This window comes from Lemur catta, chromosome 3 (genome assembly GCF_020740605.2).
Source record: "Lemur catta isolate mLemCat1 chromosome 3, mLemCat1.pri, whole genome shotgun sequence".
NCBI classification, from domain to species: Eukaryota; Metazoa; Chordata; class Mammalia; order Primates; family Lemuridae; genus Lemur; species Lemur catta.
This window is the reverse complement of record NC_059130.1, coordinates 2,832,108-2,976,286: the sequence shown is the minus strand read 5'-3', so window position 1 is coordinate 2,976,286 and position 144,179 is coordinate 2,832,108. Positions and strand designations below refer to the sequence as shown.

Here is a 144,179-nt window from a genome sequence, read left to right as displayed (position 1 = left end):
AAGAATGGGGCTACCTATAGCCCTGACACGAGGATAAGCTGCCACGGTGAAGTGGATGTGCTTGGTAAAACCGAAAAGCACCTCTGAGAGCCATTGTCGACGTTGTTGTTGTTAGAAGACATAAGACAATCTCTGCTCTTTCACGGAGAAGCTTGCGATATAATTAAAAATAGAAAACTGAAAGAGTCCAGAGATTGTCTTTTTCATCTTACATCCTCAGTGCCTGATGCAGTACCTGGCACATCTCTGACACTAATTCTTGTGTGAATGACTCTCTTCAATATTAGTGATCATTTAATTTTATTTTTAATTATAAAATAAGTTTTTTTCTTTTTTTCTTTCCTTTTCTTTCTTTTTTTTTTTTTTTTTTTTTTGAGACAGAGTCTCACTCTGTTGCCCAGGCTAGAGTGCCGTGGTGTCAACCTAGCTCACAGCAACCTCAAACTCCTGGGCTCAAGCGATCTTCCTGCCTCAGCCTCCCGAGTAGCTGGGACTACAGGCATGCGCCACCATGCCCGGCTAATTTTTCTATATATTTTTAGTTGTCCAGATAATTTCTTTCTATTTTTTAGTAGAGATGGGGTCTCGCTCTTGCTCAGGCTGGTCTCGAACTCCTGAGCTCAAACGATCCTCCTGCCTCAGCCTCCCAGAGTGCTAGGATTACAGGCGTGAGCCACCGCGCCTCACCTTTAAATAAGTTTTAAATAAAATAATTATATTAACACAAATGATAATTATTAACAGACAGATGATCATTTGACACAATTAAAGATAAATGAAATATCACACTATACGTTCATTCATTCAATAAATATATATCAAGCCCTTATTTGATAGGGATTTGTTCTAGGCACTGGGAACAAAATAAGAATGAGAGACACCAAATTCCTGTTTCAACAGCAGGGCTCCTATAGGAGGGGAAGGCAAATAGCCAGTAAGCACACAGATACCAAGATCATTGCAAAGGTTTGGGTAGAGGGAAGTTTCAGCCACTTTAGAGTGACTTCTCAGTGGTGACGATATTTTATGTGGAATTTTAAAATATTTTGGAATTTAAAAAGGGAATTTGACCCCTGAAGTGCTGGAGTCAGAGTGTGCCAGGCAGAAGGAACATGTACAAATGGCCTTAAACAGGAGTGAGTTGATAAGTTCAGGACACAGACAATAACTTAGTGCAGCTGCGGTGGGTGAAGGAGAGAAAGGATGGTATGAAATGAGGCCAGAGTCTGTACCATGTTGAGCTATATCAGGGATTCGGGATATTAATTTAAGCGGAATAGGAACCAAGCAGAGGCTTATAAGCAGAGGAGATATGATCCACTTTATATTTTTAGAATTTCAGTCTGGCTAATTGCAAAGAAAGATTTATAGAGGCATAATAGGCTATTTCAGTAAACCAGAGTCTTGGTTTGGGTTCCCCCAGAAGCAAACTCTGAAATAAGGATTCAAGTGTCATTAGTATATTTAAGAAATTCAGGGGTCGGGTGGAGTGGTTCATCCCTGTAATCCTAGCACTTTGGGAGGCATGGCAGGGGGATTATTTGAGGCCAGGGGTTCAAGACCAGCCTGAGCAAGAGTAAGACCTTGTCACTACAAAAAATAGGAAAATTAGCTGGGCTTGGCCGCATGCACCTGTGGCCCCAGCTATTGGGAGGCTGAGGTGGGAGGATCGCTTGAGCCCAGGAGTTCGAGGTTGCAGTCAGCTATGATGAGGCCACTGCACTGTAGCCCAGGTGACGGAGTGAGATTCTGTCTCAAAAAAAAGAAAAAGAGAAAAGAAATTCAGGGAATGCCTTGGTAGAAGGGTGGGGAAGTGATATAGAAGAGATAAGGCAAACAACAAAGGGTGCACTGTTAACCCAGCTACGGTGGTGAATGATCAGAGCTTAATCCTACAGGAGAACTCGGAGAAACTGTTCAAAACACACCTCAGGCTCGTTCCACCTGAAAGGCAAGGAAGCTGGGGAATACACCCACCAACTCCCAAGAGTCACAGATTGAGGCTGCTGTCAGGATGTGGGGGCACTAGTTCCCAGCACTGCCAGCCTGCAGCAGGTGGGCAGAGCGGCCTTTCAGGACTGGGGGAGGTCAGCCCTCAGGCACCAGGATGCAAGCGCTGGCAGTGGGCAGTTGGCTGGAACAACACGGGAAGGTTTGAGGGATACAAGCAGGCACTGGCGTCACCTGCTACATCCGGTCGGAAATAACAATGGCTTGAAATAGGAGGTGGTGGTGGAGATGGAGAAGCGGATGGATTTGAGGTCGAGCTGACATGATTTGGCATATGTGTGTGTGGAGCGGTGGAAAGAGAGGAACCAAGGACAGCTCCGGGACTGGGCTTGAGCTACAGGGTGGACGGTGGGGCCATTTTATGAAATGGGAAAGATTGGAGGGAGAATCAGCTGCGGGAGCAAGGAATCAAAATATTTGCTTTGAGATGCCTTTAAGACATCAAAAGGGAACTGTCAAGATTTAGAAATCGAACTCATAGAAGTTTCAGTTATGCAAGATGAGCAAGTTCTAGAGATCTGCCGTGTAACGTTGTACCTAATAGTTAGGAATACTCTATTTACACTTAAAACTATGTCCAAAGGGTAATTCTCATATTAAGTGTTCTTGCCATCATAAAATAATTTTTTTTCTTTTTGAGACAGTGTCTCGCTCTTTTGCCCAGGCTAGAGTGCTGTGGCATCAACCCAGCTCACAGCAACCTCAAACTCCTGGGCTCAAGCAATCCTTTTGCCTCAGCCTCCCGAGTAGCTAGGACTACAGGCATGCTCCACCATGACCGGCTATTTTTTTTCTATATATATTTTTAGCTGTCCAGATAATTTCTTTCTATTTTTTAGCAGAGACGGGGTCTCACTCTTGCTCAGGCTGGTCTCGAACTCCTGACCTCAAGGGATCCTCCAGCCTCCACCTCCCAGAGTGCTAGGATTACAGGCATGAGTCACCGTGCCCGGCCTAAAATAAAATTTTTCAATGAAAATTTTTTTAAAAAGAAGTTGAGCTCATAGAAAATATCCCTGTCCTCAGCCTCCCATGCCCACTCTAACCAGAAAAGCATGGCTTATACCCATCTTCTAAGTTAGTTTCCTTGAAAGATTCTGTCTGTATTAATGATTCTGCTCCTTTAGAAGTATTTGCAAATCACCCACAGGTTAAAATAGGTTGACAGCAGAAATCTGAGATCCAAAATTTACTGAACAGCTATTACATGCCAGGCCTTGTACTTGGCTATGTCACCTATATTTTCTTATTTAAGCCTCTAGTAACCTCTTCAATAATAACAATAATAATAATAGAGATTTTATTAACAGCATTTCACAGCTGGGCAAACTGACTCAGAGAAGTAAGGTGACTTATCCAATGTCACACAGCTAAGGAGAGAAGAGAAATCTAGCTCCCAGATCCCAGATGCACACTCATTCCCCTACACCATGTTGCCTGGCTCAGTAACCGAAAGCTGGTCTTGCCCTCCAGCTTGGATCTGAGAGTTTGGTCCTGAAGGTTTTGGCATCGCTTTTTAATCATTTGTTAGACATCCACTTAGAAGAAACTAGAAAGAAGGTAGCATATGAGCATTTCTCAGGCTGTAATCTGGGGAAGACTACGTAGCACACCCCTCTCTTGGAGAGGCACAGCACCCATTAGAATGCTAACAATGCTGATGACACTACAGTGAAAAACAAAACCTACCTACTTTAATCTGGCCTTTCCCAAACCTCCTCTTCCATTGTACCCTAATTTTATGAAAGTCCTATTAACATGCCAGAATGAGTGTTTTAAGGAACGACTTTGAAAATCCTGTACGTAACCAAGTCAGCCTATCTTGGTTTTCATCCTGTCGCTTCAGCATTTGATTGGCTCTGCATACAAAATGTTTCACCATTTTGCATGTAAATCTCTGAAACTCGGCCTCCCCCATTCTCATGCTGGCAGTCACGATGACTTCATTCAGCTGCCTGAGCCTGTGCCAGGCCCCACGCCGGGTCTGAGGATTCAGCAGTGAATGGTGGGCTCTTGACTCCTGGTGCCCACGTCCAAGAAGGGGAGGCCACCTGCTTGTCACCTCACAATCCCAGGGCTTTCTCTTTTATTAGAATCTACTCAAGGCTTTTACCAAAGCAGACAAGAAAAATGATCATTTTTCTACAGCCTAAGACCATTGAGAAATGGCCCTGGGAGCAGGGCTAGCTACATACTTAGTGGGGCCAGTACAAAATAAAAATGTCAGGCCCCCTTATTCAAAAATCGAGGTGGGGTTCAGTTAAAGGTTCCAAAATATAAAACTTTTTCCTTTAAAAATGGTGTGATAGTGATACATGCATAATAACGTAAATTTACAAATTGCAAAAATATACGTTGGCATGATTTTACATAACATAATAATACTTTATTAATGTGAGATCTTGATTGACCATAAGATTTTTTTGGCTTACATTTCTGGAAATTCACTTATTAGAGGTTATCAAAATTTCTAGCAACTTCATTTTCAATTGATATAATTGAAAGTAACATCTCCTTCTTGGTAAGTGCAAGATTGCAAATAATTCTTAGTAATTTTTAATTTTGAGAAGGATTTATGCTGATGCAACTGTTACTGGAACTGTTAAGAGTATTTTATAGGTTGATAACATTGGGAAATTTTTCTGATAAATTATTTCAAAATATAAATTTTGGTACATTTAGAACTGATGATTCTTGCAAAACATTTCTAAAAAGATTTAACTCTTCATACAATTTATATAATGACGCTTTAACATTTCCTCTGAAATTTCCTGTAAGTTGTAGAGGATGGACAAGAAATCGAAAGTGTCGTCATGATTTGTCTATCATTCAAAACATCTGTGTAGGCATTATTCAGCTATAGCTTCAATTACAAGGAAACAATAATTTTTAAATCCTCTTTCTCATTAATAGTTGGTTCATTTGGAGTATCATATGAATGTGATTTAATTTTAATTTAATTTCTATTTCTTGCTTTGCAATATTGCAGCAGCTTTCAAACCCAGAAATTCTCAACTCTTTGAAGAATTATAATAACTCTCTTGCATGCTTTATTGTAACGTTCATGTGTACACTTTCATTTTGTAATAATTTGCTGACAAAGTTTACTGCATGTGCACCTGCAGATCCTGTTCTAGCACAGGCAGGAGAGTTAATATCTGCACGGATGCCACAGGGACAGACTAGGGATACACAGGCAGGCCAGTCTCCCCCCACAAACCCATCATTGCCCCCCGAGGAGTGCCTCCTCTCTCCCACGGCCTTGCCACCAGTGCTGCTGCTGATGCTATTGCTGCCACCATCATGATCATCAGTCTGGGCACGGGTCCTGGCCTGGCCGTTTCAGGCCCCGCAGCGCCCTGGACAGCTCCAAGTGTGGGTGCTGGGTGGCTGGGCCACCTGCTCCGGTGCCCACTGCCCGCTGCCCGCTGAGCTGAGGCCTGGGCCTGCCCTGACACGGGTGCTGCCGTCTCTCCTCTGCTCACACGCATGTCCTACGGTACTACCAGACTGTCTTACAAAACACAAGTGCAAAGATAAAATTATTTAAAATTTCAAGACAATAACAGCAGAGCAATAAGCCAAGCGCCTGGCTCCTTGTGAGAGGGGGCCCCGTGTGGCTGCACGGCTCTCCCACCCGTAAAGCCAGCCCTGCCGGCGACGCGTCGGCAGTAACGCTGTTCTTCAGGTTTGCCGGAAACCCTGTGACATCCTTCGGCGTCAGTTTTACCGACCGTGTCAGCCTGTCCTGAAGAACTGCAGTGACACAGGTATTTCATAGCTGGGGCTGGGGCTCTCCTGTCAGATCCCTCCCCTGCCTGTGTCAAGCCACGGGGTTTGTCCTGGGGAATTCTTTAGGACAGACTCTTAGCCCATCTTGCTTTGACTTCTAATAAATCCCCTGCCCAACAGTGCACTACCTTTACTTTCAAAATCACCCCCTGATGGAGGATTCCTCCGCAGACGGGTCCATCCGATCGGAAGAGTTCATCTCTCCCACAGGTTCTGCTCATTGTGCCTTGCTGGGGTCCAACTTGGTTTTTCTAATGGCAGTAAGATGGGGTTTAAAAATAAACAAAAGGAATCCTAATTGTGATAAGAATTAGCCAGGAGCAATGACTAATGGAGGTGGCTGTAGATTAAGTGACTAAGCCGTCAGTGGGCCAAGTAGCTATTATGAGATAAATTTCAGCTAAGATAAAGTGAAAAGCATCCTGCTTCTTTGGCCTTTCTCCTCCAAGAGCTCCCTCTGCTCCCCGTGTTTAAATGTTGAATTTTAAGTTAGAAGAGCCATCATTTTTTTCCTCACTGAGACAGCCCCTTGGAAGAGACCATGAAAGGATGGGAATGAACACTCATAAATAACCACTAGATGCCAAGCACAGTGCTAGGCACTTTCTAAAATCTCATTTACCCTTTGTGACAATCCTATGACTCATCTGACCTCCCTCCCAGAAAGACAGGCCAGGGCATTCGGTAAGCTCGGCTGACAGTGACTCAGGAGGCTTGCTGGGCTCTGGGTCTATTATATGGTACCCTATGAAGGTGTCTGGCCAGAACCAAGGTGACAGGCTGAGGTAAGGTCACCAAATCCCACTGGGCTAGCCAAGAAGAGAGAGGTGTCCAGCCAAGAGGGGGAGTGGCCTAGGGGACTCTCCACATGAGAACATTTTAAGAGGGTGGAAGGAAGTCTACAGCTGGAGGTGGCATGAAGCCAGAGGTTTAGGGCTGGATTTACATGGTGGCCACAGCTGCTCATGTGGGCAGGCTGACACCAGTCAAGGGAGCCATGGGAGAGCATTCACACAATGAAGCTCTTATCACCATTTTTTTTTTTTTTTCTTTGAGACAGAGTCTCACTCTGTTGCCCGGGCTAGAGTGCCGTGGCATCAGCCTAGCTCACAGCAACCTCAAACTCCTGGGCTCAAACAATCCCCCCGCCTCGGCCTCCCAGAGTGCTAGGATTACAAGCATGAGCCACCGTGCCCGGCCTAAAGATAAATGTCTTTTAAAAAATTATTCCATTCCATATTTATGGACGACCTCAATTGCCAGGAAGTGACTGAGGGAGGTGGCTGGTGAAGGAGGCAACAAGCAAACAGAGTAACAACGAGGCGTGGCTGGTAGAGTGTTGAAGGATGACAGCTACCGAGGGGACGCTTCCTCTTTCCTTCCATGTGCAGTCGTGTCTCTCCCGGCATCTCCCATCCCTCATTGTTCCTCCCCAGGAGAAAAGCAGTACCTTAATCTGACTGGTGACTTTGGGAAGAATAAACTGGGCATTCTCATCTCAGCTACTCCTTTTGTCTCTGTTGGGAGGGAGTCACGTACAGAGGACACGCGTGCTGCCCTTCTCCGGGGGCAGCCTGCCTTCGTGTGTGCTGCCTTGCAGCTGAGTAGGCAAGTCTGCCCAGCTGAGCGGTTTACTGGCTCTCCCGCTAAGCTGGGTCCTCTAACTCGGTCTTTATCAGTAATAAGGGTGATATTTTGGCTCCCATGTGCTTACTCTTTTTCTTCCATCCCCATTTGTGCAGAATGCATGCTGAGAAGATGGGTGCTATTCATGGGGCCTCCTCAGAGACCACCCCTCTCAAGCCATTTACCAAGGCACTTTGGAAACAGGTGCTCAGCTCACTTCATCCCGCAGGTGTCATCCTGGCCACACGTCTTCTCATCTGCAGGTTCATTCTGAGAAACAGCGTCAACCTCTTGGCTGACATCATCGATCTCATCTACCAATCTAGCTCCCCGTCACAAAAGGAGGTAGTGTGGTTACCTCGACTTGCCTTGCTTGCGTTTAACGAACTCATGCTGGTTCCACAAGGACACCGTTTCCTCTGCTGAGCTGACTTCTACTTAATGATACGCTCTGGAATTTTGTGAAGGTCAATGGTCAATGTCAAGTCTCAGGAACTTACCCTGTGTCCTTTAGGGGGTACGGGGAGGCCCAGCCGTGCAGCCCCGGCTCCTCCCTCACTCTTCCGAGTCTGGCCAGTGTTTCTGAGCACCGGCTCCCTTGGAAGTAAGTCATCTGCGTTTGAACTCACTTGGGCCCCCGTACTGTCACCTCGCTTATTTTAGATTTCAGTTCCCTTTTAATCATGTCTGTTCTACTCTTTCCAGTTTTAAGGTCATTCGGCTTGATAGAAAATACAGAGGCAAAATACCACCACCCTCTCTGTCATCTGTTAGCATTATCCCATCTGCCCCTAGCAGTGGGCCTATCATTCTACCCTTATCTCAGCTTCTTATTGCAAAAGTGACTTCAAAAGAAATTTTTTTGGGGGTTCATAACAATTTTTACAAGCTGCAGCTCATCCTGGGCTTTACCCACTCTATTTCTGTCCATCTGTGCCTCTCGTGTTTCCCTGGTTATTTGGCCATCTTTCCATCCCTTATACGTGGTCTTTAAATAGCTGAGCTCATCTGGACCCCTGTATGTGGTTACTTAGCCCCCCTGGGTATCCTCCTGCCTTCGTCCCACACTTTTGCTTCCTCATTCACGTTCTTTGTGCTGATGTATTCTCAGAAATCTTTTCTACCATCGTATTACAATGTTGACATTTCTTTCTGTATGCTACATATCCTGCACATTGCTAGATCCATATCAGCAGCCATAAGTATTTATTTTCCCTGTTTCTTCCTCCTTAGAATAACTGGACACTTCCACTGTTCTTCTTTCGAATATCACATTCCTTGTCTGCGGCAGTTAATTGTTGATAGCCTGGCATTTTCCTCCTTATGCCTGAATTCCAGTTTAAAGCCACCTCAGCCAGACAAGCAACGCTTTTGCTACAGACATGCTTCCCCATCCCCGAAGCATTCTCCCTTGCTGAGTGAGCGCGGCCAGCCAGGATGCTCAGGGCATGAGCACTGGATTGGGTGAACAACCCTTGCAAATTCCCTCACCTCTCCAAAGACATCAGCTTCATTGTCTATAACATGTTTAACTACCTACTTCCTACCTCTGGCCATTTGGTGACAATTAAATCAGGAGACATCTACGGCAGTCTATGCAAATGCTCCCACAAGTCCATCTGTCTTTCTCCGTCATCCGCCTGGAGCAGCAGGGCCTGTCAGTCCTTGTTTCATTCTACTGTATTTGTTTTTAAATCACATCCTACACTCTGACACTATCTACACAGCCAGAATCTCATGCAGAGTTGTGGTTCTAGGCCCGCTCTCTTCTTACTGTACTGGCGAAGAGGAAGACGATGAGGAATAGGGGATTGCCACGGAGCCTAGACTTCTGAGAGTTCCAAGATCTAGTGTCAATAGCTCTTACGGGAAGCCCCAGTGACCATTCTCATGGGAGAAAAGAGTAAGCAGGTCCTCCCTGTTCTCTGAACACCATTTTCCCAAGGATATTCAGAGAGGGGACAAATGGTCTGGTGCCAGAAGTTTCTAGGCATGTTCTCAGCCACATCCTAAAAGATACCGTAATGATGTAGGGAGATAGGCATTTCAAAGGCAAACATGGCACCCGCATGGAATGTCTAGAAAGATGCACAGCTTCTTAATGGTTAAGGTGTGAGCAAGAGATCTACCTTTCACCCTTCATGTTTCTATTCCATTTGAATTTTAATGATGTTTAAGTGCAAGCATGTATACATTGGTATATTATAGCGGCTGACTGTGCGCGCTTCTGGGGAGAAGAGAGGCAATGCCACACATCGGTGGTTGGCATTAGGATGGACAGTTCACAAGCTCTCCCGTGATAACTGAGCTGAGATTTCTCCAATTCATTTATTAAATACTTAGATATTGTGCTAAGGGCTTTGCATATTATAGTAGTTCTCTCAGTCTGCCAAAACAAAATACCATAGACTGGTTGGCTTAAACAACAGCAATTTATTTTCTTACAGGTCTGGAGGCTAGAAGTCCAAGGTCAAGGTTCCAGTTGATTCCATTTCTGGCGAGTGCTCTTCTCCTGGCTTGTGGGTGGTACCTCTCCTACTGTTCCCTCACATGCCCTTTCCTTGACACCTGTGCGTGGAAAGAGAGAGCGCTCTGGTGTCTCTTCCTTTTCTTATGAGGACGCCAGTTATATCAGATTAAGACTTCACACTTATGACCTCACTTAAGCTTTCTTACCTCCTTACTGGGCTTATCTCCAAACACAGTCACATTGGAGGCTAGGACTTCAACATATGAATTTGTGGGGGGCGGGGGGGGGGCAAACTTCAATTCATGACTTTCTGTCCTCTGGCCCCTCAAAATTCATGTTCTTTTTGCACGAAAAATACTTTCATTTGATACCAATAATCCCAAAAGTCTTAATTCATTTCAGCATCAACTGTAAAGTCCACAGTCTCATTTAAATATCATCTAAATCAGGTATGGGTAAGACTCAAAATGCAACTTATCCTGAGGCTAAATTCCTCTCCAGCTGTGAACCTGTGAAACCAGATAAGTCATGTGCTTCCAAAATACAGCGGTGGGACAGACATGGGACAGACATTCTGATTGCAAAAGGGAGAAGCAGGAAAGAAGGAAGGAATGACTGGTCCCAAACAAATCAACACCTAGCAGGGAAAATCCCATTAGATCTTAAGGCTTGAGAGTGATCCTCTTTGGCTGGATAATATTTTTTGTTAAGACAGTGGCATCATCCCCATATTCCTAGGCAGCAGTCCCACCCCTGTGGCTCTACAGGGTGGTCCTGCCCCAAGGATCTAGACAGCCTAATTTAACCCCACTCCTGGTACCAAAATCTGTATTAATCTGCTCAGCCTGCCATTACAAAAAAAAATATATACCATATACTGAGTGGTTTAAACTACAGAAATTTATTTGCACATAGTTCTGGAAGTTAGAAGATCTGGCCAATTTTAACCCCTGGAGGTTTGCCCTGTGCGAGTCAATAAAAACTAGCACAATGTCTCTCCTGTGGGCAGGGACCAAGCCTCGTGTTTCTTTAGCATCAAGGAGGCAGGTGTCAGAGTGCTTAAGCAAGAGAGGTTTTTGGAGTCAGAAAGACTTGTGTTCAAGTCCCAATACTGCATCTTCCTAGCTAAATGACTTTGAGTACATTATTTAAGATCTTGGAGCTTCAGCTTTCACATCAATAAATTGGGCATAACAAGTCCTCCTCCATAGACTTGTGAAGATTAAATAATATGCATATAAAGTGCTTAGAGCCTGGCATGTGTGCAGGCACGTACATGCACACACACTCAAGTACTGAAGCAGTGGGTAGCTGCTGTTATTCCTCATGGTGCCTAGCTGGGAGCACAGCACAGAGCATGTGTTTGGTGCATTTTATGCTTCTTTGATTCATTGTTGTATTTCGTTCCCCATAGAACCAGGAGAGAAAGAATGTGGTGAATGTCCCTCACCAACTATGTAACTCTGGTGAGATTTGGCCAAATGGATGGATCTAGAATAGGAAAGTAAGAGTGAGGGGAGGAAAAAAAGAAACTCTTACTAATTATTGATGCCTGTTAGTCTAAGGACAAAGAGGAATTCCAAAATGATCATCCTCTCATCCCCCAAAAAGCAGAAATTATTTGTTCAGAAACTTGACTAACAGGATGCCCAAAAGAAAGACTATTGCTGGGGGCTCATGTTTTATTATTTATTTCTCCTTCTTCTCCTTCTCCTTTTCTCCTTCTCCTTCTCCTCCTTCTCCTTCTCCTTCTCCTTCTTCTTCTTCTTCTTCTTCTTCTTCGACACAGGGTTTTGCTCTGTTTCCTGGGCTAGAGTGAATCATCATAGCTCACAGCAATCACAAACTCCTGAGCTGAAGTGATCCTCCTGCCTCAGACTCCTGAGTAGCTGGGACTACAGGCATGCACCACCACACCTAGCTAATTTTTTAACTTTTTGTAGAGATGGAGTCTCACTATGTTGCCCAGGCTGATCTTGAATTCCTGACCTCAAGCAATCCTCCTGCCTCGGCCTCCCAAAGAGCTAAGATTACGGGCATGAACCACCATGCCTGGCCTACTTCTTCCAATTTATGAGATAAGCTTTGGCCCTAAAACCAGTGAGAGTAAGGAATGACTCCACAGAGGAATATGTTGTTTAAATACAGTTGTTGAAATGTGGCAATGTGTGAGTAATTAGTTAATTTGCTCCAGAAGATGAATGCCCAAGATTAAAGCCAGGTTTTACCATTTGTTATGGGGTTCAAGTCCTAGATAATTTAATGTCTAATTTTTACTAACGCATTGCCTGGTCCCAGAATCCTTCTCTTCTCTGTTGTTTGACACCCATGAATATGCTAAGAGAAAAGCAGTAATAGAAAATAGCTACACCCTCAATTCTCCCCCATCTCTCTTCCTTTAACTCTCAAACATTTGGTTAAATGATAACTGCTAGCATTTATTGAGAATTTACCAAGTTCTAAGTAATTTACAGCTACTATCAAGAATACTCATAAAAACCCTACAAGTTTTATGCATAACCACATTTAACAGATGAGGAAACTGAGGCACAGGAAGTTAAGTAACTCGCCCAGGGTCATAGAAATGAAAGACCCAGAACATGAACACAAGCTGATTTCAGTCCACACTTTTTACCATAATATCTCATGCCTCTGCACATGTTATATGCTGCCACGCCCCCGGGCCTTTACTCATACTTTTTCCTCTGTCTAAAATTCCCTTCTTGCCCCTGATCCATTATTTAGAAAGCTACTGCTCATCCTTTAAGACCATGAAATTATTCCCTGACTCCACTGGGAGGGTTAGACCTGGGCTCTCCTCTCTGTTCCTACAGCATATTGCATATATTAATAACACGGCCACATTTCTTCTGCACTAGCGTGAGCACAGTTCATGTAACTGTCCCCTCTAGACCAGGTGACAGTGAGGATCCTCAGAGGTAGGTCTATGTATTAATACTCCTTATTTTCGCAACTCCAAAACTAAGCACACATGGGGTTTGGCAGATTGTTGCCATTCAAAACATTGTTGAAATTAAATTAAAAAGCAGAATTTGGTAGTAAACTGTTTGAATTCAGCAAATTCAGTAAACTGTTTGAGTTCAAGATCTGAACCTCATAATGAAACAGCTGACATCAAATTTTGTGCTGCAGATTTGCCAAGGATGAAATAGGATCCCGGGTTCTGTCGACTCCTCAGAAATGTTTCTTCCTGTCCTTTACCCCCTCCCTCCTCAGTTCCTGCCTGAACAATCGCTATGGCCCCCGGCTCTTGGGTCCCCAGCCTCTTGTCTGACCCTTCCCAATGTACCCCTGCTGGCACGACCAGAATGATCTACCCAAACAGCTCCTACTGTGTCATTTCCTACCACCCTTCCGACATCCCCGCCTCCCACTCTACTTCTACAATCATACTCTGTTGCGGGTGGTGCAATCTCATTTGCCCAGTCGCAGCTATGCATTTTTAAATACTTAAATAATATCACATTTCAACAGCAGAATGCATGTTTGGGGGAAGATGCTGAAATCATCTTGCAGGCTTAAAGTGAAAAAATTTTAAACTCATCGGTTTTCCATGCTGACCGAGTTCCAATTGGCTGGAAGCAAACAAATCAATCGCATCATTTTTCACTTAATTAGCCTTGAAGCTGCTGGGCTGGGCATTCTCACTGCCAAGCCAGCACAAACCATGCCTACTTCATTCCCTCCCCATGCGTCAGTAGACACTGTCACCCTCCACGGTTAACCCCGAGTCCTGCAGTCACTTGTCCTGAGCTCCTTAGTCCTTTACTCATGCCTATGTTGGAAGCTTTTCCCATTCTGCCTCGTGAAGCAGACGTCTGCCTTCCCCCACTGGGCTCTCAGTTCTGAAGGGGCAAAGACAATGCTCACTCATCATCTATCCTCAGGACCTGGCATAGAACTGGTGCCCAATTAATTTTCAATAAATGTCACATCCTGGAGTGAAATTCCCAAGGCCCATGCTTAAGAATTACATTTAAAGTTCTTGTCTTCTCCAATAACAGAATGGGGTCTTGCTGTTCAGCAGCACAGGGCCCCCCTCCCCAGCTTTTCTCTTTAGGTAGCCGGTGTGCAGCACCCTCTGTGTGTCCAGCTGCCAGAGGCTAAAGCCAAGCTCTGGCATTTGACTGATCCCCTCTCCCCAGTTCAATGGATAAACTCCTCTTTGGGTTGTTTAAAAAAAAGATGTAACTAGCCTAATATCTTGCTCATTCTAGAGGCATTCAGAGAGTTAGAGGACAATTATGATGTGTGGTGAAGAACGTGTGTGCTTTTATGGGTCAGTGGTCTTTGGATGATCCTAAGCAGAATGCAACTCACGGCCCCTCCTTACTCCTAGTCCAGGGGTGGGGACCCTACAGCCTCAAGTCCACATGTGGCCCTCCAGATACTCAAGTGCGGCCTCTCAACCAAATCCAAACTTCACAGAACAAACGCTTTATTAAAAGGGCTTGCTCTGTAAAATTTGGATTCAGTCAAAAGGCCACACTGAAGGATCTAGAAGACTAGGACCTAGTCTCCTCGTGATCCAGTGGTTGCCAACAATAACTCTATCTGTACCCTTAATCTGAGGCCAAACTCTTCGTTTATGCCCTGGAGCCTGTTCTCCCTCACTTACGGAAGGACATCATTCCAGCAATTTATCTTATTCTCTCCTGCATCATTATACTTTTTTCTTTACCAAAGCATTTCCATCATTGTACAAATGTACTATGATATCTCCCATATTTAACAAAAAAGAATCCTCCCTTGACTCCATGTCTCCTTGCAGCTACACATCACAGAGCAAAACTTCGGAAGAGTTTTCTACACTTAGTGGCTGCACTTCCTCTCGTCCTTTTCTTTGGAACCCATTATGATTGGGCCAATATCCGCAACATTCCACCGAAACTGTGCTAATGAGTCACTCTTGACCTCCATGTTCTCAAAAGCAATGCCGCTTCTCAGTCTTATCTTACTTGACCTATCAGCAGCATTTAATACAGTTGATTACTCCCTCCTTTCCTCACTCTGTTTTTGGCATACCATTCGCTTCGTTTTCCTCCTACCTTACTAGTTACTCCTTCTCAATCTCATTCACTAGTTCCTCCTTGTCTCTCCTTATCTACACTCATTCCCTATGAGGACTGAACGCTGATCTTTTTCTTGGCCCCTTCCTTTGTAAGGAGGCCTGGTGAGTCACACCTACAAATGATAAAATCTCACTAAACAGGTTTTTATGATGTGGTTTACTTCCCAACCTGATTCAGGTATAGCATCACATAAAAGATAGAAGACCCTTACGTTAACTCAAGCACTCCTTTCCACTGATTCCTAATCTTTTGCACAAAGCCTTACTCTTTCACCCAATTGTCAACTAAAGAATCCCTAAATCCACCTATGACTTGTAAGCCCCTGCTTAGAGATGTCCCACCTTTTGGGGCCAAACCAATGTATGCCTTCCATGTGTTGATTTATCCCTTTACGTGTAATTCCTGTCTCCCCAGAATGTATAAAACCAAACTGTAACCCAGCCACAGCGAGTCCACGTGCTCAAGGCTTTTGGGGCATGGCTCCAGGTCATGGTCCTCAAATTTGGCTCAGGATAAACGTCCTTAAATTATTTTACAGAGTTTGTCTTCTTTTCCATTGACACCTAAATGATTTCATGCAGTCTCAGAGTTTTAAATACTATGTAGATGACTCCCAAATTTATATATCTCTTTCTCCTTAAACCTTACGTTTATTCCTTAAACTTCAGACTCATACTGCCAGCTGACTTGTTAATGCTAGACACCTCCCGTGAATGTCCAGTTAGCACCTCAAACCTCATGTGACTATAAGCAGCTGACCTAACCCAATTTGCTCACTCACAACACTTTGTTTCTTTTGATAAATAATGATAGCTGCCATTGAGACTTTGAGGCAAGTGAAGGTAAGGTACTCTCCCAAACACTCACTCTACGCTATTGTCCATCATTCCTGGGGCTGAGCACCATGTTGTTCATAGCATCATTTGGGACACATGCCTGTATTTAACTTATTAATATCATTCGTATCATAACTCCCAGACCATGGGTGGGGAACCTGCAGCCATAAGACCACATGTGATATACTAGGTCCTTAAGTGTGACCTTTTGACTGAATCCAAATTTTACAGAACAAATCCTCTTTTTTCTCTGAGACAATGTCTCTCTCTGTAAGCCTGGGTAGAGTGCAGTGGCAACATTGTAGCTCACAGCAACCTCAAACTCCTGAGCTCAAGTGATCCTCTGTCCTCAGCCTCTTAAGTAGCTAGGACTACAGGTGTGCACCATGATGCCTGGCTAATTTTTCTATTTTTAGTAGAGGCGGGGTCTTGCTCTTGCTCAGGCTGTTCTTAAACTCCTGAGCTCAAGCAATCCTCTTGCCTCAGCCTCCCAGAGTGCTAAGATTATGGGCATGAGCCACCATGTCTAGCCCCTTTTATTTTTATTAGTACGTTTTTATTCACCTTTTATATTTTTATTTTATTTTTTAAATGAACATATTCAAAATGCCAAAGAATAAAATAAGTTTCAAAGAAATAATCCTCCCAGATTGACCAGCACAATTAGAACATTCGTAAGCCATAAGGGCTAAATTGATGGCTGTTACACTCATGATTTTATTACAACTTCCCCCACCTGACTGGCACCACTACCACACAAGGATGGTTGGCAAGAGTTTATGGGGATTGAGTATGCCAGTCTGTTATCAGCTTTTGACAACGGTGCACTGCGTTTCTGTTTGAAGTGGAATTTGTGAATAGTTGCACAGCTCAACAGTTTTTTTTTTTGTTTTTTTGTTTGTTTTTTTTTTTGAGACAGAGTCTCGTTCTGTTGCCCAGGCTAGAATGAGTGCTGTGGCGTCAGCCTAGGTCACAGCAACCTCAAACTCCTGGGCTCAAGCGATCCTCCTGCCTCAGCCTCCCGAGTAGCTGGGACTACAGGCATGTGCCACCATGTCCGGCTAATTTTTCTATATATTTTTAGTTGTCCAGATAATTTCATTCTATTTTTTAGTAGAGACGAGGTCTCGCTCTTGCTCAGGCTGGTCTCGAACTCCTGACCTCGAGCAATCCACCCGCCTCGGCCTCCCAGAGTGCTAGGATTACAGGCATGAGCCACCGCACCCAGCCTACAGTATTTTTTAATTCTGTCTGCTTAACAGCCCATCAAGTCAAAGAAGACCATGAGAAAACTGAAGGAAGAAAATGGATTTTTTAATGAGGACTGGGAATTGCATTATTATCTTGTTTCTGCTAAAGATAAGATGATTTGCTTGTTTTATGATACTGCAATGTCAACATCAAAGAAATTCGATGCTCATCAGCATTATAACATTCATAAGGACCACAAATATTTTAAATTAAAGAGGCACGAAAGGTTGTATTGCAGAAATTAAAAGACGAAGAGCAAAAGCAAAGACAATTCTTTCAAGCAGCAATATGACCTGGAAATAATGCCACTGAAGCAACTTATAAAGTAGCTTATATACTCTGAAAAAAAGGGAAGCCACCCAGTGATATAGAAATTGTAAAAGAATGCATTGTAGAAGTTGTAGGATGCTTAGACCCTGACAACATTTCAAAGTACAAACAGCTGCCTCTTTCAAAGAGCTGATCAGCAGCATAAATTAGCCTTCAACTTAACAGAACAACTTCATGTAATACTTCAAAAGAAAAATACATATTATTCAATCACTTTGGATGACAACTAATACTATTGACTCAGTGTACATTTTATGCTTCATTTGGGTCATAACAGAAGATTTTCTTTGCAATGAAGAGTTACTCACTTTGGGCACTCTTGCAAACAGAACATGAGGAATAAATATCTTCAACAACTTTCAAGATACATGTCATGAAGTTGGACTGAATTTGGTAAATTTAGTGAGTGTATGTACAGACAGTGCAACTTCCATGACAGGAAAACATAAAGGGTTTATTGCACAGATAAAAATAATGTATTGGCCAGGTGCGGTGGCTCACGCCTGTAATCCTAGCACTCTGGGAGGCCGAGGTGGGAGGATCGCTCGAGGTCAGGGTCAGGAATTCAAGACCAGCCTGAGCAAGAGTGAGACCCCGTCTCTACTAAAAATAGAAAGAAATTAGCTGGACAACTAAAAATATGTAGAAAATATTAGCCGGGCATGGTGGCACGTGCCTGCAGTCCCAGCTACTCGGGAGGCTGAGGCAGGAGGATCGCTTGAGGCCAGGAGTTTGAGGTTGCTGTGAGCTAGGCTGACGCCATGGCACTCACTCTAGCCCGGGCAACAAAGCGAGACTCTGTCTCAAAAAAATAATAATAATAAATAATCTCCAAAGATGAAGCAAAGTTCATCCCATAAATAAAAGGCTAGTCCAACACTAAGAAAGCTGTGAGTATGTCTTATCACAACTTAGACGTTCATGCATCTCTTAACGATCAGAACAAGTTCTGAGAAATGTATCATTAGGCAATTTCATTGTTGTGGGAACATCACAGTGTGTACTTACACAAACCTAGATGGTACAGCCCACTGCACACCCAGGCTATATGCTGTAGCCTGTTGCTCCCAGGTCACAAACCTGTACAGCATGTTACTGTACCGAATACTGCAGGCAACTGTAACACAGTAAGTGTTTGTGTATCTAAACATGTCTAAACATAGAAAAGGTACAGTATTATAGCCTTATGAGACTATCATATGTGTGGTCTGTCCTTGATTGCATCATTATACAGTACATGACTGCATATGACAAAGTATATGAAACTATTTCAATAGTTGCAAAAAGGGCATTGAATAAAATTCAAATGCATTCTAAATAAACAACATTTTGAAATTTGAGAATAGATAAGTTGCTTCTCAATTTGATAAAGACATTCTATTTCCAACTGACATTATTCTTACCTGTAAAATACTAGAGGCCCACAACAAAGGTGCTCATCATTTCTATTATGGTTTATTATTTTGTTTATAAAGCTCTAGCTAATTCAATAAGATAGGAAGCATCAATTTGGGAAGAAGAAAATTGTCATTATTGGCTGGGCCCGGTGGCTCACGCCTGTAATCCTAGCACTCTGGGAGGCTGAGGCGGGCATATTGTTTGAGCTCAGGAGTTCGAGACCAGCCTGAGCAAGAGCGAGACCCCATCTCTACTAAAAATAGAAAGAAATTATATGGACAACTAAAAATATATATATAGAAAAAATTAGCCGGGCATGGTGGCGCATGCCTGTAGTCCCAGCTACTCGGGAGGCTGAGGCAGGAGGATCGCTTGAGCCCAGGAGTTTGAGGTTGCTGTGAGCGAGGCTGACGCCATGGCACTCTAGCCTGGGCAACAGAGGGAGACTCTGTCTCAAAAAAAAAAAAGAAAGAAAGAAAATTGTCATTATTGATAGAGTTTGATTTCTTTTCCTGCTGAAAATCTATCCTTGACATGGGCCTACTGTGTGCCAGCTGTTCCCCATACACTACCCCAGTGAATCCCACAACACATTAGGGGTGACGTCTTTCTTGCATTTGACAGACAAAGATGAGTAATTTCCCTAGCTATGAAGCAGGGAAGCTGAGATTTGAACATGAGTTTGTGGTTACAAAGCCTGTATTCTTACACTGTGTTGCAGAAACATAAAAGGATAAAGCCAGAGGCTGCCAGCACTTCTTTCCTGAGGTCCCGGCACACCTCTGGGATCTAGGTAGGACCTAGAGCTCGCCAGCATCTCCAAAGTCTTGGTGCCGGGCAAAGGTGGTGTGGCCGGCAGCTGCCTCCCTCCCTGCATCCCCTGGGCCGTTCCGACTGGGAGGAGGCCCAGAACTTCAGCTGCTCTGCATAAAAAACTGCTAAGGAATCCTGCGTTTCACCGAGTCTTAGCCCTTCCAGGGAATATTTAAATTTTAAAAGTAGTTTTTTTTATCCAGTTGAATCTACAATCAGTTGAATTGTGTGAACAACATTTTAAGTGTGGGAGGGGTGAGTCTTTCTAGTTTCTCTTTCCTCCTCCAAGCTTTTGCCACATGTCACATGTCACATCCCCCTATGCTGGAAGAAAGCTAGAACACTGGCCCCCACCTCTGGAAGTGTGCTGACCTGCCCAGAAGTCGCATGTTGCTGCACTGGGTGACTCGCAGAAAGAGCCCAGGCCCTTGGGGTATGACGACACAGCCTGACTGGTCCCTCCGGACCCAGACACGGCTCCACTCTGCACTCAGGGATGCTGAGGGTTGTCCTGAACCAAGAATCCTGCTGCATAAAGCACCGAATTCCTGCCAAAACCATGGAACTTTCTATTTTCATTTTGGATGCCAACATCAGAATAAAGTATACCTCTCCCCATTTTCAAATGAAACCCTCAATTCAAGGAAGGGAGGCCTGTTGCCTCTCCAAGATAAAGTGGACTGACATCTCTCTACATTTTCCTCATTACTCTCGAAATGCCATTGTCACGGGCATCAGGCAGTTCACCGGCTGCCTCGCATCTGCCTGACTCAAAAGCTGGCAAGCCCAGGCTGGCCTCCTCCCAGCTGCCAGTCATCGCGAAGCTTTCCGCTTTCCTTTCCTCCCACCCTGGAGAACACAATACCCCCCTGCAAGCAGCCTCTGCCTCCTGGCCCTTCTCCCGTCTCAGCCGTCTACTGTGGAGCAGGTGGCAAGCCTGGGAGGGCAGAGAGGGACGGAGAGGACACGAGGAGGGGAGGAACGGGGAGCAGGGCGGGGAGCGGGCACCTGAAGCAGGCCCAGAGGGGGCAACAGAAGACTCTGATCCACAGGGCGGTGGCATGTGGCACCAGCTCTGGGCCTCAAAAGCAAGGTGCCAGTGGAGTGTCTCTATCACCGCCTGAAGCATCTGTCACTGCGCCACGAGGGCCAGGCTTTCCCCCCTTGTCTCACCTCGTGATCCAGCCACACAGCTGGGCACTGAGGAAGGTGGCATTTCACTGTCGGGAACCTTAGGAAATCTGCCCCCAAAAGGCCTCCTGTTTCCCCCTGACCAAAGCTTGCTGCGCACCCTGGAGGGACAGCCAGCGGTGGCCGGCACACCCTGTCCCCCCTCTGCCCCCGGCCCCGCCCCAGCGCCCTGGACAGCTCCTCGCGGCCCCTGCCTTCCTTAGTTTCCAACAAAGTTTCACATCCTGCCGCTGTGGGATTTCAGTCACATCAACAGGAGAAACAGATTTTAAAAGAATAAATTTGGGGCTCCCTGATCTACAGAAAGGGCTGGTATTCTGCAGAACACCAGGGCCCTTTAAACATGGCTCCCACGTCCCCTCAAGTTGCCCCGTTTATCATTTATGACAAGATGTTTATTAGCAGCAGAGCAGTAAGCGGTGAGTGAACATCTGAAAACAGGCCTATAAAATCCTGTAATCACAGCTCCGCACACGCAACCACCGGCGCTGGGACTACCCCTGCCTTCATGGCTCTGGAATCCATCGTCTCCCTCTGCGCCGAGTCACCTCCCCTGCTGAGAAGCGTTGGCCGGCTTTACCTGGGTAGGCTCACTTTCTCACCTGCCGACCCCACTCGCAGAGCTCCTACTCGGTGCCAGGACATGGAAACAGCCCCAGCCTCCCGGAGCCCACAAGCTATAAATGTGCACGTGGCAGGGGCCGACCCACAGCCGTACCCTTTGCTCTCTGAGGGACCCAGCCCCCCTTCCCGATTTCTGTCTCCCAGCGCCACCATGCTCCCCAAGCTCATGCTTCTCGTACAGGACCCAGTGCGTCCGTGTCCTGCCATGAGCCTGGCCGCGGATCACTGCTTGCTGGGAGTGTGATCCTCCAGAAGGATCGCCTGGCGCTACTGCGTTCTCGTAGCCACGGCGGGGAGGGCTGGGTCAGGCTGGAGAGCGATTCGTGGAGCCTCGGCACTGTCTCCCTGGCAGAGGCTGCGTCATCGTAGTGTTCCACCTGCACAGCCCTCTGGGCCCACCGCCACAGCTGCTTCCAGTCCCCACGTCACTCAAGGCACAATGTGGCAGCAAGCCGCACACCTCACAGGTCAGACTGCATGCCTGTGCATCCCCCTCCCACACCGCGGGACCCCAGGACCCGCCAAGCCCCTCAGCACACACAGCGCAGGGCCCACGAGCCCCCTGCTGCAGGCAGGCGGGGAGGCTGTGCTGTGGGCTCACCACCATCCACGCTGCCGGGTCTGCCTTTGCCAGCAGCTGCCCAGGGGGCCGGGCAGCACAGCCTAGGAGGTAAGATCCCATGGGGGAAAACTCCGACCCATCAGAGCAGGAAGATAGGAAGGAGACAGCAAACCCCCCCAACAGACTGTTCCTAGACACAGTGTTTCTGTACAGCCTCTCCAGAGACTCCCTTTTGACGGAGCAACAGCTGTGATTTTTGGTTAAACTGTACCAGTTTGGTAAGACACCTCCTTGCATTTGCTTTCCCTCATTCCCTGCCTCATCGCCCTCCTTCTGTCCCTCTCGCTCCCCTGGGATTGCACTCCTGCACCCCCCCAGAGCATGGGCGCCTGGGTTTTGCTTCAGGCTCTATTTCCTCAGGAATTCAGACGAAGACACTTCTCAACCATAAAGGACCGAAAAGAACCTCCTCACGACCTTCCACTTACCCTGCTCAGACAGTCTCTACAAAGCCTACTTCAGGCTTTTCCTGGAAGCCAGTGCCCTATGACAGGGCGAAAGAGGAAGTCAGGAAGGAACTTTTCAAAAGGAGTCACAATGGAAGGTGAAAAAGGCTTACTCTTTGATAAATGGAATAAAATCCCTTATCAGCCAGGGACGTGCGCTCATCATGGGCTGGCGGATGCATGTCTCAAGCTGGGAAAGCTAGCTTGTAACTCGCGCACACACACACACATACACACAGACACGTCCACTGATATCCTGAGCTCTACAGTGATGATGGCTTATGTGAGGGGAGAAGACAGACAAACCATGAGGTCTCCTTCAATTTGGAGTGTCACGAGGAGCCGTTTCCCAGCCAGCCTTTGATGGGACAGTGCCAGCCTTAGTTAGTGGGTGCTTCTGACACGCTTGGCACCTTGCTGCAGATACAAAAGTGAGTAAGATCATTCTTGCCTTTAAGGAACTCACATTTCAGTAGAGGGCACCAGGCTTAAAAACTGGCTCTCCTTTGTGCACACACCCCAAACCTCGTCAAAACTGACTCAGACCCATAGTCACTTCACGCTTCCCTATGACCAATGGTACGCTCTTGCAGGACAACTGTCCAAGAGATAGTCTACAAAATGGCCCATTGGTTGAGGTGTAAGGTGAATGGCCATGTTTGTAATATGAATCTATTTTTAAAACATGTATTCTGTGCTTACTGCATACAAGCAAGCTAGAGGCTAAAAATTCAAAGATAAATAAAGCCCTGATTCTGACTTCAAAAAGCTTACATTTATTCCAGGGCACTTAACATGTTCACAGTTTTTTGTTGTTGTTTTTTTTTTGTTTGTTTTTTGTTTTGTTTTGACAGAGTCTCACTCTGTTGCTTGGGCTAGAGTGCCGTGGCGTCAGCCTAGCTCACAGCAACCTCAAACTCCTGAGCTCAAGTGATCCTCCTGCCTCAGCCTCCCGAGTAGCTGGGACTACAGGCATGTGCCACCATGCCCGACTAATTTTTTCTGTATACATTTTTAGCTTTCCACATAATTGCTTTCTATTTTTAGTAGAGATGGGGGTCTCGCTCTTGTTCAGGCTGATCTTGAACTCCTGAACTCAAATGATCCGCCCGCCTCGGCCTCCCAGAGTGCTGGGATTACAGGTGTGAGCCACCACGCCCGGCCCACAGTTTTAATATGATGTGGCATTCTAATAGAAAAGCATATTAGGAGCAAAAAGGAGTATATCTGGGCTAATCAGGAGGCTGGGGGAATGCTGAGCTGAGTCTTAAAAAATGCATAAGAAGCAACCTGATAAGATAAGGCGATATAGGACAGCGAACGGCACATGCAAACCATTCTCAAATCTCCTGCCCAACATTCCTGCAAGGGCTCCTCATACAGAATCCCCATGCTGCTGCCACTGCCAATGCTGCTGCAGCTGCCACTGCGGCCACCACCACTATGACCAGCCCCGCTCTACAATGACATAACTTGGAAACCTCCGCATCTGTTAGGGGCACTGGTTACCTCTGGCCTTTTCCCCCAACGCCTTCATGAGTATTTACCCTACTTGTTATATGGAACAGTGGGTTGGTCAGGCGGATACATAAGAGGCCTCTCACATTCTCACCGATAACAGGGGCTCCCTGAAGCAGGGATCGCCAGTCTCGGGGGGGAGGGCGGGGGAGGAAAAGTGAGGTAGGAGATTACAGAATGGGATGTATAAAAAAATTCTAGGGAATTGCCCGGGAAGGCCATGAGGAATCTTTCCAGGAAGATGGAAAAGCTCTATATCATGGTAGGGATGTGGGTTACAGAAGCATACTCATTTGTCAAAATTGAATAGTTAAAATGTATGCATAAATGTTGCCTTTTAAGAAATGGTAAAAAGATAATAATAAAATCGAGTGGAGGGTGGACAGTAGGCAGAGGGATGAAGGAAACAAGAACGGCAAAATGCCGATCTTTGTGGCAGCCGGAGGATGGATTCCTATACTATTCTGTTCACTGCATGCTGTACATGTAAAGACTATATTCTTTGTCATGTGTGGCCACCAAAGTCTCTGTTCTGTTAGCTTAGTGGCCAGCTGGGGATTTGACAGAGACATCCCTAAACACCTGGAGCCAAGAAAAAGAAAATAAAGAAAAATGAAGCTGTTCTCCGAGTCTTTGCATATTGGCTCTGGGTTGGGGCACTGCTTCAACACTTGGCCAGGCCATTGGCAATTCATCCTTAGCCTGCACTTCCTGCTTGCAGGGAACCTGAGATCAGCCTGAAGTGAGAGCTTAGGGTCTTCTCAGTTCTTCTCTGAGCACGTATCCAGCCCTGGGCACATCATGACCTTCTAATTCCCTGCTGTGCACGGGAGCTTTTCCCAGCCTCTACTCCCCAGCGTACCTCCTTCCCCAGCCTCTTGCTTCCCAGGATTTCCCATCTCTGCTTGCTCTGACTTTTATCCCTTGCCACAGGCGGCTGCAGCTAGTCTGTTTGCCTTCAAATGCTTCTGACAAACACAGGCTGGGAAAGCCGCTTCAGTCGGGAGAAACAAAGGCCAGGCTATTGTGATTGTGTGTTTTAACTTGTCTGGTGGCCAGCACACAATCAGGATAGGTGGAAACACAATCACAATTAATTCTTTGAAAATAAGAGTAAGAATGTCACCCCCCCAACCACCAGCAAGCTTCTCCAGGAATGCAGATCACCGTCTTCGCAGCTGCCGCAGAACCGAGCGGGGCTTGCCGAGTGGGGCAGTTAAAGCAACGCCGTGCTGCCTTCCCGAAATTCAGCGGCTTCCTTCTTCATTAGGCATCCCTTGCTGGTTGTGAGTTTTTCATTAGATTCCAGAGTTCTGAAAAAGTTGATTCTGGTATTTTTTGCCAACTTATTCATTGCTTTAGTGGAGGAACAGATTTTTGGCGCTTCCAACTTTGTCATTTTCAGTGACATTATTCCTGTTTACTCTGTATGTGTCTCGATTTTTCTACGATAAAAAGCTTTACAAAAGCCCCAGGTAATTCTGGTAACATCTAAGTTTTTTTAAATCACTAGTTTAAATGAACTCTGGCTCTTCTGATTTGAGCAACTTTAAGTCACTGTCCCTGTCCTCTCCGGGATTAACCAGCCCTACGGTGACATTTAACCAGTGTCCTCCAAGTTTCCAGACACCCCGTGTTAGCCTCTACACCGACCGGGGCACCCTGGGTCAGCCAGTCGTGTTGATGCGTTTCCAGCTGCTACGGAGTCCGGAAAGCCTGGGGCTTTACACAGAGCCCACCGCGACTCGGGGGTGGCTGCTGGTTCTTCTCGCCGTTTCTCAGCATCTTCTGCTCCAGACTTCTCTGTCCTTGCATCATTTTTCTCTGCTGACGAGCAGCACAGAGAGAGAGAAATGAGGAAACTGCAACCCGATAAGCACACGGGCAACCCTGAGGACTATTTGTTGCTAATCATGGTCTGATTTGGTTTGGTGGTTGTTTCGTTTTGATTTTACTCAGTGCGGGCGTTACTTGCTTCCATTTGCAGAATCTCCAGTGGACCCTCAGCAGACAGGCACCTAAAGGACGGGGCTTTTCTCCCCCTGAACACACTTCCAGGAAACGCTTTCAGGCAGCCACACACACTGCTGAGTAGCTGAGTACTTGTGAATGCTTTTTCTGACCTTCTGACTTTCTTTTTCATTTAACTATTTTAGGGAACGTTTCTGGCCACCCGGAGGGAACTGTGAGTAACAAACAGATCTCCATGTGGTTGTTTTTCCTGAACCAGATGCATGTAGCACCTGGCGGCTGCGTGATTTGGGGAAAACAGCTTCTTGTCACAGCTCTCTGCACTGCACCAGCCCAGGGAATCACTGGGGATTTCAGAAACGATAGCTCAGGGCTTGGCATTGCCAATCCTTACTTTTCACAGAACTATGGAGAATATGAAACTCTGCAATCCTCCTTTTCCTTTTATTTAACATATACCTTCTTGGCTTCATCTCAGAGCAAGATGGCAGCACATTCCTTCTCATCTGTTGATATTTTGTCAATGTACAACTCTATACCTCATGCTACTCCCATGCCAAAAAGTTACCTCAAATGTCTCTGCCAGTAAACTAAGTCCAACATTTTTCCAAGTCTCAGATAAGCAGAACCTGATCTATTTTCCTAACTCCATCCTGCAGTGCATAGGGTGCTGTGATCTAGGCAAATGCATCATCATCCACTTTCTGACTCGCCGGGATTATCTTCCGCGATCTCACTCCTGCTGTCCCCTCCACCTCCCGCACTCTCTCATCCTGCCGGGCCAGCTCAGCATCCGGCCATCCCTCTGGAGTCAGCACAGCCCCAGCCAACTCAGAGCTCACCTTCCTCTTAACCCCACGGCACTTTGGGGGTGCCCCACCCACCACATTTCCCATTCTGCTTCACGCTGCTGTGTTGGTCAGCCTGTCTCCTCCACCATCTTCAGTGTCTCCCGAGGGCAGGGACGGTGGCATGGCCACTTCTGTTACTGAGACTATCTCGTATGTCTTGGGCACTCAAAAACGTTTCCCTGAATGAATCTTAAATGAAAACAGAGCGAAATGTCACACCAGTCATTTCTCTTGAGCGTTAAGCAGCCCTCCAGCAAAATTAAACCAATATCTGTCTCCTTGCAAGTGCTCTATGTAGCGCCTGCGAAGCTCCCGAGTTTTGTTCCCCAGTCTAAGTCCCGATCAGCCCATGGAGCGCGCTTGGAATTGACAGATCAATGCCCAGGGGATTAGAAAAACTCCATTCCAGACACACTGCCTCTTCTCCTGCTAATTATCTTCACTGTCTCCCGAACAAATTGCTCCGTAATCAGTAACTTCATCCTCTGCAGAGAGGCTGGGTCTAACTTAAGATGTCTGAAAAATAGCCTCGTCCTCTCCCACCTCCAACAGGGATAAGAGGGCAGTAAGAGGCCTGAGAATGGGGCCTTCCCACCAAGTGGGTCCAACAGACGGGGAGGCTGCAAGAGCTCAGTCTGGCCCGATGCTCTCATTGCCCACACGCAGAGAGGAGACCACAGGAGGAGGCAACTTCCCCAAGGCCATGTGGGGCCTTAAAGGGAGGAATGAGCCTGGCAGTCTGGAGTCCTGAGTCCCAGGACTGTGCTTCCCATCAATTACACAGTGTTTCCTCAAATCTGCCTCAGCCTGCAAATCACCTGGTGCTTCTGTAAAGAAGAATCATCAAGACTTTGTTACCACTATAAAATGGGAGTTAAAAAATTCAGGCTAAGGGCCGGGCGCGGTGGCTCACGCCTGTAATCCCAGCACTCTGAGAGGCCGAGGCGGGCGGAGCATTTGAGCTCAGGAGTTCGAGACCAGCCTGAGCAAGAGCGAGACCCCATCTCTACTAAAAATAGAAAGAAATTATATGGACAGCTAAAAATATATACAGAGAAAATTAGCCAGGCATGGTGGCACATGCCTGTAGTCCCAGCTACTCGGGAGGCTGAGGCAAGAGGATCACTTGAGCCCAGGAGTCTGAGGTTGCTGTGAGCTAGGCTGATGCCACGGCACTCTAGCCCAGGCAACAGAGCAGGACTCTGCCTCAAAAAAAAAAAAAAAAATGCAGGCTAAAAGGTGACTCAAGCTTCATGCTTAGGGGATGAGGAAAGGAGGGGCTTTAAATAGAAAAGGGGAAGTCACAGGTGGATGCTGGAATCTCAGAGGGGCATGGAGAGGAGTCAGTGTCAGAAATGGCATTGCAGGTAACACAGAAGTGCAACAAAGTGTTCTAGGATCTAACTGGAAAAACTAGACCGGAGCACGCCACCCCAGTGGCTTGGAACTCAGCACTGCTGGCATCTGGAGGAGACTGTGATTACCAAACGATTAGTAAAGGCTTCTTGCAGGACTTAGATGGTGCCGCAGAGGGGTGTGGCACAAAAGGCCGTGGGGAGGAGGGGTGGCCTGCAGGGGTGCCGGAGAGAAGCCATCACCAATTAAGGGACCAGGAAGACTTGGGAAAAAATGTTATTATCAAAACAGTTAGGTAAACAAATGATGCTTCTGTTCATTTTCCTCCTCTTGGTGTCACTTACACACCTCTGCATGCTCATTTTCTCACCTGTGTCACCCAGCACCTGCTCAGGACAACACCCCACTTGGACCTGCCCTGCCCTAGACAACTCTCTCTCTCCCCAGTAATCAGTAAACAGGTGCTGAGGGCTTACTATATGCCAGAGCCTGTGCCAAACAAATGACACGTAACATCTCATTTAGTACTCAGTTTATTACTTAATAATAGATATTGTTATCTACATTTAATAGACGAGTAAATTAGGTGTGGTGGGCCAAATAATCCTCCCACCTCCCCCAAAATGTCCACATTCTAATGCCTGGAACCTATAAATACGCTACCTTACATGTGTTAGGTGTGACAAAGGAACTTTGCAGATGTGATTGGGTTAAAAAGCTTGAGACAGGAGACTGTCCCGGACTCACTTCGTGGGCCAGTGTGATCACAAGGGTCCTAAAGAGAGGGACGTAGAGACGTGGGGGCACCAAAGTCAGAGGGGAGATATGATGATAGAGGCAGAGTCACAGGGTTAGAACCTCGCACCTTGCCAGGCGCCGTGGCTCACACCTGTAATCCTAGCACTCTGGGAAGCCAAGGCCAGAGGATTGCTTGAGCTCAGGAGTTTGAGACCAGCCTGAGCAAGAGCGAGACCCCGTCTCTACTAAAAATATAAAATTAATCAGACATGGTGGCGCATGCCTGTAGTCCCAGCTACTCGGGAGGCTGAGGCAGGAGGATGGCTTGAGTCCAGGAGTTTGAAGTTGCTGTGAGCTAGGCTGACACCAGCCACTCTAATCAGGGCAATAGAGTGAGATTCTATTAAAAAAAAAACAAAACATGAACCTTGAAGCTGGAGGAAAAGGCCACAAGCCAAGGACGCAGGCAGTGTCCGGAAGCTGGAAAGGACAAGGAATTTGTTTCCTCCTAGAGTCATCAGAAGGAACATAGCCCTGCCGAGTACCTTGATTTTGGCCCAAAAGGCCCATTTCAGACTTCTAACCTCCAGACTGTGGTGCGTTTTAAGCTGCTAAATGTGTGGTCATTTGTTATAGCAGCTGTAGAAAACCAGTACACTGGGTTTGCACGACATTCGCACTGCGACAGAGACCTGACTATCGTAACTCAGTGGGGCTTCTTCAAACAAAAGAAACTTTGTCAATCTGGCAGGCCAGCAGGGGAGATGTGTGTGAGTGTGAGTGTGTTTGTGTGAGTGTGTGTGTGTGTGTGTGTGTGTGTCTGTCTGTCCGTCTTGCAGAGCAGGAGCAAGAGAGTGTTGTAAGAAGTAGCTGTTTGGGGTACTTGGAAAATCACCACAATGGCAACAATCTGTTCTAACAGAGAGAATCCCCCGAGCAGTCAATGCTGCACCCAGGATGGGTTTCCCATCCCTCTCCCAGCCTCCACCCTGGCAGCGGGGGCTGTGGTCCTTGTTCCCAGGAGCCTGCTGTCAGCCTCACCAATCGGGGTGGGGCAACCAGCAGAAATGAAACGTATGAGGAAAGTTGCCGAGCGGTTGGTTGCTCGTTAGAGAAGGGCTGTGCCTATCACTCCCCATCAATAAAAGGTGGGACTTTGCATCAGATCTCAGCTCTAATATTGCCTGGCTGGTTTTTATCGGCCACAGGAGACTCTGAGCAGGAAATGCTGGAACAGTTCAAAAGCACGTTATTATACAAAATTTACTTTGCATTCAACAAAGCAAAGCAAGGTGGTTCTGCCGGTGGTTAGCTGGTGAGGTCCCGTACCTGAGCGTTTTGTCTGCAAGATAATATAATCGGTTACTGGGGATAAAACATAAAGACTACCCTACGGTGTGAGGAGAATGGCACGTTACCTCCCTGGTCTTCCTCCCAAAAACCCACAGCCCAGTCTAATCCCGAGGGAAAAAATCAGAAGAATCACAACTGAGGGAAATCCTACAAAATAACCGGCCAGCTGTCCTCAAAACTACCGTATGCAGTGGCAGCTAAGAGACTTTCCCTTCCCACGATGTGGAAGCTCCCGGCCTCCCTGGCTCCCTCCCCCCTCAGGCCCTCTGAGAGTCTTGGCCGCGGGATCAAGGTGGGCAGCTCGGCCAAGTTCAGAAAGAGCCGCAGTAACTGACACCAAGACCGGCGCGTGCCGGGCTCAGGAGGCAGGAGCTGTGCCCGTGGGCTGCATTTTGAGAAGCGAGAGTCTGGATCCACGGTTCTCAGACAGGGATGATGCTGCCCCACAGCGGGGCAGGGCAATGTCTGGAGGCAGTCTCTGTTGCCACAGCTAGCTGGAAGGCAGACCCGCTGGCATCTCCTCGGTAGTGGCCAGGGACCCTGCCAGTCATCCTACCGTGCCTGGGACAGCCACCACCACGACGGCTGTCAGTAGCGCTGCAGTGGAGAAACCTCGGTCTAGATCGGTTGTTCTCGAACTTGAGTGTGCATCAGAATCACCCAGAAGACTTGCTAAAACACCAATTGTGGGTCCCTCTCCAGAGTGTCTGATTCCATAAGTCTGGAACACGGCCTGAGACTCTGCATTTATAACATGCTTCTGGGTGACGCTGATGCCACTAGTCCCGGGACGCACTCTGAGAACCACTGGGCTCAGTGATGACCGAGGTCCGTGCAGCCTCATGGCTCTCTTCCTCTCCCGCTGCCCACAGGGAAGGCCAGGACTCCTTGTTCTAAAACACCCCAACACAGAACTCGTTGATGCCAAGGTAGGAAGTAGCATTCCTCCCCTGTGACAGCTTTAGATCCAGAGACGGGCAAAATTAAGGGAAGGGAGAACATTCCCAGTACGTCTGGCCTCATGTTTAGCTGGATCCAATTTCACATGAAACCAGCAGTCCTTCTCCTGAAGCTAAAAGCAAAGTATTGGGAGGACAGTCTCCTCCCAATTTTACTGTCCCCTCCCCCTTATTCTGTTCCCCTAAAAATGACCCACTAAATGTCGGAACCACGTCGAGGGCTACAGCTACTAGGCAACGAAAAATAGCTGTCTGTCTAGGATGACATCTAGCAGGACCACGAGATGGCACGCGGTGTGACTGACCACCCAGCCCCTCTCGATGCTCCTCACACGAAGCAGCAGAGAAAAACTGTCCCCATGAATCCAGGTGACCTAGGAGTGAGCACAACGCCCTCGCCTCCCGGCCTGCCCACGTCTCTGCATGACCTTGGGCAAGTCCCTTTGCATCTGGCAGGCTTGGCCTGCAGCCTGCACACGAGAATGCCACGGGCACCTCACGGGGTTATTGTGAGAACTTGGGCTTGAGGCAAATAGGTTACTGACCCCCCACCATGTCCCAGCACCATGGCAAGCACCGGGGCTCTAGCCGAGAACACAGCAGACTAAAACCCCTGCCCTGCCAGCCCGCGGTAGGCCCTGCATATTTTGTTGAATTTACCCAGGGCAGGTTAATGAGGACCCCTCTCCCCAGTCACTCACACAAGGAAGCTCCGCCAAGCGCAGCAGCTGACGCAGAGGAAACGGGCCCGGGGAGGCCTTCTTGGGGATGAGTTATCGTTAGCTCGATATGGTGCAGGGCCGCGGCTCCCTGAGCTTTAAATATTAAGGGTTTTATTATAACTGTTTTGTTACCCGGAGCTGTATATCGCAGGACGCAGTTACTCAGTGTGACCAAGGCGGAAGGTGAGGCTGGCTGGTGTCAGGCCTGCGGTCTGGGGCCGCTGAACCCCGGAGGGAGGGCTGTGTCCTGCTCATCAGTGGACAGGAGGGGCCGGCCCCTCTGTGCCAGGCACCGCGCAGGGCACCGGGGATGGCGGCCTCTGGGCATGGGCGCTGAGTGACTGGCTCCACAGCCAGGACTGCCAAGGGCCACAGGGGCCTTTCTGGACGAAGGTTCCGTCTAGATGTCGGCCATGAGCTCTGGCTGATCAACACAGCAGATGGGTCTGAGCCTCTAGGGTCCCCATGTCCCGGGTCCCAGCAGTGGCCAGCAGCCATGAGCGGCCCTGCCCTAGTCTGCCTCCTTCCCTCCAGCACGACTCCTCCCTGACAGCCCCTGGGCCCCTGGTCTTCTTGCTGTCGCCCCTCCTCCCAGGGTAAAGCCCGGTGTTTGGGGTCCTTTCAGTGCTTACCCAGGCTGCTGTCCCTTCCTCTCTGGACCCCACTCCCTGCTGTTCATGTTTAATTAAATGCTACAAACTGTTCCCCAGGGCTGGGGTCGATGGATACGAACTTGCTAGTGTTACTCCTCCCCGAAACATCGATGCAGTAAACATAGAGTCACATTTTTCTTATGGGTCTTTTGGAGACTATTTTTTAACCCAAGGGAATGATGGATGTGAAAATTTGCAGCGCCACGAAAAAATGTAAGGAGACAAAAGGTAAGATATGGGGGTATGACAGCATTTATTCCTGCTGCCGTGGGCTGGCTCGGTCTCTAGAACCCTGAGGGGTAGATATTGCTGAGGACGACTTTTACAGATGAGCAATCCGTGGTGAGAGAGCTTTAAGGAACTTTCTTAAGAGTCACACAGCTAGCAAAAGACCCAGCCAGGATTTTCTGACCCTAAAGTCACCTGCCCATCACCTCCTCTGGGGGCAGGGAGAGGCACTGCATCCCCCGTGAGAAGCCAGCCCTCCCCCATGCCCGGCCTCCTGGTCACGGGGGGCTCCAGCCCGGGGAACCGAGACTTCCCTGACACCTGTGCTCAGCCTCCTCGCTCGCTCGCCCTCAGCCCCCCAAAGCCCGGGTCTGCGGGCCACAGCTGCAGCAACTAGAGAAAGAAGCCCAGCAGTGGGGCCCAGCCTGTGCCCACGTGGGCATGAATCGCAGGCAGGACCCGGGTAGCACGGCCCTCTGAGAGCTCAGACGGCCGCACTCACCAACGCTGCCTCGGGACGGCTGGCTCTCTGCACGTCCCTTCTCCAAAGCCTGCCTGGGATGGCAGCTCACTGAAGCTAACCTGGCCGGCTAAAGCCAGCTGCAGCCTAGCAGCCGGTAGTGGCTTCGAATGTCAGCCCTCCTGGGCTCCATTTGCATTTTAACAGCCACCTTCACCCGGCCACGGAGCTGTGCTGGAGAGCAGGGAGGCCTTTCCTAGGCCCGGAAAAGGGTTTGACTTCCCGAGTGCCGTTTTTCTCTCTCCTGCTCGAGCCTTCCCTGCAAGCCTGCTGCTCATTACTTCCCCACAGCACCGGGAAGGACTCGCCGGCGTTCGGGGCCCCCTGCCTGTTTCCCTTCTGGTGAAGGCTCCAGCTAGTGGGCCCCCTGGGCTCTTCCCCAGTCCAGTCTGGGAGGGTCCCTCCTGCCCTGCCTGCTGCCCCGAGACGCCATGCTGCCCACCCTCCCCAGCCCACCGCGTACCTGCCCGCACCTGCGGGGGTCTCTGTGTCTCACAAAGTGCCTTTGACTGCCGCCCCGCTGCCACCTCCGGAACTGATCCCCCAATCCTGTCCCCCCGCCCCACTGATCCCGCTCCCCTGACCTAAACCGTGATCGTGTCCCGCCTCACACGGCACACACACCCGTGGGGCAATGGAAACAGTCTGGGTTTGGTGCCCCGTGATTCGGGTGTGACTCCCGGCTCTGCCGCTCATTAGCTGTGTGGACTGAACTCGTCATCTCTAAGCCTCGGTTTACTCACCTGAGAGAGGGGAAGGAAGCAGACACCTGCCTACCTCACAGAGCTGCTGTGAAGGTCAAGGAAGGAAGATTTTGCAGGTAGGGGCCCGACAAAGGATGCTCCTGTCTCCTCTCCCTCCGTCCAGAACTAATTGAGAAAGAAGATAAAAATGAAGCAGAGCACGTTCTTAAAAATCAGTTTCATTGCTGGAGCTGAACTGGAGAACACGGAGTAGATTTAGGGCCCACCTCGCTCCTGGATGCAGACGTGAAGGGGGAAGGAATTTGTGTGTGGAACCCGGGCCGAGGATGCGCCATTTTTACCTGAGGAATCACACACAGGGCCTGACACAGGTGTGGCTATTACTCGTGAACCAAGAGGGCACGAAGGACCCAAGAGGCGAAGCAACCTATCCAAGCTCACACAGCTAATAAGCCGCAGAGCTGGGCTCTGAACCCAGTTAGTTGGCTCCAAAGCCCAGGCTCTCACTGCCAGTCTGGGGAAGGCAGGGCCCGGTTCACAGGCAAGTGACTTCGCTGCAGCTGGCGCCAGAGGGCCAGGACAGCAACTACGTCAACCAAGGGGCAACGCTTACACTTGTCAAGAAGATTTTGTCTTCATTATCTCATCCGCTCACTTGTCCATTTAATAAATATGTATCGAACATCTCCACGTGCTGAACAGTCTTCTAGATTCGAGGATGCAGTCGGTAACAACACAAGTCCCTGCCCACAAAAGCTTACATTCTAGTGAGACCAAAAAGAACCGCCTATAGAGGGAAAGGTAAGCGGGTGATAAAGACATAGACATAGATAAATTCAATGAGAAATTTAAGTCAGGGCCGAGGGGTAGACAGACTTGTCAAGGACGGCTGCTCTGGGTGTCACATCCAGCAGAGACCCAAATAAAGTGAGAAAATGTGGATGTCAGGACAAGGACCCTGCAGGCAGGGGGATGGCCGTGCACTGTCCCCAAGAAGGGAGTGACGCAGTTGGCACGTGCTGGTCGGGGACTGCCAAGGAAGACACTGGGCTGAACACAGCCAGGAGGGGAGTGGCAGGGGACGAGATCTTGGTGTGGAGGCGGGTGAGGGGGACATGGAACCTTGCTGATAACAAGAAAGACTTTGGGTTTATTTTTCAGTTCTTCGGTGTGCTGGAAACTGGAGGATGATAGAAGCAGTGCGAGTGGCTTGATGTGACTCACATTTTTAAAATACGGCCGTGGCTGTGGTGGGGAGAACGGGCTGAAGGGCAGGGTGGAAGCGGGAGCCCAGCCCCTCATGGAGCTGCTGCAGTATTTGGTCTGACCGATGACGTACCGGGCTGAGATGCGGAGAAGTGGTTGGACCCGGGAGCTACTGTGAAGGCAGCAGGGTTTATTCCTAGAAGCAGAAAGGGAAACCCAGAGCCAAAGAGCAGGAAGGGGAGGATGGATGAGCCTGCGTAAGGTGCCCAGTAGTGAGAGAGGAGCCCACTCTGGAAGCAGCTCCCCCTGCCTCCCCGGGCTGGGGTCTCTGCCTTGGATGCCCTGGAACAACATGGAACCTCCAAGCCAAGGCCTGGCCCGGCCACCGGGGACCCACCCCTGGTCCCTCAGCCCTCTCCTTTCGAGACGGCAGGCCAGATGCACCACCTAACACTTGCTGTGTATTTTTCAAATGACATTTTCCCAGTAGCAAAAACACAGCTTGCCACTTTCATGCACGATGGTGGCACAAAGGAACAGCTCTGGGGGAGGCATTTCGGGGCCCTCCCACTCAGGGAGCCACACTGTATGTCCCACAGAGAAGTGGGGACGCTTCATCTCCATAACTGTCCCTGAGCACAGCCTTGCGGGTGCGTGCGGGGGTGCCGAGCCGTGTACTGCAGAGTGCCGTGCGCTTGGCCTGGTGGGGGGAGCGAGGCGGACGCTAAGGGCCAGTGGGCTGCTCACCGTGGGGGTGGGGACACAGGAGACAGAGCACAGGGTAAAATCAGGGGTGAGGAAAGAGTCTTCAACGTGTGCCCTGAACGGGCTTCGGTGACAGTGTGTGGGGAGGGGACGATCAGTAGGACAGTGTGCAGACAGAGACCTGAAGGTGTGCAAAGGCCTGGAGCCTGAGCGGCCCCTGCAGGGAGTGGTCGAGAGTGGCCTGGGCCACAGCAGCTGCAGCAGAAACACGCACTATTTACTGAGCGTGGGCCGGGCCCTGCACTGGGAGCCCGTGGGCACCGGCTCATGCAATCATTTGTCACCACACCGTGAGGCGGGAGTTACCACCGCCCCATCAAGCCGGAGGAGGAAACTGAGGCTCAGAGAGGCCCATCACACCATGAGCAAGAGGTGACACTTGGATTTTGCAAAAAATAAATGTCTTTTATTGAGATACACTTACAGAAAAGATCACAGATCCTGAGAGTACAGCTTGGTGAACTATGGGACAGAGGACACACACAGCAACCTCCACGCACGTCACGAAACAGAATCTGACCATCTGAAGCCCCTCTCGGCCCCCAACCCCCCCCTCCCTCCTTCCCAGAGTAAACGCCATACTTCTGACTGCACGGGTCAGTTTGGGAGCCGAGCCGCGCCCCTGCTCCGCGGGAGCCTGCGTCCAGGATTTCAGTGGACGCGGTACCGGGAGACGGGCCTCCCCCCCCTGGCTGGCCCTGCACGGGGTGGCGGGACCCCTGTCCCGACCACGTCCCGCGCTGTGCCGTTCTCCTGGTGGTCTCCTCGGTGGCCTGTGGGAGACAAGGGACAGCTCTAAAGAGAGTCTCTGGAAGTGGTGAGCCACCTGTGTCCCCTCCTGTGTTCAGTGACCCAGACGTGCACTAGGCTGCCGGTGAACGAGGCTTCCCACGTCCCCTCTGTAGGAGAATGTGATTTAATGACAAGGACGTTCTTTTGGAGAGAGCAGATCAATAGCCCTGGGCAGTGACCTTTAATACGTTTAGCCATATTCTGCAAGTGAAGGGTTTCAATCTGCGGAATGTGAAGGAAACTCTCTAGTCATCACAAAATAAAATAGAAACATTCCAGTTTGGGGACTCACACCCCCCTGCCCTTGCCCCACCCCCCACTCCCCCGCCCCCCTGGCCTATGTTCTGATACAAAAACAGAAAATAAGCGTCAAGGTTGCCGAGACGTGGTTAGCGTGGGCTCCTGCAAAGCCCTCAGTCACACAGGCCCCAGCCACCTGCTGCCACCTGCCCCCCGTGGTATTGTAGCCACAGCTTCATGCAGAACCCGCAGTCCGGCCTCTGCTGTCCACTCTGCTCTCACAAGCCCTATTGTCCCTCCGTCCCCTCGCTCGGGACAAGAGCAGCCACTGACTGTCTCACGTATCCTCCACCGAGGTCCTGCTGCCGTCACCGGCCGGTCCTGGCCAGATGCTGCACCGCTGGGCGGGAACAGCCCAGTGGGCTCCCCCTCTCGGTCGCAGTGCCCTCCTCTCAGAAGCCACTGTGAGTTTAGGGGACGCAGGGCAAGCCACAGCGCCAGCTAAGAGGATGCTCCCACGGTGTGTAAGTTGGCGAGCAGTGACTTCCAGGGACAAGCTCGGTGGGGGCTGGGCACTCTGAAGGTGGGGGAGGGTGGAGCACAGAACTCAGTCTTTGAGATAAGGTGACACAGAAGAGGTAGCACAGTGCAAGGGGATAGGGCTCGAGCTTTGCAGCCAGTAAAACCGGGTTCAGATTCCAGCTTCTCCGCATATCGCTGACTTGGCACAATGTACTTAACCCCTCCCAGACCTCAATTGCCTTTCTGGAAAGAGGGGTAATGCAATCAGCCTCACAGGATTCAAACGAGGTTTAAAACAAAACAATGCTAACTAGGTAACTAGACGCTAACTAGGTAAATGGCTGATGAATGACATGAGTGGGAGAAGTTGCCATTGCGCCCCATGGTGGGCTGTTGAAGCAGCACATTGGAGAACGAAAAGCATTTAAAGTCAGGAGATGGCGTGATGATTACAGGACGTGTCATGGCCAACACACACACACACACACACACACACACACACACACAGAGTCTACCTCTACCAGTGGTCTACAGCAAACAGAGGTAACCATGCATGAGGCCTTTCTCCCTGTGCTCACACACACACAAATGCAACCAAGAGAAAAATATCTCCAGATCTGAGTGTGTCCAGAAGCCGTACCCAAGATCTCTGCTATGAAATGTCTGTTAGCAGACTGGATGGTGTTGTCGTTGCCTGCATGACCCTTGCAGGAGCAAATAAATCTCTAACATAAAACAGCAGTCAGAAAACAGATTAAAACCCTCTCGGAGAAAACGTTCTTCTAAAATAGCCTTTCCTTTGGTGCCCGCTCCTACCTCAGCAACCCCCAGCACACGCGCGCGCGCACACACACACACACACACACGTGCACATGTGCATACACATGCACACACATGTGCACATGTGCACACACGTGCATACACATGCACACACGTGCACATGTGCACACCACACACACGCACATGTGCACACACGTGCATACACTGCACACACACGTGCACATGTGCACACCACACACACGTGCACATGTCCACACACACGTGCATACACATGCACACACACGTGCACATGTGCATACACATGCACACACACGTGCATACACATGCACACACATGCACATGTGCACACCACACACACACGTGCATACACATGCACACACACACGTGCACATGTGCACACCACACACACACGTGCACATGTGCACACACACGTGCATACACATGCACACACACACGCACACACACACACACACGTGCACACATAAACACCAAAATGTCTACATGGAAATTTCACCTTAACTGACGTTTTAAAAACACTGGTTGTGATCAAATCAATAAACAGGTTGTTTTTGAAATAGAAACTGAAGAAGGGAGACCTGAGAATCTCACTGGGATGTTCTTTGGTGCAGCAGGAAGACGAGCACGATGACATTTCCAGTCTGTCCTCATCTCCCTCCCACGGACCATGGGTAGGCACTTTAAGTCTCCCATCAGCCGGAGAAGCGGCAGGTCTCCTTCCCTCAGGAGTGAGAGGGGACGGCAAAGCCCTCCCCACCCATTCAGCTCCTTTATCACATTGGTCCTAAAAAGTGACAGTAGCTTTCTCAGCTCTGAGGTTAGTCTGGACCAGCCTGGCATGCATCAGCCTGTTGTGGGTCCCTCCATTGTAATCAACTCAATAAATGCCCATGATGGACCCAACCTTCCCGGGCTACGAAGGCACTTTAGGGAAATTTATGTTAACAATGATTTTAATGCCTCATAAATAGATGGCAATTAGGAATTTTCAAAGTGTTTGAACCTTCATTACTTCTCTTAAATGTGGCACAACCATGTGAGGTAGTAAGGACTTGGTATTATCATCCCTAAACAAAGAGATTAAAAATTGAAGAGTGGGTAATGTAGGGTCATGCAACTAGTCGACTGCAAAGCTAGGCCTAGGGTCTCCCGCGAGCACTGATAAGACAAGCCCGTGCAATGGCTGCAGGAGGAGGGTGGGTGAGACTGAGCGGGCGGGTGACACAGGTCCTGTAGATTTCCTTCCTAGAGACTGACCTGAGTTCGACAGGGAAGATACCAACAGTTTCACCTTCTTGAGACCCCCTAGATCTAGGAATTGGAAATGGATCTCTTTCCGCACATTCCATTCTGCCTTTTATGAGAATTGTGTTTAAATGTGGGTGGCTGCTGGCCATTTATGAGGTCTCCGAGGGCAGGGAGGGCGTGCCACGGTACCTGGCACGTGGTGGGTGCTCTCTAATGTTTTCGCATGGACTGTCCTCCAGCAGTTTTGAAGGTTAAAGCAGGATTCACTGTGCCGTGGCTCACTCTCGCCATCTAGTGGCCAGTTCTAAGAGTACACAGACCGCAGACGGAGCTGTTTCCCAAGCCAATCTGGAGGCACAGCCGCCATGGGCCAAACCCCGCCCACGGGCCAAACCCCGCCCACAGGCCAAACCCCGCCCATAGGCAAAACCCCACCCATAGGCAAAACCCCACCCACAGGCCAAACCCCACCCATTCTGGGCAGACACACATCCATGAAACTCACATGTGCATCTCAGGACAGCACCGTATCTAACTCTAAAACAAAAGTCAAATAAGGAAGTCAGCCAACTGTTTATCAAACAGTGATTTTGTGTGGCCGGGCGCGGTGGCTCACGCCTGTAATCCCAGCACTCTGGGAGGCCGAGGCGGGTGGATCTCTCAAGGTCAGGAGTTCGAGATCAGCAAGAGTGAGACCCCGTCTCTACTAAAAATAGAAATTATCCGGCCAACTAAAAATATATAGAGAAAAAATTAGCCAGGCATGGTGGCGCATGCCTGTAGTCCCAGCTACTCAGGAGGCTGAGGCAGGAGGATCGCTTGAGCCCAGGAGTCTGAGGTTGCTGTGAGCTAGGCTGACGCCACGGCACTCACTCTAGCCCGGGCAACAAAGTGACACTCTGTCTCAAAAAAAAAAAAAAAAAGTTAACTCAAAGTAGAACATAGACCTAAATTTAAAACCTAAAAATATAAAACTTCTAGAAGACAACAAAAGAGAAGATTTTTGTGACATTAGGTTATGCAAAGATTTCTTAGATATGACACCAAAAATACACTGATAAAAGAGAAAATTGATAAATCAGACTTCATCAAAATTTTCAACATTAGCTCTTTGAAAGACACTGTCAGGAAAATGAAAACAAGCCAGAAAATAAGAGAAAATACTTGCAAAGCATAAATCTGAAAAAGACCTGTATCTAGAATATATAAAGAACTCTCAAACTCAGTAAGAAAACAACTCCCCCCCCCCAAAAAAAAAGTCAGTACAAATTTGATACACACAACATGGATGAATCTCAAAATTATGCTGAGTGAAAAAAGCCAGAGAAAAAGAAAAGGATATATACTGTATGATTCCACTTACATAACAGTCTAGAAAACACAAAGTAGTCTATAGTGAGAAGGCAGGCCACTGGTCACCTGGGGTAGGAGGGAGAGTTACAAAGAGGCATGAGGACACTTTTGGAGGTGATCAATAGGTCGCTGTCTTGTGGCAGTGGTTTCACAGGTATATACATATGTCAAAAGTTACCAAGTCGTACACTTTAAGTATGAGTAGTTTATTGTATATCAATTATGCATCAATAATTTTTTTTTGAGACAGGGTCTCGCTCAGTCACCCAGGGTAGAGTGCAGTGGTGTCATCATAGCTCACAGCAACCTCAAACTCCTGGGCTCAGGCGATCCTCCTGTCTCAGCCTCCCGAGTAGCTGAGACTATAGGCGCACTACAACACCTGGCTAATTTTTCTGTATTTAGTAGAGACGGAGTGTTGCTCTTGCTCAGGCTGGTCTTGCACTCCTAAGCTCAAGCGATCCTCCCACCTTGGCCTCCCAAAGTGCTAGTCTTACAGGTGTAAGCAACCGTGCTGGGCCCTCAATAATTTTTTTAAAAATAAAATTATATTAACAGCTATCATATGTTGAGTGCTTGTTATGTTTGCCTTCCCTTATATTATCATTGCACATTTCTTATTTTATTCAGAGTAGGAATGCAGTCAGCTAAAATCCCCTGAGGAGGTGGATGTAGAACTAGACTAAGTTCTGGGCAATGAGAAGTAAGCAGAAGTGTCATGTGGTACTTCTTGAGTTCTCCTCAACAAGATTAAGGCATGCCTTTCTTCTCTTCCTCCTTCTGTATGGAATGAAGATCTGTTGGCTGGAGCTCCGGCAGCCTTTTTAAACCATGAAGGGATTTTGAAAGTATCAACAAAATGCTGATGATAGAAACATAGTAACCTGAGTCCCTGATGACATGATGAAACCACCCTATTAGCCCTGGGCTTTCAAACCCTAGAATTTTTGTTTTGTTTTGTTTTTTTGAGATAGGGGGTCTCACTCTGTTGCCTGGTCTACAGTGCAGTGGCGTCATCATAGCTCACAGCAACCTCAAACTCCTGGGCTCAAGCAATCCTCCTGCCTCGGCCTCCCAAGTAGCTGGGACTACAAGCACATGCCGCCACCCTCAGCTAATTTTCTTTTTAAATGTTTTGTTTCGCTATGTTTCTCAGGCTGATCTCAAACTCCTGGCCTCAAGCAATCTTTCTGCCTTGGCCTTCCGAAGTGCTGGGATTACAGGCGTGAGCCACTGCCCCTGGCCGAATTTTAGACTTTTTATGATAAAAAAAAAGCTCTACCTTGCTTCAGCCAGTTGTTTTGGGTCTTTGTTTTTCTATTATATGCAGCTGAACCTAATCCTCACTGCATCGTTGGATGATATCTTATCAGGTATAATGGAACGACTTCTCAGACACTGGGGAGGTTAGATCTAGTGACAAGCTGACACTTTGAGCAGAAGTAAAGAGATGAACCTTGTCGTCATGCTTCTTGCTGGCTCACAGACACGGCCCCCAGCCTGGCTGGCGAGGGCTTTGGTTCCTTGAACCCGCTGTGCCGTGCTCACCCGCCCCAATCTCCTTTCTAGCTTCATGTGGACGTCTTATTTTCCTCACCCATACATTGGTCTGAGCTGAACTTCATCAATTCTTAACACCACTTTGGCCTAGCTGCACGTTGTACTGAAAATAAATAGCACACTTTATGTTTGCATTATGGTTTTTATTGTTTCTAATTCATATCAATTATTTCAGATGAGCGTCCGCTGAACCACGCAGTTGAGGGCAGGGATCACGCTCTGCTCTCAGATCAAGAGGACGGACAGACACGTGACCTGCCCACGGTCCAGGGAAGGGGTGGGAAGCTCAGGCCAGAGAAGGAAGTTGCTATCTGTTCAATAGCGTCCCAGAGATTTTGCCTGACCATATTCCTTACTGGCAGCTTTGTTTTCACTTCTCCCCCACCCTGGAGTTCTTTGGAAAAGATCCACTTTGCCTTCACCCCTCCCTTAACCAGTCTTCACTCTTCCCGCTGGGAGGTGACTCCCGCAGCCCCCACGCTCCACGCCTTCCTCTCCTCGGCTGTTCGGCTATTCTCCAGCCCCGGGCTCTCAGGGAGGGCACCCCCAAAGTCTGGGCTTCTCCTGGGGACTCAGGCCTCCCTTTGGCCTTAGGGCTGGAAAAACGTAACGTTTATAGAAGGGCAGGGAGATGCCTGTGCTCCAACCAGCTAGCCATGACCTCGGGCAAGTCCCCTCCTCTCTGAGCCCAACTGTCCCCTTAGGGAAAAGGACAGCGTTCAGCCGGGGCCCTTCCACAGCCCTGACATGATACTTTCCAACTCCACTGACCTGCGCTGCCCAGTGAGACGGCCGCTAGCCATGCGGCCACTGAGTCCGAGAAACGCGGCTGGTCCCAGCTGAGGGAGACGAGCTGTGGGCACAGAGTAGACACCAAAACCTTACATGAAAAAAGACACAAAATATCTCATGAATAATATTTATCTTGATTACATGTTGAAATAATAGTATTTTGGATATACTATATACATAAAATGTTAAAATGAATTTCACCTGCTCTTTATTCTTTTCAATGTGGTTCCAAGAACGTTTTAAACTACGTTCGTGAAGTTCATGTGTGTCTGTGAGCCGGAGTCTCACCAGAAGCCCAGCTCGTTCAACACAGAGTGAGGGGCAACCTGGGGTCGGCCGCAGCCCCCGGGCCACCTGCAAGATCCGGTTCTGGACCAGAGGTTGTTAACCTGAGGATTAAGGGCAAAGCATTGAGCAGAACTCGGGTGATCCATGAACTTGAAAAATGACCTCTTTCTTTTCCACCAGCCTGACTGAAATCAAGCATTTCCTTCCATTATGAGGGCAATGTGTAGGCAACAGATCCTAGGAATACTGGCTGCACTTGTTTGTCAGCAACAGAGATCAGTTGTCTTCACAACCCGCTGTTGTTGCCGAGTTTCAAAATATCCCTTAGGCTGATCTCCACCACACCATTGTGGTAGTTGTTAGACTAGTCACCGGGTCTTGTTATTTGATGTGTTAATAAAGCACCAGATATTAGTATACACAGCTTTATTTTTATAGTTTGGTTAACTGTCCTTCCATGTAATTTATTTCCTTTGATGTTTTTCGGCTGTTATTTCATGTATGTAAAAACATTCTGAGAAGACAGGCTCCTTCCGCAGGTGGCTAAGAGTCCGTGGCACCAAAAAAAAAAAAAAAAAGATTAAAAACCCATTTATTTTCATCAGGCAGAGAGAGCACCAGCACATCCCGAGAGACGGGGGGCCCTGGCCCTGAAGGGGGTCCAGGCATGCTGTGGGCCGTCCCACTGAACACGCCAGTGCCCTCCCGCTTGTCTGACCCAGAGGACACAACATCTGATCCCTCCGTTTTGATGCCAGGACGTTTTGACTATCATTATTGTGAGGTCCTAAAACACGCATTCAATTTTAAGATCTACTTTAAATTACTACATAATGCGTGCAAAATCCTTCCTGACTTCATCCACAAACTCAACTTGCATCTCAGAGTGTCACCCCAGGGTGGGCATCAGGATTGGCAGAGGCCGAGAAATGGGGGGAGGCTCGGAGCTATAAGAGTGGGCTAAACCCAGAAACCCACAGAGTATGTCTCTGCATCAACACATCCTGGCTTTGTGTTGCTAAGCCCCCTCTGCAACAGCTGGGGTTAGCCAGGCGGCAGGGCTCCAGCAGTGGCTGCTAAGTCTAGTTGAGAGATTCTGCCCTAAGCCAGCCAGCCGCTCCCAGCTCCCCTAGCAAGGCAGCCTCCCACATGGGCAAACGAGGAGCACAAAAACAGCTGCGACTCACGGGCAGCTTGTACCCAGGCACAGTCCTGCTGCTCTGCCCACCCGGTAGCATTCGACGCTCTGGGCAAAGCAGGGGCCTGGCCTGAGGTTACAGAGGGAGACTCTGAAGCCAAACAGCCTGCCCAAAACCATACAGCTCCTAAGTGAGGGACTCAAGTTTTTAATCTAGGTCTATTTAACCGTAGAGCTATTTCTCCAAACAAGCTGCCTCCCCGCTTAGCCGAGGCCAGCCAACACGGAAACTCTTGAGCAGAAGGTGGAATCCCTGTTACAGAACTCAGCTGACACCAACTACACAAATGTAATGTTCAAAAATGTGTTCGAGTCTATGAAGCCCGAATCCAATCCACTGCAGACCTAGAGGCCAACAGTAGGATCTTTGCCCAGTCGCTTTGCCCCTGGGCCCATCTTCTCCTCTATGAAATGAGAAGCCTGGACTTCCATAGTTTCCAAGAGAGCCCTGCGAATTCTCAAGGGGGAGGCTATGGGGAGGCTCACTCCAGCTTCAGCCACGCAGCTTTACTCTTCTCCGATTTCTACACTGAGACTCCAGGAAAGATTCCCTGAGGGCTCCACAACTAAAACACGTTTCAAGTCAGCCAATGGACTAGCTGACTTCCAAAAGCTTGCCCAGCTCTGGAAGACATCCTAGGGAACCCTTCCCGGAAACCGCAGCCCAGAGCATCCTGGGGTCTGACAACCCTAGAGAGCAGTGCTGGCCCTGAGTGGGCTTGAGGGCAGCCTCACAACCCTCTTTCGAGTCTCCCCGCGGGCAGGGGGGCCTTAAGCAACACACAGGACATTTCTGGGGGCAATGGGACCACCAACGAACACCACAGATGTTAATGGTCTACGTGGTTAAATACACAAGGCTCCTGCTTTCCAGCCCTGCCATTGCATCTGCGTCACCTGTACAGGGTGTTATAGACCCTGGACCACCAGAATCAGAATTCACAGGCATGGATGCCAGCAATGGTTTTAACGAGATCTCACTGTGGAAGCACTACAATACCTTGTAGCAACAGAGAAACTAAGAGGGTCAGCTTCTATCAGTTCTATGAAGGCTTTAAAAAGCACTTTCCGGAAAAACAGAGAGAAATCACATCAGTAGTTACTTCTAGGGGCACCCTGACAACTCTTAGAAACCATGGTAACCAAGTAAATGGCATCGCTCCAGCAACGCAAGGCAACTCTCCTGTTGCAGTCTGAGTCCCACCGCTAGATGGCAGGCACGCGTCAGCCCTGACTACACAGCTCGTCCCACTTCCTAGCAGTTATTTTGTGTTAAATCTGTTTCCTTGTCAGTAAAACTGGAGCGTGACCACATGCCTTACATACTTTGCAGAACTCTTTCAAGGATAGACTGAAGCAAAGCGAAAGTATCACGAAGGCTGGAAAAGTGGAATGTGAGCATTGCAATGCCAGCTGGAAATTTCGAGAACAGAAGAGAAAGTATATGGCATTGATAAAGGTGAGAATATCCACAACTGTAGTTATCTTGTGGGAGAGAATCCTGGGCTTTTCAGCATAAAATCCGGTCATGACCCATGAGCTATTAGGCAGAGGCCACCCTGGCTTCCCCAGGCCCAGGGCAGTCGGAGCTCAACACTGCCTGGAACCCCATGCCATTTTCATTCTGGGCAACAGGTCTCGGGCACCACGGGTCTAGTCCGAACAGATGCTCAGGATAAAAAAGCCATGCCAAGCATTGATTCGACTGTATGAAAAATGTGCCTGTATACAGCACAATTTCATGTTCTCCTGCCCCTTGCCTCCATTCATTTAATCAAAAATAAATGTCTTGGGTTTAGTCCTAACTCAACTTGAATCACTTGGCCCTTTTCTTACTTTAGTTCATAGTTATTGAAAAAAAATATATAAGCATAGTCTAAAATCTAGCAAGTGGCTTTACTTCATTCTGGCTTTAGAAAATGATCTGATTAAAACCTGCTTTAAAATAGAAATCTAGACATCCCCCAGCACCAAGTGATAGAAATTCATGTCTCTGATTCCCTCCTCTTGAAGCAGAGGAGATCCTTTGTCACATCCCAAGTCTCCTTCTCCACTTCTCTTACTTAAAACCTTTCAGCAGGTCCTAACAGGTTTCTTTTAATCTGCACCGATTAATGGTTCCATTAAAACAGCACTAGTCAAACAGATGTTGTGACTCAAGGTGGGAAGACAAAGCAAATCCACCCCAGGGCTTCACCAGCCTCCACCTCCGCCGCTCCAACAAGACAGCAGCAAGAACCCAGTTCTGAGGACTGAGCAAGTCCCGAGCAAAGCTCCCAAGTCCAGAGGTTGTCTGCGTGGGGTGGGGGAGATGTGTGGGCAGGGCACAAAGAGGGAAGGTGGACCACAGCTAGGCACACCCGCTTGCACGACTACCTGTGTGACATCAGGCAAGTCACTCATTCTGTGACTCAGTGTCCCCAACTGCCAGAAGATGGGAGTAGTGCTTGACATCAGCTCTCCTGGAGGTACCTAAGGGTTATTTAAAAACATAGGCCGGGCGCGGTGGCTCACGCCTGTAATCCCAGCACTCTGGGAGGCCGAGGCGGGAGGATCGTTCGAGCTCAGGAGTTCAAGACCAGCCTGAGCAAGAGCGAGACCCCGTCTCTACTAAAAATAGAAAGAAATTATCTGGACAACTAAAAATATACAGAAAAAATTAGCCGGGCATGGTGATGCATGCCTGTAGTCCCACCTATTTGGGAGGCTGAAGTAGGAGGATCACTTGAGCCCAGGAGTTTGGGGTTGCTGTGAGCGAGGCTGACGCCACGGCACTGTAGCCCGGGCAACAGAGTGAGACTTCCACGGGTGGATTCTGTTTACAAGATCTGCCAAATTCCCAGATAGGGTTGCCCAGTGTCTATCAAAGTGGAACAAGTAGCTGGAAGGAAGGAGTAGAAGGCTCCGCTCATGACCGAGGGCCGCCCGGTGCCCAGCAGGCAGTGGGTGAAGAGGAAAGGGAAGCTGAGAGGCAGTAGTGAGCTGGCAGGGGCTGGGGTGCTACGAAGAGCACAAAAGCCAATCATTTTTTAATCTCTGGTGGCGGGTGATCTAGGTCTTTGAAAACCAGGGATGGACATACATACACATTCATTCATTCTGACGTACACACAGTGCCCGTATGTATTCAAACTGAAACTCTGCATGGTTACAATGTGAACCTTCCTCCATCCACCACCCACCCCATCACACGTTCACTTTAGCAGGTTTTGTTTGAGGGAGGAAGGGCTGGGAGACTGGCCTGGGAAGGCAGTAGGGGTGGGGACTGCATAAACTGGGTGACATCAGGGGGACACAGAGACAGAACGTCTGCGAACCACGGCCTCTCGGGCACCTTGGCCTGGGCTTCCCACCTGACAGGGAGAACCGCAAGTGCACTGGTCTTACCGGCATCCGAGCCCGGCTGAGGTCTGGGATCCGCCCTGCCCACTGCCCGGGACCTCGCCCACACTCCACACCCATGGCACTGCCCTCCCCCACACCCACCCCAGCCGCTCCGCTCCGGCACGGAAAGTCCTGGATCGCTCAGGGCCAAACACCACAGAGAAGGCGAGAGTTGGATCTTTTTTGTTCAGTCTTTATTTACAGCAAAATACATGATATGTGGTCATTTGGTAACTACTAACAGTAAAGGTAGGGCGGCAAAAAGAAAAGGGGGCACAGCAAGCATCTGAACAGGAAAAAAAAAGCCTAAGTCTTTATTGAGCTGCTCGCTCTGCACCCGGGCGGTGCTGGGTAGGCGCCCTGCCTCTGAGAGCCACAGAAAGCTGATGTGGACAGTCCCTGGCACAGGGAGGGCAGAAGGACAGAGACAAGATTAAGGGGGGCTATGAGTTCCAGGTGCACCCCGGGCGTGCCTTTCCCAGACTGCTCTTTTCCTTATTCTATCTGACACCGAGAATGCTCCCCCCACTCTGCCCTGAGAAAGGGCGGGGTGGCAGAGAGGGCCAGTCGGTCCCTTCCAGAAGCCCAGTCCTGACCCCAGAACCTACCCTGGCTTCTCCCACACCAGCCCAGTTCCTTGGCGCTGGAATCGTTAACAGGCACCCAGGAGACTCCAGGGCAGAGAAAGATACTCCCCTGCAGGAGGCTCCTTCCTTCCCACAGCCTTGGGTGCTGGCGCCGGCTGAGGCTGCTGGACCAGGGAACCCGCACAGGCCAGCAAGGGAGCCGATGTACAAACCAACCAGGCTCAAGTCCTCCTGCCTCCCAACTGTCTGCGAGCCTCCAGCGTGATGGGAGACTGGCAGCCCACCCTGGGTGTGGCCGCAAGCATCCGATTCAAAGCCCGGGTGAGGCAGGGAGCCAACGTCCCCAAGGTCCCCAAGATCGCTGAGCGGCCAAGAGCAGGGCAGGCGATTAGGTCAGTCCGAGGAAAGGTAAGCTGGAGACTCTTGCCCTGTCCCCTCCCCTGGCCTGCTCTACAGCAGTGCCCCGGTCTCGCCCATGGCCTCTCCAAGGGTCTACCCCTCCCCTCCAAACCGAAAGACATCTAAGGGCACAACACGTGCATCCTTCTTAGACCCCCACATCTCTGCTCACGTGGCCTCAAGCTGCCTGAAGTGAGAACCGTAGGCCAGAATTCCCCAGCCTGGAGGAGCGTGAGGCCGGGCCCTCCCACGACACGACGCCCGGGTGTCCTGCTTCCTGAACGCCTGGTCCGCACACAGCACCCGAGCAGGGGACAGACGCAGGCACCGCGGGGCGGCTCTGAAGCCAAGAACTCCCGCCACACACAGCCACTCCGCTCATCTGCGCCTCCTCCCCGAGCAACGGAGAGTGCCTAGATGACAAATGTCACAGTCCTGGTCTAATTCTACCCCTGACTCGCCATAGAATCAGAGACCCAGAGGCTTTTAAAGAAACGAAGACCATGATTTGTCCTGTGGAAGGCTCACATTCAGACACACCACTGGCTGGACACGGGGTTGCCACAGGAGGTGGAGCCTCCCGCCCCTTCCTCTCCCCAGACGCGGTGTGTCGCAGAGCCCGGCAAGCGCTGCTCGGGTGCCCCTGGACAAGCCACCAAGAATCGGTGATCATTTGACCAGGGGCATGTGACAAAGAGCATCAGAGCTGTTGCCAAGTTAGGAGTGGGCTGCAGAGACCGTGGGGCTCGGTCCCAACACCACAGGTAGATGAGGACGCAGCTACGTAAAGGCTCAGGGATGAGAGAGTCCATCTTCCAGGGCAGTGGGACAGACAGCCAAGGCACTAAATGGTTTGGCACCTGGGAGCTTCAAGTAGAGTTGAGCGTGCTACCCACGGAAGGGCCAAGGCTCTGCCAGACAGGGACGGCTTCGCCCGAGCACAGACGGGCCCCATCGAGGCCGGGCCCTGCATCCTCAGGCTGCTAACCCCGGCCTGCCACCCACCTTCATCTCCAAACTGACCGAAGCATGACTACAAAGGTGACAAAGACTGATCCGGAAACACACGCTCCAGAAGGTGCCAGCCCGGATGAGTGCCAGCTTCCAAAGTAGGCACCGGGGGGCCTCCCTTGCTCCAAGGACACGGCTGCTGTCCTCGGGGGTCCCTCAGAGCCCGCAGACTCCTGAGTGCCTCGGGCTGGCAAAGCTCTGCTGGGGACTAGGTTGGACTTTTCTGAAATAGCAACACAGATTTAGAGTCAAGTTGAGCCCGGAGAAGGGGACTGGAGGGGACATTTTGGTGTGACTAGATAGTAACGGAGGCAGATTTACCCGAACGGCTCAAACAGGCTCTGAGAGTAAGGGACGGAGAAGGTTCTCCAAGGTGTTTCCGGCAGCGGCAGCCACAGTGGAACGGCTGAGGGCGTGGCCTGCCGCGCACTGGGACGGTTGGCACTGCCACGGAAGCTCCTGGCTCTTCCGCAGCGAGAAACTGAGGCTTGGACTCTACCGTCACGCCTCCTCCCTGCGGCCCCGTCCGCCCACCCTCCCCACCCCTCCACTCAGACTGTTGCAATCTGTGCTTCCTCCAGGGGCGTTTCCACCCCGAGGCAGCTGTCAGGAAAGCCGGAAACCTCCACTGCAAATGTCGTCAACCCAAGACTTCAACGGTACCGTGACTTAAATACTCTGCTTTTAAATACTTTCTCAGACACGACAGCGGGCACAGTCCCGCCCCCTCCCTCCATCCTCCTGTCTACCAGGAAGCGATCCCACCACATCCCTGCCAGGGCAGGAAAGAGGCGGCTCTGGCTCCGCAGAGCCTGAGAAGAGACGGAGCAAGGAAGGCGCATGGCACTACCGAGGCAGCCCGGGCCGGGGGCAGGGCGGGAAGAAAATGCGGAAGACTTGGTCTCCTCACTGGGCCTTTTCCCTGAGTTTGGATTTTGAGTTGAGGTCTTACCTCATTTCAACTCAAAATAAGATAAGAGTATCTCCCGAGGACATATCATTAAGCGCTGGCTCCAAGAAGGTGGCATCTGATACCAATCGAGGGTTTCGAACCCCGTCCCCGCGGAGCTCCGTGGGCACTCAAGAGCAGTGGGGCACGAGCCGCCCTCCTCCACCCCCACATGCGCAGACGTCTGAGCCCCCCCACCCGGAATGCAACAGGCACCTTTGCCGTGGTGACACGCCAGCTCCAGTCCCAAAACACTCAAGTCCAGGCCCTCCTGCAAATACTTACGGCAAACGGCTTTACAGTATTTGTACATTTACACAAAAATAGATCCTTTTTATCTATATAGACATATATATGTATTTATAACTGGTTACACGTTGGATTCATAATTAGGCATCACCAGTAGCAGTTGGCACAGTTTCGTCATTTAAGCTCAGGGTCAAGTTCTGTTTCATTTTGCTGTTCCAAAGTACAAAAAGGAAAAAGAAAAAAAATCAAAGAGCTGAGCGCGGTGGCTCACACCTGTAATCCCAGCACTTTGGGAGGCCCGAGGTGGGAGGATCGCTCGAGCCCAGGAGTTTGAGGTTGCAGTGAGCTATGATGATACCACTGCTCTCTAGCCTGGGCAACAGAGCGAGATCCTGTCTCAAAAGAAAAAACAAAAACAAAATAAAACAAAAAGAGGCCTTTCTCTTTTCTGAGGATAGCAAGAAAAAAAGACAGAAAGAAAAAAAAAATCAAGGCATTTCATCTTCATGGTGTGTTCTTAAATACAGCCATGTCGTAGGAAACGGTATGTACAGATGAACGCTGCCTCCTGACCTCTCTGTGTCTTGGAGGCAGGGCTGGGGTCTGCAGGAGCTGGGGTCAGTGGGGCCGGCTGCTCGACTCCGAAGCCTGCCTCTTGCGTGAAGGCGTGTAGCCGTTGAGATAGCCGTTGGTCTGCCGTTTAGAGAGGCCTCCGTTTAGGATGTCCTGGATGTGCTGCACGATGAGGTTGATGGCCACTGCGGGGCAGAGACCAACAGCGTTAGGGACGAGGGCACAGACTGCAGGACCCCAACACCGGGAGTCAGCTAGGAGACCCTTCCACCAGGGAACCTACCAGCTTCCATCCCAAGATAGAGCAACCCCACGGAAGGTCTTCTCCTCTCGCCAAAACTAAGGTGGAGCTATCTTTTATTAACATTAGAAATAAATTATACGCATCGGCCAAGTGATCAATGTTAACATGACCAAAAATGGAATAAACACCAAGTGCTTTCTGACATGATACATAACGAATAACAGCACATGCCAACTCCCCTGTGGTATTATTCCTCCAGACCGTCTGAACTCAATCTAATCATGAGGAAGCAAAGAATGAACCCAAGTTGAGGGCCGTCCTACCAAACAGTGGGGCTGTGCTTTGCAAAAATGTCAGGGTCATGGCAAACAAAAGACAGGCTGAGGAACACCTCTAGGTTAAAGATTATGTCAATAATAAGTTTCCTAAATTTGATGACTGCACCGTGGTGATGAATGATAATGTCCTTGTTCTTAAAAATATACGGTGAAATATTTATTGCTGTGACTGACTCCCAAACAGCTCAGCAAAACAATAAGCTTTTAAAGGGAGGGAGAATGACATAAATTATAAAGAGATCAAGAAGACAAGGTTCTGCCTTAGAGATCAGCTCTGCCACACTATGCCTAGTCCAGGGACAGTCATACTTCCCAGAGACGCAAACAAATAAATATAATACGGGGGCCAACAGCTGCCTTTAGGAAGGGCTACCATGACGGCAGGTGGTTCTAAATTAGATCAAGGAGGAAGTCAGCTTTTGCTAGAAGGTAGCTTCAGGTGCAAGGTGTCCAAGTGTCATGGGGTGGGGGGGGAGGTGTTCCTCACTCCTCAAGGACGTAGTCTACAGCCCTCTACTGCTGCCCAAGAAGCAAAGTTCACATGTGTCCACATACAGGTACACACACATGTCCCAGGGCCTGTCCCCAAGGTCAGATGTGTGGGTGGAAATGCCTTTCTGGCTCCCAGTCACAAGACAAGTGGTGCAGCCAGGTCTACAGAGCCCAGCTGGTCACCACATGCTGTCCCCCTTATGACTGACAAAGGGCAGAAGTACGTACCGCAGGATGACACCCCGCCAGGACTTACCTAGATTGTCTGCACCTCTGGGGATTATCACATCGGCGTATTTCTTTGTCTGCCGAGAGAGGTATTTGCAGTGCGTTAACAGAGGAGTTCAGAGACAAGCTGGCCCGGGCCCCTCTCCAAGGCAATGAGGGGAAAGGGGCAGCCTAGCCACGAAACTTCGAATATAATGTTGTTTACAACTTCACAGTGAATATATCTGGGGAAACCTCAGACAGGGCCTTGCTTAGGTGAAATGTGAATGAAAGAAGGGAAGCCGGGAATGAGGAATGAAGACTTTATGTATCGGTGAGGGAAAGTGGACCAGGCTGAGTCGTTAATTCAAAACCAATTTATAATTCAACTATTAATGATCTACCATGGCTTTTTATCTACATAATTAACTTTTTCTTGAGTTCTTTTACATTGTTTCAGGGATAAACACAGGGATAAAATTATGCAAAGTAATCTTCACTGATGACCAGTTTCACTGGCTCTTATTATATTATTAAAAAAAAAAGTAACGCCAGAGACACATTCTTTTCCCCCTTTTTTGTTTCAGATTTACTCAGCCAAGCACAGTGGCTCACACCTGTAATCCTAGCACTTTGGGAGGCCAAGAGTTCCAGACCAGCCTGGGCAACATAGTGAGACCCTGTCTCTACAAAAAATTAGCCAGGCCTGGTGGTATGAGCCTGTAGTCCCAGCTACTAGGGAAGCAACAGAGCAATACCCTGTCTCTCAAAAAAAAAAGAAAGAAAGAAAAGAAAAGAAAAAACCAAGAACCCTACCTCTTCCTCCCTCTCTCTCTCACAGCTTAATTGTAAATAATTAAGGAGTCAGATCATGGTTTCACCAAGCTGGGGAAGACACATACCTGAGGTGTAAGAGTCTCCTGAGTTAAAAACTTCTCCTTCCAAAACTAGGTTCTTTCTCACATCTTCCTCCACTGGGACCCCACCAAACCACTCCCCGTCTAAGTGCCCTTCCTTGTCTTTCCCCAGGAAATAGAGGGCATTTCCTGGGCTGGGGGCCGATTTGCTGAAAAGTTGATAATTCGCCCTGCTCCCTCCTTCCTTCTCCGAAAGCCACCTCCCTAGGAATTCCCAGCTGCCGTGGGAAGGACCGGCAAGTCTGTGCCGCAGCAGAGTAAGGAAGCTTATTCCAGCATGGCATGACACTTCCCAATCGGGCCTTACATAGGGGCCAAAGACACGCTCAAAGCAGGGCTCACCTGGGCGGTGGGCGGGGTTCCGAGGGCACAGGCTGGGGCGCACCCCTCAGTGCACCCACACTCCAGCCATCTCCGACCTTGGAGACCCGAACGGCTGGGTGCAATCCTCAGACACCAAATGCCCTCAGTACAGGGTCTCAGGCCAAGACCCCACCAAGCAGGAAGTGTAAAACTTGCTGGGAATTATTAAAGGGCCAGCCTAAGGGCTGGCAGGACCCGACAGGACTACCCCAAGAAAGGACAGCAGGATAGAGCTCCCAGAGAACTCAGCAGCAGGATAAAGGACCAAGGCTGCCCTCTCTTGGGACCTCAGGACAGAGGGTCACTCGGAGAGAGGAGTGAGAGTCAAGCTCCCCATGACTCCGTCAACTCACATACCTTCCTCTGTGTCATTAAACTGGGAGTTCTACGTTCAACAGAAACAAACCAAGAACACAACTCACTGGCAAGCAGAACTCCTCAAAGGCGGGCTTGACGAACGTAATGTACTGAGATAAAATCTGCTCCAGGTCCCTGCCTCTTTCGCTGATGTCCCTCAATACTGGAAGAGAAGGAAAAACAGGAATCAAGAAAACGGTGCAAGATTCTGCAAATATCCGGCCTTGTCACGCGGGTCCCACGAACACCCCGGACGATCCACAGGCGGGATCCTGGGAGACCGGACGGAGAGCAGGGCAGCAGCAGCTTCGGGAAGAAGTGACATGTGTACGGCGTTCGATGGTCAGATTCTGCTGTGACAGATGGTCTCTGGAACACAAGGCCACCCAGCAAGGCCCACGGCCTTCTTGCTTCCCCAGTATTTGACCCAATCATAATTTCCGTGGGAACCAATAAAAGGCAGGACCACCTGGAAAGCCCGTTACGGCGGGAGGTGGTCTGGGCTGCGGCTGCCCCATGCCCTCACTTACCCGTGCTCAGGAGCAAGTCCAGGGACGACCACCCAGGCACCAGCGCCTGCCCCCAGCCCCCCCACACCACCCACCAGGGGCGGGGGCCGCTCCCGTGCACCACAAGCTCTGAGTTTGCAAACCAAAACATCACTTAGAGAAAGCTGAGAAAGGAAATGGTGGGCGGGGGCAGGGACAAAGCCCAGGTTAACACAAACACCATCTTCTCCCTGCTACCTTCTTTCTCCTGCTCAGGGACTTTCACCAGATGCTTTTTTGTGTTTCTTTTTTCTCTATTTAATAGAGTCTTTTGTCAAAAGGAGACTGATCATCTTGGTTCTGCCAGGCACATTAACCTCCCTGAGCCTCAGTTTCCCCTTTAAGTAGTGAGTTTGCAAGGAGATTCTCTCAATCAAAACAGGCCCTCCCTACAAGATGTCATTTTAAATCTTATCGCCTGAGCTGCCAAAACCTTTCTCCCCGACCCCAAAAGGTTATCATCTCCGCTGACAATGACTGCAAAGACCCTTCAGTGGCTTCTCAACCACTTCCCAGTTAACAGGCTCAAGCGTGGGGTGAACGCTCTGTAAACAGGGATGGGGAATATTTGTGAATGATTTCTGGAAGGCCAGGCCTGTAAATAATTCTGTGTTTATACACATCTACACACGCATGTGTTTACACACACACACACACACACACACACACACACGGGAGGGGACAGGGAAGGAGGGAGGGTGTCTATGTTATGATCCAGACTGACATAAAACGCAGAATGTCAGGACGCTACACAGCTGTCAGGAAGAGCACATTCCAGAAAGCCAGGTACCAGCGCTGCCAATCATCTGACTTTTATACCAGCTCCTAGATTTACAAAGTGTTTTTTCCACAGGAGCCCTGGTGATATTAATAAAATGGTTGGTTTATGCCTAATGTGTCAGGACTCGCCCGCCCAGCCAGGCAGTGGGGACATCTCCAGCTAGGAAACGATTTTCCTGGCACCCGCACATGGGGCCCTGCTCCCTCGGCCATCCCGGCAGACCTGCTGCAGGGACTCGGCCAAGGAGCAGCTGGGGACCCACCACGTGGCTCGCCCTCAAAGTCCTTAGCGCTCTGGCACACGGGAGTTACCGAGTTCAACACGGCCAAAACACACAGCGAGTGCGGCCTCCAATTCTTCACACGTCTCCAGATAAAGCTCAAAGAAAAAAGGAAACCAGATCAAAAGAGTATCAGAGCTCGGAAAACACACACACACACACACACACACACACACACACACACACACACACACACCGACACACATACCGAACCTGAACAGCTTTTAATTAAAGCCCTACAAACACCGATGCCAGGTTTGTTTCGCAACATGTTTTTCACAACTGACAGCTTTAGCACTGTAGGAAGCTGTGTCATTCTCCCAGTGCACAAGCACACACGTGCACACACACGTGCACGCACACACTGTCACCAGTCCCCCTCCTGCCCCCAGCCGGGGCCATGGCCACTTGCATCTGCAGACCCACTGACTTCATGTCTTGTCGCTGGAGAGAAACTGGCCCTGCAGAACGCAGGTGGACGAGGGTCACAGAGAATCTGCTCTGCAGCCCAAAAGCCGCCTATCGGGTAACACTGACCTGGGCCTGAATCCTGACCCCAGTAACTCCTACCTGTGACCTTGGACAAACTATTTAACCTCTTTGAATCTCAGTTTCCTTAACTGTGAAATAGGACAATGATGGTATCTTCCTCTTACGTGTTATTTAGGAACACAGGGAGAGTGTGGAAAACTCCTGGGTACAGCGGCTGGCCCTGGTACAGCGCACTAGTGCGTGTTTCTACAATGACGGCAATGCCAGCAGAACCCAAGGAAGCTTCAGGAGCGTGGTGGCTCCCGACACACGGCCCAGCGCAGCAGGAGGGCCGGCACCATGGCCTCGGGCCCAGGGGACGGGGGCAGCCCTGGGAGAGACTATTGCAGGCGGCTGGAAAGGCAGGGCTGCCGTGCAGGAAGGGGTGGCAGGACACAAACACAAGGACAGACAACGGGAAGGGGGAAGAGGGAGAAACGGGGAGGAGGAGTCATACTGCAGCTTCCACTCTGGAAGAGGAAACCGGAAGCGGGTCTGAATCCTGCCCAGGCCCTGGGAACACACAAAATCCAAAGGCACTGCCCACCTCTGCTCCCCAAGAGCCTTCGATAGAGCTATCGCCTTAAGCAGTCTGGGACCCCCCCTTGAGCCAAGGACAACACAGGGCCGGCCAGGTCACTGCAGGGAAAGGCCCTGCTCCTCAGGCAGTCGGGAAATGGGGTCAGGCAGGCCAAGGACTGAGTCAGAACAAGGTCTTAGCACAAACTGGAAACTCCAAGGACTCAAAGGCAGCGCCTACATCATCACCCTGACCCCGCACACTTGCTGGGCCAAGACAGGCTCTTGCAGAGGCTGGGCTCGAGGGCGGGAAGCCACCAGTCTACCCCATTCCCAGCTGGGCTCTCCGCTTCAGCCTTTCCAAATCCAAATAACTCTTTCTGGTTAGCCGAAGCCAAGGACAAAATCTAGAAAGACCCAAAATAAAGACAATACCTCAATGGTGAAGTCCACTCACTTTAAAAATTAGATAATTAGATAATAAAGAACAGAATGAACTCGCCGAAGGCCCAGGCAGCCCATTTCTACACACACAGGCACAGGGACTGGCAAGCCAGGGAGACAAGGCGTCAGCATCCCAAATCCCCCGCTCGCTTCTTCCCTGCCCCGTGTTCAAGGGTGGGCCAGGGCAAAGGGCACGGAGGGCAGGGGAGGTGGGCGTTGCTGGAGACCAATGCCCAGAAGTGCAGGGGGCCGGCAGGAAGGAGGTACGTCTGTCTCTCCAGGGCCACATCACTCATGGCAGACCCCTCCCACACAAGGGTCAGCTTGGAATGTGGGGGTCCCGTGCCCAGGAGGGCGGCACTACTGTCCTGAGGGGTTTCCCACACTCTCCCTGTGTTCCTAAATAACGTTTAAGAGGGAGATACCATTATTGTCCCTATTGCACAGTGAAGGAAACTGAGATTCAAAGAAGGTAAGTAGCTTGTCCAAGGTCACAGGTAGGAGTTACTGGGGTCAGGATTCAGGTCAGCTTGGAATGCGGGGGTCCTGAGCCCAGGAGGGTGGGTGTGACAAACAGAGGAATAAATAACAGAACTAACTCAAACCTCCATGAATGTCCTCAAACCCAGCAACTGCTTCTGACTCACCCTCCCCACCCCAGAGCACCCCCACACTCCCCGGTGCACGAGCCAGGGATGGTTGTTATTCTACGTGGAGCAAGAACGAATCTGTAAAAATAGCATGTGGGAAAGTCCCAGGAGTCCACGAGGAAAGTGACCTGTCCCAGGGTGACGTGTGAAGTCGGCAGACCTGAAACGGGAAAGCAGGTCCTTCCCCGGCAGCACTGGCCTGGGAAACCTCAGGGGTGGCCACCATGACCAGGGGATGTCCCCCACTTCACACAGGATCCCGGTACAAGAAGGAGACAGAGAATGCGCTGCTCAACCTACCCACGATGATCTGTTTTAATTGGACACTAAGATTCACTTACTCAAACCTCAGTTTTAATCTCCTGTGCGGTCCTCGGCAGCACCACGGCCCCCTGAGCCTGCGTACCACCTACTGGGCCAACATGGCATCAGCCCGGGTGTCACCAGCTCCTGGGGGCAGGACCACACCTGATGCCCTCAGAGGTCCTGACAGAAAACGCAGGAAGACAGAACAGCCCCGCCCACCTCAGCAGCAGATCTGTGTCCCACCACAGCGACTCGTCCACCAGGCGCCACCAGGCATCACCGCTCATCTTCACAACTATCCCAGGAGCACCAATCATTAGACAGCGTCCCAATAGGAAAATGAGGTACCAAGAGGTTAAAACACAATTGGCCAAGGTCACACACCAAGTGGACAAGCCAGGATCTCAGCCAACTATACTGGACTCCAAAATTTAGCCCTGCTGTATCAAGCTGCTGCCCTAATTTGGCAAGCCACTATGGACATCTGGGCAGGACAACCAAAGCAGGACCTGGGCTTGTGGACTAAGGTGACAAGCCAGCCTGGGACAGGAGCATGGGGAGCTCTCAGGGCCAGGCTTCAATCATCCGTCCAAATAGACCATCCAAGTCTTACCCGGCCAGTCACAACACTAAAGGCAGTCCTGTCTCCCCACGTTACCCATAAAGTCTAGAGTGTCACAAGAGCCCAGCCACAAAGCCAGCTGGGACTGTAACACAGGTGCCCTCCACCCCCGCTGTTTTCCCATCACACAGTGCTACCTGTCCCCACCCCACGTGGGAGCGGAAGTGTCGCCCTCACTGACTTACTGGAGTGTGGATCCCACTACTAGTTAGAAGAGCAAAACCCAGGACTTGTTTCTCTATGCTCTACCGGTTCCATTAACAGATCTTGCAGTGACAACACTAAACTGGATAAACATTTATTTCATGAACCCAGGCAAGAAAATTGCCCAGAATTTTGAGGTCAGAGGCTCTGGGCTAGAGCTAACAAAATTTTAATCGGCCAGTAATTTGTCCTGTGACTAGAGGCTACCTCATCATTTCCTGTGTCTCCCTCCCTCCTTCACACAAGGAAGCTCAAACCTGAGTCATCGTCCACTCCTTTGTTTGGTCACCCCCACTACTGCCCCTGCTGGGTCCAGTCTGTTCTAACTCCACCAATACCTTTCTCTTCGCCCCCCACCTGAGGACGACAGCTCCGCTCTGGTGCAGCTCAGCTGCCCCAACTGCGGCCTTCACTTCCACTTCCTCCGTCAGAACCATCATCCAACACAGAGCACTGGCCACTTCACTTGCCTTGCTCCAAGCCCTGTGGCAGCTTTCCCTGCCTACCAGGAACCAGATTAGCTAGTCTTGGTGCCCACAACCCCAAGCCACTTTCTAGTGTCTCCTGATGCAACCCTCTGGGCACTCCAGCCACCTGACACTCTCGGAACAAGCTGCTCTCTGTATCTGTGCCATGCACCTTCGGGGGTTGCCTACGTCCGTCACCCTACCCTACAAAGACCTGACCCCCTCCCCTTCTTCCATGAAGCTTCCAGATCTTTCTCTCTAGTAGATGTCCTACAGGCTTAATTCACAGCCTCGGCTCCCCAACCAGTGGCATTTCTGCGCCTTGTACGCAGGGAGCGCAGGCAGGCGCACACTCAGGGCCTGTAGAGGGACAACCACAAACGAATGAGCCGGCTGGAAAGAGTGACAAAGCCTCCAGAAAGCCTCTGGAGATTAAGAGCTAGCAGAGCAGCGTAACAAGCCGGGCTGCCCAGAGCTGCAGGAACAGGGCCACCCTGTCCTCGGGCGTCCTACAGTTAGTCCCCAAAATCAAGACCCGGATGCTTTATGGGAAAATCACAAGGAGCTAAGCATCTAACCAAACCTTTTCCCAGCAAAACCGGAACGTCAGCTTCTCATTCCATCTCCCTGACCGAAATACTATGTGACTAATCCCTTCTCAAATGTCAGCAAACATCTGGGCAGCAGGCTGTGCCCTGTGACCACGCAGCCACCTTGGGGAAGGCAGGCACAGGCTCCGGACTGGAGGGAGGGGGTGCCCTGTGACAGGCTGCCAGCTCCCTGTCCCAAAGGCGGCCACCAACAGGGTCACCTGAGGCTCTTAGAACATACCTCTGCGGGACAGTCGGGTGTCGGCGTCCGTATCCACGAACAGCTTCATCTGGAACAGGTCTCGTACCTCCTGGGAGTAGAAGGCCAGGATCCCTTCAAAGAGCACCACGTCTGCAGGGTAGACAGTGACCGTCTCCTCCTTCCTGCAAGCCAAGCACAGAGCAGGTGACGGGCTGTGCCAGGCAGGGGAAGAGGAACAGGAGAACCAGGGCCAGAGCATCTGGCTGGGCTGAGTTCTGGGCTCCATCCCCACTCAGACTTCAAAAGCTCAGCTAACTCAGCCTCCCAGGGCCCCCGGACCACCCCGGAAGAGTCAAAAAAAAGGGGCCATACAGCTGGACAGAGGTCTCCTTTGACCGGTGCTTCTGAGCTTTCACCATAAAGCAGACACAGGGGCAGACATCCTTCTCGGAATAAAAGAAAAAAATCCTGCTGTTGAAGGAAGAATAAAGGCAGACAAAAGCAGATGTGATTTCTTTTTTTCTCTGAAGGCGTCTCCAGGAATGCTCTCGTGCCTGGCATTTATGGAACCTAACGCTCTGAACTTTAAAAACAGAAACTCACAGTTCTCTCTCAACCACACCACTCCCTCCCCCAAGACCTGAGGCAACTGCAAGGATGGAGAAAAGGCGGGAGGTGGGGAGAAAGGAGGGGGAAAAAGACAAGTCTGCAGAGCGGTGGAAGTACCGGATCCCGAGTTCTGTCTGGTCGGGCTCTCGCACGGTGGCCACCCCTCCCTCGGGCCCCCTCGGTACCAGTAAGGCAGGGAGACATGACCCCATCCACCTGCCCCACACAGCTGGGACTTTTCAAAAGCCAGAGGGGCTGACAAGAGCTGGCCTCTCCCGGGTGGGCCTGTGGGGTCCAGCTCCGCCGTGCCTCACTTTCCCCGTGTTCTTATCCTCTGACTCTGTCCTGTAACCGCCTGACACATGGTGGATTGGATACACCGCCTCTTGCTTAGAATTCACGGACGGGGAAATAATGAGCATCATTACAAGGTGTGTGCTCACTCCAGCTAGCAGACTAGAAAACATCTGTGAATAAAACCAAATATGAAACAAATTTTTTTTAAAGTCCCTTAAAACAATGGTTCTATCTGTACGAGCACAGGGAGGCCAGCAGCAACCTCAACCAAAGAGGACGCCGTTGGGACTTCCCTCCCATAAACGCTCTCTGATGTCCTATTCGCTGGACCCTCGGGTTGGTGGCTGAGTTGTTGGGGTAACTGCCAAGTGGCAGGATGTGGGGCGTGGACAATAGCGGGAGAAGACCACGTTAGGAAGATTAGGAGATTCTCTAGAACCATGCTGTAGCTGGAATGCTTATCACAATCATCTGGGGAGCTTTTAAAAATATCTATACCTGTACCCTATGCCCCGAGGCTCTGATTTTCTAGTCTGGGGCGGAGCGGGAGCTTCCGTATTGTTAGAAGCTCCCCAGGCCGGGTGCAGAGCACCAGTCCAGAGGACTGTCAGCTGCTGGATGACAGCGTGCACCTACTGCACATGAGAGAGCAACCCGGGGAGAGTTCAGAATACCAGGGAGAGGAGGAAAGGCCCTGTTGGGGAACAAAGAAAAAGTATTTATGGGACTCCTGGGGTTCCATCTGAAAAACACACTAACAGAGAAGACCACGACTGCGCTGGGTTCACCAACACGGGGCCAGCATCCCCCACCCCAAATGCTTGGGACCAGAGGGTTTCAGATGTGTTCGATTCTGAAATACTTGCATTGTACTTAGCTTGAGCGTCCCTACTGCAGACGTCTGAAATCTGAAACGACCCAATGAGCGTTTCCTTGGATTGTCATGTTAGTGCTCAGAAAGTTTCAAGTTTTGGAGCTTTTCAGATTAGGGACACTCAGCCTGTACTGACACTACACCAAGTGCTTATCAGGATGCCTGATAAAACTAAAAAAAAGGAATAGGTGCTTTTCCAGGAAGGAGAAAATAACTGCCTGCTTTGTTGCTGGTGCCCCAAAAAGTTGGAATCGATCATTTCCCAAGTCCAAATGTAGGTCTGGGTAGGAGAAACTTTCAAAACAGCTCAGAGCTTTTAAAAACACATAATAAAAACTGAGCAATAAATGTGCAGAATGTGCAAGGAGCCACACTTGGCTTAATACCCCACTTAGGATTCTGCCTGGGAAGTCCCCCAAAGCAGCTCAGACTATTAGATCATTTGAGATAACCTAGTCCAACCACCTCGTTTGGCTTATGAGGAAAAGAAAGACCAGAGAAGGGTGTTTGCAGAGAATGTGTCTTCTTGGTTTTAGCCCAACAAAATGCCCCCATGTTACCAAATGCCCACAGGCGGGTGGGATCAGGTGACCCTAAACAGCTGGAGGCCTAACAAGTAGGCCTTGAGATTTGGGGAGCGGGGTGGAGCAGCCGCTGTGAGACAGGGTGGGCGGGGAAAGTTTCTCAGGAGAGATGGGCTCTGGGCCACTAAAGAATAAGGTTTTAAAGAATAAGGTACGAGACAAACCAGGAGGAAAAGAGAAACCTGTCTGTATCGGGAATTCTGTTAGGATTTTCTTTTGTTCATACACGAGCTGGGCAGAACTCCGACTGCACAAGGCATTCACCTTCCTCTCCTCTATCCCTGGACCCTGCCCTGGTCGGGCCCCGACTCTGGCCAACCACCCTCACTGCCCCTGCCCTCTCCGTTTCTCACCGGGCTGCTCCAAAGGCTTCTTCATAAATGGCACTGCGGATCCTCTCTTCCTGCCAGCAGAATGATCTTTCTGCTCGACTTTAGAGCCATCTGGGGCCCCCTAGTGCCCACACACTTGTGCTCCTGGCCCTGCCCTCTACAGCCCTTCATAACCCGAGCCCTGCCTGCCTCCCCACTGCTCGAATGCCGTTTCCTACCAAGCTTGTCCGAGCCCATCCCTGAAATGCTTCCCCATCCTTCCCCTCGGAATCGGAAATCCCTTTCCCCAGCAGTTTCCCATCCTCCCCAATAAGGCCTACCCATCACCTCCTCTGTGCAGCCTGCTCTCAATACTCCAGCTCTCTCCTCCTGTACACTCTTCTGCAGGCCCTTGCCTGCATTTTACTTTAGCAGGTGCCCACCCTGAACTTGGGAAGTGGCGGGCTGGACTGTCTCTTATCAACTTGATGCCACCACCACTCCCTTCTAAGGGGGAACTACGATTCCCTGAATCCCTCTCCCCTTGTGCTTCCAGGTTATTTTGCCAACGAGAGACTTAGAAAGTGAAAGTGAAGCAAAATCCATAATGTTCAGGAGACTGTGACAGTGAGACAGGGACACTTTGCAAATAGGCCACAAGCTCCCACGCTGAGCCTAGCGCCCAGGCACGGTGGTTTCTTAGACTTTTCCACAGACCTCAGCTCCAGGGCCTCAGGCTGGAGTCACTGGGGACTGTTTTCTCTGATTTCTCTACAGCCTTCCAGGTCTTCGGTCTCCTAGGCCAATGTCTGCGTGAGCTCCAATTCCTACACTAAACCCCTTCGTTCCTGCATGATCTGTAGTGGTTTGGTAGGAAACAGGGAGGGTGATGCATGGTATGTTGATCTTTGAATCTCTCCCGCACGGCGGAATCTGGCCCAGAGTAGAAAGTGCTTCCGAGGGCACTGGTGACAGGTGGGGCGGAGAGGCCCACTTTGCATCCAACACATGCTCTCTCTCATCGCCCTGCTCCAGCCAAATCTCCGCCACACTCTCAAGTTCTGGCTCGTGAGAAAGACACAGGCTGTGTGTGCTGCATTAAAGGCCGGCAGAGTAGCTCTGCACAGCTCTGAAGGGGTGTGGGGGTCTGGCCAGCAGGAGTGCCAGCCTCCAGGGGCCCAATCCCACCACTCAGGGGGAAGGAGGATGGGACAGAAGCATGGCCACGTCTCTCTTCCTAACCAGGATCATTAAAATCAAGGCTCCAGTGGGAATGACTGGTTTGATTTGATTGAAAAAATTTCTGGAGGGTCTGGTTGATTCTGAGATTAGCATCTAGTGACTTCAAACCCTCACACCTCTGCACGTGGTCTAATCCCAAGGGAACCAGGAGAGCAGGAAGAGCAACAGGTTTCTGCATTCTTCTTCCTGCCCTTCCTCTAGCCGTCCCCTTACATCTTGTTCCGAGAACAGCAGCTCAGGGATGCAGATCAGAACACACGCACAGCCCTCGTCCAGGCTCAGTCACGAACCCTCCGGGGTAACGAAGCATGACCGGACTGTCCCAGGGAGCGTCGGATGAACTCCCCAACCCGTGTGCCCGATGGCCCGTGCTGCCACCACTGCTGGGTGCAGGTCTGAAGTGCCAGGGGTGGCGTCTCAGCACAGACTAGGGGGCCACAGGCAGCAACCCCAGCCCAGCCCAGCCCAGCTCACTTACCGGGAATGGGAGACAAAGTCGTACACAGGGATCTGGACTGTTTTCCCTTCGGTGATTTCTTTGAGTGTTTGGAAGATGAGTTCATTGTCAAAGGCATCTGAAGGAAATCAAACCGTTAAAGTGCTGCTTAATTTTGTAACACCAAAACCGTTAAAAGTGTTGCTTAACTTTGGAACAGCATCTCCTACAACCACGCGCAGGGCATCCTCACGGTACGCGGGTACGTCACACACCCTAAGGCAGCACGCCGCCCTCCCAGACTGGATTTCTGCCCAAAGCAGAACGAAAGTTCCCTGCGTGTCGAAATGGGTGTGTGAATGAGTTCGGACAGACTGATTTCTTTTCTTCTTCTTTGACATTCCAGCCCTGGCTTCGGAGAGCTCTCTCCCCTCTCCCAGTTCAGCTGTCACCCCGGGATCGTCCCATGTTTGCCTGGAAAGCATACCCATGACAGGGCACCAAGCCAGGGAAGTGTGATTCCAACGACTGTAAGAAACCCACACCAGCTAACGGAGCAGGGTGCCAATCTGGGCCTACAAGGCAAAAATCGTCCCGGCAGCCGCCCCAACCCCTCCGTCTTTTTCTGCCCCAGTGAGTGAGTTTTGGCGCGTGTGCCCTGTGCATGCATGGGGGGGAGGAGGGTGTGACACGGACCAGAGCAGTAGGACCAGCCGTGTACGTTGTCACCTACGTCTGGCCCACAAGTCACAGACTCATATGGAGTCGCCCCCGTCCAGGTACAGATTCAATCAGTGTTAATATTTAATGAGCCAGGTGTGACATGAAGTGTTTCAAAATTCCTTCTTTCACATAAGCCCCACGATAACCCTGCGGGGTGGTTATCAGTCCCCTATTCTAGAGATGGAAACAAGGCCCAGACAGGTTAAGCGGCTTGCTCACGAGCGGAGGAAAAACTCCCCCGACCACGGCACACACTCCCTCCGACGCCCCGACTCACCCGGGTGATCGAAGTTGAACTGGCCCTTCAGGGCCTTGGCCTTCTGCTCGGAGGTGAGGACGCGGTAGAAGCTATCCTGGCTCACGATGACCACCTTCTTCTGGCGATAGTCCACCTCGTTCTGCCCCAGGAGCTGCACGATCTTGGCGCAGACGGACGACTGCAGGGAGAGAGGGAACAGCGAGGCGGGAGAGGGGAGTCAGCGAGCCGAGGCCGGCTCTCCAGGAAAGGGCTTCGCAGGGAGGAGGCCAGAGGCTGCCGTCGGTACGATGAACTAAAAGGCTAAGAGGGAAGGATCCGCCTGACACGCCGGCTGCAGGGGAGTCCGGGGGTCCCGACCGTCCCTCCTCCCTTCCCAGTATCCGCAGTGATGGCGGGGAAGGAGGGCAGGGAGCCCTCGCTCTTCTTCCACAAAAGCCCTTCCCAACGTCACCGATAAGAGGCAATGCCGCTTTATTCTGCCTGCTTGTGCTCTGGTACAGACAACTGAGGCAGCAGAAAGTGGAACAAGGGCCTTGGCATCGTGAAGTGACTGGGCTCAGTGGGACGTGCCTCCGCCCTGCTCATCTCTTTCTATCAACAGAATCAAAAAACACAGCCAGGGAGCTCAGCTAGTTAGCAGAGGGCCAGGCTCGTGGCTTTAATCCTACTTCTGTCGGCTGCTTTTGCTCTGGTCCACAGCCACGGACTCCTCTGCCCTTAGAGTAAACCGGGCAGCGTTTTCACAAACACGTGCCGCCACTTACACAAGCACAAGGGACACAAACATCACCAACACCTAAAACAGCTTCGGGGTATCCGAACTAAGAGTGGGGAAGCCAGTTCCAAATGCATTCAAACCCCCATGCTGTGCGCTGTGTTGTGTTGTTAGTCATAACACATACATATCTCCCCCCTTTTTCTCTCCAATAACATACTCTTCATGAAAGGAAAACTATAAAAACAAGCGCATTCAAAAGAATGAGGTAGCAAAGGACTGTATTTATCAAACGACTGATTTCATTTTGTGTTTGACACAAAGATTAATTTAAAAATAAGAATGTCTATGTTATAGAAAACTCCAAAAGACATAACCTAACCCTCCTTGTGGAACTGGTTAATCTAATTATGAGAGATGGAAAAAATGGCATATTTAGAGGTTTGGGGGCTCAACCTTAGAAGCCTTACTATTGAACTTATTTTACCAAATGATTTTAACAAAGAATAACCAAGAAATCTTTTAAAAGTCACAATTCTTATAAAGTTGTGTATTCAATTTGTCTGAGCATGGGGAAAACTGGCCATCCAGTCAATGCAAATTAAACCATTTTACACAATACGTCCTGTTGTACAAGTTGTGACATACAACCAAATAAGGATCTTTGGAGGAACAATAATATTTTTACTCTGATGTTAATGATTTGAAAACAATTTCTTTTATTCTCATGATAATTTTGCATACTAACACAGAAAAGCATTTAAAGCTACTCTGGAGTTTTGGACTACAGATTCCTCCCCACCTCCCACCCAAAAAAGCCACAGGAAGGTAAAACTTGCACATGACAAACCACATTCAAAAATGAAAATGAAATCAAATTTCAAAAATGAAAATCAAAGCCTCTACACAATTATAAACTATAAGTTTTTAAACATCTGCAGACCCACAATTTCCTTTTCCTAACTGACATCTGTTTCTTACATCCTAAGGTTGGAGGGAGGTAAAGTCTATAACTGTAGCCCTTACGAGTAGACAGAATTCCTTTTACAAGTCCAAAGAACAAAATGAAAAGAGGGATTCGTGGAACCAGATGTATATCCTCTATCTGGTTATTCAAATTGTTATTATTTTACTTATAGTTAAAACCCATTAAATATTTTTAACATGAACAGCAATCCTATCACCACCAAAAAATATGTGTGTGTGTTAAAAAGTTACACTACCCCATTTTGCTGATGAACAATCATTTCCTCTAACCAGGGCATAACGTAGGACAGAATCTGCACACTGGCCAACAAAACTGAGTCAATGAACATAGACTTGGTTCAAGTCTACAAGGTTAGCACTCATCACAATTCTCGATCAACAATAAAGTATGGCTGGGCATGGTGGCTCACACCTATAATCCCCGCACTTTGGGAGGCTGAGGAAGGAGGATGGCATGAGCCCAGGAGTTGAGGCTGCAGTGAACTAACCAGGCTGATGCCACGGCACTCTAGCCCAGGTAACAGAGCAAGACCATGTCTCAAGAAAGAAAACAAGTATGGCCTTTATTTTTGACCCACAGCGGCGTATCTGTCCCGTGTTTTCAAGAAGGACCTGGCTGGTGACCCTTCCCTCCCACAAACACACCACCACCAACTGCTGACGCTGTAACCGATTACTTATTAGGTGGCAGGCCCTGTGTCAAACGCTCCCTTCAAACCTCCCTTAGAAGTCACATGTGCTCTCCTTCATGGATGAGGAAACAGCTAAATGACTCGCCCACAATCACACATTCCTGGCTCTTTACCTCAACCTAGAGGTAGTAAGATGCCCCAAGGCAGACCCTTTATCACTTAGGAGATAAATGATAAATACTCCTGCATGAACAAGCAAATACCTGCCTCTGGGTTAATCTAGATTTTTCAGGTATTTTCTTCCTCCTGGACTATGTCAAAAATGAGCCCTAAAAAAATCTAGATAACTGTTAGATCTGGGTGAAATGTACAGAGAGGTTGGTGATACCATTCTCTGTACTTTTGCATAGGTCTGAATTTTCACACGGCAGAGAGGAAGGAGGAACCATACAGAGGCTCCACTCGGCCCCAGTGGATGGTCTTTTCCTTACTTAATGTCCACCTCTTTGCATCTCTCCACTTTCAGTGTTCCCCTTTTCCCTAACCCCGGTCCTCTCTTCAAAAAGATGAAATGGAGTTTTGAGGTGTCGTCCTCTTCCCTTAAAGAAAGGAAACAATTCACTAATAACTGGGGTTTGAGAAGGCAAGCAATCATGAGCCAATAGAAACCTAAATATGGTTCCCAGCAGGTAGAAACAATAAATACTCCAGGTGATGGGCACCGCAAATACCCCGACTTGATCATTACACATTCTCTGCATGTAGCAAGATTATCACATGTACCCCATTAAGTATGTACAAATATTGTGTCAATAAAAATAATTTTTTAAGAAGAAATTTCAAATGCGAGAGGCCGCAGTTATTAGGGTGGGTTAAGACTTAGAATAATTACAGTCACAAAAAGACAAATATCACATGATTCCACTTATAGGAAGCATGTAGAGTAGTGAAATTCACAGAAACAGAAAGTTAATGGTAGCTGCCAAGGGCTGTGGGGAGGGAAATGGGGAGTCGCTGTTTCAGTTTTACAGGGTGAAAAGGTTCTGGAGACTGGTCATCCAACAACGTGAATGTACTCAACACTACTAAAATGTACACTTAAAATGGTTTTATGGTAAACTTTCTTGTGTGTATTTTACCACAGTCAAAAATAATCATTATAACCAGAGGCCATTTTCTTCCTATGTGCTAGGTACTAGGGTCAGTACTTTAAAATTACCTCATTTGCATATTACAACCTTATATTTATATGATGGGAATTATTCTACTCACTCTACTGATGGCAAACACTGAGGCAGGCAAAGGTCAGATGGCTTGCCCAAGGCCGGGCGCGGTGGCTCACGCCTTTAGTCCCAGCTACTTGGGAGGCCGAGGCAGGAGGATCACTTAAGCCCAGGAGTTTAAGGTTGCTGTGAGCTACTAGCCCAGGTAACAGAACAAGACTCTGTCTCAAAAAACAAAACAAACAAACAAACAAACAAAAAAACGCTTGCCTAAGGCACTGGGCGGTGGAGCCAGGATTCCAACCCTAACAGTCCATCTCTAGAACCTACTCTCTTTGCACCATCTCAAGGCAAACTAACACTGCCCTCTGGAGCTCAAGGCCAGCTTAGCTTTGCATAATTTATTTCCATATTTAATGAGATGCACCCAGAATAATATATTCTGTCCTTGCTACTTCTTGCACATTATTGAACAAGGGCAGGGGGGTGATAGGCCTGCTAGGACTGTGGGTTGCTGTCCAAATACAAAGTTAAGAAGTGGTCAATACAAAGTATCTTTAAAAAAGAAGGAAAAAAATCTTACGGAAGAATCAGTGAAAGTGATTTACAACTTCCTCACTTACACAGCATTCTGAAGACATTATCTCATTTAATTCCATTACAAAAAGATATTACTTTATCTTTTATTTTCCTAATGAGAAAATTGAAGGGTAGACAATCTATCGAGTTAAATGATTTGCTCACAGCCCCAGAGCTCAGTCTCAAAACCATAGATCTAACTCCAAATGCACAATTATTTTCACTCTTCCAGAACTGAAGCAACTTTGGCATTGGCCCCAGTGTTCTCCCTAAATTTACTGCACTTCTGCAAAACAATGATACAGGAGAAAAGTGATTAGAAACAGAATACTGTTTTGTCGCACTGCACCATTAACGTCAGTATTTATGTTAAATTTCAAAGAATTTCATATAACTATAAAGGCAGGCAAGTAATGTGTGTACTAAAAGGAAGCCAGAAGTCTACAAAAAAAACTGTTCTAGTAATTTTTATGTTCTAAAGAATCCAGCTGTTAGGAGCTAGTAACCATGGGGCCCAGAGTCCACTGGATGTGCTGAACAATGACCTCCTTTCACAGAGACTTCCCACTCGGGAAGCCCCAGCAACAGTCAAGAATCCATCAACAAGCTACTCAAGCTGGCAGTTTCCAAAAGGGAGCCTGCTGCACCTGCACAGGTTCCTGAATTGCTACGGAAAGGATATTTCCCTAAAATCATTTTCACACGGGAGGTGGCTCGGACAGCCCAGACACCCTCTTACTATGCCATTTCCAGAGCGTATCTTCTGGGATGTGATCCTTAAGACCCTTGTGTCCAGTTCCAATGTTGCTGGATGAGTAAATCAAAACAAACAGCAATGGAGCTCGAACTGGACGGGGCCCAGGGCTGGACAGCTCAGAGCAGCTCAGCCCGCAGAGGGCTCCAGGCTGGGTCTGTGCGTCCCTAGGGGGGTGCCTGGGGTTTCTCACGGACAATTTTACAGAACGTGGGGCAAGACCCACGCTGCCCAACACGTCAGAATCTCATTCAGCTGTCACACTCCGCGTGAGCTGCTTCAGCATCAGAGAGAAGGATGTTCAGGGGTAGGAAAACCTGGCACCCACAGCCCCGGGCTTAAAAGGGCCAATCAGCCCCAGGCGAGGAGCATGGATTGGTCACTTCCTCCCCGCTCTTGCTAATGGGAACGTCAACACCGCAGCTAACAGTGCCAGGAGGCCGGACGCTTGGCCTTCTCAGGCGGGAAGACCCCATCCAGCTCCTCGGCTCTGGGACCATGTGCAGGTCCGTAGGGGAAAATCCATCTGTACAGGCAATAGGTTTCTGAGGCCAAACAAAATGATTCCCATTCTACCCGCCTTCCAGCAAGGCGTGAGTCAGCACAGTTATGTAACCACGATGTCACCTCCTACGTGAAACCCATGTGATCACGCCTTGTCTCGGCATGTTGCCACTATTGTCCTGAGCCGTATATAAGTGCTCGCCATACTCTCGCCACGGCTGCCTCACCCCGACATAAGAGTATGTCTCATCTGCCCGCTGCCGCTCGCCTCTTCTTTCCATTCCCGGAACCTGCTCCCGCACCTCGCTGGCCAGAGCTCTGTCCCCACAAGGTCACATCGATTACTCTTGACAGAGGCTTTCCCTGTCACTGTCATTAAGTAAGAAGCACACCACTAACTTATATGGTGTTCTCCTCTAGGGAAACCATCACGGCCCCCAGACATTATGTCATTCCTTTGGGGCCACTCAGCAGCTCTAATTTACAGGTATGAGAAAACCAAAGCACCAGTGATTTGCCCTGGGTAGAACTGAGAACAAAGTTCAAACCTGCTGACTCAACTTTCCAAGCAAACCCTTGCTGCAGCAATAGGGAGGTGTCACTCAAAGGCTTCCCTGGAAAACCTGCAGGGCCACCTAGCCTTGGAGTCAGGGACGGCCCCAGAACCCGTGCATTGCCGAGCAGGCTCTCTACAATAAAATCACCACCATCACCACACACACACACACACACACACACACACACACGACCTAAATTAAAAATTTGCTAAATTGCTATTTAATATAAGAGTCCTTGGTACCAAAAAGCAGCCACATGTCAATACAGTAACATTACTAAGAATTCCTGGAGCACACAGACCAATATTGTGATTCAGCTTTGATTCCCAGGCCCTGGCAGGACTTGATACCTGGACGGGGCGGGAAGGTGTCACCGAAATGTAACGGAAATGTCTCGAGTCACCAGAAGTCCTGTTTTTCCCTCAGACCTGGAATTTCAAAAACATGGCTTCCCCTGCTCCTTCTTCGCGTCGGCCTAGATTCAGGTTCCTCTCCCAAGGCCTCCACCCTAAAGCACACGAGTTACCGGGCAGAGATGGTCCATTGCGTGCTCTGAGTTTCAGCTGAGCACACAGCTACATTGCCAGCCTCCCCTGCAACTCCTCGTGACTACGCTAAGTTCCGGCCAATTAGAAGTGGCAATGGCAGCTTCCTGGTGGAATCTCCTCCAAGAATTAACTGTCCTCTCTTTTGAGCCTCCTTCCTCTTGGCCGGAATGAAGACGTGATAGCTGGAGCTTAAGCAGACAAGGTTTGCAGCAAGGATATCATGCTAAGGATGGGAAAGCAGCTGAGTAGAGGAAGCCCAAGGTTTAAATGACCACAGAGCTGAAAGAGGAATGAAAGTGAGTGCTAAGGTCTGAAAGTGTCCCCAGATTCATATGCTGAAAGGTAATCCCCAATATGATGACATTAGGAGGTGGAGCCTTTAGGAAGTGACTAAGCCATGAGGTCGGAGCCTTCATGGCTGGGATCAGAATCCTTATAAAAGGGCTTGAGAAAGTGGATTCATTCTCTTCTGTTCTTCCACCACATAACATGGCATCCAACCCTTTTTGCCCTTCTATCCCTTCACCATGTCGTATGCGGCAACAAAGCGCCACCCTGGAACCAGACAGCGACCCTCACCAGAGACCAACGCTGCCAGTGCCTTGATCTTGGACTTCCCAGCCTACAGACTGTGAGAAGTAAATTTCTGTTCTTTCTAAGTTAGCAGCATCAGGTAATTTGTCATAGCAGCACAAACAGTCTGAGACAGACTACCCTACTTAAACTGTGTCATTAGAGGTTTCCTGTCACATTCAACAGAAGTGATCCTAATCCTGATGGCAACACCCACACACCCAGGCTCTCAGTGTAAATGTTTTCTTGAAAGCTGAGGAAATTCTCTTGTTCCGGTCCAAGAGGCTGCCTGAATCATTACAGAAGCCACAAGTAATTCATTAGCCAAGTCCTTTCCGTGTGAGTTTTAAAGGGTGGGGTGAGGAGCATTTGCCTAGAACAATGTCCCCAGAGACCACTGGGCACAGTTCTGTCACCTGCCAGCCTGTGTGTATGTATTTACCCAGAGTTGTCAGCACAGAGTTAAACATCCTACCCGTTTCAGCACAGCTTGTGCTACAGACCGAGCCCTCCATAGAGCAAGCAATACCTACCAGAGGGAATTGCAAGAGATTACTAACAACATTGGACAAAACACTCCTTGCAATAGAAGCACCCAGTTTTAATTCCTGATCCTGACTTTGCTGGTGCTGCAAAGGCAGGCAGTCCAGCCCAGAAAGACTCAGACGTTAGACTGCATCTGAGAAAAACTGGGGCTGATCAACAGTCACCAACGTAAACATGATCCCTGGACTTCTCAGTGAATTGCCAATCTCATCAAGCTCTACTGCTAGGAGAGACATTTAAAAATTCATTTCTGGGTTCATAAAATTACATGTTTGTCTCTGCTCTCTTGAGAGTCACTAACACTTAGCAAGTAATTGGTTCAAAATCAACTGAAGGATGATAGTTAACACACAGAAAATACAATAATGCCAGGAACTGTTCTAAGGACTTTATGTATACTAGGTTATTTAATCCTTAAACCAACCCTATTAAATGAGTATTCTTATTATCCCTATTTTATATAACAGGAAACTGAGTCACAGGGACGCAGATTAAGTGACTTGGCACAACATCATACATCTGGAAAACAGCTGGGCCCGCCTTCAAATTCAGGCGCTGGCTTCAGGACACATCCTCTTAACCCCTACCCGTGTCATATTGCCTTGCCTTGCTACACCATCAGAAGGACATGGAAACCCCTTCTCTTCCCAAGAGCCACAGTGACCCTACCAACGGGGTTGTAAGTGCCAACATGGTCAGACTGAATACACAGGAACTGCCAGGAGCAAAGCATCCTCAGCAAAGCTCTATCATTTACTTCCCAGGGGCTCTGCAAAGCTCATGCTTGTTGGGCTTCCTTAGAAGTTAATTTTTCTGATAAATACTTTACCAGGAAAAGAGAAAGATAAGTCACTTCTGATGCCCTACAATTCATTCTTGGTAGAAAATGGTCCGTAAGAACACGTCTCAGGGGGCTGGTATGGATATTCCAGGAAAGAGGTGAGCCGATGCAGGTGTCTGGCAGCAGAAATGAGCAGACGGACTGTTTAAAACCTCACCACATCAAAACCGGCACACTCATACTGGCTGCTGTGCTGTGAACTAGCAAACCCCTTTTAGAAAGTAATACACAGTAAGAATCATAACCAACATTCCTACCACCTTCCCAAATAACAATGAAATTGATGGAAAAGAAAAGAAAAGATGCCTTCTCTTCCCAGAGTCGGGAAAAGCTGGGTTGAAAAGGAGAAAGAAAGAAAAGAAAGGAAGGAACGAAGGAAAGGGAAGGAAAGGAGTAAAGGTGTGAGAGGAAAGGGGAGAATGTAGCACAAACACTATGACTACAACCATTGAAAGATATGGCTAACCATGAGGGGGAAAATCTAAAAGGCAAGTTGGTCAAAAATGAAAAATGTTGTAGTTCTTCTATATAATCTTAAACCAAAAAAAGGCAGGGAGGTGTCCACACTATTCACATTAAACCCGTTCTACACTCACCCATAGCCTGGTTAACAGCTACCGCCAAGCAAGAGCAAAACATCAGGCGAGACAGGGCTGTGCTTGGTATTCAGGGGGCGATACAGCCCTCACAACTGAGTTTAAATCATTCCATATAGAACAATGATTCACTTCAGCTTCCTCTTGCTTATTCTAAGCCAGAATATGGAACTGATGGATACTACTTTGTATTTGTCCCCATGGGACAAACACAGGAGACATCTCTTTCTCTCTCACACACACAAATTTGAATGGATCCAGGCCTGTTGCTAGCTTTGGTGGATTTGCTGCTAGTGAGCACTCTCCCAGGAGTATAAGCAAAAAGCAGCCCTGCTGGAGGAGCAGCTGTTCCTGAGTTGTGGGTACAGGTGAGGCTGGGTCTATTCCCTCCCCTTTTACTTGAGGGTCAGGAGGCGAGTTGGGATAGTAACACACTGAGCCCCTCATCCTGGGAGGCGCACCAAAACCCACCCACTTGCTACAGTCTGGCTTGCCGAGCAAAGATAATATGCTTGTTACAGAAATTATGGACCGAAAGAAAGAAACTGAAGTCCTTCTATGTAAGAGACACAAAAAGAAAGCTGACTTTCCCCCATTTAAAAAAAAATGAATGGATAAAAGAGAGCACAAAGTACCAGTGGGATCCTCTGCTGAATCTTCCCAAATTGAAGGCCACACATGGGTAAACATTTAATGTGGACTTAACGCCACAATAGTGTTTTGTTGCACAAAATATATTTTAGTTAACCCTTCCATTCCAGTAATCCTTATCTAAACTATGGAAAACCAGAAATCAGACTATCCGGTTATCAAGATTTTTTTTTAAATTTCCTCTTTAGTTCGCCAGCACCCGCACCTAATACCAACTACAGAGCAGCAAGCGGAAGAAACAGAAAGCGTGTGCCAAGTACCTACTTCCCTTCCTTTTTGAGAGTCTCTTCTACTATCTTTGAAGACTCAACTTATTGTTTACTGCTCATGGCATTTGAAAAAGGGGGGGTTCAATTTCTCCATTAGCAGTCTCAATTCCCTCCACTGTTTCCTTCTAAATTTTGCTGAATCCATCATTCATCATCACCATCTCTGGGACCCCAAAACTCCTTCTAGAATTAAAAAAAAAAAAAACGAATACTCCCAAACCCACATGGACCATGTTACTGCATAAAGAATAGTGAATTGACAGCATTGGAAGTCACCCTAAATAATTAGTGCTAATCCACTATTAGGGGAAAAAAAGAGGGAAAGAGTGAGAGAGAAGTTAAAGCCCATACCTTTGAACATAATGAAACTGAAGCAACTATCAGTAGACACAGCGCAAATTTTTGTTTTAGGCCCATACAAATGCATTCGACTGATACAACAAAGATGCAAATGCAATCTGATGGAGGAGGACAGCCTTTCAAGAAAAGGTGCTGAAGCAATTGGACATCCATAAACCAAAAAAAAAAGACCCTTAATCTAAACCTTATGCCTTGCATAAAAATGAACTCAAAAAGGATCATGAATTTATTTAAACTTAAAACTATAAAACTTAATAGGAAAAAAAAAACTTAAGTCTTCAGTATCTAGTGCTAGGCATGGTTTTTAGACTTGACACTAAAGCATGATCCATAAAAGGAAAAGTTGATGAAATAAATTTCATCAGATTAAAACTTGCAATGCAAACCTCCTCTTCAGAGGATGAACATACAAGCTACAGACTGGGAAAAGATACTTACAAACTGCATATCCAACAAAGAACTAGTTCCTAGAATATATAAAGACTTCTCAAAACTCAACAGTAAGAAAACAATGCAATTATAGCATGGTCAAAAGATATGAAGAGGCATTTCATACAGGAGAGGATACAAATAGCAAATAAGCACATGAAAAGATGTTCAACATCATTAGCCATTAGGGAAATGTAAATTAAAACCAGGATGAAGTATCACCACATACCTATCGCAAAGGCTAAAATAAAAAACAGTGACACCCAATGCTGGTGATGACGGGGGAAAACTGGATCAATCCTACACTGCCAGTAGAAATGTAAAATGTTCATCTACTTAGGAAATAGTCTGGCAATTTCTTTAAAAGCAAAACATGTCAGGAACAAGATAAGGATGTCCCCTCTCACCACTCCTTTTCTTCAACATCGTACTGGAAGTCTTAGCTAATGTGGTAAGACAAGAAAAGGAAATAAAAGGTATACTGATTGGAATGAAAGAAATAAAATTGTTAGTTTGCGGATGACATGATTATTTACATAGAAAATCCAAAAGAATCAACAAAATATACTGGAATAAGTGATTACAGCAAGGATATAAGATAACAAAGTCAAAATACAAAACTCAATCACCTTCTTATACAGCAATAATGAACAAGAAGAATCTGAAATTAAAAACCACGATACCACCCACTGGTATTTAGGTATGAAGGACATCTAGGTGGTTTCTAATTTTTAGCTATTACAAGTAAAAATATATTACATGTACATATTTCTGTGTGAAGACGTTTTCATTTCTGTGGGATGAATGCTGAGGAATACAGTTGCTAGTTGCATCCTTAGTTTTTTGTTTGTTTTTTTTTTTATAAAGCAGTTTTGGGCTGGGCATGGTGGCTCACTCCTGTAACCCTAGTGCTTTGGGAGGCCGAGGTAGGAGGATCACTTGAGATCAGGAGTTAAAGACCAGCCTCAGCAAAAGCAAGACCCCGTCTCTACTAAAAAAAAATAGAAAGAAATTAGCTGAGCATCTAAAAAATAGAAAAAATTAACCAGGCATGGTGGTGCATACCTGTAGTCCCAGCTACTCAGGAGGCTGAGGCAGCAAGATCACTTGAGGCCAGGAGTTTGAGGTTGCTGTGAGCTAGGCTGACACAGTGGCACCCTAGCCCGGGCAACAGAGCAAGACTCTGTCTCATTAAAAAAAAAAAAAAAAAAAGAGCAGCTTTAGGTTCCCAGCAACATTGAACGAAAGGTATAGGGATTTCCCCTATACCTCTGGCTCCACACATGCATAACTTACCCCATTATTAACATCCCCACCAGAAAGACACATTTGTTATAATCACGAACCTACGCTGGCACAGCATCACCGAAGTCATGGTTTAATGTTCACTCTTGGTGTTGTGCATTCTGTGTTTGGACAGATGTGTGATGACATGTATCCACCATTAGAGTATCATACACAACAGTTTCACTACCCTAAAAAGCCTCTATGTTCCACTTATTCATCTCCTCCTCATCCCTAACTCTTGGTAACCATTGACATTTTTACTGTATGCATAGTTTTTCCTTTTCTAGAATGTCTTATACTGTTGTTGGAACAATACCGTATGCGGCCTTTTCGGATGACTTCTTTCACTTAGTATTACGCATTTAAGGTTTCTCCATGTCTTTTCATGGCTGGCTAGCTCATTCCTTTTTAGCACCGAATCATATTCCACTGTCTGGATATACCACAGTTTATCCATTTACCCACTCTAGTGTATCCTGGTGGCTTCCAAGCTTTGACAATTATGAATAAAACTTAATCAAGTATCCTGGTTAATAATTATCAAGCACACTAAGTAGTCTCAACTTAAAAGTAAAACTAGGTTGAGCACCAGGACTTAATCTAGTGTTTTCTTGGTGACTAAGAAGTCACTTCCAGATCCAACAGTGTGCTTCAAGGTCTTCAAAATGTGTAGCAATTATTAGGCTGCAAGGGTGTGACAAGTGCCACTTAAGAAAGCGTTTGTGTTTTCATAGAAATGCCCAATAAACTCCTGGGAAAGATGGGTATTAAAAAAGATGGATGAAAACTACTCACCTACCACAATATTCTGAAAGCAAAATATGGGTCTTTTAGAATCCAGCTGGGGAACAGGACCTGGCTTGATTCCTGACTCCACCACACTAGTGACATATCTCAGGCAACTCAACCTCTTAGAACGCCGGCATCCTTGTTGTAAACTGTGGCGAAGGATGTCCATTCCACAAACGGGCTGTGTTAACGGGCCGATGTGCATAAGATAATGGCTAGCACAAAATATATGCTCAATAAAGATTATTCCCTTCCCTAAGACCCTTCCAATTTTCATTTAGACAACTCTTTCCAGGATAGTCCATTAAGAAGGTTTATGGGGGGCGGGGGGCAGATAACTCAGTCGAAAACTTTATCATTGATTCATGCCTGTTAGATTTATTTTCCTCATGTCTATAAAATTGTACAAAAATATACTATCATGCTGTTGAACCACACTACACAATTAAAACACACCAGTGATTATATACTATGTTGCAGGAAAGAAAAGGCATCCGCTTCCTTACAGTCAGTGTTCCTGCCACAGCCGCCTGAGCCAACGCCGGGTCAGAGGCAGCACCCTCCCCTGGGATGTCCTTTCTCCGTCTGGCTCTTCTAGCAACTGCGACGCCTTTTAGGTGGGAAGACAAGGAAGACAAAGTTCTTTCCGTACAGTATCAAATCGCAAGCCTTCTCTCCAGAGCAGGCTGGGTGACAGGAAGAGGCCCCAGGTGATTCCGAACCACTGCTTAGGAGGGCAGAATTCATGTTCCCACCCACCCCCACCTTTATTTGTTTTTAAACTAAAGGTAGTAGAGAAGTAAATTGATAAAATAGAAGGTAGTCCTCAACGAATGGAATGCACGATAACAAGATTAGGGAGGACTGCAGTTTCGGGGAATGAGAAGGTCCAGGGTACAGAGAGTTAATGACTAAAAAAGACCATCTTAAGTTTACACTGAAATCGCCAAGAACTAAAGGGAGGAATGACAGTGGAAAGAAAAAGACAATAAGGTAGGAGATAAAATCAGGGACAAAGGGCTCGGGAGCAGTGAGTGGTGTCTGGGTGTGACAGTGTGAATCCAACCCGGGGGGTTTAGGCAGGAGGGAGGGAGAATGGTCGGAAAGTGATAAAAATCAAAGAGGAGGCACCACCCTACCTGTAGGCACCAAGGCTCGAGGCAAAAAGGGTGAGCAGAGCTGCTCCTAAGGCCTGGCTGTAGGGGAGGCAGGGAAAACAGGAGAGAGCAGGCGTTTGGTAGACAAGGTGAAGACACTAAAAGGAAGGGGTGGAGAATATGGGGGTTTTACTGATGATGAACCGACAGCCAACGGGAGGAAGGGCTTCCACCTGGGAGGGGTGAAAAGAGGAGGTCGGGAAATACAAAGAATTCCACAGAAGTGTGTAACTTTTCCTCATTATAAAAAGTGATACATGATAACTGTAAAAAAAAAAAGTGTAAGTAAAACAAAGAAACAACTGCTTAATCCTACCACTAGAGAGAAACGTGGTTGCCATGTTGGTGGGCATCTTCCCAGACAGCTTTACATGCCTGTGCGGTTCCATGTCTGCGAGATCAAGCTACGGTTCCTCCCTCCCTGTGTGTGCAAGCCATTCCTCCCTGAGGGGCGAAGTCTATCCGGTCCATTGTATACTGACTTCTTTTAAGATAACCAAGCTTTACTTTTCTCTACCCCAGAATTCTGTCACCTGTCCCTGCTTCATTATTAAATCTTGGCAATCTAAAACCAGACATGAAATTCTGGGTTTGTAGGGTTTTTTGTTTTGTCAGTAGTCTTACCCTGGTCATTCTATTTATTTCTTATTCTACTTCTATTATCCTTTTGAAGGCAGTTAATTTTTTATAAAGTATCTCCAACGGGATATAAAATTCACAAGGTACAAAATGGCACAGGGCACAACGTCTGTCTCCTTCCCACCCTGTCTCCCCGCCAGATTGACCACTTTGCTGACAGCAGCTGTTTACAGTCTCAAGCACATCCTCTCAGAGGCAGTCCCTGCACATAAAACCATGTGTGTATAAGCTTTTCAAATACAGACACCAAGATATGCTATCTGTACCTTCATTCTCTCATTTATCTCAAAGATTATCCCACCAATACTGTTAAGAATGTCTCCTTTTTTAAGGACTTCATGGGATTCCATTGTATAAAAGAATCATAGCTAGTTCTCCATTGATGGATATTTAAATTATATCCAATTTTTCTAAAATGAATTTAATATATGGGACTATGTATATATTTGTAGGATAAATTTCCAGCAGTAGACTTGCTGGGGCAAAGAATCTGCATTTTCTTACTTCCATACCCTCACCATCAGTTACATACACTATACTACTTACACTGTTAATGATATCTAACGTTTGATCTGTTTTAACTTGCCTATCTTAAGTGAGGGCAAACATCTCTTACATAACTAAAAGCCTTTTGTTTTTCTGAAACTAATCTGTTGATACCCTATCCTCCCTATCCTGTGGGTTATTCGTCTTTTATTTATTATTGATTCATAAAAGCTCTTTATAATATTAAAACTAGCTATTTTACATTGGTATCACACATTCTTTCCAGTTAACTGTCTTTTTACTTTAAGTAATGTTTCCTAAAGAAAAATTTTATTAATATGGTTGAACTGATTAATCTTATGTTTATCATGTTATATTTAGAAGTGACTTCCATCCAGAGATTTTTTAGTTTCTGTGAGTTTTCTTCTCAATTTCATGCCATCTTTATACCTTAGTGGCTCTCTCATCCTTATTTTTCCTTCAACTCCCAAGATCCTGAACACATCAAAGGAAGACCACGAGAGGGCACCAATCCAGCAGCTCCCTGAACCCTAAAAAGGCAGGCCAGACACCCGGGGAGCACAGAGGACAAACAACTGAAAGGAAATGAGATCTAACAGACTGGGTTGTAAGGAACTTCCTGTGCACATACACAGAGTTACAGAAAGACCCGCAGCTGCATCCCTCTGGAGTTCATCAGGAAAGAGACGCAGGATCCACTTTCAACCCCCGAGCCCACAGCGGGACACATGCTAAGGGATCAGGCAGGCTCTGTGGCACAATGTGAACAACAGAAATCTGCAGGAAATTTGAAATACATCATAGTTCATGAAGGCCACTTGTAAAGCTATTTTTCTTTAAAACACCAGGTATATTTTCCCACCCCATGCAGGGTATTCTGTTAAGAGGATGAAATCCTGTTTCTCCCTACCATGAAAAATAGCTAATAAGTATGCACGCACACACAGACACACATAGAACTCACCTTCCTAAAAAAACACCACGCCCTAAAGATTAACAGGTAACTTCTGCCCAACCAAGCCTTCTGTAAAATATTAATAGCAATACATGTGTAACTAGGAAAGGCAGGAAATTAAGAAGCACAATAAATACCATGTGTTTCTAATCCTACCTTGATAATCTTCTTCTCCTTCCCCTTCTCACTTGAAATGGTTCCAGCACATTTCTAGGAAACATGACACAGAAAGTCCCCTCGGGGAAGCTCCCTGTGGTGTGCTAAGCACTCTACCCACCATGCAGTGAGGCCTGAATCTCCTCCTCCTGTATCCCTCCATCAGCACCTCTCTAGCCAGACACCCTGGCTCACTAACTCCTGGGAGCCGCAGCTCAGCATCTTCTTTCACATACTAAAATTAGTTTTCGACAAATGGTACTGGGAAAGCTAGATATTCATATGCAAAAACTGAAGTTGAATCCTTCCTTATCTTATATCGTATATAAAATTTAACTCAAAATGGATCAAAGACCTAAACTTAGGAGCTAAACCTATAACCTTAGAAGAAAACGTAGAGGGGAAAGCATTGGATTTGGCAATGAGTTCTTAGCTATGATTAAAGCACAGGCAACAACAACAAAAAAAAAAGGTAAGTTGGACTTCAGCAAAATTAAAACCTTTTGTCTATCAAGGGGCACTATCCACAGAGCAAAAAGCTAGCCCACAAAATGGGAGACAATATTTGCCAGTCACATATCCGTTAAGGGGTTAATATCCTGAATAAAGGGTTAATATCCCTACATAAAGAACTCCTACAACTCTACAAAAAAAAAACAAACAAAAAAAAACATGATTGGAAAACGTGCAAAATAACTGATCAGACATCTCACCAAAAAAGATACATAAACAGCCAATAAGCACATAAAAAGATGTTCAACATCACTAACCATTATAGAAATGCAAAATCAAAAGCACAATGAGATATCCTTTTATACTCATTAAAATGGCGATTATTAAAAAAATAAGAATTAACAACTGTTAACAAGGATGTGGAGGAACTAGAACTCTTGCGCATTGTCGGGGGAATGTCAACTGGTGATGCCACTGTCAAAAACAGTATGGCAAGTCCTCAAAAAATTAAATGTAGAAGTACCATATGACCCAGTAAGTAATACCATTTCTGGTATTTTAGTAATACCTAAAAGACCTGAAAGCAGAGACTCAAACAGATACAGGCACACCTTGTTTTATTAGGCTTTGCAGATACTGTAGTTTTTACAGTATCGAGCAAGGCTACCTGTGCCATTTTTGCAACAGCATGTGCTCACTTCGTGTCTACGTGACACATGAGTAATTCTCATAATATTTCAAACTTTTTCATTACTGTCCTGTTATGCTGATCTGTGACCAGTGATCTCTGGTGTTACTACTGTAATTGTTTTGGGGCACCATGAACTGCACCCATAAGATAGTGAAATTAACTGATAAATGATGTGTGTGTTCTGACCACTCCACCAAGGGCTGGTTCCCCACCTCTCTCTCCTCCCTCCCTACTCCGAGACACAACACTATTGAAATTAGGCCAGTTTATAAACCTAAATGGGCCCCCTCCAAGTGTTCAAGTGAATGTAAAGGTCACCATCTTATCACTTTTCATCAAAAGTAGAAACCAGGCCAGGTGTGGTGGCTCACACTCTTAATCCCAGTACTTTTAGAGGCCAACAGGGGGAGGATCACTTGAGGCCAGGAGTTCAAGACGAGCCTGGGCAACAAAGCAAGACTCCATCTCTCAAAATATATATATATATGTGTGTGTATACATATATATATATATATATATATATGTATACACATATGTATATATTTTTTTAATTAGCCAGATGTGCTGGTGTGTGCCTATACTCCCAGGCAGGAAGATCACTTGAGCCCAGGAGTTCAAGGCTACAGTGAGCTATGCACATCACACCGGGGTTACAGAGCAAGACGCTGTCTCAAAGAAAAAAAAAAAGCTAGAAATCATTAAACATAGTGAGGAAGGCATGTCAAAAGCTGAGACACACCAAAAGCTAGGCCTCTTGTGCCAAACAGCCAGGTTGTGAAAACAAGGGGAAAGTTCTTGAAGGAAATTAAAAGTGCTACTCCAGTGGACACACAAACGAGGTGTTTTGTTTTTTTTTTAATAGCCTGATTGTTAATATGGAGAAAGTTTTAGCAGTCTGGATAGAAAAGCAAACCAGCCACAATATTCCCTTAAACCAAAGCCTAACTCAGAGCAAGGCCCTAACTCTCCTCAATTCTATGAAGGCTGAGAGGTGAGGAGGCTACAGAAAAGCTGCAAGCTAACACACTTGTTCACAGGGTTTAAGGAAAGAAGCCATTGCCATAACATAAAAGTCCAAGGTGAAGCAACAGAGCTCATGTAGAAGCTGCAGCAAGAAGATATCAAGAAGATCTAGCTAAGTTAACTAAGGTGACTACACTAAACAACAGATTTTCAATATAGATAAAAGCCCACTATTGGAAGATGATGCCCTCTGGCTTTCATAGCTAGAGAGAAGCCAATGCCTGGCTTGAAAGCTCCAAAGGACGGGCTGACTGTCTTGATAGGGGCTAATGCAGCCGGTGACTTTAAATTAAAGTCAATGCTCATCACTCTCTGGGAGGCCGAGGCGAGGGGATCGTTTGAGCTCAGGAGTTCGAGACCAGCCTGAGCAAGATCAAGACCCCATCTCTACTAAAAAAAAAAAAAAAAATAGAAATTAGCTAGTTAACTAAAAATATATATAGAAAAAATTAGCCTGGCATGGTGGCACATGCCTGTAGTCCCAGCTACTCGGGAGGCTGAGGCAGGAGGATCGCTTGAGCCCAGGAGTTTGAGGCTGCTGTGAGCTAGGCTGACGCCACGGCACTCACTCTAGCCGGGCAACAGAGCGTGACTGTCTCAAATAAAAATAAAAAAAAAAGTCAATGCTCATTTGCTCATTTACCATTCTGAAAATCCTAAGGCCCTTAAGAAGTATGCTAAATCTACCTACTCTGCCTGTGTTCTATAAATGGAGGGATAAAGCCAGGATGACAGCACATCTGTTTATAGCACGGGTTACTGAATATTTTAAGCCCACTGTTGAGACCTACTGCTCAGGAAAAAAGATTCCTTTCAAAACATTACTGTTCACTGACAATGCACCTGGTTGTCCAGAGCTCTGAGGGAGATGTATTAATAATATAAGGAGATGAAATGTTGTTTTCATGCCTGCTACAACAACAGCCAGACTGCAGCCCATGAATCAAAGAGTAATTTTTAACTTTCAGGTCTTATTTTAAGAAATACATTTCATAAGGTTATAGCTGTCATTGATAGTGATTCCTCTGATGGATCTGGGCAAAGTAAACTGAAAACCTTCTGGAAAGGATTCACCATTCTAGATGTCATTTGTGATTCATGGGAGAAGGTCAAAATATCAATATTAACAGGAGTTTGTAAGAAGTTGATCCCAACCCTCATAGATGACTGAGGGATTCGAGGCTTCAGCAGAGGAAGCCACTGTGGGTGTAGTTACAGTAAGAGAATTAGAATTAGAAGCGGAGCCTGAAGATGGGACTGAATTGCTGCAATCTCATGATAAAACTTGAAAGGAGTTTCTTATTATGGATGAGCAAAGAAAGTGGTTTCTTGAAAAGGAAGATAATATACTCCTAGTGAAGATGCTGTGAACACTGCTGAAATGACAACCAAGGATTTAGAATATTACATAAACTTAGTTGATAAAGCAGCAGCGGGGTTGGAGAGGACTGACTCCAATCTGGAAAGAAGCTTTACTGTGGGTAAAATGCTACCAAAAAGCATTGCATGCTACACAGAAATCGTTTGTGAAAGGAAGAGTTAACTGATACAGCAAACTTCATTACCGTCTCACTTTAAGAAATTGCCCTGGCCACCACAGCCGCCAGCAACCACTACCCTGATCAGCCAGCAGCCATTAACCAGCAAAAAGATTATGACTCACTGGAGGCTCATATAATCATATAATCATTAGCATTTTTTGCAATAAACTTTTTTTTGAAACAGAGTCTCGCTCTGTCACCCAGGCTAGAGTGCTGTGGCATCAGCCTAGCTCACAGCAACCTCAAACTCCTGGACTCAAGCAACCCTTCTGCCTCAGCCTCCTTAGTAGTTGGGACTACAGGCACGCGCCACCATGCCCAGCTGACTTTTCTATTTTTAGTAGAGAGGGGGTCTCGCTCTTGCTCAAGCTGGTCTCCCAAAGTCCTGACCTCAAGTGATCCTCCTGCCTCAGCCTCCCAGAGTGCTAGGATTACAGGCATGAGCCACGCTACCAGCTTAAAGCATTTTTTAATTAAGGCATGTACATTTTTTTAGAAATGATGTGACTGAACACTTAGTAGTATAAATATAACTTTTAGATGTACTGAGAAACCAAAAAATGTGTGTCTTGCTTTACTGTGATATCCACTTTATTACAATGGTCTGGAACGAAACCCACGATATCTCCAAGGTATAACTATATTTGTACATTCATGTACACAGCAGCATTATTCATAATGGCCAAAAAGTGAAAACAACCCAGTGTCACCAAATGTGATATAAACATACAACGGAATGTAGCTTTAAAAAGGTAGGAAATTCCGCCTGGGAGAGGCCTAGCACTCTGGGAGGCCGAGGGGGAGGATTGCTTGAGGCCAAGAGTTCGAGACCAGCCTGGGCAAGAGTGAGACCTCGTCTCCACTAAAAATAGAAAAGTCAGCTGGGCGTGGTGGTGGCGCCTGTAGTCCCAACTACACAGGAGCCTGAGGCAGGAGGGCGGCTTGAGCCCAGGAGTTTGAGGTTACAGTGAGCTATGATGACATCACTGTACCCCAGCTGGGGCTACAGAGCAAGACTCCATCTCAAAAGGGGAGGGGGGCTGGAATTCTGACACACGATACACTATGATGACTACTTGAGGAATTATGCTACATAAAATAAGCCTATCATAAAAAGACAAATAGTGTATGATTCCACCTATTCTATGATTCCACTTACATGAGGCACCCAGAGCAGTCAAATTCAGAGTCAGGAAGTAGAATAGAGCTCGCCAGGAGCAGGGGAGAGGGACAGGAGGAGTCATTGTCTAATAGAATTTAAGTTAGAGAAGACAAAGAGTTCTGGAGCTGGAGGGTGATGATGGCTACACAACAATGTGAAAATAACTAAGGCCACAGAACTGTAAATTTTACCGTGGTAAATTTTATGTTATGTATATTTTACCACAATAAAAAAATTACCGATTTGTATTTGTCAATGGGGAAAAAAGGCCAAACTCTGTAAAATAATTTTAAAGAGATTTATTCTGAGCCAAATTTGAGGACCATGACCGGGAGCCAAGACCAAGAAGCCTTGAGCAAGTGGACTCGCTTTTGCTGGGCTACAGTTGGGTTTTATACATTTCAGGGAGACAGGGGTTACAGGTAAAGTCATAAATCAATACGTGGGAATCATAAGTTGGTTTGGCCTGAAAAGGTGGGCCATCTGGGGGCGGGGGGGGGGGGCTTTACAGGTTATAGGTGGGTTTAAAGATTCTTTGGCTTGTAATTAGTTAGACATAAAGCTTTCTCTAAAGGCCTGGAAGGTTTTAACATAGCTCCTATTTATCAGAGATAAGCCAGGGGACATAGATTTGTTGCCTAAATTGAGGACCTGCAGGTTTGTCTTGCATACCCTTAGGCCTGTTAATGGGTTACAAAGAATGCCCCCCAAGAAGGGAGGGGGGCACGATGAGGCATGCCTGACCTCCCTCCTCATGGCAGGCAATTTAGTTTTAGGATATTCCTTTGGCCACAAGGGGGTCCATTTAGTCAACCGGTGTGGGGGTGAGCCTTAAAATTTTATTTTAGTTCACATATTAATACTCCCCTCTCCATCACTAAAGTAAATAAGTCAAGGACAGGGATCTTATTGTTATCGATCTTTGTCCACCTATCCCAGTGCCAAGCCCTTAATCAAAGCATACTGAACCTAAGTCACATTTCTCAGGTAGAGTCTCTAAAACCAAGCTGTCTTCCAGGTGCAGAGCGCTGCAAAACAGCACCTGAAACCACAAGTGGATGGGGGAGACCCTGTCCCACAGGCCTTTACTCAGTTATAGAAATCAATTCACTCATTAACAAACACTTACATTTTTTTTTAAAAAAATCAACTTGCATTACTAATTGTCAACTTCAAGCCAGGCTCTTCCTGGTATCTGCTAAGAGCACAGCAGACACTCCAATCTCCCGAGCTGACTTCCTCTTCCAGGAACATTTAAAAGATTGCTTCTTGAAAGTACTTGGCCACCTACTCCTCTTCTTCCACATCCTGCTCCCCACGCTAGCTTATCACTCAGCTCTAAGCAGCCCTTCCTCGGGTTCCAGCCACACACCTAGTAACTGTTTACAAAGCCCAGGTACAGGAAGGGGAATTAAATCTTTCAGCTAAGCAGGTGGTTGGCATTAGGTCTGGGCTCCTACTTTAGAGAATCAAAAGTCCTGGCCTGAGTTCTGTCACTGCTGATGGAAGTCTGATTGAGCGTTCTGTAACTGGCCGTTATGAGCATGGTTATCCTAGTTATCCCCCCCACCCCCGACCCTGGCCGCCTTTTCCAAGCTCTCTCGTCAGGGTGCTCAGACAGTGATCAGGGGCCTGCTCATTTCTGCTCCTCTCGACTTACTTCTAGTGGCACGGGCTTTGTTTGAAGAGCTTGCTAATGAAAAGGAATGGATAGTCCCTCAGTGGCTCTCTGTTTTTATGTAGGAAAGACGTTTAAAAAGGCAATGTATTTTTCCATTCTTGGGATACTTCACTTAATAGAATGGGTTCCAACTCTCTCCAGGAGAACCAAAGAGATGCCATATCACCGTTATTTCTTATAGCTGAGTAATACTCCGTGGGATACATATACCACAATTTACTAATCCACTCATGTATTGATGGGCATTTGGGTTGTTTCCACATCTTTGCAATTGTGATTGTGCTGCTATAAACATTCGGGTACAGGTGTCGTCGTCATAGAATGACTTTTGTTCCTTTATGTACTCACCAGCAAATTGGTTTCCCTGTTCATCACCTAAATGCACATTTGGGAATGACACCAATTGGGTATCAGACTGAGGTGGGGGGCGGGGGGAGGGGATGGGTGTATACCTACATGATGAGTGTAATGCGCACTGTCTGGGAAATGAACACGCTTGAAGCTCTGACTCGGGGGGATGGGCAGGACATGGGCAATATATATAACCTGAACTTTTGTACCCCCATAATAAGCTGAAATTTAAAAAAAAGGCACTGTATTACAGGAGGTCTATTTTCTTTCTTTACATGAGAAAAAAAGCAAGGGTAAAAGGAGAAGCTGGGGTGACAGTTCTAGTTTCTCCTGCTCTGGCTCTTGCTGCTGCACGGGCAGCAAGCACCTTGCACCTGGGAGGCTGGTCACAATGCTGCCCACGGCAAGCACCAAGAATACTGCCACCAATTTGGCAACATAAAAAATGTGTGTTCTTTTAACTCATACATTCCACTTAATTAATCCTACGGGAATAATTAAAGAAGAATGAAAAATGTATTTAGGAAGATGTCCACCATTGCACAATTAAGTTGTTCAACAAACTACATGGTCCAATGGTGAGGGTTGTTAAATAAACCTGGGTACATCACAAACACAATGTAATGTCTACAGCTACCAAAAGTCATGTTTGCAAAGAATACTGGTAACGTGGAAAATGTTCAGGACACATTAAGTCACCAAAACTATATACAAAATCTCAGTTTTGTCCAAAACCAAAAATAAGGTCCATACATATATCATATATACACACACACATATATATAAATATATAAGTTCAGAAAGAAATAAGAGTGTCAGCAATAGTTAGGTCTGGAGGATGGAAGGATAAACTGTTCTTTTCTTCGTTATACTATCCTAATTACTTTGTATATCCCCAGTAAGGCCCACACAGAAAGGGGGCCAACTCTAAGCCCCATACACAAGGTGCTGATACCCACAAAAATAATAAAACATCTGTTTCCAAAATGTCATTTTAAAAAAATCTATTCTTCACTTGGCACCCTGGGCGTGACCCCCACAAAAGCCAAAAGAGGCAGAAAGAGGTGGCAGATGCAGGCTCCTGCCATGTGGTCACTTAGCTGGACGTTGAAAAATAAGGCAGGAACTACTAAGAACTGGACGACTTTTGATAAAACATGTAAGGTGATTGCCGCATTTAACAAATAGAAGATGTAATTGACATACACCATACATGCTTTCTACATAAATGTCAGAGACCTTTACCTTCATCACCGATCAAACCAGTCTGCAAACCGGCAATCAGACACCACCAGATGGTCTCTATAACTCTACTGCTAATACTCTGTATTGGTGGAAAACCCTGCTGGGGGTTATTCAGGCTCAGCTGTTCTATGGTCAAAAGTTTGAGCACGCTTTTTTAGCATCTGGTTCCAATGACAAATTCCCCTTACCCCACACAAGACCTTGGCTTGAAAAGAATGTTCCCTTTTTCACAAAATACCCTAGAGGCAGTCTTCGACTTACACACACATTGCCATTGGAAAGTTCACCGGCTGGGCAAAACTGGGAACACATTTTCCCATACAAATGAGTGAGGCTCAGATTCCTAGCATAGTTTCTCCTGTTAATTTAACCCATACTGCTGATGAAATACTAAAGATCTGTTTAACAAAATAGAGAAAAAAATACTTCTGCAAATCTACAAAAGTAAAAGAAAACATCCAAAATGCTGGTGCTTGCAAGATACAGAAAAGCCTAGGTTTCTGAAGCTTTTTTATCCGTGCCATTCTCAGCAAGTGGCCCAAGTGGCTTGTTCCCCAACATAACCCACCACCTCTTACAGAATTGTCTGCTTCAAACCTCCCTGTCCTGCTAATTTTCTGTCTCCGGAGATGAGCCCTCGAGTGCATGAATCCCTCTCAGGGTCGATCTGCAAAGCAGAACCACAGCACACCTGGACAGCTGGCACTGGGGAGACCGGTGCCCTCTGACGACAGCTCTTTTCTCTGGACCCACAGTCCCACACACAATGACGTTTTCTACACTCCCCATCCGGGTGAGGGCAGTTGAGAACCAGACGGTAAACACGATTTCGAAGTAGCCAAATGCCTGTCGAAATCCCCAATTTAAATTAAGTTTTGCTTTTTCTACACAGGAAGGTCCTATTATTTATTTCCACACAAAAATCTAACAAGCTTCTCTTTTCTAGATTTCAAAAGCCTGAAAAAGAGAAGTGAAAGGGAAGACGCCTGACACTGGTTGAGCACCTCTCTGTGTCGGGCACCTTTTTGCTCTCACTCACAAGAGGAAACTAAGGATTTCAGGGCCTTGTCAAGGTCCTCCGGCAACAGCCTAAGATCTGTGAGCTGAAACTAGAGCCTCCCTGGCTGGTCTAAAGTCAGCGGAGGCAGGTCACAGCCAGCTGCCACCGGACTGACTACATAAGGAACTCAAAAGAGCCCACGGCAGACTTCTCCTGCAGCAGTTCCACTCACTAAGTGCTCCTGAGGACACAGAGCAGTGGCTGAAATACTGTTCTAACATCTCTCTCTAAAATCAAGTATTCCCAAGTGCTGGCACTTCAAAGGGGCTGTCTGAAACACTGCTAACCTCGAGGTTCCAGGAGATGAGGTTTTATACACCAGTGGCCCGGTCATGTCTGCTTGCCTCTGCCTGTCACACGACACCCTCTGGCTGTTTTCTGATCCAGATTTGCACTGCCCTGACCCTGGCTGCTTAGCAAGAGCAACCGTTCTCTTCAGTTGTTTGTAAAGTGGCATGGAGAGACGCTCCAGAGCACGGGTAAAGGAATTAGCTTCAGAGAAGTTTATCATCTGAGACTACAGTGCTTAAAAGGAAGGGAAAACAGAGATTAAAAGACTATGCAAATGAACAAAGATTGATGAGAGCCAAACCAGGTGACTTGATGTTTCCGGTCAAGAATTGATCAAGGATTTCTACCGTGGCTGATAAGAGGCCTTATGACATTCTTTTCAATAAGCAAGGACCGGCCAGGAGGAGTGGCTCATGCCTGTAATCCCAGCACCTTGCTTGGGAGGACAACCAGGGAGACTGAGGCCAGGAGTTCAAGGCTGCAGTGAGCTCTGATTGTGCCACTGCACCCCAGTCTGGGAAACAGCGAGAGACCCTGCCTCTAAAAATCAAAAGGGGGGAGGAGTGGGGGGCAAGGACCTTCAAGAGGGAGTCATGAAAGAGTAAAATATAATGACGGCCTCCACCAGAACCCCTTTTATCTTACATGGACTGCCCATTAACTGTCAATCAGTTAACTGAAAATGATAAAAATAACTCAATGAAATTATGAAAGTGGTATCACAAAATTGGCATATATTTTACTAGAGGCAGGACTGGCATGGTGAAGAGAAAAATAGGCTTAAATCACACAACCTGATGTCTGAATCCAGATACGCTGTCTGACCTTGGACAAAGTAATCTCCCTTCCCCCAAGTTCCTTCATCTGTAAGACGGCCAGGCTGGGGACCCCCATCCGATACAGGCATGTAGTAAACCATCAACTAACTGATTACTTTCACCACTTTTAAGACACAAAGTATATCTGACAAGTCGCTGTGGTCCGCGTGTTTGTACCCCTCTAAATTTCTAATCCCAAAGCAATTGCATCAAGATGTGGCCCTCTGGCAAGTAATTAGATCATAGGGGCTGTGCTCTCCTGAATGGGATTAGTCCCCTTTTAAGAGAGGCTGGGGGAGCCCTTTTGCCCTCCTACCAGTGAGGACACATAAAAGTCACCTCCTATGAAACAGAAAACAAGCCCTCACCAGACACTGAATCTGTTGGCGCCTTGATCTTGGGCCTCCCAGCCTCCAAAATTGTGAGTAATAAATTTCTGTTGTTTCTTAATTACCTAGCCTAAGGTATTTTATTATAAAGGTCCAAACAGACTAAGACAGTTGCTTTTTTTTTTTTTTTTTTTTTTACTTCTCTTCAACAAAGATCAGCTTCATGCACTTACTTACTCCTGGTAAAGTAACAAGCATTTTAGGCAAATCATGCAGACTTGGTCCCTTCTCTCTTGGAGTTTATCATCACAGCTGCAAGGATACTAACAGAACAAGGGAGTAAAAAACAGTGAATGGATATAAAATTAAGAGTTTACTCTGGGCTGGGCTCGCTGGCTCACACCTGTAATCCTAGCACACTGGGAGGCTGAGGCAGGAGAATTGCTTGAGCTCAGGAGTCTGAGGTTGCTGTGAGCTAGACTGATGCCACGGCACTCTACCCCGGCAACAGAACGAGACTCTGTCTCAAAAAAAAAAAAAAAAAGTTTACTTTGTACAAATATCATGCAAGGCTGCAGGGAGGTTAGAGTCCTACAGTCACAGGCCCCTCTCCTTCTATGAATAGTGGGAGGCAAAGGAAGGCTTCAACAAAGAAAAAGCCCCCTTCAAAGGGGTGGCATGTGGCCTTAGACACAAGGCTGAGGAAGAGGGGGACAAAGGTGAACAAAAAGAGCAACCAAGAAGCTGATCCTGAAAGGTACAGGCAGGCAGTCAACACAGCCTGAAGACGCAGCGGACACAAGCTGAGCAGCTCCAGTCCGCCCTGAGCCAACACGCAGGCACGGAGTTACGGCAGGAGTGGGGTGCTGACTGCTGATCAGAGTCCAGCGGTCTGGACTACGCAAAACACGCTAGTGATCTGAGCCTGCTTTACAGCTGTGAGCCCGGACCCCGAGCAGCAACCCGAAGAAGATTAAGAAGTGGTCACCCACAGGAGACTGGGGGCCGGGGGGAGGGACGCAGCAGGAGGCAGCAGTGTCCAAAGGAGAAGGCACAGGCTTCTTTGCCAGAGCTGGGTTTGGGAAGGGACATTCACTTTCACCCCCTCGATCTTGTTGGTAGGGTCCTATTTAGGCTTGAAATGCAGGGGAAGGTACAGGGATCCAGGCCCAGAGGGCAGAACGCCACTTCACTGAGAGCTGCAATACTTATAACAAGGAAGAGTTCAGTAAGGAGGTTCCATTAGGGTTAACCAACTCGGCAGCCAAGGACAGGCAGCGAGTCTCCAACACAGGAAGACGACGGCAGCTCTGGACTAGCGGGGCTCCCTCTCTGGACACCCAGAAAATGCAGGGGTTAGCACCTGGTGTCAGCCTCCACTCTCAGGTTGCCAGCAGCCTCCTCGGCAGGGGAAAATGGCACTCTGGCACTCACTCGGAACACCTGCCCCAGGAAGTTCAAAGTACACACAGAAAACATGGCCTTTCACGTAGATTTAATTACAATCCTCCCATCCCTGTGCCATAAATGTTCCAACTCAGTGAGCTGTCTTATCTTTTTCATTCTTCAAAACAGTTATTAAACACGTTGTAGCAACAAAAAAAGCAATCCCAGCAGAGGATTTATCCCACAGATGCCAATCTGGAGAATGTGACTCATGGTTTACCCAGCCCTTTCAACATTCACGTAGCTAACAAAACAGTTCCTGAGGGCCTCAGAATGATGAATACGTAAAACTGAATACGTAAAACGGGACTTGCTCCCACAGTAATCCTCACTGCTTTGACACAGCCGGAATGCCTGGCTTCCCGGTCACCCTTCTCTCGTCAGCAACTCATCTCTGTTCTTGCAAGAAGGGTCCCTGGCCAGGCCACTGCGAAGATCCTCCTGCAGATAAGGAAAGTTCCCACGGTACAAGGTACGTAAGTCCCTGCAACTCTCCCTCCTCCGACCGACCCTCTCCTAGGCTGAGGAATGAGCATGACACGAGGAGTCAGCACAGGGCCCTACGGAATTGGATCACAAAGCAGGCACTGCTGACTCAGCAGATTCTGTGACATGTCCAGACACTTCTGCTGCAAGACCTGGCATGACCTTCCTGGACTTGGCCACCCTCTCCAGGGACAAGTTCCCAGGCCTATCAGAGCGGCTGGCTGCTTGCTTGTTCACTGTCTGCAAACTGAGCTGATGGAGGCAAGGCTGCCAAGCGGGCAGACTGGGAACCACAGCCACTCTGTGTGACACCCAGGGCAGAACCGACAGACCCCTCTACACAGGTAGGAGGCATAAGGCACGGAGGAAGAGCTAGACAGGCCCCCAGGGGACCCCTGGTTCCACCCCTTACTGGTGGGGCAAACTTAGGCAGGTCACTTAACCTCTGAGCCTCCACGCTCCCCTGTAACACAGGGCCAGTGCCCCACACCTCAGGACAGGAGCACACGGGCTGGCCATCTTTACGTGCATCTTGTACAGTGGCTGGAACACTCAGTACACGCTAGTGAGGCCTCGCACACCCACCTCGTGCACACACGCACACACCCAATACACCCTGAACCCGTGAGTGTTTACAATGGTCCAGACAAGGAAAAACCTTTCTCCAATCCTACTACCACACTCACCGCCCCCCACCCCACACTTTTTCAGAGTGCTAATTCTAGATGCCATGATCTGCAAAACAACTTCTGTGCCTCTCCCAACCCCTCCAGCACACACAGACACAGGGAAATCTCTCCTGAGAGGCAGATCAGGTCTGGTGGCGGCATCTAACCCTTTAAGGGTGGGGTCGACACTAACAGCCTAAGGCAAAAGCTGAGAGGGGTGATAAGGAGAAAGTAAGGCAGCAGGAGGGGTAGAATGAGAGCCCGATGTCAGCCGGAGCTGCAGGGGAGGGACGTGTGGTGTACACTGGTAATCGGACATCATTCCAATGCCTTACTTGGCACACGGGGCTGTCAAGCTGGCCTCCAGCTGCCGTGCCTGCCTCCTCCTCCTGCTCCATACCAGGAGTGGCACACACGCCCGCTCTGAGCCCTCCAGTGCAGCCCAGAATCCCACCCTGCGCATGCCCGTGCCCCTCTCCCATCTGGCCGACTCCTGCTCATCCTTCCAGCTCCAGCTCAGTCATCACCTCCTGTCGTCTGTCTTCTCCAACCCCCCACCCCAGGCACTTATGTCTCCCTCGCGGGTGTCCCCGCAGTGCTCTGCCACTTGCTCAACTGCACCGTCACGGGCTATACGTATCAGGTATGTCTGCTGCCTTACTCGTCTTCACGTGCTGGCTACCAGGGACACAACAGGCTGAGTAAACGAGTGACTCGGGTGTCACTTAGTACCTTTGACTGCCTACTGCCTTGATGGACCCTGAGCAGAGAGGATAGAGTTCAAGTACTGGCTGTGCCACTGACCGGATGCTCGTACTTGGGGAAGACACTTTCCTTTCTGAGCCTGAGTTTCATCATGCATTAAAAGGAGGGATGAATAATCATCCTCTACCTACCCCACAAGACTGTGGGTGACTCAGGATCACTTGAGAAAGCAGGTGTGAGAACTCTAGTAACGGTGGGTGCTCCTTGAGAGTCAAATGTTTTCCCAACCCCCTTAAAATGTTCTATCTCCAGAAAATGAAGCCATGGCACATGTACGGCTGCCTTATGAGCCTCACCTGTGTCAACACATTAGCAAAAGTTAAAAAGAAAACCCCTACGAGGGCCGTATTTAACACTCACCCTTAATTCTCAAGCTCTGACTACTTGCCCAGTTGACGTCGGCAGCTGCCAAAGAAGTGACATTTGACTCTGGAAGTGTGTTCCAATTAATTTACTATTAAAGCTTTCCAGCTGCCACTAGATAAGCCCAAGGCTGAAGACTTAGGAAGGTTAACAGTTAAATCACCTCTTGGCACAACACACATAAGCAATTTGACACGATCGTGTGTCATAACTCATAGTTCACTTACCGAAATCATTCTTCATGTTTCTTTTCTTTTCCTAATACATACACCTCTGGACAATTACAAGATAAATATACACAAGAACGTCAACTATGAATTTACAGCTGAGAACCAAGGATAGAACAGTTAAAAAGGGGGAAATTTTTTAAAAGGTCTATGTCTTTGAAGCTCATTACAAGTTACATAGGGGAAAACACTTTAAAAACACAAACAAAACTCTCCTAACACCTGAAAAGCCAGGAACTAGGGATATAACAGGCACTTAATGTTTGCTGAATAAATTAATTGTATCAGATGGTACTTAGTACCATATGGTGCCTATTGCTTCAAAGGACCCTGGATCAACTTAGTAGAAACCAGGATTCAAAGAGAAGATTCGAGTACTGGCTACGCCATTGACTAGCCGTGTGAGCTTAGGGATGACACTTTCATTTCTGAGCCTTAGCTTTATCATTTTTTATAACTGGGTATGTGTGTATTTATGTATACATTATATAAGATATATATCTTATATAATATGTAACATATAACATGTAATATATTTTATATATGTTTTATATAAAGATCTAAAAAACATAATACATAAAACCCTCTACACTGGAAGACACACATCACTTTATCATGGAGAGTTCTTTATGACTTACAAACATTTTTCATATCTATTTTCACATTTTACTCTCACAACACCTAGATCCCATGGAGGGAACAGATTCGCATCCACTTGACAGAGATGATCAAAAACCCACGAAGGGGCCGGGCGCGGTGGCTCACGCCTGTAATCCTAGCACTCTGGGAGGCCGAGGCGGGTGGATCGCTCAAGGTCAGAAGTTCGAGACCAGCCTGAGCGAGACCCCGTCTCTACTAAAAATAGAAAGAAATTAGCTGGCCAACTAAAACATATATATAGAAAAAATTAGCAGGGCATGGTGGCGCATGCCTGTAGTCCCAGCTGCTTGGGAGGCTGAGGCAGGAGGATCACTTGAGCCCAGAAGTTTGAGGTTGCTGTGAGCTAGGCTGATGCCACGGCACTCACTCTAGCCAGGGCAACAAAGTGACACTCTGTCTCAAAAAAAAAAAAAAAAACACGAAGGTATGGCCAGGCGTGGTGGCACATGTCTATAATCCCAGCACCCTGGGAGGCCAAGGTGGGAGGATTACTTGAGGCCAGGAATTCCAGATCATCCTGAACAAGAGTGAGACCCGGTCTCTACAATAAAATAGAAAAATTAGCCAGGCGTAGTGACACACACCTGTAGTCCCAGCTACTCGAGAGGCTGAGGCAGGAGGATCGCTTGAGCCCAGGAGTTGGAGGTTGCACTGAGCTATGATGACACCACGGCACTCCAGCCCCAGGAGACAGAGCGAAACTCTATCTCAAAATAAAAATAAAAAAAACATGCCGTGCACCACGACATACAGAGACTGAGCAGAGAACAGATTCACAGTAGTTGGACTTCCCTCTACTCTGCAACTCTTCCCAAGGTTCCACATTGGCCAGGACAAGGAAACAGGGTTCCAAGTCTCCGCCTGGGCAGGCTGGCTCAGCAACGCTGCACAAGCTAGCCCCACCCCATACCCACCCGCGCGGCTAGAATATGCATCACGCTCTCCCTCATAGATCGCCCAGCCTCTACACACCGCGGTCGCAAACACAGCCGCTCCAGCAGACTGCCCAAAGCAAGGTTCCAACAGCACATTTCTACCGCTCTGAACGTATTCAGACAGCGGAAACCCTGGAACGTGCAACTCAGCTGACAGAGGTTATATGGGTCCTGGTTAGGCAGGACAGAACGAGTTTGCAAGGAAAAAAAAAACTGGGAAGTGACTGACTCTATATGTAAGAACAGTTTTACTTCCTAGCATGGTAGATTCCGTGCCCGGTGAAATGTGTTAAACTGCGTGAGCTGTTCCCAAACAAGTAGGATTGGTTGCTATATATAAGCACCATATCCGAGGACATCTTTGCTGCAAAATAAATGGAGATTCAGACAGGAACTAGGAATAGGTGTTTATGGGATGAATTCAGAAAGCCTGACACATTGCAACTCTTCTTCACACACTAAGAGCTAGTTGGACCCTGTCAATTACCATCTGTCATTCCGGAGATAAAGTAGGTCCTTTTCATTTATTTTATGAGTCCATTCCTCCAGGGTAGGACAGTTTAAAACAGGGAGGGAAAAAAACACAGGCTGGCAAACAATCTGCACTACTTATGACTTAAGGCTGAAAAGGAGCAACGGCAACTTCCCCAGGGGGCTACTTCATAGATTCTGTCCCTTTTCTTTTCAGAGTTCATTTGTACAAGGTATCTGGCAAATTATTAATTACTCCTTCATAAAGGAGCTTAATTAATATTTCAAACCCAGTTGAAATCTTCTCAATTCTGTTTTCCTACAGTAGGGTTCTGAACATGATGGGGATATGAAGGAAAAACAGGAGTACAAGGGAGAGACTGAGGACAGGAATACAGCATGTAAGTTATTTGCGGCCTAGAAAAGATATGTTGAAGTAGCTGAGTGGGGAGCGGAGGGAGCTGCTTCAGACGGAAGGGCTGAACAAAATCAGGACAAACACAGGAAAAGAAAGTACAGATTTCTTTTTTAAACTAAAGAGATTCAAAAGATACTTTTTTTATTTTTCCTAATCTTTAGAATCTTTGAAAAAAAGATACTTTTTTTTTTTTTTTAAGGAGGCAGAGTTGGCAGCGCACAGTCTAAGAGACAGGGCTGGGGAGGGGGTCCCGGCTCCCTGCGACGGTGGTCAGGCGGGCGATGGGGCCTTACACCACCTGTCAGTTCTCTGCGTTGCTTAAGCGATCGTGTCTCACAGGGAAATCAGTTTACTTTCCCACGGGACACCTGGGAATCGCAGCATGAAGTTTACTGGTATCTAAGGACCAGACTCCATCCTTCCCTGCTGTAGCAGCACCAAACACCACACGCACCTCCAGCAACCAGAGACAACACAGCACACAGGCAGGGACGGCCTCCAAGGCCCGGCCACGTCCTTCTGTGAAGGATCACACAGACATTCTCAGGGCTGCCACCGTGCTTCCAAGCGCAAGCGAAGCCATTCCAGAAGGCACTGTTTGCTTCCCACCCTCTCCCTGAGGAACTCTCAATGGGCATTCTGACCCAATTACCCTGATTGGATTAATCCACATGGTATGCCTGTATCAAAATATCTCACGTACCCTATGAAGATAGACAGCGATTGTGTATCCATAATAATTAAAAATATTTTTTTAAAAAAATAGGCGTTCTGCCTCACAGAATTTTGAAGCTTTGCCTCACAAACTTTGCAAGATGAGACCTTTCTATTCCAGTCACTAAATGCAGCTGTTCCCATGCGTAGACGTTCCAAGAGCCCTTGAGTGTTTACCCAGAGCCGCACGCTCAGTGCAAGGCAAGAGTTCCCAAGAAGATAACTCACTTGTCTCCAGTTGTGAAATACTCAAGAAGGGAGGTACAACTAGAGCACGCAGATAAGAATAAAGATGTTCCAGGGCATCGCTAGTACCTAAACCTGGCAATACTAGGGGCCCAAAACAAATACCTTGTTTTCATGCCTCACAAGCCATCAAGCGGGGGGAAGAGGGAGTAGAGAAGAAAAGAAACACTCTATGAAATATCTTCTGGCTGAGGAGGACATTCAAGAAGGGAGGCACTGAGGGTAAACAAAGGAACTTCGCTCTCAGGTCTGACATTCCTTTTTGGATAAGGATCCTTTCTGTAAATAGCTGATTGGGGAGTGGGAAGGGGAGAGAGAACCTACAGGATTTAGCAGGCAAACATAATACCTGGCCTACTTTTTAAAAAGTAAATATTTGATATATTTGGCATTTTTTTTTAATTTGTCATAAAAACAAAAAATTCTAAAATATGCCTGACAAGTTAAAGGCAGTAGACACAAGAGGGGAATATCTTTCTCCTTTCATGTTGCAAATACAAGCGGGCATTAAAATCACTGAGATGATCTGCTCTACACTCACTTGCTCCCCAGCACCCAGATTTTCCCCCAACTGATTATAGATCCAGGAGAGAGACATCATCAGTAGTCCAGCTCTACCTGGGGCCTCTCGGCACTACCCCGAAAGCCTGACAGCAAGCAGTCCAGTTTTAAAGCCTGTTCTCTACGACACACTTGGTTCTGCAAAACTCTGCAGGAAGACAGCCCCTCGGAGCCCCCCACGGAGGCAGGATGGGAATCCTGACATTCACATGACAAGCAACCAAAGGGACCGCTTAGAAGAAAAGGAACTGGAGCCAGGGCACTGGGAGAGGGACAGCCTAGGGAACGGTAACCTTTAAGGGGAAGACCACACTTTGATATTTGAGGATGTTTGACTATGCATTAATCATACACAATATCCCAGGAGTTACCACAGAGCTGTGCTAACACCCCATGCCACCTATTCCCCATCTATCTGTCCACATATCCATCCACTTCTCCTTTCTATCCACGTAACAAACCACCCCTGCCTGCCCCGAATCCAGGAGAAAGGACTTAGGAGGACAGATGAGATGCTAAGAGGTCGGTAAAGGGATCTGGGATCTAGTAGAACTAAATTATGGGGGTCCCCTGCCTTAGGAGCCTTTACAAATCCACAAGCAGCGTCAAGCACTAAGCCCTAAAGAGCGTCACATTTTAATAAACGTGGGGGGTGGCGGTACACAAAGCAGCAGAAGCAGCTTTACCAGCTTGACTTTGAGTCTCATCACTCGATAAGGGGGCCTTTCGGATGTTCAGATTAAGCCAGACTATACCAGGTATCGGCTGGGCTCTGAGGTCACACCAAAGAACCACACCTAGATGCAGGAAAAAAAGCAGGGGACAAAATGAAGGCTTCCAAAATGTTCAGAAAGAAACTAAGACAAGGGCAAGAGCCTGAGAATCTGTCCTTGTGGGTGAAGCCAGGAGATAAACCATGATGACAAGGGGCCTTTCACCTTTCACATACTGCCTCTCTCACTCCTGCCGCCCCCGGGGAACTGCATGATCTCCGAGATACCCAGGCGCACTGGGCCAGCTCCACAGATGTGACTCAGATAAGAGGGGGCCTTCCCAAAGACTCAGACTGTGTGACCTGCAGGAGACTTTAGAGGCTGTGTGATCCAGTCCCCTTAATTTACTCCCAAAGCAGGTAACCACTCTGGGACACGTCATCTCAGGTTCTTCTCGCCATTTCGTACCATTTCTGGGTCACTCCAGTCAAATCTCTTACCTGTTAATACAGTCACTCTCTGAGCAGCAATGTTATTAATTATAACTACTTTATAGACGATGACTTGCCAGTAGCTACTCAGCAAAATCTGGTAAAAGCAGATTAAAAACGTGGAGTCAGGCACCATCCTGAGAACAGAAAGGGAAGCAAAACTACCTCTGGGAAGCAGAAAGGGAAGAAAACCCTCTGTTACTCAATCCAAGAGACCAGTTTTCCTGCCTAAAACTAGCTTTTCCATTTTTACAGATTTTCCAGATTCCCTCCCTAAAAAAAATCACTCTCCAAAATCAGTCACTAACTCCGAACACCAAAAGTGGAGAACCAAAAATGGAAAAAGGAATTCTGTTTTAGGCAGAAATTAACTTCATGTTTCTCTATGCCTGCTGGAAGTTGTCATTTTGTGTAAAACTATAATTAGGACCCAAGCACCAGCTTCCTCGGGAGAAAAGGGCCAGGCCTTCCTCATCCCGCTTCTGCACCTCCCACTCTGCCCTGCCCCCCGCCCTCCATCCCAGAGGCCAGAAAGCCCCCAGCCAGGCTCGCGAGGGACTATTTCATTAACTGCATCCCCAGAGAGAAACCTGTTTTGGCCCTGGGTCCCCCACCCCACTCCCAGTTCGAAGCCCACAGTTTTGCCACGTTCTACACAAAGACAGTGGTTTGCCTCTCGCTCGGGGTCTCAGAGCAGAGGTTCTCTGTCACCTGACCCCCCACCTGGCTGGCTGTTCAACCCCTGGGAGCCACAGAACCACGAAGCTCCCTCTGCCCCTCCCCCTCCTGAGTAAACTGTCCCAAGTAAAAGTGAATCAATATTGACACTCCAGCCCTGAGATCAGCCTAATCCTTTTGTTCAGTGCAATTTTCAAACACCTGTGTTCCTCCCTATCATTCTTATTTGCTTTTCATAATCATATTAATTTGCCTTGTCCCACTCTGGGCTCATTTTGTACCACATCCAACGAGGCAGTCCCGCTTGTGTTTTCCTGTGAACCGCCGTTGTTTTCTGAAAGGAGCTCAGGCTTCCTGCCCACAGGGGACCAGCAGCCTAAAAATAAGGACATGAAGCTGCCAGACCACAGATCACCCATTCCTACCCCACACTCATCCATCTAAAGCCTAACGGTTCTTCAGTAAGTCTACCCTTCACCAATTCTTCGTAAGATTTCAGCCTGTTTGTCTAAACCAATGAGGCAAAACTGAGCATCTGAGGAGAAAAACGAGCAAGTCTCAAAATAAGCCTAAACAGACTGCAACCACATGACAATCTTTAATTTCACTCATAATTAATGGCCAATCGACAATATTCCAGTCTGTTTTTTCAGTTCAGATTAGCCGTTAAAATGCTCGTAGGATCATGATGTTAACACTAAATGTCAATTTAGCTAAAATGTGATATATAATTATATCAGACAAAGGGGTGAAGTGCAGGGCAGGAGGAAGTGTCACTTAAAACCTCATCTTCTACAATAGCAGTCAATAAAGAATGCCCAATACGGGATGGGGGTGGGGGGGAGTTGGGAAATAGCAGTGTAAATGTAATTTTTTTTTCACTATGAAGATAAATAAAAGGGAAATCCCCAGAAGAGTTACAAGTGGTTGTCTCTGGGGAATGGGATGGGGTGGAGAAGGAAGGATTCCTGATTTTTGGTTACAGGCCTTGCAGCAGGGTATGGTAGTTGTCATTATTTTTATCACCACCACCATCATGAGAGCTAACACTTATTGTCTGTTTCCCAAATACCAGGCAGCATTTCACCTGCCTTTTCTGTATTATTTTACATCACCTTTACAACCCTCATAAGAAGGGCAGGCACCATTTTGGTTCCCATTAGAACCCATTTTGCAGATGAGGAAAGTGAGGCACAGCAAGTAACTGCCCAAGGTCACTGCACTAGAAAGTGGCTGAGCTGAGAATATGATGTGTTTTTATACCATACACTTTTTTTAACTTTTACCAAAGTAATAATCTACAGGTTACATTTTCAATGATGTACATGCACACACACTCTGCAGCAGCAATATTTGAAAATACAATTGGCCAGTTAAATACGAGGGTGTAAGCTACGTAAGGCTCAGAAGGGGACAAAAGCAGACACGACACTCCGGTCATACCACAATATGATTACTTACTTTGAACAGGTGCCCCCTGGACACGGGTGGATCCCACACACTCACCCGATGAGAACCCCTGAGCTTTAGTGAGGAACAGTTCAAACTGTCCTCTCTCATTTTATTCCCACTCATCTCATTTTCTGGGACTGGACAAAAAAAAAAGAAAAAAAATTCTAATTCCTAAATCAAGTCAGCTTCCAGGATCCTTGTTGCCAAGGTGATGAGAATATGCTGATACCCATACCCAAAAGCGCTCTGGCCTGTCCCCATACTGGAATCCGGGAGGCAGCACTCTCTCCAGCAACATGTGCACTTAGCAAAACTCTGCATGCAGTTTCGGAGGACGGATGGCCCTTCGGAAGCCCATCCCTGGACCCCAGGCTGATCTAAAAGCCCTGCCCTACGGATACTGTCTGCTCCCACTAGAGGAGAAGAGAAGGAAAGATAAGACTTAACCACCTTGCAAAGAAAAAAAAAAAAAGGCAGTCTCTTTTTCCTTATCAGCACAGTTAGAGACTAAGAAAAGACCACAGTCAGTCAAAATTCCAAAGAAAGAATATCCTTAGGAATTCAGGAACTTTCTCTACAGAGGATGCCATCTTCTCGTAAGAATCAGCGGAACACGGATGGCAGTAGCCATATGCAGGAGTGCTGCCCCTCCGAATATTGCTGAGACTAAAACGTTTCCCAGATCTCAAAGAGACTGACATTTAGCTAACGTAAAGCAACCTCGGATCCAGTTCATTGTTATATGGCTAAGATAATGTCACCGCTCAAGGGACATGATCCCCAAGGAGTTGTGAAGGGAAAAAAATGGGTTTCCCAAGAGGGATTAACACTTATGTAGCAAGTACTGTATCTGTGCACAAATGTGTATTTGTAATTGAAAAGAAAAGGCTTTATGGGGAAAACAATCAAATTGTAGCAAATAATCTCTGAGGAGGGATGGTCCAAGAAGTTACAGGAAAAAAACCAAAGGGCCTTTCCTACCATCTACTCTCCACGGAATATTTCACTTCCGGTCCCTAAAACATGTGGGGGTTTCTCCCCACCAGCAACCAATCAATTCTCCAGCAGACAACCAGGTGTCCTGTCATTCAAGTCTGACACTACCTGGAGTCAGTGTCAGATCCCACAGGTAGAGGGCTCAGTCCCAAAGGAACGTCCCCTCTTCAAAGGCCAGTCTTAAGTCCCAGATTGTGACGTGTTCTCCTGACCAACCAGCTCAGATGAGGGTTCCATGACGCCTTCACAGGTTCAAGTAATATCCCAGAGCAACTCACAGAACTCAGGGCAACACTTTACTTATATTTGCCCACTTACTGGAAAGGCTATAGATGAAGAGCCGGATGGCAGAGATGCACAGGGCAAGGCACGTGGGGTGGGGTGCGGGGCTTCCACGCCCCCTCTGCGAGAGCTTCTCTCCAGGAACCTCCACAGGTTCTGCCAGCCACGTGATCATCTGCACCCTGTCTGTCCTTTTGGGTCTTTATGGAAACCTCATTATGTGGGCACGACTGATTACATATTGGCCACTGGTGATCAACTCCATCTTTAGCCCCCTTCCCTCCCTGGAGATGGGGGAGTAGGGCTGAAAGTTCTAACCCTCTCATCAACGGTTGGCTTCCCCACCTGCCAGCCAGGCCCAGCATAAGGCTATCCAGGAGCCCACCAAGAGTTGTCTCATTAGAGCAAAAGATGCTCATATCCCCTGGGAAATTCCAAGGGATTCAGGAGCTCTGTTATCATTGGGGAAATTGCACAGGCCTTAGGGGCTCTGCCACAGGAACCAGGGATAGAAGACCAAATATCAGAACAAGAGATTCTCTAGAGCCCCGATCCACAGGCTTTTAGGAGGACCAAGGGGCAGAGACCAAATATGCCTTTCTTATTATATCGTAGTATCACAGGTGCTGAAGGACTTAATTTTTACTTTTCACTTGGAATACCCCATGTTCATTCCACACTGAGCACCAACTGCGAGGAGGGTGCTGTTCTTGGTGCAGACGCTGCAGGGGCGGGCACACCTGCCCTCTCACCTGCACGGAGACCCAGCAGAGCAGGCGGGTTCTCTGGACTCGGAGCCAGGCTGCCTGGATTTAAATTCCAGCCCCACCACTTACTGGCTATGGTACGGGGGATACTTACTTAACATCTCTGTGCTGCAGCCTCATGTTGAAATTGGGGATAGTTACAGGGACACACCTCATGGGGCTCTTGGAGGGAGTACAGGAGTTAACACACACAACACACTTGGAACAGCACCCAGCACATGGTCAGTGCTCAGGAAATATTAGCCATTATTAGATGTACATTGAAAGGAAATAGATGATAAACCCATAGTAAATAATTTCAGATACTATTAAGGGATAAAAGGAATATAAAACAAGGCACTCTAACAGGATAATGTCAATGTCTACAAGAGTACGTATTACTTTTGATTAAGGAAAAAAAATGTGGCAAAATGTAATAAAAGTTGTTCTAATAAAAGCCTGTTCCACCCCTCAAAAACCCATGGCCTAACTTCTTGAAACTCGATCATCTGCCTAAGAGCTCAACAGAAAAGCAATAATTTTGGCTATAAATACAGGGTTCATTTATAGCTGACTTTTCCAAAAAGCATACACGTGAGATTAACTTTTCAGATCTCAAATTCTGATGTTCACACGAGAAACAAAAAATGACCCAGATGAACTCTCACATAACCCAATCCCACATTCATGGCAAAGCTATTTCAATGCCTTCACTCAAGCACTTCTGAGAAATTAATATATTTTAAGCACGATGGAGAGAGATACAGTCTACTAGGAAACTGGGAAGACCAAACAAATGGACGGCGGCACAGGGTGTCAGAGGAAGAAAAACACAGGGTGGAAACCTTGATCCAGACTGCAGTGAACTGACAAGGAACATTTCTGGGGGGAGGTGACAGCTGAGGAAGGCGTTGAAGGATAAGCAAAAGTGACCAGACAGCAGGGGAGAGGACAGCAGAAGCAGCTGCAACGCATGCAGAGGTGCGGAGGGAGGGGAGCCCTCTGAGAGCTGGGAACTAGGAGTAGCTGGCAATTCGGGAGGACAGGTACCGCAGATGGGGAGTGACAGGAAGCAAGGCTGGAGAGACTAAGTCTCGTGCAGCTTAGCTGGGAGGAAAGGATGACGATGACAGCAAGACCAAAGGCAAAGACGAGCCACTAAAGAATTCCAGGGGAGAGACAGGCATGATCAGAGTTGCATTTCCTAACACATCACCCCAGCAGCAATGTGGAGAGCGTCTTGGAGGAGGTCCAGACTGGCAGCTGGGAGCTCAGTCTCTGGAGAGTTACCCAGGCAAGAAATAATGGATACTGACTGGGAGGGGAAGTGATTTCAAGACAAATTCGGAAAGTAGAACTGACGGCACCGGGAGACTGGATGGATGTGGGAGGATGTGGGGGCGCCGGAGTGACAGGGACGACTGTGAGGTTCCTGTCCTGTGCATCTGTGTGGAGAGAAAATACAGGCAGTGCAGCAGGTCTGTGGCTGGGAGCAGGAGAAAGCTGAGTATCATTACGAGTCTAGCTGTGGATAAATTTAGTTCCAGAACATCAAGTGGAAGTGCTTGGTAACAGATGAATGAGAAAGACGCCCAGGAAAGGACTCAAGGCAGGAAACAGCCAACCTGAGAACGACTGACAAAGGAAGAATACAGAGTAGGGAGAGGGAGAAAACCAGTGAACCAAAAAGGGGACTCAGAGGCATGACAGGTCCATAGGCAGCAAAGAACCCACGGGGGTGACTGAGAAAGAATGGTGAGAGAGGGAGAAAGCAAACCAACCAACAGTGGTGAAACCAAGAGTTTCCCAGAGGATGGGGGCACTGTCAAATGTCACAGAAAAAATAAGGAATCACTAGCTTTAAAGGCATTTAGAGACTGGGTAATTATTGGTGACTTTAGCAAGAAAAGCTTTACCATAGCCATTAACACTTTGCAACTGCTCTTGACCCAGGACAGCACTTCCTGACTGCCCCACGTACTGGGCACTTGTCACATCTTCAACACTCAGACTGAAGACCACTCTACGTAAGAGGCTGGGGCTACTGGGGGCAGCCTGCATTCCAGGATCCTGGAATCTAGGAGTCAGAGGTATAAACAGCAGACCACAGCACGAGAAAATTAATGTTACAGGAGACCTGTAAAGGGAGTATTATTTTGTTTGTTCAGTTTGACAGACACTTATTAAACACCTGCCATGTGGTCAGGTACTGTGCTGGGCACGGGGTTAACAGAGTTAGACCTAGACATGTAAGGTCAGGGGCTTTCTCCAATCAAGGAGATAATTTGTAATCTGGATTAAAGAAGGATTGTCTAGGCATATGGAGACTTTATTTTCATATTTATGTATCTCCTACACAAGGCTAAGCTCCTACAGTCACACAGGTCTTGTAAACTACAGCTGTAAAACACTGCCTTATCTCCAGCAGGTAGTCAAGAAATAGTTGACAGGAGATGGGTGCGAGTGTTCCGTGGTTCCAGTAATAACCTATGTCCACTTCGTGATAATCCATTGAACCATACGCTTACAATCCGTATACTGTTATGTGTTCTGCTATGAAAAGGTTTTTCAAAAAGAGAATGTTAAAAAAAAAAAAAATGCTTTTTCTTGCCCTAACTACCCCTTATAAAACAAGTCGCATTAACTCTTTTAAAGAAAAGGTCCAACTTGATTAAATGCAGAAAAAGATAGCGAAGGCCTATAGCAAGCTGGTAACAAGAAATTAAGAAAACTGAAAGGTCACTCCTAGAGAAGGGTCCCCAATATCCGACTAGTTGTGGGCCTTTCAGCAAAGAAAAAATTACAAAGGTCCTTAAGTAATGAACCCCACGTTAGTCAGAGGGAATCAAACGGTTAACTAGTGGGTCCTCACCGCTATCAGTGCTACCGTTCACGGGCACCATCGGACTCAGGTGCCAGGGAGCTGTGCTGTCAGAACTGCACACCAAGGCTGGGCAGAGACAGGCAGGAGGAACTAGCTCCAGAGATACATTGTACCGCACGATGACTACAGTCAACGCAATGTATCCTGTACTTGAAAATTGCTAGGAGAGTAGACTTGAAGTGTTCTCACCAGCAAAAAAGTGGGTGAGGTAATGGATATGCCAATTAGCCTAATTTGGCCATTCCACAATGTATATATACATCAAAACATTAATGTGCACACAAAAAATACAATTTTTTCAAGTAAAAAATTTTGAAAATTTTTTTAAAAGACTGGCTAGAGAGCCTATTCCAACAGCACATCTGTGCAGAACATGAATCATGGTACAGGCGACTGACCTTTGCCCACAGCAGCAATGCTACTACGTACGCACTTCACACGTTTTATCATTTAATCCTAACAGCTCTCCAGACTAGACATGATCTCCTTTTCAGATACAGGAATGGGTTCAGAAGAAACAGATTAAAGTGGCCAGGCAGGGATGCTAATACGAGCCTAGCTGACTCCAAAGCCTGTGTTTTTTCCACTCCATCAAGCTGTCTGGGCTCCCTTCCAAACAAACCAGGGGTTCTCGATCCTAACTCAAAGCGAACACGTAAAAATCTTAAAAGCCAACTAGGCCGAGGGCAGTGGCTCACGCCTGTAATCCTAGCACTTTGGGAGGCTGAAGCAGGAGGACTGCTTGAGGCCAGAAGTTCAAGACCAGCCTGAGCAAGAGCAAGACCCCATTTCTACAAAAAAACAGAAAAATCAGCTGGGCATACTGGTGCATGCCTGTTTAATTAAGTCCTTGCTACTCAAGATTACTTGGGCCCAGGAGTTTGAGGCTACAGTGAGCTACGATGACGATACTATACTCTATCTCAGACAACAGAGAGAGATACAGTCACAAAAAAAAAAAAAAAAAGCTTCAATTCTAACATACCAAAAAAAAAAAAAAAAAAAAAACCTTAAACCCCACCAAGACCCAGCAAACAGAGCCTGGAGGCAGGCCTGGGAGTTCTTTCCCAAAGGCCATGTCTGAGACACACGCTTTGCCACCTCCAGCCTGGATGTCTCCTGACCTTGTTGTCTTCCAGAAACCAAATGGTCAGTCTGGTGCCCACTTCAGTTTGTGCTTACACTTCCTTCCAGGAGAGTATTCACCACCTCTCTTGTTCAAACACTAGGCACCACTCGATATTCTGCTCCTGCTCTCAAATGTTTATTTTCACCACAAAAGCGGCAGATAAAAATGCAGTCACTGACTAATCAAAAAACCATGTTTTACCTCAATTAAAAAAATCAAAAATCAAGAAGTCACCACGAGATGTGCCTCACCCGAAACGACAGTTTGTGCACCAAATTCAGACTTCTGGAGAAATTCCAGACAGAGTCCCCCCAGGCAACCAATGTGCCCTGTGTTAGACACACAGCCTCAGAAACCCCCTACTGAGCTGGAGCAGTCACACCACAGCTGCTTCAGTAAATGTCACCCTGATCCCAACGCACCTGCTGGCAGAGATGCCAACCAGTGAGCCACACGGGTGGGGCCGGCTACCTGCAGCCCTCAGTAGTTGCCCTGGGTTCTGAGTTCTAAACCTGCTCAGAACTACTTCTTACCAATCCCATCACGAATTTACTAGAATAGAAAAAAAAGCAAGCACCCTAACTGCTTCACAATTTACAGGGTGTTTGCGTTTCTTTTGTCAAAAAAAGAATGTTTTTAATAGCAATGTCTCAAATCTTAACACTACTGTTTCACAGCAAAAACTATGAAGTTTGTAACACATATAATTATGTATCATCTGTGTTGACAAAAGGAAGAACACTGATCATCCAAATGCGACAATACAAAATCACACATACAGCTTTGCAAAGCGTTTCTGTCAGGTCTTTTTAAAGTCTCTCTGATTCAATGAGGACGTGCCCTATTCGCAACAAGCACACTAACCGCAGCAGATAAAAAGCTACCAACCAGGCTTCACCGCCTTAGGACTCTGCTCAGTATTCTAATTCCAATCCATACTAAAAACAGACCTGTGCTGAGACTACTGCAAGCTGCCCAAAGCAGACATGGGTTTTTTCCTAATGTTGGATCCATCTTTCCATTACTAATATAGGGAAGATAATCATTTTGCTTTAAAAGATCTGCTCTTATAGTATTTCTTGAGTTAAAGATCCAGTTCATACCAATAAGCATTCAGTTAAACAAAATAGGTGACAACCCTGAAAGAACTTGACAGCAAAGAGTTGTGTTAAAGTCACTCTCTGGCTGACTTTGTACTTTTTAAATGCACCATTAGGCAGGCACCTAAGCCACCTAGCATGCAGCCTTACCCCAAGCTGTCACTGACAACATCCCAGCAATGCTATCCAGGTGAAGGGATACAGGAGAAAGTACAAATCTGTACAGCAAAGGGACAACCATCCATATATAATTCCCAGCAACAGGTTTAAATGCTGAAAACTAATATTAGAAGAGGTAACTGAGCAAAGTAGTAATGCGTTCATTCAATAGACATTTGAGTGCCCATGGTGCACAATTTTAAATAGGGCGGTCATGAGAAAACGCTTGAAGGAGGCAAAAAGGAAGCCCAGACTGATACCCAAGGGAAGAGATGTCCTGCAGGACTGGTCCACCAGTGCAAAGGACCTGTTTGCAGGGCCTTGTTCCTTTTTGAGGAATTTGGGAGTCAAATGGGAAGCCACTGCAGGGTTTTATGCAGAGCAGGGAATTATCCGACTTTAACAGGGTCACTCCAACTGCTATGAAGAGAACAGAGTGTACAGGGACAAGGGCAGAAGAGGGAGATGAGTCAGGAGACGACTGCAATGGCCCAACTGAGAGACGATGGCGGCCTGGGCCGGGTGGAAGCAGAGGAGGTGAGGGTGGCCAGGCTGTGGGAATGCCGGGAAGGCAGGGCCACCAAGAGGCCTCGAGGGACTCCGTTGTCATGAAAGCAAACATGCTTGAAGACCATCGTCCAAACCCAGCACTCCTACCAGCCCCTTCTACCACAAGCTCTCTCTGGACAGCCTGAGAGACTACAAGAGAGGAAGAGAGTAGTCAAGGACGACCCCAACGTTGTAGGCCTAGAAGGATAGGGAAGATAATCACTTCAGTTTAAAAGATCTGTTCTTACAGTATTTCTTGAGAAATACTAAAAGGATGAAGCTGTCACCAACTGAGATGGTAAAGGCTGCAGATTGAGCTTAGACGAGGAGTTAAATATTGGACATGCTGAGATTCCTATCATACATGGAGTCTCAGAAAGAGGTCCTTAATATTTGGTTATTCAACAAACATTTGAAAACCTGCCCTGTCTTTGGACCATACATTAAGCTCAGGCAATAGTGAGGAAAAACAGTCTCCGATCCTGAGAGCTTGGTGTAGGGAAGACACACTAAACAAACGAGGACCACGGGGCGGGGGTGATTCTCTACCTGAGGTCTGTTTAGCATGCTTTAGCAACACCAAAGAGGAGCAGCCAAAAGGAGCAACGACTTTTTACGAGTGAGCACACAGGGTCCCAGGACCTACGGGACATCTAGCTGGTATCCAGTTGACGTGAACGTTGGCAAGTGGCAGGGGATGTCAGGCTTTCAGAACTCCAAAGAAAGTTTACAAATACCTACCACTTAACACAAGCTCAGATCAAGAAGTATTAACACTTGGTCTGTGTGACCAGCAGTAAGAAAACAATTACAGGATACTCAGGGATAGTCACAGAACTGCGAGATTAAGGGCTGTAAGAACCCTCTTCTACAGATGAGTACACAGATACTCAGTGAAGTGACAACAGTAGGCTGGAACCCAAGTGCTATGCTTTGAGTGCGTTCCCCAAAGGTCATGTGTCGGACACTTGATTCCGAGAGCAGCAGTGCTGGGAGGTGGGGCCTAGAGGGAGGTGTGTGGGTCACGGGGCACCACCCTCATGAATGGGTTAGTGCTGGTGTCATGGGAGTGGGTTCCGTATAAAAGGAGAGTCTGGACCCCTTGAGCACAAGCCTGCAGAGCACAAACTCTCTCCTCACCCTACCCTTCGACCTTCTACCACGGGATGACCACGAGGCAGCAAAAGTCCCTTGCCAGATGCCAGCCCCTCAATCTCAGGCTTCCCAGCCTCCTGAACTGCGAGAAATAAATTTCTGTTCATTATAAATTACCCCAGTCTCAGGCATTGTCACAGCTCAACAAAACAAACTAAGACACTTCAAACTAGGGTATGTGGAGACTTCCCATGGCCTGAGAAGGCAAGGATAGTTTTAAGCGAATCAGTTAATCCAGTCCCAAATTTTCAACTCTCCCAAAAGAAGTCTCTCCCAAGATCACAAATGGGAGATATCCCCTTTCCCACTTACCCCTTCACAACCAGCCTTCTCCCACGCACCACTTCTCCACCCTGAATCCAGGCAAGAGGTGATCTGCAACACTAGTGCAATGCTAGAAAATGAACGACTTAAAGACTGGATAACAAATCCCTTTACAAGTCGGAAGGTTCCAGTTTTCTGCTTTCAATAAAATTAGGAGGCAAGTAGGTTGATTCACAAAAATCCATTGTGTTCTGACATAGAATATGAAAGGTTAAAAACTGAGTGACCCTTGTTACAGTAGACCTGCCAAAGGTGGGGGGTGGAACTGAGTGACCTTGACCTTGATATAACAAAACTTCTTCCACTCTCATCTACTTATTTATGTCAACAGAGTCCTCAAAAATTTAGATCTATACAAATGAAAAATCTCATCCTAGCATTAAGCAGTAATCATCCACAGAATCATGAAACAATTGGGGGTGAAGGGCTCCATCTACCTCATCAAGATGCTTTTCTCAAAATGTCAAATATATCTATTTGTTTTGACCAATGTCATACTAGTAAGTAGAGTAGAAATACAATCCAAAAGACATTAATACTTAAGAGACTTACGAGAACATGAAGTAAAATCTCAATGTGCATACGTACTTTTGTCGCATGAGTATGAAAGAATGATCAATAAAAGATTTCCAAGCAGAAAAATAAATGAAATTGGCTGGGCACGGTGGCTCACACCTGTAATCCCAGCACTTTGGGAGACTGAGACAGGAGAATTGCTTGAGGCCAGGAGTTCCAGAAGAGCCTGAGCAAAAGCAAGATTCCATTTCTACAAAAAATAGAAAAACTAGCCAGGCATGGTAACAGCACCTGTAGTCTCAGCTACTTGGGAGGCTGAGGCAGGAGGACTGCTTGAGCCTAGGAGTTTGAGTTTGAGGTTGAGGTTGCAGTGAGCTATGACAATGTCACTGCACTCTAGCCCGGGCGACAAACTGAGACCCTGTCTCAAGAAATAAATAAATAAATAAATAAAATGAAATTAACATCTGTGGGAGAATTGGAATTGAAATATGATTTCAAGGAAAAAAGAAAAACATGGACATTTCTGACTCAAATAAGAGCTTCTTCATGATTTTTAAATGTATGACAACAGGTCAAATTATTACAGTTTTAGAGCCCACTGGATACATTTACAAGAACAGTGAAACAATTATTATTTTTAAATGTCAGTATTTACACTATATCAGAAGTTACTTCCTTGGCAACTTTTTATACCTACGATGAAAAAAAACTGATATCAAAAATATTCGATGGGATAGAAAGAAATAAAAAGAAATAGAAAAAAATGTTAAAGAAAAAAATTAATATTAAAAAAAAAATTCGACGGGATAAGGATGCTAACATGTTTGAAGACCATCGTCCACAATCAGCACTCTTACCAGCCCATTCTATCCCACACTCTCTCTGGACAGCCTGAGAGACTCTCTGCCTGCAAAGGGCAAAGACAGGGCTCATCTTCACTGCTGAGGAGGAAATCCCAGACACATCAGCAGAACTTTGGACTTCCAGGGCACAAGAAGCAAGGGAAAACAGAGCATGTTCGCTGACATTACAAAATGGCCCTTGTCCCCTGCTAGTCAACCACAGGAATAAAAAATGGCCAAAATGCTGGACCAGAAAGCACACTCATGGACTGATTAAAGCAATAAAGAAGCACAACTCTACAACACCACACACAAAATTCCTATGCTGCTGCCTTGGATGTACCAGGCAAAATTCTCACCACAGACCACATGCAACTGGAACAAAAGGAGCCTGCCCAGAGGGTACTGAAGGTTAAGTGTGGGGGTTCAGAGAAATACTGGACACACTTTTCCTGTAGTTTCACAGGGTGTACCCAAATGAAAAGTACTGCTTAAAAACAACAAAAAAAAACCTCCAATGCTATGAAAAGAGCATCTTTAATACCCAGTTGGCAAAGCAAACTGATTTTTTCAGAATATCCCCTTTTTCCATTGTTCAAAATCCTCAAAGCATACATTTAGAAACATTGCCCCCACATCTAATCAAATTACCGGTTTTGATTTTGAGAGGCCTGAAAACCCAATGCTGGAGGTTTATATAGTTCTTTATATTTTTCAGGTCATTATATTAAGTTTGGACTTGATATAGGATTATATTTCAAAATTAATATAATTGAAATGATTATAATTCAGATCTAATTTGGATTATGTTAAATGACAGTACTTTTACGATTGTAAATACTTTGGATTTATCTATGTGAATTCTCATGTTAGACTTTTACTCTTGCATGAATGTGAACTGAATGCTAATTAGTATTTTTGTCAACCTCTGACAACTATTACACCTTTCATTTCGTCTTTTAAAAAATCCTGTCTTTTCCTTTTTATTTTCACATAAATTTTGCAGTTATTTGTTCATAATATTTCACTTTTAAAAAGTTTGACTTGCTATTTAAAGTTTTACATAGGATTGAAAGAAAATTAAAACATTAAAAATTATGTTAAAAAATACTTGAAAATGTTTCCATCATTAAGCAACTTTGTGGCCAAAAACTGTGTGTACCTATAAAACTCATAAATAGAAACTTGTAGGCCAGGCATGGTAGCTCACACCTGTAATCCTAGCACTCTGGGAGGCCGAGGCGGGAGGATCATTTGAGGTCAGGAGTTCAAGACCAGCCTGAGCAAGAGCAAGACCCCCATCTCTATTAAAAATAGAAAGAAATTAGTTGGACAAATAAAAATATATAAAATTAGCTGGGCATGGTGGCACATGCCTATAGTCCCAGCTACCTGGGAGGCTGAGGCAGGATTGCTTAAGCCAAGGAGTTTGAGGTTGCTGTGAGCTATGCTAATGCCAGGGCACTCTAACCCAAACAACAGAGCAAGACTCTGTCTCAAAAAAAAAAAAAAAAAAAACTTGTAAAAACTTATAAATAGAAATTTTTAAACTACTTTAAAATACTCCAAATGAGGCTTTTCAATGGGTTTTTAATCTACTAGTTAAACTTAAAACGTAGCACCCTGGTTTGCAAAAATAACTGATGGACAACAGGAGATAAAAATTTCCTAGCTGGTTTTTAACAAAAGCCACTGCATTATTGGGGGATGGGAATATTATGATTTAGTAAGTCCTGCAAATGATGACTTTCTTCTACTTGGATCTTTTTATGGGGTAACTTTTTCAAATATGACAGTCATCAAATCAAAATTCAGATGACCAAACTTAGAACAAAACCTTTGGCCTTGTATTATCACCAAAACTAACACCACCAAGGTCATCCAAGATTCACCAGGTATTACACAAGACTTTTAAAAATAAAACATTCTTTCATCACAAATAAATATTTTAGTTAAGAATCGAAAGACTTTACTCCATTAAAGATACCATGTGTTCTAAATGTTTCATTTTTCTCATTCTTTTATAATTCCTATTTTTGTAGGAATTTCCTAATTTCATAATTATAAATATTGAGTTATACCTACATTTTTATATATATGATACATATATGAAAAGACGATCGAATGCTTTAATGATAAATCAACTTAATAACAAAATGGTATAATGGACAAGAAAGCATATATACATACATACACACACATACAGAGGGAGTACACTCTCAAACCTTTCCTATTGATTTGAAAAATTGAGACAGAACGTTGAAAAGATTTAGAGACCTTGAGCAGTTCCAACAGTACCATCCCAGAGCCCACTAGCAAAAAAGTCTTCAGCAGTGATTTTCCCAAATGCAATCTGTCCCCATCACAGAACCTCATAAAGAGCAAAGACAAAGAAATGACATCAAAGCAAATGCTATGCAGTGAGCTGGAGTTAGGTGACCACAGACAGAGAGAGCATGAGAAACCACACTTCAAAGACACCCAAGGATTAAAGAAGGAACACAGGCTGGGAAAAGGAATATGGCAGCAGGAAAGGAACTGCTGAGGTCGCAGGGCCTTTCTTCTTCATTCTCCCAGGCACTGTGCTAGGCACCACACAATGAACAAGACAGGAGAGTTTTAGGCGGAGCAAACTACAAATGCATACATGCTTGGATGGAGGAGAGCATGCCCTGCCAAGCAGCGGGTGTGGCCAGGCCTACTCAGAGCAAGGAGGAGAAGACAGGACATCAGAAGGGCCCGATCACACCAGGCCTTCCCAGCCACAGCAGCAGTTTAGCATGATAGAAAACAGACAATGCCAGCTCTGAGAAAAACAGGGCAGAAGGACCAAACCAGTCCCACGGTTCGGGGAACACCTAGCAGAAGGACGGTGTGGAGTAAGTGATCGATGGCCATGGCAGCTGAGGTTCCAGGAACAGGGCAGTGGGAGCCAAGGTGACGCGGGTCCAAGCACAGGCTGAACCTCTCCAAAAGCAGATGCTGACTCATGGTCAAGCTGCACAGAGGTGACAGTCCACACCTCTGAGGGGACTGCAATTTCCTCTCTTGTCCTTTATTATTCACTCACAGACTAACCTCCCTAAAAATACAAGGAGTGGTTGCCGCTTATGGACAACATTCAAACCACAAATAGATTTAGAAGACGAAAAATCTGGATCCTAATCCCAGTTCTATTACTAAGTCAAAAGTTCTCCCAACCCAATCTTCCATGGCCATCTACCAGTGGGGAAGAAAGACACTTGCCTGACTTCAAAGGGAAGAAATAATCAAATGCTTTAATGATAAATTCGCTTGATGAGTTGAAGCAGCTTAAAAGCAGTAAAACACGAAGGACAGAGACCTTCCCTCATATTTCCTTAAATTCTGATTTTCCCCTACTCCCAAGCACTCAATACAGCCGTCTCTCATACTCTGGTGGGGGCAGCAGTCAACAAATAAGCATAGTATAAGGCAAAATGTGCTAAGTCTACGGAAGCAGAAGAGGAAAAAAAAATTCTTATTAAGGAAATGGACAACAAAGCTTCCTGGAGGATGCATCAACAGAGCTGAGGCTTAAAAGGACTAAAGGCCATTCCAAAGGGAAGACCATAAGCAAAAGCATAAGTGAAGACAGTTCAGTAAGATATGTCTGTGTGCATTTGGCTGAGTAGAAAAATAAACAGCCTGGGGCTGCATTTGGGGGCTGAGGGGATTGCACTGTGCTGAAGTACTTGACCTGCACTCTGAGCAATCAGGAGTCATTGAAGGTTTCCAAAAAGAAGAATGGCACAACCAGAGCTACGCCTAAGGCAGACCATTCTGATGGCAGTGTAAACGAGCAGATTTAGAGGCTATTTTCATTGGCCGAGGAAGCAGTCACAAGAATAGCAAAAATGAAAAAGAAATGGCTCGTAAAAAGTCAGGGTTTTTTTTGCAGACAAAAAAGTTTAAACATTTTTTTCCTTCCAGTGTTACTTCTTACTATCTCTGGACTCACCCTTTAGGAGGAAATATGAGATACTGGTTTTTTAACATAGGTCAGAATAACCTTCTCAACCCACCACAATTTTAAGATGACCTTTAAACAACAATTTGCCATGTCAGCCTAGCAAAGTTTAAAGTTCCATCTAATTCGTCTTCGTTTATAAAACAAACTACAAAATGCGATACATGGAGCTGCAATCACTAGTCTTGCCTTCTACAACCAAAATAATTTAGTCTAAGATGAAATACTTGTACTCTGGGCAGCCTCAACATTGAGACAAATTAGAGCCCACACAGGAAAATGCCTCCTATCCCTCAAGAAAATCTGTTTTTATAAAGAAGGGATCGGGGAAGGGAGAAAACAACCAAGATCGACACAGGACTGCTGGCCTACAGGATCTGCCACTTCCTTTGGGGTAAGCACCTCCGAAAACCAACATTCATTCCTAGCCATTCCAAGTAGCCCCTTTCCAAGATGCCAGCATAAATACGTGCTAGCTCCTTTCCGCATATCTTCCTCAATTCTTAAACAAGGCAACAGCAGGAACTGAGCAGCACTGGTCTAGTCCTAGCTCTGCCACTAAATACACAATGTGAATCCATATTAACTCAGGCCTCATTTTCCTCATCTGTAAGCGATGAAACTAACTGTTGGGACTCCAGAGCCTCTGAGGCTCCTTCTGGGCTCCGAAACTGTTCTTTTTGAAGATGCTCTAAAGCCCTTTGCCTTCTCCCAAATCCCTTTAACCAGCCCCAAGTATCGACCTGCCTTGCTTCCAAACCCTACTGCACCGCAGTGCTCAGGTCTGAGATTTCCAAAGAGTCGGGTTGGTTGACACTGGCTAGCCTCCAACTCCCAAAAAGAAAAAGAAAAAACTTTGAATTTCTTAGAAAAGTACTAAGGACTGGAATAATATGAAATGTTAGAAATCCAAGGCGCCTTTGAACTTTTTTTTATAACAAAAATTATAAAAATAATCCTAAACGATGACAAACTATGATATGTCAAAAACGTACAACAGGCTTTGAAAAGTGAATGAAAACAGACCCTTCCTTGCCTGGGAATTTCTACACTCTTCCTCCTGGGTGAAAAACAGGGACAGCAGACAATTGGTGACTCTCATGTCGTCTCACTACTCTCTCCCATTCCACACATTACCTAAGCAACACATAACAGCTTACACGGATGATCATCTGCAAACAAGTTACCACTGAGAAACATAAGAATAAGGAGAACGAAGTTATTTCACCTTTCAGGGTCTCCGTGTTCACCTCTGTGGTGATTAAATTATTTAGATGATTACCAAGGTCATTTTGTTTCTCAATATTCCACCTATCTGCAAGTTTAAGCAGATCCCTCCCCCGCCCCCAGGAAGACCGGACTTTGGGTTAAAATTTGGACCCCACTACATGACAGGCATTGTGCTAGGAGCGCTGGAAACACTGCCACGAACAAAAAAAAGGTCCCAGTGCAACAGGAATATGCTACGGAAACAAAAGAGCAAGAAGAATTCTAAAAGAACAGGTAATGGTTCCTGAAAGGGCTGGCATCCTGGTTTTGCTTTGAATTACTACTGGTAAAGGACACATTAAAAAATGACATTTTAAAAAAGCATTCAACCGGGGAGCACACAGAATACAAACTTAAGGGACCTAACGCAGGCGGATCCCCAGCCCCACGAACTAGGTGCGAAATCAACTTAATAAATAAGTTCCACAGGACCCGCCGCCGCGCCTGGGTCCCCAGCGCCCAAGTAGTCCCGACCTGGAGAGAAAAATGCAAAGCCACCATGGAGGAGGGGCTGGGGGCAGGCGGCCCGGGAGCGACAACCTCGTGGCGCTGTCCTCACGGCGCCAACCCGCCTCCCCAGCCCCGGCGGGCAGCACCGCGCCTCGCCACGCCCGCGCGCAGCCCCCGGCTCCCGCAGGCTGCCCTTGCGGAGCCCGTGCTCCACGTGCAGTCGGGAGCCGTTTGTTAAACGGTGGCGGAAACGAGTAGCCACGTCTTAAAAGCAGTCAGGGGAGCAAAGAAAGAGCCATCTGGGAGGACTCCACCCTCCTTCACCTGCAGAAAAAGCCCCGGTAAAGCTAGGAAGTCATTTCCCTGTCCCTGCTCGCCTTGCAGATAAGACAAAGGAAACGGGCTCGTAGGGGAGTCGGAAACCCGCAGGACGACCCCTTTCCGTGGATCGAGACGCGTACGCCCCGGACACCGAGGAGCACGGAGCCAGCACAACTTTCTCACTGAACCCGACCGCGTTTCCTCTTACAGCCGGGAAAAACGGAAGCCCCCTACTATTATCGTGTCACTGATGCGCCGCACCGACTGGACTCCCGGGCTTTGACCCGAAAAGCCCTGTAGTCCCCAGCCCCTGCGCCCGGCCCGCCGGGTGCTCCCCTTCCCGGGACGCCGCCCCGCGCGCTCCCGCCGCCGCGCAGCCCTCCCGGTCGGGCTTCTCGGCTAGCTCCACCCGCGGCACCCAGGCTGCGCCGCGGGACCAGTGCCAGGCCGGGGGAAGGGCAGCATCAGCAGTCCGCGGGGGTCCCGCTCCAAAGCCCCCACCCCCGCACTGGACGTGCGAAACAATAAGCATCCGCCTTCCGTGCCCCTCCCCCACAGGACCCCGGCCGCGAGTCACCGCCGCGCGGGGGGAAACGCGACCCAGAGAGCGCCAGCCCTGTGCCCGCGGCGAGTGCCCTGGCACCTGGATGGCCCGAGTCCCCGCCCGCCCCGCACGCGGAGCCCCGAGCCCGCGCGGGGAACTCTCGGCGCCGGAGCGCGGCCGGGAGCGGAGACGCGCGGGCCACGCGGCGCCTGCGGCAACTGGCACGGCCCGCAGCCGCCGGCCCCGCAGTACCTTGCCGCTGGCCGTCCCGCCGCTGACGCCGATCAGGAAGGGCTCGCCGCCGTCGGGCTGCTGCGGGTCCTGCAGGGTCTGCTCGCTGTCCCCGGCCATGGCTCGCGCCGCCCCTCCTCCCGCCGCCTGTGCGCACGGGCGCACGCTTCCCGCCCGCGCCCACGGCCGCGGCCGACTCCCGCGCTCCCCGCAGTCGCGGCCGGGCGCTGCCGGGGCCGGGGTCGCCGCTGCTCGTCTCAGGGCCTCTCGGAGCCCGCTGGTGCGGCCGGGTGCCCGGAGGAGCCGCCGCTGCGTCTGCCCGCAGCGGCCGGGCCGCTTTACATCCCAGGCCGAGGTCAGCGTGATGCTGCGGCTCCAATCCGGGCGGGCAGCGCGCTGCTATTCGCCGCGGCGGGCGGCGGGCCAGCCCCCGCCCCCACCCCGCCGGGGCCCAATCCCCGCCCCCGCCCCGCCAGGGCTCCGCCTCCGCCCCCGCCCCCGCCCCGCCAGGGCCCAATCCCCGCCCCCGCCCGCCCCGCTGGGCCAAATCCCCGCCCCCGCCCCCGCCCCGCCGGGGCCCAATCCCCGCCCCCGCCCCGCCCCGCCGAGGCCCAATCCCCGCCCCCGCCCCGCCCGGGCCCAATCCCCGTCCCCGCCCCGCCCCGCCGAGGCCCAATCCCCGCCCCCGCCCCGCCAGGACTCCGCCCCCGACCCCGCCCCGCCCGGGCCCCGCCGCCCCCGCCCGGGGTCTGGGGAAGGTGTGAGCCGGCCCGCCCGGTTAACCCTTTCCCCGCCGCTCCCTGGCGCGCCCGGAGGACAGAAACAGGCTTTGCTGGGTTGTGCTTTGGTATGCTACCACTCATGTCGAAAGAAACCAAAAGCTTGAAGGGATTAGCAGGCGGATTAGATAATGGATGGAATGACCCAAGCTTGAGAAGCAAAATTTGAACACGCTTGGAAGATTAAGATGGAACAAAGAGTTAATGTCATTTACCCCTTAGCCAGGCTAAAAAGTTGTTTCCAGAAAATAAGATTTTTTTTCCCCCTCCCGTTTGCCAAAATAATGTGTCAACCGCTGGCTTTAGATACTTCCTATCTTGGAAATCCCCAAGTGCCGTCCCCTTTAGCAGGCCTGTCCTCAGGCAAGTCCCCAAAGGACGATTTGAGGGGCTTATGTGAAGGGTGCCCTCCCTAGAAAAATCAATGCCTTTTCAAACAGCATCTCAAATCCCGCACACGGAGGTTCCCGTAGAGGTAGGGTTTGTGGAAACATTGAAATAACACTGAAGGCCATTTTTATCTGTTAATATCTTTAATTGAACGGGTTTTTTAGAGATTGGCAGTTAGTCACTTGGTCGGAAAGGCAGTACCAGATGGTGACTAAGAACAGTCTGCAGCCTGGGCGCGCTGGCTCACGCCTGTAATCCTAGCACTCTGGGAGGCTGAGGCGGGAGGATCGCTCCAGGTCAGGAGTTCGAGACCAGCCTGAGCAAGAGCGAGTCCCCGTCTCTACTAAAAAAACAGAAAGAAATTAACCGGACAACTAAAAATATATATAGAAAAAATTAGCCGAGCATGGTGGCGCATGCCTGTAGTCCCAGCTACTCGGGAGGCTGAGGCAGGAGGATTGCTTGAGCCCGGGAGTTTGAGGTTGCTGTGAGCGAGGCTGATGCCACGGCACTCTAGCTAGGATGACAAAGTGAGATTCTGTCTCAAAAAAAAAAAACAAAAAAAGAGCAGCCTGCACCTCTGAAGCCAGAGTTCTGCAGTCACATCCATGTCCCTGAGCAAGTCACATGGTCTCCCTGTGTCTCAGTGTTCTCATCTGTTAAATGGGAATAATAATGGCAATTACATCCTAGGATTTTTGTGAGGATTAAATTTATTATTATGTGTAAAGTTCTTAGAACAGTGTCTAGCATAGTCTATGCCCTATATTAATGTTTGAAGAGAAAAGGCCTCTAAAGCGCTGAAACTGGAAAGGGCAGTTTTGCTGGGGCACAGCTGACAGGGTAGGAGTACAATAGTAACTTCCGGCCTCTGCTCCTGTGAACTTGAAGCTGGTATCAACCAGCTAATGGAAGCTACAGTCTAAAACAAAACTTAAGTCAATAGCATTCTCTTTTAAAACTTACTGAATTACCTTAAGTTGAAAATTATTTTTAAAAAAAATATGGCTAAAGAAAATTAAGAGTATCAGAAAACACGAACATTCTTTTCACTATTGAAATACAGTTGACCCTTGAATAACACAGGTTTGAATGCCACAGGTCCACTTATACGTGGCTTTTTTTTTCAACCAAAGGCAAATGGAAAGTACAGTATTTTCGGGTGGAGCCCACTGATACCGAGGGCTGGCTTTTCCTGTTTGAGTGTTCTGAGGGGTCTAATGAGGGTCTTGGGTATGCCCAGATTTGGTTTTATGCAATCCATCTTGGAACTAATCCCCTGCAGATACCAAGGGATGACTGTATTTTATGTCACCTTCCAACAGCAGACTCCACAGGAGCTCAGACAGGAGCCTGTAATCCTAGCACTTTGGGAGGTGGAGGCAGGAGGATGGCTTGAGGCCAGGAGTTCGTGACCAGCCTAAGGGTTAGCCTGGGGATATTATTAGGTAGCTGAGGGGAAGAAGAGGAGGATAAAAGAATGCCACATCCTCCATGAACTTTTCCCAAATCCCCACCTTCCTTATCATTCCTATAGTTTTGTTTCCATAATATTTTGTCATAAAAATTCTTAAACATTGTTGAAAGACTTTATAGTAAACACCAATATACTCACCACCTTCACTCTACCATTAACACTGTGCTGGCCTAGGGGATGGCTCACACCTGTAATCCCAGCACTCTGGGAGGCCAAGACAGGAGGATCACTTGAGGCCGAGAATTCAAGACCACCCTGAGCAACATAGGGAGACACTGTCTCTACAAAAAGATAGAAAAATTAGCCAGACATGGTGGTGCGAGGCTGTGGTCCCAGCTACTCAAGAGGCTGAGGCGGGCAGATCACTTGACCCCAGGAGTTTGAGGTTGCAGTGAGCTATGATGATGCCACTGAACTCTTTAGCCTGAGCAACAAAGTGAGTACTTGTCTCAAAAACAACCAACCAACCATAAAAAAGAAAAAACCACATTGTACTACGCTTGCTTTTATTTTATTTTATTTTATTTTATTTTATTTTTTTGAGACAGAGTCTCGCTCTGTTGCCTGGGCTAGAGTGAGTGCCGTGGCGTCAGCCTAGCTCACAGCAACCTCAAACTCCTGGGCTCAAGTGATCCTCCTGCCTCAGCCTCCCAAGTACCTTGGACTATAGGCATGCGCCACCATACCCGGCTAATTTTTTCTATATATATTTTTAGTTGTCCAGATAATTTTTTTATTTCTATTTTTACTAGAGACGGGGTCTCGCTCAGGCTGGTCTCGAATTCCTGACCTCGAGCAATCCACCCGCTTCGGCCTCCCAGAGGGCTAGGATTACAGGCGTGAGCCACCGTGCCCAGCCTATACTTGCTTTTATAACTAGTCATCTACCCATCCCTCTATCCATCAAGATATTGTTATCATAGTACTTATTTCCCTTTGATTTGATAGTTTTAATTGGCTTAGTCTAAACTAGTTTATATATTTATTGCTCTTTTTTTATAATTACTATACACTCAACACCTAGAACAATTTCTGGCACATAGTAGGACTTCAATAAATGAAGAGACACTGTGTCTCACTTCTACATTCCCCAGGCCCACTGAGCAGATGACAGGCAAGTAGGAGGCATTCAATAAATGATAATTGAATGAATGAATGAATATGGAAAAGGTAAGAAGGCATCAACAAGCAAACTTTTTTTTTCCCCCACCACTTTGGAGGGAAAGGTAGCATTCCTTAAATAGTATTTATGTAATTACTACTCTTATTTCTAAATGTTTTGTTTTCCTGGCATTCCAGAGTAACTGTCTACATCTAGTCCTAATTCGTCTATTGCCTAGTTGAGCTAACTCATTAACTGAACTATTCACTACACTTCTCTACACCTTGTTTAATAACAATAATATTTGACCTCTGTGCATGAGTTATTATAATATACATGAAAATGCTCTGAAAAAAATCAAAAGCATTCTATATAAAGGTAAGGCCTGATTAGCAGAGGACAGCCAGCTGCATGCCACATGCCCTGTCTTCCTTTCTCTCTCCTATCCCTAGGGTGGCCTGCCTACATATAAGGAAGTTACACGTGTCCATTTAAATTATGAAGAGTACTGTCAGCACCAGTGCCCTCAACAAGGACTTTCGCATCTCTGCTCCCTACAAAACAAGGCAAGCCGCCCGTGCTATTCCCTGTGCTGTGTCATCCTCTCTTGGGAACCTGATCACCAAATCCCATAGCTAGGGATGCTCAAATCACTTTTGAACCTACCATAGCAATTACACTGCAGATTCTGAATTAAGTGATTTCAAGCCGTCCTCCTTCCCCTCCCATTAAGAAAAAAATCAAATGTTTTTAATAACATTCAGAGTTAGAACAGATTGAAGGAAATACATTTTCTTGGTATCTATGATTTATTTTTTTTCTTTATACAGATTTTAGTCTGATCAAGTTCTGGCCTAGTTAACGTTTGGGGATGAAGTCAGCATGAGTATGCAACTGCAGCTGTAGCCAAAGAACAATAAGTGACATTGCTGTTGACAGTCCTTTGTCTGCCTGCCTTTCCTCCTTGAGTAGCCATAGTTCTGAACTAGACCAGGAACATTACCTTTTGCATCCAATTGAAATGTTCCACCTCTAGGTGCTTCATGATCAACTCTCTATTTGCTTATCTCATTCCCCAACCAGAAAAATAAATGTTATCACACTTCAGCATCCAAAGCATTTTAGTTGTTGGTATTGCCTTTCTAACTGCTTTTCACCATTTATCAATCTGCAATCGCTTTGCCAGATCATAAATACTGTTCTGAAAGGTGACTAGATGATATTAAAGCTACTTCAGCATCTAGCTCTGTGACCTTAATCAATCACGATCCCAGACAGTGTTAGGCAGCACAGTACAGTCTCAGACCAGCGGCAGCAGCAACAGCAGCATCTGGAAATGCAATTGCTTGGTCCCCACCCCAGAACTAGCGAATCAGAACTCTGTGGGTGGAGCTCAGCAATCTGTGTTTTATAAGCCTTCCAGGTGATTCTCATGCCCACCAAAGTTTAAGAACCACTGATCTGGTGCAAAGATGAATAAGCTCTAGTTAGGAAACCAAGGTTTACAAACTCGCTTTGTTACTTTGTAACCTTTGACAAGTTACTTAATTTCTTTAAACCTGAGCATCTTAAACTGTTAAATGATCCCTGGCTCTTAGGATGGTTGTGAAAATAATGATATACATTAGTACATAGTAGTTGTTAAATATCTTTTCCCTTCCCCTCCTATTTCTGTCACGGCTCTCTAATTTATCACAGAAGTCTACCATTTAGGGATCAAGAGTTCCAAACTAAGAATTTCTAATGCCCAAGGCACTTTCAAATAAAAATTAAAAGGTAATATCCAGGATGGGCAAATCTGTAGGGTCAGAAGTAGATTAGTGGTTGCTTACAGCTAGAGAGGTTATTAGGAAGAAATGGGGAGTGACTGCTAAAGGGTCCAGGATTTCTTTTGGGGTGAGGGAAATGTTTTAAAATAGATTTTTGTGATGGTTGCACAACTTTGAATATAGTAAAAAAACCATTGAATTGTACAATTTAAGTTGGCAAATTGTATGGTATGTGAATTATATCTCAATAAAGCTATTTTAAAAATGGGTGTCAACCAGGAGACTAGGAGAAGAAAGAAATTTTTAGGAATTGGGAACAGAAATGGGCAAAAGCACAGAGAAAAGACTGAGAATTATGAAGAACGTCAGAGAACTTTGTAACCTATAAAACATTATGCAAATGTAAGTTACTGATTTTGTTGAGTTCAACATACACCCTCCCTCAAAAAAGATAATTGTCATTCAAGGGCCCTTAAATTTTAGTTGACCCAACTTCAGAAATCCCATATGCTCCAAGAACCCTTCCCAGACATTGAACAGTTAACGTACAGATTTTTAGTTCTGTAGAGATTTTCTGATTTTCTCTCCTCTCCCCATATGAGGATATACTTTCTAATGTGATTCTATGAAAATAGGCTAAGGTGAAGTCAAGAGTTCAGTTGTCTTGTCCAGCCAGCTACCAGCACCCAGTAAGAGCAAGCCCCAGAATCCGTGTTTTGTTCGCTATGTTCTAAGCTGTTTAACTTCATCCTATTCCCAAGTCTTAGCCTAGACCCAGATCTGACTCTTTGCTTCTTTTCCTGCCCCTAGCCTATCGCAATTCTGTGCAATGATTTCCTTCACCTTCCCCAGTTAGCTCCTAGGGTTACCTTCTCAGCAAACAATCTACTTCTACCTCTTCCCTTCTCCTGGGGCTGATGCTCCTTCCACCACACCATAATGGATGCATTACAGTTGACGATGCAGGGCTGGGATTGGGGCGAGGCAAGGGAGATGCCCAAGGTGCAAAAAGGGAGGAGGCACTAACTCAGTTGAGCAAGTGCAAGTGCAGGGTGGGCCTTAGAAAGGAAAGCCTCCTTCAGTGTTATACCCTAGGCGCCTTCCTTGCCTCACCCTAGTCCCAGCTCTGGTGGTTGTCAACAAGAGGAGAAGCAGAGAGTGGTACCACGGATGGCACCAACCTCAGAGGACTAGTTACATTTAGGCTGGTGGCTCGTATGTGGACTGGTGGCCAAGGATGGCAGGCTCGACTGTCCTGGAGATGATGGGCTGAGGTGCCGATTGGTGTTAGAGGCCAAATGAGATTCGCAGAAGTTGCAGATTCGGTTTTGCTCAGTGTTCATGACATGTTGCTAAACAGTTACTTTGGTGTCTTAAAGCAAACTCTACCCAGGTAATTAGGAGAGAAGATTAGTTCAGTTCTGCTTCGTAATAAAATTACAGCTGTTCCTGGCAGCAAGGAGGCCTCAGGCTTCAAGTGATGGAACCTCGTGTTTCAGAAATATTTTTAGTCTCAGACACTTTGAAAAACCAATAAAAGCAACAGACTCCTCAGGAAAACACGTGCACATACACACAAAAGTAGAATTTCAAGTATAATTTAAAAGGGTCTGGGGGCCTCAAGAAGCCTATTCATGCAGAGCTCTAGAAATCCTTGATTAAAAACCCTCATGTACCTGGAAAGACCTAGAACCATAGGGAGAGGGGACAGTTAAGCAAGTTCTCCTTTCAGGGTGGTGGGGGAGACTGGTTTGACCCCCGGGTGCCTCTCCTGAGAGAGCTGGCAAGATCTTCAGTTGGTCAGGTCATCAGAGCTGGAGAAACAGGAAGATACATTCCCCCCCCCCAAAATTATGTGTGTGTGTATGTGTGTGTGCACAGATGTATATACTTGTATTATAGATATACCTTAATATATTTTGTATCTTAAGACAGAAAAGAAGTTAAAGGTATAAAATTTTTTAAAAGACATAGCATCATAAATGTTAAGGTATTAGTGCTTGTTTGGGTTCTTGGTAGGGCACAAATCCTTTGTCCTGAGAAAGTGCCCCCACGACAGTGAAGTCTTTTTTATCCAGTCTTCCGTTCTGCTGCCCTGATTAAGCACCCTTGAACGCTTACCTCAAGGAGCATGATGGGCTTGATTAACTTCTAGATAAAAGCTCTAGGACATCATTTCTACAGCATTTTTCCTAGCCCCAGGCTGGAAGTTCATGAAGTGCACTGCAAGAGAGAGCAAACTCAATATGACATCAAATTATAACAAGGATACAATAGAATAACAGAATCTCAGTTTGTAAATAAATAATAACCTAATCAGCTCTAGTCAAAAGTTAAACATCTTTTCTAGAGACTATTTCTATTTTTCTCTCCAGATTTCCTTCTTTTACTTCAATATAACAAATTACCTGATTTAATGATATCATTTTTAAAAAGCCTGATTCCTTCATTCCGTTCCGCAGGGCACATACCTCTGCTGCTTTGGGGCCCCTCCTTCCCGTGAGTGCTAAAGAGCCCTGTCCTGTGACCTCTTCTCCTGCCACCAGCCACATTTCTTAGGGTTACTGGTGTCTCTCTTGCCAGCTCATTCCTGATGGCAATGGTGTGTCCTTGAGGCCTTTCAGTGGAACAGAATTTTCTGGTAGGTCTTCCTGCTTGACGTGACATACCCATTTCAGCATGCTCACCTCCCTCTGCTATGTGTCAGGGCAAGTTCGCTCCAGCCCGTGGAGTTCTTGGTAGGGCATTAAATCTTCTGTCCGGAGAAACTGCCCCGACATCAGTGAAGTCTTTTTTACCCAGTCTTCCATTCTGGCCCCCTTGATTAAGCACCCTCAAACACTAATCTCAAAAATACTCCCCTGGCTCCTGCGAAGTCTTGTGATTCTTTAAGTATGTAGTCTCTTTCCCCCCTTATCAGGCCCAGCACAGCCCTGTTACCAGTGTGGCAGCCAGAAAAGGAGGTAGGGGTGAGGGCAGCTTCAGAGGAGGGCACTTGTCCCCAGCACAGTGGAAATGATAGCTCTTATCAGGAAAGATGGGCCCCCACTTTACTAAGCCCAGAGGGTCCCGAGGCACAATAGTTGCAGGAGCCAATGTCTTCAAAGGCATCTATCCAGATGGACCGTCCATATTTTAGGGTCCCAGGATTTTATCACCTGATCTTCACCTAACACTCTTGCTTTGGCTGAGCAATGCAAATAGTTATCAAGCTCTAGGACCCTAGCAATTAGGCCTTCAGCCTGCAGCTCAAATGTGCCTGCCCTTCGGCTGGAAGAGATCAGGGTCTCTTTGGAAGCTACCACAGAGGTTCTGAATCTCACACCTAACCATTAGCTGCTTGTTAAAGGTCCTCAGTCTCTCATTATCCTTCTGTAGAGTATCACTACAGCTTAGCAGCAACAAGCCAACTCCACTGTCTTGGTAAGCATTATTCCCCCATATTTTTTCGTTTTCTTTGGAGACAATGTCTTGCTCTGTCGCCAAGGCTAGAGTGTAGTGGTACAATCAAAGCTCACTGCATCCTTGAACTCCTGGTCTCAAGAGATCCTCCTGCCTCAGCCTCTCAAGTAGCCAGGACTACAGGTATGTGCCACTATGCCTGGCTAATTTTTTTTTTTTTTTTTTTTGAGAGACAAGTTCTCTCTATGTTTCCCAGGCCGATCTCAAACTCCTGCCCTCAAGCAATCCTCCCACCTCCGCATCCTGGAGCGCTAGGATTACAAGCATGAGCTACCACGGATGGCCTGATTCCCTCGTATTTTTCAAAGGCCTAAACTGTTGCACCTGCCACAGCTTTGCCCTCTATCAGCATTCCCCTCCGGGGATGACATTTCCCAGGTTACCACTAGTGAAATCTCTAGCAACTGAACCTCCACCTTACCCCATGTCCCACTTCCCAACCAGGACAGCATCCTCTTCATCTGCTGGACAATAGGTGAGCCAGTCCTAAGTGATCCAAGTCCCCATCTTGTCACCTATTTCCTTGGATCATTCCTGGTACCATCTGTGTTAGTCTGGGCCTTGCAAGAAGCAGATGCCAAGATGGGATTAAACATAATAAACATATAAACCCCCTAAATGGGATTGTATTAGGGGAAATGACTGTGAGAGGAAATAGGAAGGGAACAAGGGAACTGGGGAAGCCATCAGACTGCAATATAAGCCTAAACCTGAGTGAAGGAGAGAGACAAGCAAGGTTAGGTGGAAGCATCCTAGACTACTACTGCGCAGTGTAAGAAGGTTCAGCAAGACTTGGGGGGTCCTCAAGTCAAAGCTGTTGACAATCAGAAGAGTCCCCATATCTCCCAGAAATGAGCCTGCGTTAGTATTCTAGCTACATACAGTCATTTATGTTCCTTGTAGGTAGAGGTCTTTGAGGCACTTCTCCTGGCCCCCACATATGGAGAATGAAATACTGACATCTCCAACTTGAATTGTTGAATTGCCTATTTTTCTCTTCAATTATGTCAGTTTTTTGCTTGATGTATTTTGGAGCTCTTTTGTTAGGTGCTTATAAGATTGTTATATTTTTTGATATATTGATCCTTAAGTATGTAGTCTGTTAAGTATGTAGTCCTTTTGATATATTGATCCTATGAAATGTCCCTATTTGTCTCTAGCAATATTCTATGCCCTAAAGCCTATTTTGGTCTGATACTAAAATAGCCAGTGCAGCTCTCTAATGATTACTGTGTGCTGAAGAAATGGTATATCATTTTCCATCTTTTAATTTTAACCTATTTGTGCCTATGAATCTAAAGTGTGCCTCTTGTGGTTAGTATATAATTGGATCTTGCTTTTTTATACAGTCTGACAACTTATGGTAAATCTGCTAGCAGTATAGTGGTCTGCCAGCAACATGCTCTCTCAATGTTTGTTTATCTGGTAAAGTCTTTATTTCAATTTCCTTTCTAAAAATAGTTTCTCCTTTCTAAAAATTGTTTTACTTGGTTGGAGAGGTTATTTATTTATTTATTTATTTATTTTTTGAGACAGAGTCTCCCTCTGTCACCCGGGCTAGAGTGCCATGGTGTCAGCCTGGCTCATAGCAACCCCATACTCCTGGGCTCAAGTGACCCTCCTGTCTCAGCTTTCTGAGTCGCTGGGACTACAGGTGCGCACCACCGTGCCCAGCTAACTTTTTCTATTTTTATTAAATAGTAGAGACGGGGTCTCGCTCTTGCTCAGCTGGCCTCAGAACTCTTGAGCTCGAGTGATCCTCCTGCCTGGGCCTCCTGGAGTGCTAAGATTACAGGCATGAGCCACTGCCGGCCAAGAGGTTTTTAGTTTTTTTTTTCCAACACTTTGCTTGTGTTGTTCTGGCTTCCATTGTTTCTAATGAGAAGTTAGCTATTAATTGTATTGTTCTCTAAATGTGATGAGTCATTTTTCTCTTGCTGCTTTTAAGATTTTTTTGTCTCTGGCTTTCAGAAATTTGACTATGATATGTCTAGGTAGGTGTGGTTCTCTTTTTGTTCATCCTACTCAAGTTTCATTGAGCTTTTTGGATCTGTAAAGTAAGGTTTTTCATTAAATTTGAGACATTTTCAGCCATTATTTCTTCAAATATTTTTTTCTACCCTTTTCTCTCTTTGCTCCTTTTGAGACTCCCATTACATATTAGCTAAAATACTTGACTCCAAGTCTTTCAAGGCTCTACTTTTTCTTCAATTTTTTTTTTCGTCTGTTCTTTGGATTGTATAATTTTTATTAGCCTATCTTCAAATTCAGTGATTATTTTTTCTGTCAACTCAAGTTTGCTGTCGAGCTCATCTTGTGAATTTTTCCTTTGAGTTATTATATTTTTCAACTCTAGAATTTCCATTTGTTTCTTTTTTTATACTATTTCCCTATTTAGATTCCCTTTTTGTTGATTCATTGTTAGCATTCTAAGACTTATTTGAACATACATATGGTAGCTGCTTTGAAGTATTTGCCTGTAAAAACTAAAATCTGGGCTTTTCTACTAAGTGTCAGTTTCTACTAAGTGCGTTTCCCCCCTGTATATGGATTATGCTTTCCTGTTTTTTGTATGTCCAGTAATTTATGGTAAAAAAACTGGACATTTTAGATGATATATTACAGTAACTCTTGAGTTCTGTTTTCTGTTTTAAATAGTTCTTGGTTTTTCTTTTCTTTTCTGGATTTAAACTGCAGAATCTGTATCCCTGGTGTGCAGCCATTGGTGTCTCTACAGCGCTGTGCTGCACCACCTGCTTTGAGCCAGAACCTCATTCTCAAGTTGCTAGAGCTGTGCATTTTCCCTATCTGTGCTGAACTAAGTGCCCCACTTATTGCTGGCAAGGCTGTGGACTTTTGCCCCTCATGCTGACTGGAGTCTGAGTCCTTTCACAGAAATTAAATCCAAAATGAAAACTTCCCAATGAAATAAAACACAACAAAATAAAATTCCAGGCCCTAACAGTTTTACCAGTGAATTCTGTCAAACATTCAAAGAAGAGTTATTGTCAAGATTACACAAACTCTACAAGAGACAAGAAAAGATGAAATACTTCATAACTCATTTTATGAGACCAACATAACTTTAATATCAAAATATGACAACATGTTACAAGAATGGAAAATTAAAGGCCAATCTCGGTTATGTGCATAAAATGTAAAAATTCTGAACACAATTTTAACAAACCAAATCCAGCGATACATAAAAAGGATAATACATCACAACCAAGTTTTGTTTATTCAATAAATATAAGGTTAGTTTAATATTTGAAAAACCCATACTTTAGATAATTTAGATCTGGCTTATAAACTATGTGCCATGTGCAGTGTACCATTAGATATGGATAAATCGCGTGATAAATAACAAAGGGAAAAACCCTTCTGTGAAAAGAACTCTTTCTTGAACTTCCTAAAGCAGTGTTTCCTAAAACGTGTTCCTTGGAACAGTGGTCCCGGAGGGACAAGGATGCTAGGAACAAATGAGTTTGGAAGAACCTGCATACTACACTTCACTCCCACTTTAACTTCTTGGAGAGAGTCACAATGTGCGTTAGCATATTAAATAGCCTGAGAAATACTGTAGTAAAAACACATTTATCTTTGCTTAAGCCAGTGTTTTACCAAAGTTACCAAGCCACAGAATCTTTTTTCCTGGTGTACATATTACCAAGCAGGAAAACTAATGTTTTGTGGAACCCATCCTAAGAAATGCTTCTCTGTGGTAACCAAGTGTTCATGTAGCAAATTATCTATTACAAAGAAATAAACAGCATTCTGCTATCTTGGGCGAGGTCCCAAGAGTCTTATTTACATTGAGAACATATTTATTGACGTTAGCTTTCTATTCGATAAACAGCTCATGTTTAATATTCAGTTATTTAATAATAATTTATTATAATTGTTTTCTGGCTTAAAAAGTTATAGATGTTTAGTGCAAAAAAATAAAATAACACAGAAAAATTTTATATAGAATGTGAAAGTCCCCTTTAATACTCTGCCTTACAGATAATCATTATTAGCAGTTTAGGGTTATTATTCAGCTTTTAATATTTCTTATTTGCCACATTGTTTTAGAATAACTGCTCACTAGTAGAAAAGTTGCATCCATTAATAATATAAAAACATTTAATGGATGTACCCCTTAATAATACAAAAACATTTAAGCTTGAAAATAAATATTAGTATGTAAAAAAATATGTGGGAAAAGAGAATATCAAAAGTTAAACACAAAAGAGAAGATTAAAGAAAAAACAAACCTCAGGAAAAGAAAGCTGAAAACTGTTAAATCTGATCACTTTCAACAAGAAAGAGAACACACCAAAGATGTAAAACAAAGTGATAATTTGTTTATTTTAGCATGCACAAAACACCTTTTGAATGCTCTGACAGTATTATAAAAAACAGTTTCCTCTATGGCCATTATAAGTCAAGATATAAACTTACACAAGAAAATATTCACAGGCATAAAACTATCATTTATGCCAAAAAAAGAAAATGAATAGGCTGGGCGCGGTGGCTCACGCCTGTAATCCTAGCACTCTGAGAGGCCGAAGTGGGTGGATTGTTTGAGCTCAGGAGTTCGAGACCGGCCTGAGCAAGAGCGAGACCCCGTCTCTACTAAAAATAGAAAGAAATTATTTGGCCAACTAAATTATATATATAGAAAAAATAGCCAGGCATGGTGGTGCATGCCTGTAGTCCCAGCTACTCGGGAGGCTGAGGCAGGAGGATCACTTGAGCCCAGGAGTTTGAGGTTGCTGTGAGCTGGGCTGATGCCAGGGCACTCCCTCTAGCTTGGGCAACAAAGCGAGACTCTGTCTCAAAAAAAAAATAAAATAAAATGAATAAAAGACATCACTAGTGGATAGTTATGACTGAGGGGGAGATGTATCTCATCTATACCAATTCAAGATTTGGAATGAAACGATCAACAGAAGAAAGGCTCTAGATAACTGTCACCCTGTTGACACCTGGAGCACCATGAATGGTCAACTGAGAAAACAACTAAGCATTAATTTCCTTCCTTTTAGTGGTATTTCTGGGGACAAAGTAGAGTTTGAAATTATAAGACAAAGAGTTTTGTAGATAAGGCCATGTGAATTATGATGCTGGATCAGTCTTACTAGTCATTTAATTCATAATAGGACATCTGCCAGTGTTCCCAGGGCTACTTTGTGGAATGGTCTGAATTTATCTAGGTGACAACTTCAAAAGGTAGGGGTGCAGACCCAACAACTGGATTTTCATTTAATATCTGTAGCTCAGACATCAGAATGCTTTTATTCTATTCTCAATCTTCCCAATTCTCAGATCAGTTTCACTTCCCGTGTGGCCCTTCTGTAGCTTTAATGTATGTTTTCTCAGGTAAGGACACAGAACTATATACAGTGTTCAGATGCGGCTATTTTCTGTATCCATTGCAATACCCTAATGATCCCAAATTTTTGTGTGTCTTTGTGGCTGAAGAAGCAATCTCAATCAGATTGCTTCTTTCCTGGATTTAGGTAATAGCCAAGCCTTTCTTAAGTCTAGCAAAAAGAGAACTAGCTCTGCAAGGCAGGAGAACTGGTTCAGGGTCTAATTCTGCAATAACTAACTGTGTGACCTTACAAGTTATTTAAATCAGATTGCCTTCAATTTATTCATCTATAACATGAAGGGGTTGACTTTTATTTTTTTTCTTACTTAAAAGGTGTGTTAGTAAGGGGTTAACTTTGAGATGTTCTAAGATCCCTCCTAGCTCTGAATTTTTATGATTATGACATTGTAGCTTCTCTGCCACTTTTCCCTGCATTCTTACACCTGATAGGAACTTTTACTAGTATATCCTTAGTTTGGCATTTCATTTTTGGGAACTGATTAGTGTCAACTACAAATTTAAATATTCCACCTTAAAATCTCAAGTCTTAAATGTAGTCTACACTTCTCCATCAGTGTGTAATATGCACATCTCTATTGTGCTTTTTAAAACCCTTACCCTAGGGGCTGGGCATTGGCTCACACCTGTAATCCTAGCACTTTGGGAGGCGGAGACAGGAGGATCGCTTGAGGACAGGAGTGTGAGACCCCATCTCTCTATATTTTTTTTTTTGAGACAGATTCTCACTCTGTTGCTCGGGCTAGAGGAAGTGCCATGGTGTCAGCCTAGCTCACAGCAACCTCAAACTCCTGGGCTTTAGCGATCCTTCTGCCTCAGCCTCCTGAGGAACTGGGATTACAGACATGCACCACCATGCCTGGCTAATTTTTTCTGTATATATTTTTTAGCTGTCCAAATCATTTCTTTCTATTTTTAGTAGAGACGAGGTCTCGCTCTTGCTCAGGCTGGTCTCGAACTCCTGACCTCAAACAATCCACCCACCTCTGCCTCCCAGAGTGCTAGGATTACAGGCGTGAGCCACTGCACCTGGCCCCCATCTCTATTAAAAATAGAAAAATCTGGGCATGGTGATGCAGGCCTGTAGTCCCAGCTATTCGAAAGGCTGAAGCAGGAGGATCACTTGAGCCCAGGAGTTTGAGGTTACAGTGAACTATGATCGTGCCACTGCACTCTAGTCCGTGAGCAGAGCAAGACCCAATCTAAAGAAAAAAACAAAAACTCTTATCCCTTATCTTTTATTTCCTATCTCTTTGTTTGTACATTCTTAACATTAAATGTTAAGATCCCATTATGTGCCAGTAAGACAAATATCATCCCTACTCTTAATGAGCTTACAATCCAGAAAGACAGGAGTTGATACCAGCAATGACAACAAAATGTAATGCTAGGAAAAATATTAGAGAATACATAGTGGAGACATCTAACCACGTGCCAGAGCAATTTCAATTTTTTAAAATAAACTTTCAAAATAACCTTATTTGAAACTCAGAAATTTTAAATTAGTTACATTCACAGCTCTCTTTTATTTAAAATAAAGTAATTAAACTAAGTAATAGCATTTAGAAATTCTCCTTTCCCACCCAGGCACAGTGGCTCAAGCCTGTAATCCTAGCACTCTGGGAGGCCGAAGCAGGTGGATTGTTTGAGCTCAAGAGTTTGAGACCAGCCTGAGCAAGAGTAAGATTCCGTCTCTATTAAAAAAATAGAAAGAAATTATCTGGACAACTAAAAATATATAGAAAAATTAGCCGGGCATGGTGATGCATGCCTGTAGTCCCAGCTACTCGGGAGGCTAAGGCAGGAGGATTGCTTGAGCCCTGGAGTTTGAGGTTGCTGTGAGGTAGGCTAATGCCATGGCACTCTAGCCCAGGCAACAGAGTCAGACTTTGTCTCAAAAAAAAAAAAAAAAACGTAAAAAGAAAAGAAATTCTCCTTTCCTTTAAAAGTAGGCACATTCAAACACTTCTGTGTATAAATAACACCTTATAACCAAGGAGAATATTTGCCAAATGTCTTAATATTTCCTAGTAGCTGGGGGAACTGCTTCCTTTCTTTTGTATGATAGTTGATAAACAACCTGGCATTTTCTCGTGTACTGTGCAAGAGTGGCCTGGCATAGGTGAAATGAGTCAAACCCAATATAATTTATCCATTGTTCACAGAAATGTTTTGGCTGTATTCTACACAGAATCAGTGCAATGCGCTCCAAAGGAACATAATTTGCCAGCATATACAATAGTCTTTTGTGCATTTAAGAGAGTAAGGCCTCACTGTTGTTGAGTATTTTTTATCTTAAATTTTATGATTTTGACTTCTATTATTTACCCATCATATAAATAATATAAAATTGGGTTTTCTAAATTTTTTAAATGGACTTCAATCATACAGATTTGAACTAATCATAACCCTTGTTTTGTAACTCATTCTTATCGACTCTCTTTACTTATTATTTAATAGTCTAATAAACATCTTCCATCCTATGCAAGTTGTAAAATATTGATAATAAATTACAAGTTGTCAATAGTCTAGATGTTTTTCAGTGTATAATGTATATAATTTTTTAAAAATAAGTCTTTTTGTGAGAGCTGAGAAATAAACCCTCATATACATGATCAACTGGTTTTTTTCTTTTTATCATGGTAAAAAAGTTTTAGCTTTAAATTTATCAGCTAAACCACTTTTAACTGTACAGTTGAGTAACGTTAAGTATTTTCACATTGTTGTAAAACAGATCTCCAGATTTTTCATCTCGCATTAAGTGTTGCCCATTAAGCAGCAACTCCCTCTTTGCCTTTCCCCCAGTACCGGGTAACCACTATTCTACTTTCTGTTCCTATAAATTTGATTACTTTAGATATATAAGTGAAATCATACAGTATTTGTCTTTTTGTGAGTGATATTGCAATGGATACAGAAAATAACCACATCTGAACACTGTATATAGTTCTGTGTCCTTACCGGAGACCTTACCTGATTTCATTTAGCATAATGTATTTAAGGTTTATCCATGTTATAGCATGTGATAAGATTTCCCTCCTTTATAAAGATTGGTATTTCATTGTGTGTGTATATATGTGTGCACATTTTATGAATATTTATCCACTTATATGTCAATGGGCATTTGGTTTGCTTCCACCTCTTGCTGTTGTGAATAGTGCTGCTAGGAGCACAGGTGTGCAAATGTCTCCTTGAGACCCTTCTTTCAATCTCTTTGAATATATACCCAGAAGTGGAATTGCTGAATCATATGGTAGTTCTATCTTTAAATTTTTTAAGAACTTCCATACTGTTTTTCAGAGCAGTTACACCATCTTACAGTCCCACTAACCGTGTATGAGGTTTCCAATTTCTCCACATCCTCACTAACACTTATTATTTTCTGTTTTTCTAATAGTAGTTATACTAATGGGTATAAGGTAATATCTCACCGTGCTTTTCATTTGTATTTCTTTATTGATTAGTGATGTTGAGCATTTTTTATATGCTTATTGGCCATTTGTATATCATCTTGGGAGAAATGTCTATTCAAGTCTTTTGCCCATTTTTGATGTGGTAATTTGATTTTTTTTCTTAGTTTTGTGTAATACAGGTTATGAATAATTTGATTTTTTCTTGTTGAGTTGTAGGAGTTCTTTATGTATTCTGGATGTTAACTACTTATCAGGTATATGATTTGCAAATATTTTCTCCCATTCTATAGGTTGCCTTTTCACTTTGTGTCCTTTGATACATAAAAGTTTTAAGTTTTATGTAGTCCCATCTGTCTGTTTTTGCTTTTGTTGCCTGTCATGGTGTCATATCCCAGAAATCATTGCTCAACCAATGTCATGAAGCTTTCTCCATACATTTTCTTCTAGAAGTTTACTAGTTTCAGGTCTTATGTTTAGGTCTTTAATCCATTTTGAGTTATTTTTGGTATTTGGTATGAGATAAAGGTCCAAATTGATTCTTTTGCATGTGAATATTCAAGTTTCCCAATAACATTTGTTGAAGGGACTATCTTTTCCCTGTTCGGTGGTCTTGGCACCCTTGTTGAATATCATTTGACCTTCTATAGGAAGCTTTACTTCTGGGTTCTCTACTTTATTCCATTGGTCTATTTGTCTGTCTTTACGTCAGCACCACACTGTTTTGATTACTGTAGCTTTGAAATATGTTTTGAAATTAGGAAGTGTGAGTCCTCTGACTTGTTCTTTGTCAAAATTGTTTTGGCTGTTCAGGATCCCTTGAGATTCTGTATGAATTTTAGGATAAATTTTCTATTTCTGCAAAAAATGTCATTGGGACTTTGATAGAGATTGCATTGAAAATGTAGATCACTTTGAGTTAACAAAGGTCTCTGTTGGCCAAAGTGTCATTAACTAAGTTCCCAAAATTAAAAGATTGCATTAAGAAGCAAATGTTGTCCTAACACATATTTATCAATGAATTACATTTAACAGTGAACCAAGATTATGCAATGTATGGTGAATTTTTAATGCAATCAATATACATTTATATCATGGGATACTGAACAGTATCCCATTGTGTAGATTTACTACAATTTATTTGATCAATCCTTTTTTAAAACATTTAGATATTCTGCCTTTTTAAGTAGGTGAGGATGTGAAAACACTCTTAAACATGCTTCTTGGCCCATGTGTCTGATGGTTTGTTTGTTTGTTTTTTTGATCAAAGGGCATGCATGTTTTTAAGGCCTTGGCTATGTCTTGCTAAATTGCTTGTAAAAGTTTAAACCAATTTTGGCTTCCAACAGTAGTGTGTGAGTATCTACAGTTCTTTATCTTGTCTATAGTGAGTGCTATTATTTTTTAAATATTTTTAAAAGTTTATCATTATTTTTTTTAGAAATGGAGGGCTGAGCATGGTGGCTCATACTTATAATCCCAGCACTTCGGGAGGCTGAGGCAGGAGGATCACTTGAGACCAGGAGTTGAAGAAATGGGGTCTCGGTATGTTGCCCAGGCTGGGCTTGAACTCCTGGGCTTAAGTGATTCTCCCTCTTCAGCCTCCCTAGTAGCAGAAACTATAGGCAAGTGCCAATATGCCCAGCTCATTTTTTAAATCTTTGCCTTGGTTATTTTTTCACTGCTGTAAGCAAACTTCATTACATATCCCAAAATCCAGATTTGCACAAAAGAATATTAAAGGTATTTATTCAAATTAAGGAGTGTTCACCAAATTCTTTCAATTACTTGGGAGAAAGTAGAGAATTTCAGGTCCATAAACACTCAGTTTTTCTTCTGTTATTTTCAAAACTTCTAACTAGTCTCTACAAGCTGGTTCCTTCTTCTATTCTGCCAGGCACTCTAATACCTTTTTTCGAAGTAAATGCTGATGGCCTTCAACACCCAGTAAATTAAGACCAAACTCTTTAGTCTGGTATTCAAGCTTTTCTAGTTTTATCTTTCACTTCTTCCGTGGAACAAGTGAAAGTTCTATCTTTCACACCCCAGCCAATGGGGCTACTCTTACCATGTCCTAATCACAGATAGTGCTTTCCTGCATCTGTGTTCATGTTGCTTCTCTTGTCAAAAGGGCCTTCTTCTCATCATGGCCTATTGAAATTAAAATTTATATGCCACCTCCTTCATGATTCTCCCTAACTGAATAGAATTTTTTCCTCCTTAGGACACCTACAACATTTTGTATGCACTTCTTAGTCTTCTGCTTTGCAGAATTTTTATTTTTATTTTTATTTTTTTTACCAACACTAGCCTAAGAATGCCTTCAGGACAAGAGGTGACCTTACTAATCTTTGTATCCATTCTAAAGCCTAACAGGACACCCTATGGATTATAGTTGTCCCACACTCATATGTATTTGTTGAATTACTGGATGAAGACAAAATGTTACTTATCCTATTACAATGTAAGTCCACTAGAGAAATAAGCCTCTGCTCATAAACATTCAGTTTACAAGCATCCCTTTAGGAACAACATGGTTTCACTAGAATAAACAACGTTTAAGGCCTCCTCCATTTCCGATATTTTATAGCTCCCAAAACACCTGGGAATCTGTAATACACCTGATTTCAGCCATTGTCTTAGTTCGGATTCCCAGATTCCCCCCAAACAGACCTTCAGATAAGGATTTCAGTGCAAATAGTTTATTTGGGGGCTGATTCCAGAAAATACCGGTAGGAGAGTAGGACAGTGATAAACAGAAGGAAAAGCCACAAGTTTTGAAGCCAGCTGCCACTGTGGATAAATGGAACCCTGGGAGTCAGTGGCGATATGTATTTTGCTGGACAGCAAACACGGGAAGAATTATGAAAGCTCAAGCCCTAAGAGACAACTCGACGATGGGTTACATGGCAACGAAGAAACACCTGGAGATAATCCCTGACCATTGCATCATTGAGACCTAAAGGCAAAAGGCAGAGGCTGACAAGAACGACAAGTCTGTGCAGGATCTGGTCATCTTGCTTTACGAAACCGCGCTCCTGCCTTCTGGCTTCAGTCTGGAAGATCCCCAGACACTCGCTCACAGGATCTAAGGGGGGATCAAACTTGGTCTGGGTATTGATGACGAATACCCTACTGCTGACGACACCAATGCTGCTGTAACTGAAGAGAATCCACCTCTTGAAGGAGATGACGACACATCACACATGGAAGAAGTAGACTAAGCTCTCCCTGAAGAATGACTTGCATACGTGTTCAATACTTCATTCCCTCCGACAATACATTTTCAAGGATTTTTTTTTCTTTATTTTTAACATTTAAAAAGTCTGTATGCCATGACAATAACTACTTTAAGGGGAAGATAAGACTTCTTTCTACTTCTAAGTGTGATACCGTGATACTTTAGGCACTGCAGCAGAGCTAGTAATGCTTTTCTGGTTTCACATTGGCTTATTTTAACAGATCGAGGTAAAAAAAAATGTTGTAAGATGTATCTAACCTCTGTCAACTTTGAGGCCTGGAGTGTTTAGCTATCAAGCCAGATTCCTTAGTAGACCAAATCTTTTGTCACTGAGCATTCCAACATATATCTTGATGTTTAGAAGAAAAGTATTTGTTAAAACGACTTGAATTCATCTTCTAGAATCTACTTTTTAAACTTTTCATCCCCTTGTAGTTTCTGCATGTGCTACTAGTCCTCTAGAAATAAATATGTTTAAAGTGAAGCAACTTGATGAAACTCTACACAGGGCTTGTTTTCCAAAGAAAAAGTGTTGTTTAGAGGAGCAAAATTATAAGCCCTACCCATACGTGTTGTAAAGCTGTTTTGAAAAGTGAGACTTGTGAATGGAAATGTAGTGCCTGAGTCACAAATACAGGTAAGTTAAAAAGTAAAAAAAAAAAAAGATATGTATTTTAGAGGTATTCCACCCGGGAAGGGAGCTGGGGTATTTCTAAGCCAACTCTGTCAGTCATTGGTTCAGAGCTCTCCCAAGAGGCCTTAATTCTCTGCATTTCCAGATGGCCTGAGCTCAGAGGCTTCGGTTGCCAGAAGACCTCAGGCAGCTGCAAGTTGGTGAGGTAGGTACAACAGTCAGCCCCTGAGGGTGGGCAGGAAACTGATAAGGTTTACTATGCTTCAGGGAGATATCTTAAACTATATACAGTTTTTAAGATGTGGGGATATTTCAGAATATTTTTAGGTTATATATGCATGAGTAACAGCAAAACCCATGTTGGAATGAAAAGTCACAGAAACAAACTTGGTATAGCCAGAGGTGCAAGATTCTAACAGAAAAACCAAATTATATGATGAAGAGTGTGGAAATCATTTAGAAAAATAATAA

The 144,179-nt window shown here is 46.5% G+C and overlaps 1 protein-coding gene across 1 annotated transcript; it reads right to left on the bottom strand.

The window, feature by feature from the left end:
• Positions 1-51,838: 51,838 nt before the first annotated feature.
• On the bottom strand, positions 51,839-122,465 carry UCK2 (uridine-cytidine kinase 2). Its single transcript, XM_045546607.1, has 7 exons — positions 122,089-122,465; positions 66,405-66,564; positions 65,447-65,543; positions 61,091-61,233; positions 54,973-55,070; positions 53,320-53,368; positions 51,839-52,174 (listed from the first exon to the last, which is right to left on the bottom strand). The coding sequence occupies exons 1-7, from the start codon at positions 122,185-122,187 to the stop codon at positions 52,035-52,037; spliced, it is 786 nt and encodes a 261-aa protein (XP_045402563.1). The 5' UTR covers positions 122,188-122,465; the 3' UTR covers positions 51,839-52,034.
• Positions 122,466-144,179: the final 21,714 nt, after the last annotated feature.

Coding starts and splice junctions, on each gene's coding strand:
- UCK2 (XM_045546607.1), bottom strand. CDS start 122,187: ATGGCCGGGGACAGCGAGCAGACCCTGCAGGACCCGCAGCAGCCCGAC. Junction 65,544..66,404: donor GTTCAACTTCGATCACCCGG/GTGAGTCGGGGC, acceptor GATTTCCTTCAG/ATGCCTTTGACAATGAACTC. Junction 52,175..53,319: donor CAGAGGTGCAGACAATCTAG/GTAAGTCCTGGC, acceptor TCTGCCCCGCAG/TGGCCATCAACCTCATCGTG.